At 42.6% G+C, this 144179-nt stretch overlaps 1 protein-coding gene across 9 annotated transcripts; it reads right to left on the reverse strand.

Moving 5' to 3' along the window:
• Positions 1 to 4013: 4013 nt before the first annotated feature.
• UBE2H (ubiquitin conjugating enzyme E2 H) lies at positions 4014 to 106769 on the reverse strand. Of its 9 annotated transcripts, none has more exons than XM_060633141.3 (9): positions 84419 to 84433; positions 62521 to 62644; positions 55466 to 55510; positions 50677 to 50753; positions 49467 to 49541; positions 29325 to 29364; positions 27882 to 27934; positions 12703 to 12831; positions 4014 to 8366 (listed from the first exon to the last, which is right to left on the reverse strand). In XM_060633141.3, exons 2-9 carry the CDS (start codon positions 62580 to 62582, stop codon positions 8242 to 8244), a joined length of 606 nt encoding a protein of 201 aa, XP_060489124.1. In that variant the 5' UTR covers positions 62583 to 62644; positions 84419 to 84433; the 3' UTR covers positions 4014 to 8241. The 9 variants fall into 9 exon arrangements, with proteins under 9 accessions (XP_060489124.1, XP_078295706.1, XP_060489125.1 ...); XM_078439580.2 differs by lacking the exons at positions 55466 to 55510; positions 84419 to 84433 and adding exons at positions 48932 to 48987; positions 61330 to 61519 and having other exon boundaries at positions 62521 to 64799; XM_060633142.3 differs by lacking the exon at positions 84419 to 84433 and having other exon boundaries at positions 55466 to 55507; positions 62521 to 64828.
• Positions 106770 to 144179: the final 37410 nt, after the last annotated feature.

Raw genomic sequence — 144179 nt, forward strand, 5'->3', positions numbered from 1 at the left:
CCCATTCCCAGTAACTGTCGCTCCGGTGATTTATTTGCTTCGCCAAGAAGTTGCTGCTCTACCTAGCGGCTTCCAGGGCTTGCGCTGCCCAGTAGGCAGCCACGAGCCACGTGTGGCTATTGAGCCCTTGAAGAGTGGCAACCGAAGACACCGATTCTTCATCTTATTTAGTTTCAATTACATTTAAAAACGAGCCGGGTAAAATTTTTCTGTAACGAGACTTTGTCTTGGTAGGATGACGTGCCCCCTTTAAATGTCGAAAATGCAGTATCCAAATTGAGATGCGCTGGGTACACTGCACACTGGATTTCAGAGTTCGTGCAAAAATGAGAACGCTGGGGGCGCCTGGGTGGCGCAGTCGGTTAAGCGTCCGACTTCAGCCAGGTCACGATCTCGCGGTCTGTGAGTTCGAGCCCCGCGTCAGGCTCTGGGCTGATGGCTCGGAGCCTGGAGCCTGTTTCCGATTCTGTGTCTCCCTCTCTCTCTGCCCCTCCCCCGTTCATGCTCTGTCTCTCTCTGTCCCAAAAATAAATAAAAAACGTTGAAAAAAAAAAAAAATTAAAAAAAAAAATGAGAAAGCTGAATATTCATTTTTAAGTAGTAATTACACACAAATATTTCGGGTATGTTGAGGTAAATAGAACATTAATTTTACCTTGTTCATTAATTTTTTAATTTTTTTTTTTTTAACATTTATTTATTTTTGAGACACAGAGAGACAGAGCATGAACGGGGGAGGGTCAGAGAGAGAGGGAGACACAGAATCTGAAACAGGCTCCAGGCTCTGAGCCGTCAGCACAGAGCCCGACGTGGGGCTGGAACTCACGGACCATGAGATCATGACCTGAGCCGAAGTGGGAGGCTCAACCGACTGAGCCACCCAGGCGCCCCTAATTTTACCTTGTTTTAAAAGAAATACGGCTACAGGAAGTTTTGTGGGTTTTTGTTTTGTTTTGTTTTGTTTTTAAATGGTTGAGAGCGCAAACAGGGAAGGCCAGAGAGAGGGAGAGAGAGAATCTCCAGCAGGCTCCGCCCTGTCAGAGCCCAAGGGGGGGCCTGAACTCACAAACCGACCAGCTACCCAGGCGCCCGTAGGAAGTTTTAAATTGTGTCCCTGGCATTCTAATTCTATATTTGCCCTAGGGAGTGGGTTGGGCTAACTTGGCGTTTTGCATATTGTGACTCCTCTGCAGCCCCAGTGAACCATGGGGATGTGTGTGGGCAAAGACCTGACCTTCAGGGCCCAAGCCCGTGGGAGTGATCCCTTGACAGAAATCACAGCGTTAGGCTCACTGGGTCAACCTGGAGGCATCGCACAGGGGCCCCCATGGTGGGAGGAGGCTCACACAGACACTGGTGCCCGCGGTCCCCACGGGTGTGGCACCAGGCTTGGCACAGTGGGAACACACAGAAAGAATACTCGCTTAGGGCCTCGAGACTTGGCCAGCATTGCTTGGGCCACTCGCTATCTGTGTGCTTGTCTCTTGGTGCCTCACAAGCAGCTCCTGTGAAACGGGGCCAAGTCCGGGTCTACTTCCCTAGGGGCTCCCAAGGCCAGGGGGAGGATCGTAAGGGAAAGCCCTCTTCAGCCAAGGCTGAGGTCACCATTATCTTCGCGTTATCGCCGGAGGAAGGCTTTAAGGAAGACTTTCACACGTTTCTGGAATGATTTGTTACCAGGACACAATTCTTTTGAAATCTTTAGAACTGCGTCTTTAAAAGCTTCGTTCCACACATTTTAAGTGCGTATTAATGGACTAGAGCAGGCACTTGATTCCCTGTTTATAGAACTGAAGAGAACAGAATCTGGGCTGAAGCTTCTTAAAGGGAGCTGCTTGTTGTGTTCTTAGCTGGGAGGGGCCACAGGAAGTGAAGCGAGCGAGACCCAAAGGTTCCTTCTCCTGGTTAATCATCAATGGCTGGCCAGCCAGGAGGGCCATTTCTCTCGTAGGGAGCCCAAGTCTGACCCTGCCTGCCCTGACCACTTGACCTCAGGTCCTAGGAGCCGAAGGGAAATATCCCTGTATCTTTAGCCTACCATTAAATCCCTTGTCAGGGCAACCCTTCAGTTCTAAGAAGTTCTGGATGCACAAACCCTACACGAGGCACAGGGGAGCAGGGCTGGCCCCAGGTGGATCATGCTGGGTTCATCTGGGGATCTGGCTCTCCGAGAAGCCTGTGGGCGCCTCATAAACAAGCCTGCTCAGTCTATCAGGCAGCTCCGGGGCCTCTGCAGAGCCAGGGATTGTGGGATCCACAAAAACTTTCTTTGCCCTGGTTCCGGGTGGGGAGCAAGAAACACCAGGGTCTAGAGTCACGGGAACTCATTCCCTGGGATAGAAAGCAGGCTTCTGAGATGGCAAGAGAATTTAAGGGGACACAAAGTTCTGGGGCTCTGAGCCCACAGTTCTTTTCTAGGACAATATACCTCAGAAAGCCTGGGTCCCCCATCCCAGGAAAGGGGTAATGCCTTAGGCAGGCAGTGGAAAGCCAGCTGCTGCCTGGGAAGCAGCTGGGCTGGGCTAGACTGAGGCGGAGGCAAGAGTGGCACTGGGTGAGATTACTGGGGAGCAAGGGAGGGACCCAAACCCCAGCAAGTGCACTGAGACGCCTCAGGGAGTTTTTAAAGCAGCTCCCTCGTGTGAGATGGGTAGACTAGACCGTTCATAGGACCGATACATCTCTTACTTCTCCTTTCAAGTGAAAATGGATGTTCTAAACTCCCAAAGAAAGCCGTTTGGGTCCCCAAACTGATCTTGAAACATCAGTGTTTCATGGGTTGCCAGAATATCCTCTCAGGACACCATATCCCGATATATTGTAACCATATCCGTATTGTTTCAGAGACTGGACGGAATCCTGAGTTGCAGACGGGTGGGAGTCAGAACTTACTAGCTGAGGCTCATTTTAGAAACGAACTGGAGGCCAGGCCGGCAGAGCTCAGAGACCCCGGAGCTAGTGACTGAAAAGGCGGGATGGGAACTCAGAGCACTGGTTGACCCACTACACCCGGCTGAGGGGTCAGTGAGCATCACCTGCAAACCTGTGGAATGTTTTGCTTCTGAGCACTGGGGGCAGCTTGAGGGCTTCCTTGTCCCAGGAGAGCTTAGTGTGCTTACCATTCCTAGGTGGCCTTACCCTCCCTCTCCCGGGCAGATCTAAAGCTTGACCTACTGGACAACACATTAGGATTCAGTGAGGAATAAAACTTTTCTGGGGAAAGTGAGGAAGCAGAAGAAAACAGAAGAGGGCTGGGGGAGTAAAAGCATGGGACCAAGTCTTCCCTTTGTCTTAAATCCGGCCAAGAGGATTTTCCAGGAGACTAGGCAACATCGCCACCTGGTGGCCATTGAGGGCGCATGCTTTAGAAAGGAGTAGAAATGCTGCGCCAGGGCTCCCCTTCTGATGCAAAACCCACCGTGCCCACCCTTCCCTCACCCCTTCCGGGGGGGGGGGTACACTGGCATTTGGCACAGCGGGGCACCTGTTTAGGCAGCAGGAAGCTACACTGCCTGTGAACTCCAGGCCAAGTGGGCACCCTTCACTCGGCATTAGCTGACAGTGTCTAGAAGGTTTGGGCTGACCAGCAAGATGGAAGCCATGCGTGCTGATCCACATGAAGGCAGGTGGGGTCTTTTAGGCTCCAAGACCTTCGAGAAGACATGGCCTTTCAAGGCCTTCAAGGCTGTGAAGAAGCCTCACAGCCAGCCTTGTTTGTAGTCATCAGTCACCTGCTACTCCAGGTACTGAGGACTCGGCAGAGGTGGGGGCCTCCTACTGTCTATAAAGGCGACACTCCTTTCCCAAACTAATCCAGTCATCTGCCTTTGTAAGAGCTTCTCAGTCAATGGCGGGGGGAGGTGGGGGGGTGGGGAGCTTCTCAGTAAAAAAAAAAAAAAAAAGAAAAAGAAAAAGGAAAAGCCAACTTCTGCTGCTCAGTCATCAGATGAACAGGGCGAGTGTTTTTAAAAGTAGTCATGGAGGCTATTATCTTATTGATCAAAGTCCAGCCATTTGCCAAGGTATATACACATTTTATTTAAAAAAGTTTACAGTTTTCATTATACACAACTATTAAGAGGTTATAGTCAGAGGCGGCATTTGTCCTGTTGACAGAAGTGCCCGCTAGATCATCACAATGCAAGGAAAAAGGTGGAAGGGAGGAGATAGGGCAAGGAAAAAAATAAGCGAGAAAAAGCTTAGATTTCAATTAAGGGCTGGTAAGTCCCTTTTATCTCTTCAAGTATCACACAATATGTACCAAATACAATCAGTAAATAATGGCCATTTCTTCCCAAGCCCACAGCCAAGACAGTATTTGCTGAATGGAGTCCTGGCCCCTCCTCAGGTTGCGTGGAGAACCTGAACAGCCGAGGGCCGCTAACTCCCCCTCCCCAAGGGGCCTCCACGCCAATCCCTGACGGAACCACCAAGGTGTTCAGTGGCCAGAGAAAATAGGAACATGGATTCAGAAGTCCAGAGAAATGCGGGTCTTTGCGCCCAATCAGAAAGGATTTGATTTTAGTCAAGGCGGCTATGAACCCAGTTAGGAAGTTGATGAAATAAAAAAGAACTCTTGCTAACTTTTGTTAATGGCTTTCACTCTTCTAATTGAGTCCCTAGAACATAGAAGGGCCGTCTGCCATTCAAAATCAAACACCAGTTCCCAGAAAGCTGGGGTCTAGAAACTTCACCCATGAAGGCTAGCAGAGGACCTGTCTTTCATGATTCTCAGCCATCCTAACAGGAGGCCTAATAAAAAGCAAGTGTCAGGCCAAGGCCGACCAGGGCTTGAGAGAGCATTTCCAGGGAAAATAATTCCTTCGAGGGGAGACACTCCTCAGCAGCCTAGATCAGCCAGTTGGCAATGAGAACGGCTTCTCAAGTGGAAGAACAATGTTAGGTACTGGAGACAGATACGGCAACTTCTGGTAACGACCTCACTAGTATAAAATGCTGGTTGAAACCGCACAGGAACCTCAGGGAGGGCGAGAAGGTTGAAAACACACGAGCAAACCGCCAGCATCTAGCCTGGCTACCACTGAATGCAACCCACCAGGCCCCCGCGCTGGGGCTGCAGGACGGCAGCGGTCACGTGCTGCGGGCTGCGGCCACCTCGCTCGTCGCTTTTGGCGCGAGCTTGAGCTCGGCCATTTGAACAGGGGCAAAGGATGGCTTGCGCTGGTCAAACCACAAGGTAAGACTTCAAAATGAACCATGGGTACGCTGAGAAAGGGAGGGAACCTGCCAGAAGCAACTCCGACCTACGACCACCACCTTTAAAAGCAATAATGTTCAGCCTTTCTGAGGGGCTCTGGGTGCTTTTCTGAGCATTAATGATGGGAAACCTGGAAAAGCTTTTGGTGCCGTGACACCCCCTGCCTTACTGCATCTCATCTATTACTGGGGGCCCAGAGTCCTCTGATTCACAGCCAGGCCGCCTTCTAGCTCCCGCTGTACCTAGAAGCATGGTCTCCGCCTCCAGCCTCCCTCTCCCAGGTACAGGAAGGGACAAAAGTTAGCATAGAAAGGGATTCTGTCCGACTTATCAAAAACCGGTTTCTCAGAGGAGAGGGAAAGCCCCACACAGAGCCCAAAACATGCACGGGACCAAGGTGAGCGCCCAGAAAGGACAGGTTTGCACAGAATGAGAGGGTACAGCGTGATTTGGGTAGCAATTCCAGGAGCCTCCTTGTGCTAACAGGGAGCCTCATCACATCTTCATCAGACAGACTTGGATGGACAAACACACACGCACACGTGCTACAGCCATGCGACACTCAGATCTGCTTCTTAAGCCCTGCAACCTCCCCAACACGTCTTCGTCTGAGAATTCCACACCACCAGGCTCCCAGTGCCATAGCGCTCCGTCGGCGGGGAGCTGTGATGTCTTTTTATTCGAGAAAAGCGGATCTAGTTGGGGAGCAGAGCTGTGGCTCACACACATTCCCCTAAACTTGGCTCTACTAGCTTGTTTTTTGTTTTTTTGACAAGATTAAAAGCAATTATTATCTGGACATTATTATTTTTTTTTGAAAGGTAATTAGAACACTATTGTTTATACAATATTGAAAAAATACAATTTTTTATTGTTTGAACTCAAATCACCACCCGGCACTTTAAAGCCTACCCTAAGTCGCACCTACAATTTAAACGGTTATAGCACAAGCAAGCTGCTAATTCAGCAGGTAAGCAGGTTAGTGCCAGCAGAGACCCTCCCTCCCCCAAAGTAATGAGAAGACAACGCGCTAGAAAAGAGTTAAAGCACACCATTCCATGTTAAATAGTTAACACTACCCCTCCAACAAGCCACAAATGCTAGATAGATAACTCAGTACGGTTAACTAACCACAGCCCTACATAACTGCACTTTAAAAAAAAATTCTCTTTTAAGGAAACCTTTTGCTTCATGCCCGTAATTAACATAAGTAAATTCTTTGTCTTTTATTTAGGAAAATAATCATGCTAAGAGCAAGTTGTACTTTATATAGCTTTTTAAAGGAAAGACTGATTGTGCTTTTTGAATAAAAAAAGATCGGGTATCTTCCAACCTCACGGACTCAAACCTTGTGAAATAGTTAGCACTTCTAAACTAAGACACACATCAGAAAGAAAAATCATCCCGGTGGGACACTCAAAAATTGTCTTGAGAAAGTTTTAGGATTGGCTAATTCTGCTATTGTCCTATTGGTTGTGGCAAAAAAGGGATACAGACTTGCTGTCTAAAGTTCTCCAAATTCAGCAGGCAACACTCCTGTTTGAAGAAAACCCTGCCGGCAACCTGGACCTATGGTTAGCTGAGTAAACATTTGATTAGCAGGCATTTTCAACTGTCTGATTTCCTCTTAACGCTTACAGGAGAGAACATTTTCCTCCTTCAAAACCTGTTCTACCACATCGCATTTCCGAATCTTCCCTCCTATCCAGTCACACTCTGAAAACAGCGGTTTGTTTTTTTCCCAGGCAGAGTCACTCTGGGTACAAGGACCTTTATTTGTTCCAATTATTACTCATTTTAAATTTAGAATGTGTGTTGGGTCTAAAATACCCATTTCCCACTCCCACGAGCAGATGATGACCAGGCTGCTGCCAAGAGCGGCAGCAGAAGAGAAAACAAACCCAAAACATGAACGAGAGCACCCAGGAGTCACAGCCACCAGACGGGTCTTCTTGCCGAGTCTAATGGTCCACTGAGTGGCTGCCCAAGGAGGAGGCCATCTCTTGGTGAAGATTAAATTTGCACCTTGTCTAAGCACGATTCACACACACACACACACACACACACCAAAAAAAAAAAAAAAAAAAAAAAAAAAGCCCCAACCACAACAACAACATAAAAACACCCACAACCACCCTCCAATTTAAAGCTCTCAGTCCAGGGTAGCAGTCCCAAAGTGGCCAACAGGATGGGGATGTGACTCTGCACGTGTTGGATGAGACGAAACAACTTCTCTTCTCCTCCTGTCCTGTCCTCTCAAAAAGGTATGGATTATAAGCTCTACCCCCAAGAAAAAGAATCAGGTTCAGAAAACACTTCCAAAAGGTTCTCCAAAGCAAAACACTTGCGGCTGCGGGGCCTGGTAGCGAGAAGGGCAGGAATCTACATATAAAAATGTACTTAAAATCCAGAGTCAAAAAATTGTTGTTAGGTTTCAATACTCCAATTAGCTCCCTGTTTCAAACTGTTACTCCGCGGAAACGGGGCCACCAAGGCTTCCCGGGAAGGAGCGGTTGGGGATCTGCCGTGGCGGCTCTAGGTGATCCCACAGCAGGTGCAGGCCTTCCTCCCCGCCCAGTTCCTCCCGACCGTTTTGAAAAAGCGCTATATTCTATCTTCACGTCCAAGAGCTGGTTGGTTTGGTTTGTTTCTTTGGGACCATCAATAAAAGAAGCCACTTTTTCCTGTTATTTTTACTCACGTCTATCTATCAGAGCGGCTGTTTCTTTCGACAGTTCAGTAGCACACAGGCTGACTTGGCCAAATGGACTTATGAATGCATGCATTCGGACCGCATATTGCTACCAAAATGGAATGTGGGGATATGCTATGCACCTCAGGTTGAGAAATGACCAGGAAATCAAGATCTAAAGGGTGATATATAATATATATATATCAATGCTATTATTCATAAAAACCTTGTTTAGTAATAAAAAAAATTGCTTTGTTTAAATATGAATATTATAGTCTGCTTCTCATGGTTAGGAAATAATAGTCTTTCTGAAAAGCAGGTGCTTTTTCTACTACAACTCCATATCCTGGGCCTCATCTTCCGAAAAGTCAGACATAGAACTCTCCGACGAGCTGTCACCGGTGCCCTCTTCCTGCTCTTTCAGTGCCTCCTCTGTCGCGTATTTCTGGATGTACTCTGCACAGAGGGTGGGGAGAAAGAAAACACAGGGGTGGTGAGCAGGCAGGCACGCGCTTCAGTGACCCCCAAGCTGGCAAAGTCCCAGGGAAGTTTGAGCTTTCCTTACCTGCCAGGGGGCGGGGGGGAAGAAAAGAGGCCAGTGACTACGGTCACTAAAAACTAAAGGGAAAATCCCTCGGAAGACGTCTTTGGAGTTCGTGCATTCTGCCCCCTTAGTAAGGGAGGCAAAGCAGAAACCTGACTTGCAGAAATCTGAATCTCCATCCTAGAACTCCCTTGGGCCATCACCTCCCAGGTGGATGTGTACAAGGCAGTCGGCCACCCTGGGTCTTGGCCGCAGGGCAAGGGAGAGCCGGCAGACGTCCGGGATGGTGTCGGTGTGAACCGGCCTCCGGTTCTGCTGCCGGGGCGCCCTCGTTCTTGCCTTGTTGGGGTGTCCACGTGCTTGCACTCCTCCGAACTTGCCGAACTGGGGAAACGTGAACCTCACGCTTTCTCTTTATCTCCGTGTTAATAAAACTATTCACCTCCCAGGTAGAACAGGACTAGGTATGATTCCATGGTAATTTATAAGGAAATCCCCCATCATTTTTAGACTTGCAGTTATATAATTATAGTCAGCCCAAATCTATTATTTTAAGAATAGATTTTAGTCTAAACAGATCCTGCCTGTCAGGTTTTTGAAGCAGCTGGTAAAACAGTCTCTCAATCTGCTCAGGAATGAGCTGCTATCTGGAGACACGGCTCACCCGAGTGACTTTATCATCTACTATTTACCTGAAGATTTATGCTGCTGTAGTCTCTAGGCTGAATCTGCTGGCTGAAAATTTTAAGAGCTGCTGAACAAGCAAACAAACTTGTTCCTAAAAACTCGAAGTGCACACTGTTTTTAAGTAAATAGCTCACACATGATACGAAGAGACAAGACAGAACCCTGTTCAGAATGCCAGCAGGAGAGAAACACATCCTCACGTCCTTATGCTTTGTTTTTCTTCCTACAGAGTTGCAGGGATGCAGCACGAGAGGAAGAGAAGGAAATCTGAATAATATAATGCAGGGGCCTAGCGAGGAGTATTTTTTTACATTTTTAAAGGGTTGTTTAAAAAGAAAAAAAAGAATGCGCGACGGAGACTCTATGTGGCCAAATCTGGCCCTATTTACAGAAAAAGTCTGCAGACTTCTGACTTAGAGCCCTACGAATTCCTCATAATGAAGCTTGATGTGGAGATGAGATTTCAAAAGCTCCTGACTAGGTAAGAACTTACCTTATCTTTTAGGCAGAGAGAACGGTTTACTAGTCTTAGAAATTTTATTTTTACCCTCTAGTGGGTCAGTTCCTTTGCTTCATTTGTAGAAAGAAGTGGCTGTACTTTGACATTGTCCACACTGTAACGTGATACTTATTAGCTCTCTTCAGTATATTCAAGGGAACAAATATGTTTTAAGTGCTTACTAGGTCAAGGCCTTTCAGGAGATAGAAAAATGGAAGAGCAAGGTCAGTGACGAGCAGGAGACAAAGACGCAGATAAAAGCAGTTTGCTGCCAAGTGCCATCGGAGAGAAGCCTGGAGGAAGGGGCTCCAGCCTCTGAGAGCCAGGAAGGCAGGCACGCGTGCGCTGACCCTTGAGGGAACCGTCAGCTGCGGCGAAGGAGACGCCATTCCAGGGGGGAAGCACAGGGGAGAAGGAAGTGGCTGGGATGGTAAAACGCAACACTGAGAACTACACTTGTAGCTGAAGCACATAAGGCAAAATGTACAGGTCTTGTAATAGGCCGTATGGTGGGTATACGGTTAAGTTACTCTGTTCCGTTTTTGTTTTTTTTGTAGGGTTGAAACTTCCCTGAAATAGGGTGTACTGTAATATGTATTGTAATAATAGATAGTTGGGTATCTGAAACTCATCCAATTTGATGGTCACATATTGATACATTTAGCAGTGCAGGCACAGATGTAGATCACACAGAGTGAGAGAGAGCCCTGAACAGCAGGCCAAGATGCCACGCAGTCAAGGTTTTAAGCAGAGAGTGCCCCGTCTTTAGACAGCTCCACTGGTGCCCGTCTGTCCTGCAGGCAGTTCATATTTACCTGATAAGAAAGCATCAACTGTATATGAATGCTGACTAATATCCACGGTAAGACAGGTTACATACCCTGACCTCTAAGGCTAGGCATGGAAATGTCTGGTAAGGCAGCCTGGGAGAGAGGCCACATCTAGGCACACTTTTGGAAACCGTCTATTTGGAGGGAATTATCTACAGCTCTGAAGGGTGAATTAGCTCCCCAAGTGGTGACTGAGGATGAGAGAGGGCTGAAGAACTGGATCTTAAGAGAATGACCATGTTTAGGAACATGGAATGAGAAAAGCTGTCAGGAAGGGAAGGGACAAAATACCAAAGCTGCAGAGAAGTCAGGATAATGGGTCTTAAGAAGGGTCCAAATGAGTAGGAAGAAATGAGTTCACAGATTATCAGTAGAGGAGGGAACACAAACTAGACCTCAGGGGTTTAGGGCAAGGGAGAGAGAACTTTGAAAAAGGCTTCTGAAACGGGGGTGCTTCTGATAGGCTAGGGGTGGAGGAAACCCAGGAGGAAGAGGAAGACCAACAGGCTGGGGGCCAGAGGAGTGAGTCTAAGCAATTAGGATAGTTCTTCTAGCCCTGATTTTCAGATTACGAAGGAAGACAAATGATAGCCAACACTGACATTTCAGCAAGCTAAAGTGCCCTAAAAGCTAGAGCTTGTCATTCTGAAATAAAAATGTAAATCAGGTTTCTTTTGTAACTGGAACTACAGCGGGTCTGTACTAAAACAGGAATGGTGCTAAAGTGCTGAGGCACAATGAATGTACGAACCATAGAAATCCGCTCCACACCGAGGTATCTGCGGGTTGCAGACACGGTTAAGTGATTCCTATGCCATAATTTTAATAGAGTCTCATAATAGAATTTTATCTGCTTGAAACGGACTGCTCTTTTTTCCTTGAAATACAGGTTTATTTGGCTTTACAGATACTCTGCTACATAAATTAGATTTTAATTTGCAAAATACTTGAGACTTAATTAATTGGTGTAGATTTATTTCTGTTTTATCTCAACAAAAGTACCAAACAATACCCGACAGAGATCAGAGCAGGAGGAGAAAACAAAGAAAAGGTAAGCTATTGTTCAAAAAACAGCCTCAAACGCACCTGTCTCATACCTACATGGTGTAGAGTGAAGGCCTATCTAGTCCAGGCTCTTATACACTGTTTCTACTGCCACCTCTTGCAGACGGACCTCACAGGGGACACACAATTGGCAGGAGGTGACATTCCGAACTGCTATACAGACAGGCAAGTCACGCTCAAAATTAGGTGATACCAAAGCCTGCCATCTGGTTAAAGAGCAGGCCTACTTTCATGGACTCTGAATTCCTTCCCTTTGGGGCGGAGGGGCGGGCGGGGGGACTTTATCTAGACTCTTCACTATGAAGGTTCTCAAGCACACGGTGAGGTAAAAACGAACACCAGAAAACCTCTGTGGAGTTTTAGAGGTTCTTTCGAAACTGTAAGTTCGTTTCCGTGAACGTCACGTCTTATTAGCAGGTAAGCTGTCTAACAAAGAGGAAGCGGGGTTTTACCTCCTGCAGGATGAGCAAGCTAGAGTACTGCCACTGGTACCTTTCTAACTCAAACAGCACATTTCAAGTTTTACTAGAAAACTGGGCCCTGGGGCCAGGTATCTGCAGCAGATAAGAAATGGGCCCAGATGTAAAGTCTCCAAAGTCAAAGAAAACTAGTACGGGGCCAAGAAAAGAAGCCAGTTGGGTCTTCTTAATTCAATATGTAACATGATACCAAAAAAAAAAACCAAAAAAAGTATAAGGATAAAGTTGGCGTTTCTCAACTTCCAGTTAACTGCTTTCCTAAGGGGCCAGGACGACACTGTCTGGAAACAAATGTGAGATTATGCCTTTCAGTTAATACTTAACTATCCAGTCCAACTTTCTAATTTTACAAGACAAGAGGAAGCAAATGAAGGCTGAAGTTCTTTTGCACGGGTATCCACAGGGATTTCTGGCAGCGCCCAACACGTGCCTCCTGCTTTCTCATCCTCCCTTCTGCTCTCTCTCTCCTCTTCCTCCTTGCTGGGACCTTCAGCCTCCCGAGGTGACCATGACCCTTGGAACTGTAGGGGCTAGTGAGCTCTGCTCCAGCCCCCAGACGGCAGTCTCTTTTTAGGCTTGTTTCAGTAACTAAGGGCTTTTCTTTTAATGATCAAAGCCCCAAAGACAGAACTTCTGTCTCCAGTCTTGGAGACCTTCTTACCTTTAATTTTCTGCCTTCCCTTCTTACCTTTAATTTTCTGCTTGTATTCTTCTGGTCGATGGAGGTACATGGCTGCAGCATCACCATTGAGAGGATCTATGGGGTTGGGATAGGCCAACAACTGGGGCAGGAAGGACTCAAATATATTGGTAAGATCTGAAAAAACAAACAGAAATATGTCACGCATAGAAAAAACAAGTTCTCCTAAATTTACTTGAATTCAGTAGTCAAAACTGCTTATCTTCCTAAATAACCGTATCGAAGTTTTCCATAAAAGTGTGCTCTGTTATACATATGACCTATAGCACATATTCCTTTCAATACCAATTGAAAAATTTTTAATTTTAATTGGAAGAATCAGAAAAAAGGTATACCTGATATTCGCTTTCAAAGGCAATTGTCCCAATTCTAATTCACTCCACATTTTAAACCAAGAATTCAGAAATAGTACATTTGTTTAATTAAAATGTGTGTCCCCATACTCAACATTCTTACAAAATGAGTATCTCTTAATATCGCCTTTTTCTACAGCTTTGAAAACCCCCGCTCTGAAAAGTATTCAAGCACCAGATCTTACAAAGAATTTTATATGCCTTGACGTTTAATTCAATTCTCATCAGCTTTAATGGACATAAATACAACCAGGTTGTTTTTTTTTTTTATAACCAGTTTTTCAATTATTCTGGCTGATGAAGGCAGGAACCTACATAGACCACTTAAAATCATAGATAATTGTAAGACAGAGAAATATCAATTTATTGAATTTATTAACAATCATTTTAGTAAACATTTATTGACTCCCGTCTTGCCACATGCAGCACAAAGTAGTGGGTATACACATGACATTTACACACACAGCAAAGTCAACAAGAGCCCTGCAGTCACACAGTATTTTATAAAGGGAACAGGCCTTGTAAACCTGTGAAATAAACTACACGTTCCCGCCACTTCGGTGATGCTATGACTCCAGTCCATTTGCTCCTCAGTTCACAGACCGTGAAGTGTGTATCTTAGCGCTTCCAGCTCTCTGCCCTGCGCAGTTACTGTACCACGTTTGGTAGAGAAATTTCTCTTTCTGGAGGGAATGCTAAAGTATAGCATAAAAACTACTCTTTCATTTATTCTGCTCTTTTCATGTATTTTCTTTCCCTTCAGAGTGAGCACTCTTATGCAGTATTTTAAATGAGCGTTTGGTCAAAGCCAAATCACTTTAGATTAGTGGTTCTCAGCCAGCGATGATTTGGCGTCTGGAGAAAAATCTGGTTGTCACATCTGGATGGGGGAGGAGGACAGGTGGTGCCACCAGCACTCATGGACAGAGGCAGGGCTGCTGCTAAACATACTACAATGTACAGGACATCCCTTTACGACAAATAATTATCTGAGCCAAAATGTCAACAGTGCCGGGTTGCCTGGGTGGCTCAGTCAGTTAAGCGTCCAACTTCAGCTCAGGTCATGATCTGACGATTCGAGAGTTCAAGCCCCCTTTCGGGCTCTGTGCTGACAGCTTAGAGCCTGAAGCCTCCTTCAGATCTGTGTCTCCCTCTCTCTCTGCCCCTCCCCCACTTGCTCTCTTTCTCTCTCAAAAATAAACATAAAAAAAATATATATTTTTTTTAACGTCAACGGTGCTGAGGTTGAGAAATCCTGGTCTAGATAAAAGGGGCTGACAAACTTTTTCATAAAGGACCAAAGTAAATACTTCAGACTTTGGGGGCCACATTAAGTCTCTGTTGTAACTATTCAACACTTAGCTCTACCACTGTGGCTCAAGAGCAGCCACAGACAATAGGTAAACAAATGGGTGTGGCTGTGTTCCAATAAAACTTCATATACAAAAACCAGGCTGCCAATGTTTGTCATCCTCTGCTTTAGAAAACCCTATGAATAAGGGACAACTCTTCCTTGTCAGCGTAAGGCTTCCTAACAGAGTGAGCAGCTGGGAGAATAAGCTAGAGCCACACTATTTAACAGAACTTTCTACAATAATGAAAACGTTCTGTATCTGCGCTGTCCAATACGGTAGCTGCTAGCCACATGTGGCTGTTGAGGCACTGTGGCTGGTGGGACTGAAGAACTGAATTTTTATTTCATTCTAGTGAATTGAAATTTATAGAACTACACATGACTAGTAGACCCCACACTGGACAGTTCAGGTATCGATAGTGATGTCAAGGACAGTCCCAGGACAGTTAACACTGCTCCCGGGGAGCAGGTATTGACAGAGCACGTTCATCTTGAACCCCAAGTTATGGGGACTTGGTATTACTATATGGACTGGAGCTATGTCACCTTCAGTAGATTAACTTCCCAAAGAACAGCGTTATTATAAGATTCTCCGATACCAGGAAATGAGTGCAGAGATTCCTAGTCAAGAGAGCAAAACAGAAATAATCTTTCAAGGTAACCCCAATCACCTGCAATAAGGTTTTCCCTGTTGTCTTACTTACAATTTTTTTTTAAAAAGGAAGCAACAAAAAAAAAAAAAAAAAAAAAAAAAAAAAGGAAGCAACATCAACATAGTCAATAAACCAACTGAAAACTACTCAAAGCTCAAAGGCTGATAGAGAAATAGAGAAAAATAGAGAATAAAAAATAGAGGAAAATATTTACACTGTAATGATGGAAGGAAAAAGTCCCTAAAATGGCATTTGTCTAGAGCTGGAAGTATGTACAGTACATATAATAAAAGTATTTTAAAAAAATCATCTTAAGGCAATAGGCTTACGGCTTCTACTTTCACACTTCAAGTGACACTTTGCTTTTTTACCTTTAAAAACGGCATTTTCCTATAAACGTGTCCTTTCTACTTTTGCGTGTTTGAAATGTTTAAATAAAACACAAGTCTAAAAATTAAGGTAAATAAATTCTGCAGAAAAAACAAGGTGTGGAAGTTTTACAAACTGAACACGATCCCAGAGAAGAGTTGACAAGAGTTCCATCAACACTAATAATAGTAACAGGAACGGTAGCAGCCAGTGTGCTTACAAGCCAGGCCCTGGTAAACACTTCACATGTACACTCTTAGTTTCACTGCAGCCAAAGAGCTAATTACCATCTCCATTCTGCATATGGGGAAACTGCGGCACAAAGAGGTTATGCAACTTGTCCAAAGAGCGGATTTCAAACCTGGGCTTATCTACATGCTGCCTTTGTCGGCAGATGAAATGAATGCTAAATTTTCATGACGGCACGAGCTACCACATCTGGGCATTCAAACTGCATATCCTCAGAGATGGCCACCCCCTACCTCAAAGTGTTCCCTTCTCACAAGTTCAAGGCCAGTAGGATGATCTAAGCAGAGAATGTTAAGGCATTTCTGTGGCTGAACTGTCTGATACTTCACAGAAGCAACGTGCGTGTTTTCAAGTAGCTCAGTCACAGAAAAGCAGCCCACAGCTCTTCACAGATATCCGCATGTGGTGACCTGGGAGGTCTCCTGTCGCATCGTCATTGTAGGTGCTACTCAAAAAGGTTAGCAGCTGGAGTGCCTGGGTGGCTCAGCAGGTTGAGTGTCCGACTCTTGGTTTAGGCTCAGGTCACGGTCCCAGGGTCGTGGAATCGAGCCCCATGTTAGGCTCCACGCTGATCATGGAGCCTGCTGAAGATTCTCTCTCCCTGCCTCTCCCTTTGCCCCTCTCCCCTGCTCCCCCCATGCTCTTGCTTTAAAATTAAAAAAAAAAAGATTATATATATATATATATAATATAAAGATTAGCAGCTGAATATTCCTATCAACAACAAAAACCTTAAAAAAAAGTGTATTTTTATTCTCTTTAAGTAACTTCCAGAAGTGCTTTAGGACTTGAGAAATACGGCAGACAACATGTTTCATAACTAGGTGTTTCATGTGTTCCAGGAAGGGATTTTTATACCCCTTTCCCACTACTTTTAAGTTTCTCAAGCTACCAATAAGTGGCTCTGCCTAGGTATTTGTTCCCAACAAGTAAAAGAACCCTCAATTATTTGTTCTACCTTCCTGCGTTCTCCTGTCCTCCTGCATTAACACAGTTCTGATCCATTTTACAGATGTGCTGAGTCACGCCTGTAAAACAGAAGAGCAGAAAAGGAAAAGTACACAGTCCATTCCAGGCAAAGAGGGCAGATTGTAAAGACCAGGATGCTGTGGCTATGGGCATTTTAAAGTAGTAACACGACCCTGAAAGTGGCTGACAGAGTGATTACTATTGAGAGGGTCCTCCCCCACAAAACATCTCTACCAAATTGCAGATAAAAATTGTCTTTCAAGATAAATACTGGCAGAAAAGACCTAAACTACAAACCAAGAGTGAAATAAAGATACTCATCTTTGGAAAAATCCATCATAAAATGAATTATTTTCCCCTAGAATTTAATAATAATAATAATAATAATAATAATAATAAAAAATCAATAACAGTTCAAAGTCTTTTCAAAAAAAATTAATCTTGGGGCACCTGGGTGGCTCAGTCGGTTAAGCGGCCGACTTCGCCTCAGGTCATGATCTCTCGGTCCATGAGTTCGAGCCCCGTGTCGGGCCCTGTGCTGACAGCTCAGAGCCTGGAGCCTGTTTCAGGTTCTGTGTCTCCCTCTCTCTGACCCTCCCCTGTTCATGCTCTGTCTCTCCCTGTCTCAAAAATAAATAAAACGACGGGGCGCCTGGGTGGCGCAGTCGGTTAAGCGTCCGACTTCAGCCAGGTCACGATCTCACGGTCCGTGAGTTCGAGCCCCGCGTCGGGCTCTGGGCTGATGGCTCAGAGCCTGGAGCCTGTTTCCGATTCTGTGTCTCCCTCTCTCTCTGTCCCTCCCCCGTTCATGCTCTGTCTCTCTCTGTCCCAAAAATAAAATAAACGTTGAAAAAAAAAAATAAATAAAAAAAAAAAAATAAAACGTTAAAAAAAAAAAAAAAGAAAAAAAAATTCACTTTTTGAAAGGGAGAGAGCCAGACACAGGTTACACAGTATAGAGATTATAGTCAGCTAGCTCCATTATTGGCTGCCTTAACTTTTCAAGGAAATCCAAAGATCCCAGAGAAGTATTTTTTTTTTTTAAGTTTATTTAGAGAGCACATCAGTGAGCAGGGGAGGGGCAGAGGGAGAGGGAGAGAGAGAATCCTAAGCAGGCTCCACACTGTTAGCACAGAGCCCAATGTGGGGCTCGATCTCATGGACCAGGAGATCATGACCTGAGCCAGTATCAACAGTCAGATGCTTAACCCACTGAGCCACCTTGAAAAGTATGGTTTTTGATGAGCTTTGGACTAAATCAGCATTTATAAAAATGCAGTCCATTAAGACAGATTCTTCAGCCTGATCTTATTATTAGAACACTCGGTCCTCAGTTTAGGCACTTAAACTAGTAATTTATATTCATATTCAATTTTTAAAAACACTCAAATCATACTGATCTCTCATCAAAAGAAGCACCATTTACCCCCTTCGGTCCAGAGCAATGGTTCCTAGGTAAGTCTAGGTCCTGGCTGTTTGTCCATCAGAATTACCTGTGGAGTTTTTTCAAAACATGCATGCTGAGACCTCATACCTACCCCACGGACCCTGACTTAGGATAGGCTGGCATCCGTGTGTATGGAAATGCATAGCCAGGAAACACTACCTACACTATATACCCATATCCATAGAGAACAAATGGGAAGAGGGCCCTCTGCGTGTGGTTTCTCTGAAAATATTCAGGGCTCTCAGCTAAGTTGCTCAGGAGGCTCTAGTGGAACCACTCCCTGACCCCTTCAAGCATTCCTTCCTGCACACTGCTGTCACGGTCACTTCCTCCAGGTGGAGGTATTCTGAACTAACGGTCGGAGAAAGTGGATCCATTTTAGAGGGGCAAGAAAGGGCTGCTTTAGAGCAGAAGAGGCAGCGATGTGTACCACCTAACACACTGTGGACATCGGGTAGACTAGTAAATTCCATTAGACCAGACGCTCTCCAGCAAAATGGCAAACCACAGATGGAAAACCTACAAGACCACAAGCCTAATCTCGGGCCTTCCACTGACTTGTTCTTTGACCTCGGGCAGGTCTCTTCCTCTCTGCATCTCAGTTTCTTCATCTGCAAAAAGGGAAGTATAATACTGCAGTTCCTCACAAGGAAGAATTACACATCACTAAAAAGGACTGTAGAATAGGCTTCGTAGGGCATCAAAGGACTAGACTAAAATATTTATAAAAATATGCCACCTTCTTAGAGTAGAAATTTCAGCTACCTGTATCCCTCAAGGAATACATGTTAATTAAAATGAGTCACACGGGGGGGAAAAAAAGGCACCAATGGTTAAAGTAAAGCCACCCTACTCCAGGTGACTCACAAAAAGACAGTACATGACTTAGAAAACACAGGAGGGGATGAATCACATATCATGTTTTATTCTTGGCTGTTTACAAACCAGTGACCAAAAGTTATTTCTTCTTCCTCTATTTCCTCTGAACATTAAAATGAAAACTTTGGTCAAGCATGCTGCTATCTTCAGGTTAAAACCCTGTGGATGCCCAAAGCTTGATGTGGTCTGGCCCACCAGGAACTAGAATTGCCAGGCAGGCAGTTCCCCCAGAGACATTAACTTGCCTAATACTCATTTGTTTTTTAGCTGTAACACTCAAAATGCTGTAACTTAGAAAGCACCATGCATATACACGCACAGTCAAGACTAGGTGTCGAGAATCATCAAAGCCACTCCCCCTCTCCTCAAAGGCCACCTATCCCTCTCCCCCCTTTTGTAATCTACTCCTTGTCCCCCACATGCCCAAAGCCCTTTTAAAGACCTTTTAAGGCCAAATAACATACAGAAATAAAAATCTGCTCGGAAAGACATCATTCACTTGCACAGCAGTGTGAACTCTGAGGTGTTTGTAATTTTGGAAGTAGCTCCATATACGCTTACTCGGGGAAGCTCATCATCTTGCAATTTTAAAGAAACAAGTCTGTGCTGGTAACTACGAAATCTTTCTAATCAGCCCTTTATATTTCTGGTCTTATCAAACTTGATATGCCTGAAATTACTTCCCAGAAAACTTAATCTTTTTTTCCTGATACCTAAGTAGACTCTAACACCCTTGTCCCTAAGGCTGCAAACCCCCAGAAGGACTTTGGTTACGCCTTTTCCTCCTTTATTCCATGTACTACTCATGTATTCGGGCAGTTTTCCAGACTCGCTACCTGTCTAAAAACGGCTCTGGTTCTTCTGTTTTCCCTGGTGTGCAACTACACCAAGTCCATTGTTGCATTCCACCCCAGATCAGGGCAACCACCCTCCTCGGTGGCTTTCCAGGCTCCAAACTCTTGCCTCTGTAACCAAAGAAGCTTCCTTAAAACAATCACTCAGGTCATTTCCTATCAAGATCAAGTCCCTCTTGTTTTCCTTCCAAACTCTTCATATTCCAGAAGCATGCTATCCAAACAAACTTAGAGTTCATTGGTCCCCTCCCCTCTGATGGAGGACCTCTGGCTTCTCAAGTTGAAATTCACTGTGTTAACCACAACTCCTTACAGTATTTATCTGTCCCATAATTCAACAGGGAGCAGGGCTGAGAAGAGGAAAATAGAAGTTCCACTCACAATTAGAGGTAAAAATGTGGAGAAAAATCACAAATCGTTGATTCTAGTGGGCTAGAACTAATGATTCTCTAGGACTTACACTGATCTCTGTCCATGGACTTTCAGCCATTATGGTTGAAGCTAATGGCTAAATAGTTGAGATCAATGGAAAATTTCAACCATGTTATTCACATCCTTGATTTATTAGAGAAAATTAGCAGTCGACCTTTCAAAACCCCACTAATTGACTTTTGCTCATCTTACATGCAACTGTAGTTAATCCATCATAAACTGCTAAGCCAGTCATAAATTTATACGCATTCAGAGGAAAACCAACCATAAAATCCATTTCATTCAATTATTTTTTTGTAGGGGTGAGAAGGTACCTACTATATGTATAAAAAATACATATAATGTACATGTAGTCATATTTTTATCAGACTGAAACAGGGCAGATAAGATCTCCAGATTTCTTTATTTAATAATTTGGGTTAACTGATAGATGTTAGCTAGCTAGCTCCTAAGAAGTTGGAATATTAATGATGGATTTTTAAATTTCTCCTGCTTACAGTCTGTGAACACTAAAAAACGTAAAATTCTACCCTCACAAATGAAGAGGAGTCAGAAACCTATAAACTTCTTCAACCTGAGGAACGGCATTTCTTATGCTCAAGCAGTCGTTCTATGTGCAGGACTTGGTAAGCAGGGACCGTAAAAGGTGACAGACATCTTGAGGAAAACTTCAAAAACGCTGCTCAGGAGGAGTGCCCTCAGACAGGTAGGTGGACTTAAAGAAGAAATGGCTTTGAGATTAAAAATAATATTCTCTAGGGGCGCCTGGGTGGCTCAGTCGGTTGAGCGTCCGACTTCGGCTCAGCTCACGATCTCACGGTCCGTGAGTTCGAGCCCCGCGTCGGGCTCTGTGCTGACAGCTCAGAGCCTGGAGCCTGTTTCAGATTCTGTGTCTCCCTCTCTCTCTGCCCCTCCCCCGTTCATGCTCTGTCTCTCTCTGTCTCAAAAATAAATAAACGTGGAGCGCCTGGGTGGCTCAGTCGGTTAAGCATCCGACTTCGGCTCAGGTCACGATCTCGCGGTCCGCGAGTTCGAGCCCCGCGTCGGGCTCTGGGCTGACGGCTCAGAGCCTGGAGCCTGCTTCCGATTCTGTGTCTCCCTCTCTCTCTGCCCCTCCCCCGTTCATGCTCTGTCTCTCTCTGTCCCAAAAATAAATAAATGTTAAAAAAAAAATTAAAAAAAAAAAAATTAAAAATAAATAAATAAATAAACGTTAAAAAAAAATTTTTTTTTAAATAAGAAATAATAATATTCTCTAAAGAACTAATTCAAATCCCACTTCAGTGAGGAAAACCTGTTCCTGCAGCTGTTCTGAGGGCGCACACACGGCGAGCAGAAGCAGACCACCCCCCAAAGACTTCCTGTGGTGCCGTGGCACAGAACCAGCTGGCCACAAGGCTTGCCACACCACACTCGGTTTACTGAATGCTGACACGCTGCTAACGGAATCATATATCAAGCCACCAATCTGCTGGAGGATGAATTCAAGAATGTATCCAATTACTTCACCGAGAGGGTCTCCTGTGTTTATGTGGATAAAATATATAAAAGGTCTGAATTCATCAGATTTACAAATGTTCTCGAGTCAGTCCATGGGGACCTTTTAAAGACAGAATGAGGTCTTATGAAGAGGGTCATGCAAGCAAAAAGCCAAACGCTTCCCTCCTCACACCTTTCAAAAAAAAAAAAGTGCAATTAGTAGGAATAACAATTAATGAACAAAAAATTTTTGCAATACGATTGATACACTGAATCTCACCAGTGGTAGCATTATAATTTTTAAGTATTCCAAAGTAAAAACAGGTACTTTGGTTATATGTTGGAAAGGGCGATGTCAAAGACATAGGGAACTAAACCCTGGACGAACACCAGATACATTCCACTAAGTGCCAGATCACCAGGCCACCAACCAGAGGTGTGTAGTTACAGAACACGGAACGTTTTGTGGCACGCTGCCAGACTTAGAAAAATCATCTCCCATCCACTGCAGTTCCCTCGCCCAGCGTACTTAAACTGTAGACATCTACAGAAGAACATGAACGCTGCTAGAGATCGGAAGGAAGAAAACAGGTTCCTGTTCACCAAAGACACGTCCTTTGTTGCCATGTCGGTCTCACACACTTTCCACCTTACTCGGGTGCTCTTTAGAGGGTTCATCCTAACTCAAACCTGGTAGGACCCTGCTTACCTTAAAAGACTGCCAGCTGAAACAGTAATAGGATTTGTTATTAACTTTTCAGAAATGAGGGCAATTAATGTATAATTAGCTAGCTGGTATTCTTACAGTCACAGCAAAACTCATTATTAAAGTTTTTAATTACGAGATAATAATTTAGTTTGTCTTTGAGGTCAGGAGGAAAGATATCTTCATGCAATTACAAGATAAGTGGACACACATGGCAAAGACTGCCTCTATGCAGGGATCACAACAAGCAAATGAAGAGAAAACAAATCTGTATCATCACGACTGGGCCCTACAACTGAAGCCTCAAAAAAGCTAGAACATAGCTGTGTCTCTCTGTAAGGGCCACAGCCTGGCTCATGTCCTACCCTCTGCAAAGCCTGACCACTCCACGCTCCTGATACTGACCACCAGTGAACACGAATGTGGGTTTTTTTAAGGAGTTTCTGCAAGTTTTTAAATTCAATTCTTAAATTCTGTGCATAGTTAATTAATCTCTTGGGCCACATACCGACACCACATCTGAATATCTCCAAGCAGACAGACAGAGGAGGTGGACCATGGAGCTAGCTAAGTACTGTTGAAGCCATCAAATACCAAACTCGGCATGTTTCTTTATCTCCTACAGTTGACATTTCCCCCACAGCATTGGAAAGAAACTGCTCTACCTGGCCTCTAAGAGACTTATAATGACATCCAGCTGTTCCAAAGGCAGGATGATGTTTATGATTCCACCATGGACAGATCAATACTGAGTTCTCAAGCCTGTTCTCAAATGTTAGTTGTTGGCCAATCATCCATGCAGACAAATGCATGTATCTCTTGTCTGCGTAGCTACATCAAAGTGGCTAGAAAACGCAGTTAGCAAGCACTAGTGAACACAAAGCATTATTTTGAGACACAGTTACCTCTAGCCAGAATTTTAATTGTTTGGAAAGATTCACAGGCTACCTGACTGAAAAGAGGGATGGAATAACTATTTCCAGCAGGAGAAAGCTTAGATTCATTAGGCCCACAGTATAGTACTATTAAATAAACTTATAGTTTAAAATTGTTCTAAATGCTTAGTAAAAGAAACTTCGTTTCTCTTGTCTATTTTTAATCTCAAAGTCCCTGAAGTACTCCTTTTGTTGTAGGCAACTTCATTTGTCTGTGATTGACTCCCCAGACGACTCTAGGGGAAGTAATTTCCCAAATGTTGATTTTTCTCACCAGCAAAATAAGAGGAGTATCCAGTCCATGGGCTAGCAACCCTAAAGGTGAGAAAGAATAAAATTGTAAACTGCCCAATTTTATAAGAAAATTGTCTTTGACCTTACTTGTCCACAACTTAATCCACAAAATAAGTCATTTACCAAGTCAGTTGAGAAATGAGTAAAATTAAACCGGAGAGAAACACAACTGACAGAGGTCAAGAATGCATGGCCCAGAACGGTGGGAAAGAAATTAAAGCTGAATTGCGGTGGCAGTACCGGGGCCTCCAAGAGTGTGGGTAGAAAAGCCAACTGTGGATAAAATATATTTGGGAAAAAGGGAAACTGGAAAATAGTAGGAATGCTTAAAAAGCTGCCTGTGGCTTAATGAACTTTCCTTCCATCAATTTTTAAAATCACAGTTGTTTCTGAAACTAATTCAGATCCCCTTGGCTGCATTTTAAATTTTCCAGAGCTTTTATCATTGTGTCTGGAAGAGCAGGAAGGGATACAAAAAAAGAAAGCAAGAAAAAGATGTTATCACACAGGAAATCAAAACGAATCAATTTTGTGATGGCATCTGCTACTCTCCTTTTAATGGCACAAGAGTAACAATAGTAACTTCATACTCAGTGACTTCATATGATGACAAGCATCTTTAGGAAATTAACCATATTACCCACTATAATTAGCTCTCTTGCAAGGTTAAATAATAAAAAATTGAAAATTACTGGGTGATTACACTATAATCCCACCAATTCGAAGTTTCTGAATGCACAAACTGCATGGCAACTTGGCAAAGGGAAACAAATGACAATAGAGGCCATGAGTCAAAATGGGCTACCAGAAATCAATGGTCTTTTTTTGGAGGGGGGGGGGGGGGACGAGAGGATTAAATCTGCCGGAAACAAGAACACGGACTGGTAGCAGGTTACGAGAAGTGTAAATCTGAAGTTTCAACTGGGAAGTGCTGTTATACTACAAACATGTGCATGCCTTGGGGCAAAGTTAATTGCAGGCAATTTCACAAGTCACTCCCTGCTCCGTACTATATTATATGGTAGAGGTGTTGAGACAAGTTTTGGTTGCCAGGCTAAGCCTTTTGGTTTTCAGCTGAATATCTGTATTAACACGCCAACTTTCTCCTATTCGTTGTTTTATATTAAATTGGGTTTTTTGTCCTTTGAACTAAGATTCTCTCAAGAATCACAGCAGGAACCGGAATGACTCCAAATTTACCAATTATAGACTAACCTCCAATGCCAGAGTCTTTAGCGGTTGTGTAATGAAAATTTAGTTCACATTTCAGGGATCAGGAAGGTCTAAAAGAAACTTCAAGGTCATCGGCGCCAACCGTTACTATGTACTTTTACAATAAATCGCAATTACCTGCTCCTAAAACTGCCCATGAAAGAAATGTTGAATCTTCTTGAGGAGCAGTTTGGGTCTGAGCAAAATGTCAGAACAATTCTCCCATGCTGAGTACATTTTTGACTACACTCACTCCTTCATGGGTCCCTGCACTTATCTACAGTGTTAGTGTTCTCCACGTTCATATGTTACAGAACACTTAATGATAACTTATACACATGTAAGAGGCAAATAAAAGTTCACTTTGACCAATGTCATTTAATCCTTGTTCCTTACTAAGTGCTTCACAAAGTAACGCTTTACACCAACATTCCATACATGTGATGAAATCAATCTTAAGTCACGCTGGGCTTCTGCTTCCAAATCTGTTCTGAACTTCAAACACCCTCTGGTAGGAAAGTGAAATGGTACGACCACTTGGGAAAATAGTCTGTCACTCCCTCAAAGGTTTGCCCAGCGTTACCATGTCATTCAGCAGTTGTACTCCTAGGTACACACCCAAGAAAAATGGAAACAGATGTCCGCATAGGAATTTTTGTGCACATTTACATAGGCATTATTCAAAACAGCTGAATGGTAGAAACAACCCAAATGTCCATCATCTGACAAATGGATAAAGACGTAATAGCTGTAAAATGGAGTATTATCTGGCCATGAAAGGTATGAAGTACTGATTCATGCTACAAGCTACAACATGGATGAATCTTAAATACAGTATGTGAACTCAAAAAAGCCAGTCACAAAAGACAACATATCATAGATTCCATTATAAAAATTCCAGAATAGGCAAATCTATAGAGACAAAAAGTAGATCGGTCATTACCTAGGGTTCGGGGAGGAAGGTTAAGGGGATGAGGGGGTGACAGCTGAAGGGTATGGGTTTTTTGGTTTTTTTTTTTAAGGTGAAGAAAATCTTCTTCGACGAGAATGTGGTGATGGCTGTACGTAACTGTGACTTTGTTTAAAAACTATCAAATTACATGCTCTAAATGGGTGAATATCATGTATGTGAGTTATAATTCAATAAGCTGTTGTTTTTAAAAAAATCTGTTCTGAGATGTGAAGTACTTGAGAATCAGCAAATCTCTTCCACAAAGCTTTTCTGGTCAACAGTAAAAGAATTAGTTGAAGTCCAATTTACTTTACTGTAATTGGAACCAGCTCGTAGTATTTTGTTATGTACATTTCTAAAATGTGAATGCAGTTGAAGAAAATACATCATTACATCAGCTATTCCAGGCAGTCTGCCATGAGACATTTTTACCAAAAACACATCTTGAAAGGAATCCATTTAACCAACCTCAGAGTATATGTTCTTTCTTGTTGCCTCATCTCCCCATAAGCCGTTGTATCCCTAAAATTCTCATGTTTCACAGTACTAGGCGTGATTAGTTCAGTCAATAATTCCACAAATATCTGAACCCTTATTGTACACCAGGCACTGTTTCAGGTGCTTGTATACATGTGTGCACACACACAGCCCCTACTCTTGTGGAGCTTACAGTCTAATAAGATAAACGATAAACAAATACTGGCTTTAAACACAGATTTTTAAAACAGGCTGCTATGCTATGGAGGAATGTTGTTTTAGATGGAGTAGCTAGGAAAGGAGGCTTCTCTGAGAGATGACTGAGGTGAGAAAAGAAGGTGTCAGCCATACAAAGACCAGGGAGGGTAACTCCAGGCAGAGGAAATGATTCTTAAATGGCAGAATCAGGAGGAGAAAACACAAAAGAAGGATTAACTGTGTGCTGCTGGTGACCAGCCTTCCACTGTGAGTCTCATGCACCGTCCTAGTACAGGCAAGTCTGGCAAAGTAGTCTGCAGACTGTGGCTGGAATAAAAAGGTCTCCTAATTCTTCAGTAAGAAAGGCTCCCTCCGGTCAAGCCCTGCCTAAGGTGACTTTGTTGAACCTCTTGGGGACTGTGTGTTGCCTGCACCACTGACTCTTTCACCGCATATGGGTACGAGGCTCTGCTAGGGAGTGCTGGGACACAGACACCAGACGTGCACCCCAGAGACCCCTATGACCGGAAACAATCTAGTGGCACAAAAAAGTAGGCATGAACAACACACACAGGTAAGAAGTAAAAATGGGCCACAAAAAGCTATCAAATGTAGGGGTGTGCAGAGATCAATTGCAGCTGGAGCATCAGGGGAAGCCTCACGGGGGGGGGGGGGGGGAGTGGGACACGAGAGCAAAGAGGCCCATGACGCCTGACAACCTGGACATGTGGGGGAATACAGACTGATCTGTTGTATCCCTAATTAACTTACATAGATTTCCACATATTTGTAGCTGCCCAAGTTACAAGCTCAGGCAGAAAGGGCCTGATATTCCTTACGTATCTCTGTGACGCTGAGCATTGTACTGCATAGAGCTGTGCAATTCACAGGTTGGTTCACTATAAGAGAGGAGATGTTGATTTCAGCACTGAGGCAAGGCTTCATAATGAGGTTTTGGCCTTCAAAACAGAGGACTCCCCAAACCTGTTAATGCACCACCTCACTTCACAGGGACATTGCTAGGAGTTTTTCCAAAAGTCAAAGGGATTACAGGTAAACACGTACACAATGTGCTTCTGAACACACACGTATGTTTACATGTTTATTTGTATGTCTGCATATGTACATCACTATACCTTAAGCTCAAAATCTCACAAGATTATTTTAAACTTCCGTTGCTAAGTCAAAGTTTGTACTTAAGAGAAAATATTTTTTTCACTGATCAAACATTCCCATCCAGGCCCTCTTAATCCCTTCCCATTCCCAACAAAACATCTTAAACCAAAGAAAAGGCAAACAACATTTTTTAGGCAGTGTCTCAACATCTCTAAAAAATATTCCATGGCCAAACTCACCATAGAGAGCTGTCCAAGTTTGATTAATTACATCTAGACACACAGTTCCTGACCTGAAACAGATGGAAAGAATGGCATTTTTTTAAAAATTAGAAAGCTAGTTGCATGTACCTGGCACCTAATTTTATTTATCAAGAATAGTATGAAAGAAAGAAAGAAAGAAAGAAAGAAAGAAAGAAAGAAAGAAAGAAAAGAAGGAAGGAAGGAAGGAAGGAAGGAAAGAAAAAACATCCCAATTAGGGAAGTATGATGAAGAGCAGAATATATACAAAGTCTTACTGTTTCCTCAGAGATTAAAAGGAAAAATCAGCAACTATACAATGGTGAAATCAGACAACACCTTCACCAGGTGATTGGAATTAACACTGGCAACCAGGGGCAGACAAACCTGTGTACCTCCCCAGTAGCCCGAGGACACAATTACACTTTGTGGTTTTCTGGTCTTAAGTACATATTCTGAATCTAATGATGAGGAAACATCAGACAACCCCAAATTGAGGGATGGTCTAAAATAACCCATCTATATTCTTTTTTTTAAATGTCAACTTTATAAAAGCTGAGGAACTATTCCGGATTAAAGTATTTTAAATAAACGTGTAATTAAAGTAGTTTAAAGAAACAAGTAAATGCAATACATGATCACGGACTGGATATTTTACTTACGGGGGAAAACTAAGTGCCAAAAAGGTACACTGCTGGAATGTGGCAGTAGGTTAAAACTGACACTCAATTCCTGAACCCAGCGAGTATACTGTGCTTATGTAACAAAACATCTTTGTTGTTAGGATGACTGATACAAGTATAAAAAGGCAGTAGGGCATGATGTGTGTATACAACCTACTCACACGGAGTTCAGAATACCGTGTGTGTGTGTGTGTGTAATAGCAAAATTTAGCCATGACGAGACTGCAGAACAAAAAAAGCATGTATTGTAAACAGCATCAGAAATACACAATAGGAGGCACATTTTAAAATATCACTAATAAAATATTAGAAGGAAAGAAAGCGTACGTAAGACTCATTAACTGAAATGAAACCACAGTCATTCATGTTTGCTTTACTCTCAAGAACTAAGAAACACTTTAAGGGCTGAAAATAGTGAATCTGTATACAGAAAACTTAGATCTCTGAATTGTGTCTATGCAAAGAGAAAAGAGATGTGGAATATTACACATGCTAGCTGGGTATCAGGGGGAATAAAGGACCTACTCATGGCAATGGGAAAACTAAGCAGCCCAACAGCAGAATGTGCACTAATGTGGTTTAAAATATCATATCCCTGGGACTCTATAGTTTAAGTGACCATACGGTCCTCTCTGTTGATAAAATCTAGAAAGATAATTGAGGTGCCTTTTTTTTTTTTTTAAATAATGGAGAGAGAGAGATGAATGCTAGTAAGGGCAGTTGCTGCTAAGATTTAAACATTTTTAAATAGTTACTTACGCTTCATCAATGTTGGGATGGAAAATTTTATTCATGAATCCTGTAAAAAGAGATGTTAATTAGCAGCAAAAAGTATCCAGAGAACAATTCGTTTTAAAGTATTTTAGTACTGGAAACAATTTCATTATTAGAAAAAGGTGATGATACCCATAACTCATTACTTTTAATCTTAGATGTTTGGTTACTGTTAATACTATATGATCTGACAGTGTCACTTACTTAAAACACAGGGTTCTATCAGAGTTCTATTAAAAAACAATGAGCAAACTTTGAAAGCAATGCGCTTCCTATACAAAATAATCATTAAGAGAAATTGTCTTCTGAGCTATGAAGGTACTTGCGAAGAAAATTTGTAGTTCTAAGTGGGTTATACCTAGTACTGATTACTTTTATCAGCAAGTTAAGAAAGCTACCCTGACTTCCCGCCCAAGTTTTATTGTTCAGTCTCTAAATTTGGAGGTTCTGCATTTAAACTTCTCCTTCTGAAGCTCAGTTACCGGTATCGTACCACCACACTGGGTGCGGAACATGAATGAAGCTGTTGAAACACTAAAGGAATACCGCTACCAAACCACAAAGGATTTCATCACAGTGACCAAAATATTTAACTTTAGTCTACTCATTCCAGGAAACCCAGTTTTGACTAAAATTGGGGCAACCAAGAAATGAGGCAAGGAATTAAAAAAGAAAAATCTGTAAGATGGCTGTATCTGTCAGGGATTCAAGTTTTTTGATCTATCCCTAGAAGAACAAGTAGAGACTAACAAAAGTAAGTAGGGACTTATAAAGAGTTTATTTTTAAGCAATCTCCACACCCAACGTGGTGCTCAAACTCACAACCCTGAGATCAAGAATCGCATGTGTTACTGACTGAGTCGGCCAGGCGCCCCTAGACTTTAACATACATATTGACGTTTAAATTCCAAGGAGAAATTAGTTTTTAGTCTAATTAAAACCAGTGACTGAATCAGTTTGTATATATACAAATGACAATACGCGAAAGCAGAGGTCCACTGTCAGAGCTGTCATTTTATCATCCATATCATCTCATCTCAAGACTTTATTCCATTCCATACTTTTGATAAATTGAAGTTCCCTACTAAAGTGACTATCATTGTGTCCCTCTCAATCCCACCCTCCCTGACCCCCACCTCGTATGTTTCTCTTTCCCTCATTCACAATGTATTTGGTCAACACCTACGTGTCAGGCACTGTGCTTGTTCAGGGTATGAGATAAGTAAGGCAGTACACGGTTCTCCTGGACGTCAGCGCAGCACCGAGACAAGACACAAGGACGTAAGTGCAATATGCACAAAGAACGGACACAGCTGGAGGGAAAGAGGAAGGTACCAGGAGAGATGCAGAGAAGTGGCATCAGAGGAGGATCCTCAGGGACGAGTTCCAACAAAGGTCATTACCTGGGAAAATCTAACAACCTTCTCTAGACTTAGAAAACGGGGTTAATAATACAAAATTCCAGGTATCCCACAGTCTTCACTTGCTCTAGTCACTCTAATACTATGTTTCTACTTTTTTAAATTGTTTTTAAATTTTTTTGTGTTGGAATGGCTTCATGTTCTTACTGCTGTTAAGAGAGCTCAAGCAATGTTTAAATTACTCTAATGCAAAAAGAAATGCCTTGTGTCCAATTACGATTTCATATTAATTTTTCATTAAGGAAATAAGATGCTTCCAAGTCTAGATTTAAGAAGTCTGTGTTTATTGAAGAGATTAAACTAAGCCAATACAAACGTTCATGTCTTAATGTTAAGAGGATAAAAATTCTGTATGACCCTAGAAAAACACTAATAAATGTGTTCGAGAAGACCCATGAGGATATTCATTGCAGCTTTATTTATAAAAGCCAAAAACCTAATGCAATCCTATCAAAAGGGACTAGGGGAACTGTAGTAATATCCACATGTTGGGAGTCCGATAAAGCCAAGGTAATGAACTAGATCAGTAAGTATCAACTTGGATAGACCCATCGCTAAGGGGAGAAAAAAAAAGCTGTATGAATTTACAGCATGATAACATTTAGATGAACTAAAACAAAGCAACACTACATATCTCTATGGTAACAAGTATAGAAAACTGTACTGAACCAACATATATACTAAACTTAAAAAGTAATTATTTCAGTGAGGGTGCAGGGTCAAGGTCATGGTGGGAACAGGGAACAGAATGGGAATGGTGATTAAAGATGAATCTATCTGTAACACTATATTCCTTTTAAAAAGAGATAAAGAGAGAAAGTACTTGTATTTTTTTTTTTTTTTCAAAGTCTGCACATAGGAAACTGGAAGCAAACATCTACAACTGTTAACAGCACTTAATTCTTTGTGGTGGGAATATTTTCTCCATTACACTTTTCAGATTACATCACTACCCCCACCCCCATCCTGTACCAGAAATGGGATCACAGCAATGTAAAAAATAGAAGGAAACAAACAAGTGTCAACAGTAGTCAACTTTGAGAGACTCCCACATTCTATTATTCTCCTGAATTTCCAAAATTTCTATACTGTGTAATTTATTTTTTATTTTTTATTTTTTTTAACGTTTATTTATTTTTGAGACAGAGAGAGACAGAGCATGAATGGGGGAGGGTCAGAGAGAGGGAGACACAGAATCCGAAACAGGCTCCGGGCTCTGAGCTGTCAGCACAGGGGCCCGATGTGGGGCTCGAACTCACGGACCTCGAGATTGTGACCTGAGCCGAAGTCGGCGCTCAACCGACTGAGCCACCCAGGCGCCCCTATACTGTGTAATTTTAATAATTGAAAAAAAAACCTTACTAATTGAGAAAAAAAATGTTAAAAAAAATTAAAAATGTAGGAAACACTCTTTTTTTTTTTTACATTTTTTTTTAATTTTTTTTTTTTAACGTTTATTTATTTTTGAGACAGAGAGAGACAGAGCATAAACGGGGGAGGGGCAGAGAGAGGGAGACACAGAATCGGAAACAGGCTCCGGGCTCTGAGCCACCAGCCCAGAGCCTGACGCGGGGATCGAACTCGTGGACCGCGAGATCGTGACCTGAGCCGAAGTCGGACGCTTAACCGACTGAGCCACCCAGGCGCCCCTATTTATTTTTTGAGAGACATAGAGAGACAGAGCACAAGTTGGGGAGGGGCAGAGAGAGAAGGAGACACAGAATCCGAAGCAGGCTCTGGGCTCCGGACTGTCGGCACAGAGCCTGATGCAGGGTTCGAACTCACAGACTGTGAGATCATGACCTGAGCCGAAGTCGGACGCTTAACCGACTGAGCCAATCAGGCACCCCAATGCAGGAAACATTCTAAAGCGGACCTAATTATACACAGGTTATCCAGTGCTGAACCATTTTTAAGGAAGAAGGTCACTAAAATCAACTATTTTATTTTCTCTCAAATCTTAAACACTTTTTTGTTTAAATATTACAAGTTCAATACAAAAAAAAAAAATCAAAAGATCTTCAGATGATAAGACATATGGTCCTCAAGATCAGTTACATACAGGAATATACTGCTATTACAACTGCCAAGAACCTTTCTGATGAGTGGGAAACAATGTTTAGCCACTAGATGGTTTAATTCAAGAGACTTGTTCTATTATGTGAAAAGTATTTTGGCTTGAAGCTACAACAAAGAACTCACAATTCATTCTTGATGCTGAAAATCCTGCTTCTGCTAGATGTCTCCTAAGTAACACCTCGGAAAGCAACATGTATGGCAGAGGTCCCCGGTGCTACAGGTAAGAATCACCTGGAGAACTCTTTAAAAACAAGTGCTACGCTAGAATGTGGCAAGTGTTATGGAGGAAGAACAGCAGAGAAGGGGACTCAGGACAGGAATGCTTGGGTGGGAGCTGCAATTTTAAATGGGATTGGCAGGGAGGGCCTTATGGAGAAGCGGACAATCGGAAGGAGTGAAGGAGGTAAGGGAGGAATCATTCAGTATCTAGGGGAAGAGTGTCTATATAACGCGAACAGCCAAGTGCAAAATGCATCAGGAGCTCAGCAAAGGGAGTATTAGGAGACCAGTAAAGGGAGTGGTGAGGCTGAAGCGTGATGAATAAGGAGAAGCCTAGAAGTGAGGTCAGAGAGGTGAGGAGCATTTGTGGGCCCTTTTAAGGATGCTGATTTCCATTCTGAGTGAGGTGGGAAGCCAGAGACTATGCTAGAATGGTGTTACATACAATCCCTCAAGATTTTTTGTTGGTTTTTAACACAAGCCTTATCTCTGGGCAGGGGGGAGGGGGTGGGGGGCTAATAAGGGAACAGCTCAGTAAGGTCACAGCACCAGCACATTGGTGCTGGGGACAGAACAAAGGTCCCGAGCAAAATGAGTGAGCTGTGTTCTGCTTTAGAATGTTTCATACATTTATAATTTTTTTTTAAATTGAAAGGTTTTTTTTTTCCAATTATTAAAATTCACAATGCAGAAATTTTGGAAAGTCAGAAGAGTAAGAACGGAACTTCAACAATTTCATGTCATAGGGAACCTCAAAGGTGTAAGTTGAGAAAATAGCTAGAGTCAAAAGAGATTTAAATGTTTACCAAAAACGGTCTCTGAAAGATTAAAGTGCCTCCCTTCTGGTACAAGGCCCAGAGATTCCATTTGGAATCAATACAGCTTCCACACTGTTTTCAATTAAGTTGAAATTCTGGCTTGGTTGAATCCAAGAGTACATAACAGGGAGGGCCAAAAAGGACTCAGTAAACATACTCTTAGTAACAAATGGGTTGGGGGTGCCTCAGTGGCTCTGTTGGTTAAGCATCCAATTTTGGCTCAGGTCATGATCTCACAGTTGGTGAGTTCGAGGCCCATGTCGGGCTCTCTGCTATCAGCACAGAGCTTTGGATCCTCTGTCTACCTCCCGCCCCACTCATGCACACGTACTCTCTCTCTCTCTCAAAAACAAACAAACAAGGAAGGAAGGAAGGAAGGAAGGAAGGAAGGAAGGAAGGAAGGAAGGAAAGAAGGAAGGAAGGAAAGAAGGAAGAAAAAGAAATGGGTTGGAGCCCAGACCCCAGTGCCCCTGCTAAGTATAAAACATCATCTGTGCTCTGAGACAGAGGGCAAAATCAGACTGGAAAAAGAAAAGTATTAACAGGGGCTTGAGGTCTAGTCCCAACCCTGCTATTAACTGCAGACCTTGGGAAAGTCCCTTTACCTCTCAGCCTGTTTCTTTACCTGAAATAGCTAGACTGTATTATCTCCAAAACCCCCATTCTTATTCTGTTTATAAAGTAACTATCGGCACTAAAAATCTAGGATTTAATAACAATGGCCAGAGCTCTGACAACAGAGGACTTTAGAGGAAATGTCTAAAGTTAAGTCCATAAAGGAAATTAATTCTGCAGGGCACATTTTTAGGTACAGAAATATTCTAGAGAATACAAAGCTAACAACATGCTAAAATACCACAAAGAGACACAGAATCCACTGACTGGTCCAAAGTAGGCAGAAATAGTTTATACCTTTGCCTTTGAGGAACAAGTTTAACCAGACCGATTCTGCCCAAAAAACAATCTCCAGACTACAATGATCTCTTCCGATACCAGGCATTTTCAATGGTTAGAAAAATACCCAAAGTAAGTAAACAGAACGGAGTATATATCCTTTAACATTTGCTCTTGGACAAGCTGTGGGCAGTATTTCTGGCAAAGCCCTTTACACGCTGAATGATGATGGCAACAATGGCACTTCTGGACGAGGAGGGGAGGAGACACAGAAAGAACAGGCCAGGAATTCAGAGAAGGAACATTCTCAGGACTCAGCGTGTTTGCCCTGGCATGTCCTCCTTCCTTTTGGCAATGCGATCACCACACTAACGAATACGTCTGCGACAAGAGAATTTTCCCAACACTTGTTTCCATTCAACCAGGAACTAGCTTGAAGATATTTTAAGAAAACAGATTTTGAAAACTGCTTTTGCGAAAACATGATAGGCGGAAGCAAGTCATTTTTAATCTACATGATTTAAGATTTTATTCACAACCAGACATTTTCTAATGATATATATATTTCAGTGATTTGACCAGATAAAATCCAGAACTCCTTCAAATCTCTGAGACAATTATCCTCTGGCACGACCCAAGCACTTATAAAAGGGAAGGCAACAGGAACAAATGCTTAGCTAGAAAGCTCACCACCTCTGTCCTCTATCTTTTAGCAGAGGGGAATGAGGTGATTTATAATTCTGGAGGAGGAATCCAAATCATGCTTAGTTGATGTGAAAAACTGCATTATCTCATAAAATGAAAGATTATTAAAAAGGAAAAATATGCCACGCTTTAGCTTGTGACACTCCCAATACTCAACTGTTCTAGACTAACACATCTTTTGACCCATAGGCTAACAGGCAGAGGAAGTAAATAACATCATGCCGAGTCATGCTGAAAACTGGTGTTTATTTCAGCCCGTTTCTGTGTCTCATCCCAGCAGGGGATCTGTACAAAGTTGTACATGCTTTCCAGTAACTTCAGATACTGGGGTCAATATGTAAATAAAGGTGGCAAAAATTAATCACCTTTGTTTTACTTGTGAGGATATTTTTAATGATCAAACGTGTGGACAGAATGAAATAACCTAGGGCCAGTCATCTACACAGAAATTTCCTTCAGAATAATCTTGAGAAATGAGAGGTCCGACAAGTGACTCATGAAACAAGGTAAATCCACCCTGAGGTGAGTAGGTGAAAAACGCCGAAGGCAAAAATAGAGGAGCTCCATCCCAGGGATAAAATGAGCTGGGACTGCAGACGGCTAAGGCGGCTGTGGCTGATGCAATTTAATTACGAGTTTATGAATCCCTGTGAGAAAAGGGTGAGTGAAAACATTAAGTCATTCTGATATTCCATCTTCATGATAGATGCCCGCACAAGGTAGACCACTCAGAATCAAACTGATGGACTCGTTTCTTAGGCGGATGTAATTGTTTCGGATCTATCTATTAAAGACTGGATCTTATCGCTCCTAGCAGCATCTCGGACTGTACATTTTTTTAGGGTAGTAACTTGGATCTCCATTCCTAGCCTGCAGGAGGCGACCAGGGTTGGGATGTTCCAGCTAAAAAAGGGGGGGGGGGGGCTGCTGGCTTCACCAGTGACAGCCATGCCGCCAGCTCTGTGCATTAGCGCACACTCAGAGATTTTCATCTTACCTCAGACGGCCAGGCCCAGCCCGTGGCAGCCCGCACCCAGGCAGAGGCCTCTTCCGAGAGCCGAGCCTTTCCTACTCAGGAGAGATGGACCTGGGCCGGTCTCTTCTTGGGTGAGGAACCCAGCAAGGAGCTCACTCTCAATGCCCTGTGTCATGGGAACTTCTGAACCGATCCTGTGTGTGTTTAGGAGATCTAAACTCAACAAGGGGTCGTCTTTTCTGTTTCTTCCTTTCTCTCGGATAATATGGAATCTGAGGGATGGGCTGGATGGATAAGAAAAGTTTACTTATAACTAAGAAAAGGCGAAGTGTTATCCTTCAACAGCCTAACCCTGCTACCAACCTAGCAGCCTACCAAAACCTGCGAGCCTTAAATCTACTCTCCTGTAGTTTCATTTGTGGAAGACTGTAATGCTCTCTTTCCTGTCTCCACAGGGTCTCTTTCACTCTCCTGATCATTCATATAACCACACTGTCTGAATCTGGAGGACTTTGTTCTCATGGTCATTACTCCCTGCCTCAGTAGAGGCAGCATAGGACACAGTTGGCCACTCTTCTTAAATAAAGTCGTGGTTAAAAGATCAGGCTCCAGTCACACGGCCCAAGTTTCACTCTGCAAGCCTCAAGCAAGTTAAGAGTCACTGAATCTCTTTGCCTTTGTTATGAATAAAGCTAAGTTAAATTTTGGTATCTGCACATCATAGGACTGTTATGAAGATTAAATGAATATATGTATGGCATTTGACCAGCAACTGGCACACAGTAAGTACTCAACGTTATTAGAAGGCTCATGAGCTCAGGCAAGTAATTTCACCTCACTCTCCTCATCCTAAAGATGAAAGTATCTGCCCCTACCTACTCCTCTCTCAATCCTTTAGAAGTGTCCGGAGCATTAGAGTATATTTTGATTAGTGGGTATTAGGCTTCCTATAACCCCATCACACTGGAAATAGAAAATACAGGTACTCTAACATTTATCATGAAGAAGACCATTCTAATTGCATTTGGTTTGGGGGGAAAAGACCAGACTGGAAACCAGAAGGCAGACTCTGCAATTAGTTAGTAGTCAGTCATTTATCTCCACCTTCCCGAGTCTCAGTTTTACTATCCTTAAACTGAGACAACTGGATGATATCATCTTTGACGTTCCTTCTAGCATTATGTTTTCACCAACACCAGAAATATGAACAAACCTTAAGTTGTGGTGAACAAGCTTTTCAAAGGGAACTAAGACACTACTCTTACTTGTTTTTAAAAGGATCGCAGTTTAACTAAAGAGGAAGCCAAAAATACATGTTTTCATTACGATAACAATCCAAAAAGGAGGAAAGGAGTTAATGCCAAAAAGATGTCAGAATAACCAGCTCAAAAGCTACAGGTCAGCTACTATAATTAAAGTAGGAACTAACCTAAAGAGTAAGCTAGATGGAATTATTATATAGCAAATGGAAGGATTCTATAATAACGAATTGCCAAAGGCAGAATTGAGACTGACATAAACCAGCTTCTAGAAGGAAATGGACAAATCTTCTGACAGAAGCAAGCATGTACAAAGGCAAGGTTCCCCTTAGAGGTGGCCTGGGGGAGGGAAAGCCAACTACTATTTTTACTCTGGCTAATAGCAAGATGAAGGTCAATGAATTTAAATATTATAGACTGCCAACAGGAGGTTTTTCATTTAACAGGGCTGATATGACCACTGGCTTCTTCCATTACAGAGAACTTTAGCACCTGGCATCCAAGTCTCTTTCTTGTCATTTTTAGTGACATTATCACCCACACAGATCACACTCCTGACACCCTGTCTTCTCAATCCCTGAAGCTTCTTCTCAGTGACTTTTCCTCTATCACATCTCATTCACACTCCCATCACACTCCCAGGACATACCTGGGATTTGTCATCTTATAAACAGCTTCACCTCCAAAATCACAGACCACCCCCACCCACCACAGTCCCTAAGAACTCTAATCCACTGACCCTCCCTTTTCTTCCCACCTACCAGCCCTCCTATCTTCACTCCTCTCCTTGCTTAATTTAAGATTTGAGGCGCCTGGGTGGCTCAGTCGGTTAAGCATCCGACTTCATTTCAGGTCATGATCTCACAGTTCATGGGTTCGAGCCCCGCGTCGGGTTCCGTGCTGACAGTTCAGAGCCTGGAACCTGCTTTGGATTCTGGGTCTCCTTTTCTCTCTGCCCCTCCCCCACTCACACTCTCTCTTTCAAAAATAAATAAACGTTAAAAAAAAAAAAAAAAAAAGAGGGGCGCCTGGGTGGCTCAGTCAGTTAAGTATCTGACTTCAGCTCAGGTCATGATCTCATGGCTTGTGAGTTCAAGCCCCACATCGGGCTTTGTGCTGATGGCTCAGAGCCTAGAGCCTGCTTTGAATTCTGTGTTTCTGTCTGTCTCTGCCCCTTCCCTGCTCATGTTCTGTCTCTGTCTCCCTCTCTTTCTCAGAAGTAAATAAATGTTTAAAAAATTTAAAAATAATAATAAATAAAATAAATTAAAAAAAAAAAAAAGATTTAAGACCCATTGCCATCATTGCTTTGCAGTGACCTTCTGCAAACCCCATGCACTCTCTCCTCAGAAACACCCATCTGCAACTGGAGGAAACCAATCATTCATATTCGCTGTACTTGGACTTGAAGGTGTCACTAAACACTGATTCATTCATTTACTCCCTCACCTCAGTACAGAGCAGGCAATGTACCAGGCCCTGAGGTGGGGAGAAGGAATGTTTAGCAGAACAGACCCAGGGTCTGCCTTCATGGAGTTTATATCTACTGGGCTGGCAGGGAGGAAAGACATTATGCAAATGCACCAACTTTAAAAAGTATGCTCAATAACCTTTTGTGGATTCAACATCACAGATAATTTTCCTTTCTCCTTTCACTAGTAGCCTGTCCCCGATTCTCCAACGGCTTGTGCATTTTCCTCATTATTCTGTAAATCTCCAGTCCCCTTTGCTCCTCTATTTCTCACTTTGACTTAAAAGCTCTGCCTATTTTGAGAGGATGGGGGCTGGTGGGCAGGATCTCTCACTCTCCCCATCAAAATCCTCCCTGCACACACGCTAATTTTTCCTGCCTCAAGAGCTCATTCAAATGTTTAAGGTCTTCCTAACTGTCTCAAAGGCACTGTGCCTTCAATCCTCATCCTGATGCCCAGCATCACCAAGCTTTCCCTCTTTTCTAGACAACTGCCCCTATAATGAGCATATCAACATCCTTCAGAATCTCCCATTTCAGAAGTAAAAACTGAAACCTTCCTTTTATCTCCGCCCGCCATTTGCGTGCTCTCCTTCACACAGCCATATTTCTTCAAGGCAATGGATTATAGACACCAGAGTTTCTCGATGTTGGCACCTGTTCCAAACCACCAGTATTTCTACTCTTCCCCTATAACAACACAGTGATCATGAAAACCTGCTTAAAACCTTTCAATGATTTTTCCATTGCATTAAAAAGAAAACTCATGCTGGGGCATGTGGGTGTTTCAGTCGGTTGGTTATACATTCGACTCTTGGTTTCGGCTCAGGTCACGATCTTGCGGTTTCATGGGTTCGAGCCCCACGTCGGGCGCCGTGCTGGCAGCTTGGAGCTTGCTTGGGATTCTCTCTCTCCTCCTCCTCCTCCTCCTCCTCCTCAATCTGTCCCTCCCCCACTCACATTGTCTTGGTCTCTCTCTCAAAATAATTACAAATAAATTTTTAAAAATTCTCTAAAAAATAAAATAAAACCAAGACTCAAGCCTTTAATCTCACCTACAAAGCCCTATGGGACCTGACCCTGCATGCCACTTGGAGCCTCTCTCTTATTTCACTGCTCACCCAGTCTCCCAGCCTTATTTCTCTTCCTTGAGCATGCTAAGCTCCTATCTGCCTCAGGGCCTTTCTGCTCACAATTTCTTCTGCTTAGAATGCCCTCATCCCTGATCTTGGAGGATCAGGGCTGGGGTTGTTTTTGTTTTTTCCTTTTCATTTAAACCTTAAGCTTGGGGCACCCAGGTGGCTCAGTCGGTTGGGCGGACCACTTCAGCCCAGGTCATGATCCCTGCACTTCGTGGGTTCCAGCTCTGTGTCGGGCTCTGTGCTGACAGCTCAGAGCCTGGAGCCTGCTTCAGATTCTGTGTCTCCCTCTCTCTCTGCCCCTCCCCTGCTTCCACGCTCTCAAAAATAAATAAACATTTAAAAAAAAACCCAAAACCTCAAGCTTAAGTTTACTTTGTCTGAGAAACCCTTCCTGAACACCTAATCTAAGATATCCATATGTCAATTTCACATCAATCTCTGCATAAAGCTATCAGACATTTTAATTTTTTGCTTCATCTTTTTTCCTCAAAGAATTTGTTCAACCTCTGTTCCTCTGGCACCTGGAATAATGACTGCCCTACACATATTTGGTATCTAGTAAATTTGTGAAGCTGATTAGAAAAAAATGGTATAAAAATGTATCAGTTTTCCGAGAAAGTAAATTCTGCTTCAGCTGCCAGACATATTCTTTAAAAAAAAAAAAAAAAAAAAAAAATCCACCCTGGAAAATTTCATTTTCAGAACAGCAGTAAAAAGAGAGCTTTTAACAATGGCTTACATTCTCATAGCATTATCTAAAAAAAACTTTTATGAAACTTTCCTACTAGAACCTTGTTTCTCTCTACTGGAATTCAAAAGATATAGATCACTACATAGTAGCAATTATGTATCTTCTTGAGACAGAAACCAAATTCAAAACCAGGGTCATGAAAGCCAAGAAGAAAGGAGGTGATGGAATTTTGCTTCCTTGGTCTCAGAATTCATTCTGTTTGTGAAAATGCAGTGGTCCCAACAGGCCTCTGTTAAATAACTAACCCCCAAACCTTTCAGAAATGACATACTCTACTCCAAATCCTCATCCACCCCTGACAACACTGCTCCCTTAGCTTCCTCGCTAGTTCCCAGGAGGTAATTATACAATGTTTCCATCTAGGAAGGTACACAGTGAAATGGTAAATATTCTAAACTCTGTATTTTAGTCATACCCTATTATAAAATTCCATTCCAAAAATATTGTGATGTAATTTCTGGCCATAGTGAAATAAAATTTTACAATGCCAGAGGTGTCTGGTATTCTGACAATGAAAAAGGTTAAATCACTTTCCTTAATCGCTGGCAAAGTAAAAAGAATAAGGTGCACTGATCATCAGAGTATCTTCTAAGTAAGAACCTATGGTAGACTGGGAGATTCAGAAAGTACTCTGACAGGTTATCTAATCTAGTTTCCCTTGAAATAGGAAGATCTAAACCGCTCTATTGAGAGGATACCCGACCTAGCAGTAAAGGCCACTGGTAGAGCTCAATACAGTATTCCAGCTACTGTTAATTGCCCATGACCTTTCCTTTTTGTCTCCATTTACTGATATGGGTTTGGCTAGCTCTTGCTATATGCCCACTGACATCAAATTCCATTGCACAACGAGTGTGGTTTTTTTCCCTGACCATTCTATCAACATTAAGCAAATTATTAAACCACTCCCTCCAGAATCTTGTTCTCAATCAACCATTTCTCTTACTCTGCTTTGGCATAATCAAATTTGCAATCCAGACACACAGTACATGCAGCCTGCTCCTGTGAGACAGTCTTCCTCACTGTTAAGATGGATATGTATATAGGTAGTGTTTCAAAAGTTAGTTTCTAGACTTGTTAGGTGGATGTTAAAACAGTGTTCTATTTGTAAAAAGTATAAATGAAAAAAAAATTTTTTTAATACAAATGATGGGGTGCCTGGGTGGCTCAGTTGGTTAAGCGTCTGACTCTTGATTGAAGGTTATTTACAAAAGACTCTAAAATACTCTACAGTTCTATCTGAAATTAGTAGAATGAAGTTTTATTAATATACTACCCAGTAATCATTTAAAAATATAAAAGCCAAATTCTTCATTTTCTCTTGAATGCTAGTGTTTAAGTAGCTATGGTGTGATGGAGACTACTGTAGATCCTGAAGGAGACTTCATGATATTTTCAAGACCTTTAGAGGTGGAAAGACTTAAATCTAACATTTTATGCCTGTATTTTATTAGAAGACATAATCCTCCCCCTGCCGGCTCAAGTTTATCAAAAATGTTATTATTTATGAGTTATGAAACAGGAATCTTTTTTGGTTCATAGGAGAAAAATGGAGCAAGGGGAAACACATGTGAAAGAGTCAGATCGGAAAGACAAGTAGGTAAGAATTGTTAGAGGTAGCAGCCCAAGAAAAGGGAGAAAAGGGAAAGAAAGAAAAGGAGTGAAAGAGAGTTTTGTGTAAAGGTGTAAAGATAGTACCCAAGATGGAATAAACTAAATTATAAGCAGAAAAACAGAGAGAACGGTATGTAACCCTTATACGCACACATAATTAAAATTGAAAGAAAATAAGAAAGGAAATTGGTGGAAACTTGGGGGCCAGTAGGGCCTTAGCAAGCTACCAGGTGAGAAATCTGGCTAAGGATATAATGGCTTTCTAGAACAAAAGACAGGAAAAAGTATTGACACAGACAGGACATCTGAAAGACATGCATTTGCCATATGTTTAAAAATATAAACTTTTAGGCGCCTGGGTGGCTCAGTTGGTTATGCATCCAACTCTTGATTTCAGCTCAGGTCATGATGGCACGGTTCATGGGCTTGAGCCCCATGCTGGGCTCCACAGTGACAGAGCAGAGCCTGCTTGGGATTCTCTCTCTGGCCTTCCCTGACTCGCACATGCGTGTTCTCTCTCAAAATAAAGAAAAACTTATATAAAAAATATATATATATTATATATAAGTAATTTATATATAATATATATAATTTATATATATAGTATATATAAGTAATTTATATATAATATATATAATTTATATATATAGTATAAAGGAACTTACTATTATTTAGAAGTTATAGAAAAATGTTTTTAATCCTTTTAAGTTTCTTTTTTTTGAGAGAGTGAGGATGAGAGGGGGAAGGGCAGAGAGAGAAGGAAAGAGAATAAATCCCAAACAGGTTCCATGCTGTCAGTGCAGAGCCCAATGTGGGGCTCAAACTCACAAACCATGAGATCATGACGTGAGTCTAAATCAAGAGTTGGCCTCTTAACCAACTGAGTCACTCAGGCACCCCCAAAAACATTTTTAATCCCTTTTACAGCCATGGATAACCGTAACAATATTTTGGCATTCATACTTGGAATTTCATGGAAAAAATTAGAGGTAATGCTATACAAGATTACCATTTTCCTGTGTGTTCCTTTAAAGATAGAGTTAAAACATTAGTCATGACTAAAGCATTTTGTCCATTAAGATGTACCATAATTTAACTACTTTATGATCTACTGGGTCATTTAGATTGCTTCCAACTTTTTAAAATAAAAGTTTTTAAAGTAACACTGCAATTTGCATACTTACACATTAATTTTAGTGCACAATTCTGAATCTTAGGATAATTTAAGTAAAATCACTCAAAGAATATAAAATCTTCAATTAGTATATACTAAGTTGGCTATATCATAATACCTTTGCCAACAATGCTTAACCTGCCAATGTGTTAAGTCCTGTATCTCTCATTTTAAGTTTATTTTGAGAGAGAGAGAGAGAGAGAGAGAGAGAGAAACAAGAGAACGAGTTGGGGAGGGGGTAGAGAGAAAGGGAGAGAGAGAATCCCAGGCGGGCTTGGCTCTGTGCTATCAGCACATGGGGCTCTCTCTCACAACCGACCGTGAGATCGTGACCTGAGCTAAAATCAAGACTTGGACGATTGACCACTTAACCAACTGGGCTACCCAGGCACCCCTCTCACTTTTTTTTTTTTTTAATTTTTTTAATGTTTATTTATTTTTGAGACAGAGAGAGACACAGCATGAACGGGGGAGGGGCAGAGAGAGAGGGAGACACAGAATCGGAAGCAGGCTCCAGGCTCTGAGCCATCAGCCCAGAGCCCGATGCGGGGCTCGAACTCACGGACCGCGAGATCGTGACCTGAGCTGAAGTCAGACGCTTAACCGACTGAGCCACCCAGGTGTCCCCCTCTCACTTTTTTAATAAGCATTCTCTGGAGTAGACATAAAACCATTTTGTACCCTACGCTTATTGGTTACTTTTGAATTTTTATTCAAAGCTGCTCTATTTTACCCTCTTTAAATGGCATCACTCATTTTTATTTCACCCCCTCATCAACTACAAGTCTGTTTCCTTTGGTAAAAACATTCTCTTAATAGATGAGCACATGCTGGAAACTGATTCTAGAGAAATATGGCATACTCTCTGTAGCAACTTCTCTGCAAAAAAAACAAAATCTTCATGGACTGGGGATTACTTGGGGTTTTGAAACAGTGTTCTAAACTCCTTATGCACACCTTCACGTCTCTGAAGCTCTGTAAAAACTGTATTCTCAAAAAAGAAACTCACCTTTCTTGTAAAAGCCTATCTCTTCCATACACTCTCTCTCAGCCACTAACCCACACCTCTCCTAAAAAGCAATCAAGTGTTGTCACTAAAGTCTATGCAATATTTTATTTATATTGACCTTCTAAATAGTGAGAGCCTTACACGATCTTCCTAATTGCCTAGTAGAATGGCATCTATCCTGAGTATTTAGCATATTGGTCAATATCAAACATGCAGAGTTCATTTAATTCCATGATCTCATTTTTTAGAAGAACAACAGTTGAGTATCAGTCTCGTGGTCAAGGAGAACGAGGGCCAGAAGTGCTCTTTCCTGATACCCACACCACTGATCAAGCACACTCTCCTAACTCTACATAGTTGGCAACTAAGCATTCTAGGAATGTTTCTGAATGAAAAATACAAAAAGCCTGAACTTTCAAATAAATCTGAACTTCAAGATTCTGAGCCTGGGTGGCTCAGTCGGTTATGCGTCCAACTACGATCAGGCCATGATCTCGCGTTCCGTGAGTTCGAGCCCGGGGTGAGGCTCTGTGCTGACAGCTCAGAGCCTTGAGCCTGCTTTGGATTCTGTGTCTCCCTCTCTCTCTACCCCTCCCCTGCTGACACTCTGTCTCCCTCTCTCTCAAAAATAAATAAAACATTAAACATTTTTTTTTTAATTCAAATATGATTTATTTCAAAGCAGTCTCTCTGGAAAGCTATGCAAATACTTACTTCAATGATGTTACAACTGATTAGGAGTTTTATAAATTCTCTTTGAAAGTGCTGTTAGGGCCAGTTCACAAGAAAATCATAATTCTTAAGCCAATTTCATAATCATATATCATTTTACACTCCGATTGATGTTACTCAGTTTTTCCATCATCTTATTCTGTGAAATTAAATGATCTTTAGCCATCTCAAAAATTTATATCCAGCCTCAAAGCATCAAGATGATTTCATAAATATCATTGCTTATGATACTCAAAGAGAATATAAAATTCCAAAAGACCAGCTTAAGATGATGGCATTTAAAAAGTCAGTTCATAACCTGCTTATATTCCTTCTATATATATTGTGTTTATATTCCTTCTCTTTCCAAAGATAATTTGAGATAGCTTTATTGCTATTTTCAAAAAAAACCAACACTTATATAATGATATAAATTGTTTTCAAAGAACATTTTTACTTATAACTCAGGCAATCATGTAACTTCTGAAAAACTCTCTAAAACTTATTTTTTTTTTAATGTTTTATTTATTTTTGAGAGAGATACAGAGTATGAGTGGGGAGAGAGCAGAAAGAGAGACACACAGAATCCGAAGCAGGCTCCAGGCTCTGAGCTGTCAGCACAGAGCCCCATGCGGGGCTCGAACTCACAAACCGTGAGATCATGACCTGAGCCAAAGTTGGACGCTCAACCGACTGAGCCACCCAGGTACCCCTCTCTAAAATTTATTTAAAGGATACTCTGAGAGATAAGCATGTCAAATTATATTGAATATATACTTAAATGTGCATAGAAAATTGTCTTAAAATACATATACCAGGATGTAATGATGATATCCATTGAGGGACAGGATTATGAGACATTTTTAATTTTTCTTTATTTTTGGTCACCTGGACCTTCTTACATTCATACTAAGAATATGGAGCATTTATACAATCAATCAATCAGTCAATAAATCAACCAATTGGGGCACCTGGGTGGCTCAGCTAGTTGAGCGTCAGATTCTTGATTTCGGCTCAGGTCATGATCTCACAGTTTGTGAGATTGAACTCCAGTCGGGCTCTGCACTGACAGCATGGAACCTGCTTGGGATTCTCTCTCAATCTCAATCTCTCTCTCTCTCTCTCTCTCTGTCTGCCCCTCACCCACACGCATGCATGCTTTCTCTCAAAATAAACATTTACAAAAAATCAATAAATACCAAACATATATATAATTTTTTTTTTTTAACATTCCAGGATCTAAGCATTAAGGATGCTTAATCCTGCATATCTTAATATTTAAGAGCTCAAAATTTGGCTCAGGAATAAGGGTATGCCTGCCTAGATACTACAGAGGCAGGGTTTAAAAAGAACCTTAAGTCTGGGTTTATCTCATCTCCTTGCCCTTCTGCATACTTCTACAACTATCTATACAACTCAAAAAGGAAACCTTGGCTATTCTAAATGAGCTACTACCTCTCAAAATGTTTAAGGCAAATTCAGCAATTACATTGTTGATGACCTGAAAATGGGTGACCACACACAACTGATTATAACTCTCTTATGCAATCCTTCCTTTGGAGGAAACAAACACAGCTTGTACAAATATTTCAACTAGACCTACTTCCCTAAGAGAAGATGGTACACATCTGTAAGCATTACCAAGTTCTAAAAGCGCACAGCAAGGCAAAGGAAAAATTATGAAGAAGTTAAATCAGCCTAGTCATTTGTCCCAAGCAATTTCATATTACATCATTAATTTAAGAAAGTACATAGGCTTCTATTGCGTCATTAGTTAATAAACAAACCAGGCCAAGTTAAGATATTTTTACTTTGAAAGTTATGATGAAACAGTTACATTATCTGGAAAAATAAGATAAGGTTTGAGAAATAACTACATTTCTACAGGATATGTAATTGTTTTCTATAGTTGCCTGTTAAACAGCTATACTATTTTCTTTCTAACTAGGAATTTAGGGCTCAAAACGGTATCCAGCATGCTTTTAGTCTTTAAGCAAACAGACACTTATGAAATATATCTGAATGAATTTATATGGTGTGGACATTCCACATGTAAAGATTTGAAGATCATACCGCTCAACTACACACAAGTTCAGACGCCTGTATCAAAAGAAGAGATGAATGGGGGACAGGCAACCACAACGTGAAAGAAAAGCCCTCCCAAACTGAGTAACACCACATTCCATCTCCCTGGGATGGAACTAGGAAGGGGTGCTGCCCCAACTATACAGGCATTAAGTCAGATATACTTGGGGATTATCTCAAAAATGCAACACCTCACAGCTCCCTTCCTATTTCACCATCTGAGAACCCTACACCTCAGAGGCCCTTGTAGCAAGAGGGAAATTTCCAATTCAATCATTCATAAAGTATCTTCTCCCTCCCTGAGTTTAGAAAAATCAGCCCAGAGACCTTAAAAGGAAATCACCAATTTATTCTTAAAATGAACACCGAGAGTTCCCAGCCTAAGAAGGAGTTATAGGTGCTCTGTAGTGTTTTTAAGGCACAAAGCTTGAGAGCAGTAAGTAGCTAGATGGTGCGGGAGAAGCCGCTGCATTTGAATGAAAATTAGTCTGTAACGATCCTATCTTTTTCACATGACTTATCCTAGACAGAAAGGTGGGGGCCTAGAATCAAAACATAAAGCTTAGGATGTCTTTGGTCCACCTCTTTGGGGGAGGGGGGCGGAGAAAGAAAACTTTTGTTGAAGGGTGGGTACGGTGTGTGGTATCTAAACTCCAAGAGACCTAGCATTACTTCCAGAAACGAGCCCATAGCGGTAGCAAGATGTATGAACTCTGGCAATCTGAACATGAGGATCAGTGTGACTGTCAAAAAATGTATAATAGATTCCAATTTTATTTTTTTCTTCTTTCCTAAAATTGGTCAGTATTTTATAATATTTCAAAATCATCTTTAGAATGAAAATTTTAAAACCTAGGTTAAATTAGCTGAGTTACTATCATTACACAATCTCAAAATTTTTACAAGCGTCAACCTTCAGGGCACCCAGGTGGCTCAGTCAGTTAAGCGTCCGACTCTTGATTTCGGCTCAGGTCAGGATATCACGGTTCATGAGTTCAAGCCCTACACTGGGCTCTGTGCTAACAGTGTGGAGCCTGCTTGGGATTCTCTCTCTCCCTCTCTCTCTGACCCTCCCCCACTTATACTGTCTCTCTCTCTCTCTAAATAAATAACTTAAAAAAAAAGTGTCAACCTTCAATCCGATATACATCTTTAGCGTCTGATGCTAAAACGCCTAAATTGTCACTAAGTGCCTTAATGGGGGTGCCGGGTTAATAATATCACCAGTTAGGGCAGAAAGAAGATGAAGGTGAAGAAAAAGTACCTCTTTATACAATCCCACTGAGGCTCCTACTCTACTTTCTTCAGCTGCTCAGGGGGCTAAAACGATGAGGAGTGGAGAGAACGGAAAAGGGTGATTTCACTGCTAGGTACCCAGAGTTGGAGTGAACAAAAAGCAAAGGAGGATCTAAAGAGGATTTTTAAATGACAGAATTAGAATAGACACTACATAACATTAACTCCAATAATCTAGCAATTAAAATGAGACTTAAAACACGTTTATTATTTTACTACTTAGCCTGAATGGACAGTGGGCCTTTAAGATTATTTAATCTTACCCTGACAGAAAAATCTAGAGTTAGGATCATTACAATCATGCAAAGGGTTCATTTCACCATCTTCTGTCACACTAGGAAGTCCCACAGAAAGTCACTAATTAATTAACCAAAGCCCAAAAAGGAAAAATTCAGTTAAGTAACCATTTCTGGAATTATCTCCCATAAAATGTAGGCTTTTTCCCCCTCTTTTTCTCTTTGATTTCAAAACTCACTAATGAGACAAATTGAGTAGTTACATACCTATAGATGGAGATTTGAAAGGGTATTTATCAGGAAGATCCACTCTAACTTTCCATACTCCACCTTCATATGGTGCTGAAATACAAGTAAAAATGTTAAACATTGTAACTGTGTGTTTCCACATTAAAAAACAAATCTGAGTAAAGGTGAAACATTAAATCCTAATCTCTTTGGAAAACCTTGTAAATTAATTCCTTCAAGAGTCAGGGACCCCATAATTAGTAGCTATTATATGTTCAGATTAAAATACTTTTCTTTAAAAAAAAATTTTTTTTTTTAACGTTTATTTGTTTTTGAGACAGAGAGAGACAGAGCATGAACGGGGGAGGGTCAGAGAGAGGGAGACACAGAATCCGAAACAGGCTCCAGGCTCTGAGCTGTCAGCACAGAGCCCGACGCTGGGCTCGAACTCATGGTCTGTGAGATCATGACCTGAGCCGAAGTCGGCCGCTTAACCGACTGAGCCACCCAGGTGCCCCTAAAATACTTTTCTTTAACAGATCTAGAGTTGGGGGCACTGGGATGGCTCAGTTGGCTAAACGTCTGACTTTGGCTCAGGTCACAATCTCGTGGCTCGTGGGTTCAAGCCCTGCATCAGGCTCTGTGTTGACAGCTCAGAGTCTGGAGCCTGCTTCCCATTCTGTCTCTCTCTCTCTCTCTCTCTCTCTCTCTCTTTCTCTCTCTCTGCCCCTCCCTGGCTCTTGATTGGTCCCTCTCTCTACCAAAAATAAATAAATATTAAAAAATATGTATTTTTTAAAGATCTAGACTTGGAAAATAAGCAAAGACTCATTTCTCCCCTACATTTACCTGATTTTGTAAAGTATTAAGCACTATTCAATTAATTGGTAAATAACAGCCTCCTACTTCAATCTACCCTGTTGACCACCCCTAACCAAACCCAAAAACAGAAATAGAAAAAATACATGAAACTTTCCCCCAAACCATCCACTGAGTAGCCACTCATTAAAAAATAAATAAAAATAAACAAGAGTATTCACAATTCATGTTTAATACTGTCGCATGGAGATAAAAGAGAAAAGCATATAAAGAGTTATGATAAAAGCAAGACTTCCTCACTGGTTCTACAGTTGCATTAAATTTACTGTTCAAATACTACCTCGCCACCACCTGTCACTGATATTCTCATTACTTATTAAGGAGTAGAGAAAAAAGAAAAAGAAGAGCGCACATCAACATGTGTACTTACTTCCTTGTGGTCCGTAAAACTTCACTACAAATTCATTGAGTCCTCCCAGGATCGTAACCTCATGCTTACTCTCAATGCTAAGGCAGAAGGTAAAGGAAAGTACACAGGCTTTATATTACCTAGAACTAAAGATGATATCCCCAAGATATGCTATGTAAACTGTTACCAACATTTGATATGAAACTGACAATATAAAATATACATAGTCATTCTGGTCACTTAGAAGGCAATATATACTCTTGTGAAAAGAAAGGGAATGAGCTTTAGATTCAGAAGCTGGAGTTCAAATCCCAGGACCGCCATTTGCTGGTTTTGCGGGCCCATGCAGAATAACATGAACTCACTCTTTGACAACCGGGAAACACCACTTCATAGAATTTCTGTAAGGACTGAATGGGTCAAATATGTACAATGTGTAAGACTGCATTTTGTATATACATAATGTATATGTATATACAATACATAATGTATATTGGATATAATGCATGTACATAATGTATATACATAAATGAAAAACAGGCACTTAGTTTTATTTTTCTCTCCTCTGTGAGCTCTCTTCCCCAACCTACTCCCAGTGACCCTTTAACATAAACTCCATTATTCCCTTTAGTCAAATTCAAATACTCAGCATAGCACTGATTCTCCTAAACTATAAATGCTGTGCTCCTAAAATTATGGATTTACTAATAAGCCAAGTCCCCACCCGTTCTCCCCCCCCCACCGGCTTGGAGAATAATCAAATAATTAGTGATGCCACCTTGCTAACAAGTACTGTTAAATGCAAAAGACCAGCAAAAAAATTTAAAAAAACAAAAACCAAAATGTTGTCTGTAGTATTTCCTTTCACCTATGCTTTCTCTCCCTTCCAAATCTCTCTGCCCCTTAGACTGGCCTCTGGGTTCCGATGCATGCCAGGGCTCTCCTCACAGAAGCAACACTTCTGTGGTCTCTTCCTCAAAAACTTGCCTGTCCCTGAGACTCTCACCTCTTTAAGGTACTAATATTCACCTATAGGAACCAAACCAACCCGAATCAGAAAAGAGAGCTACTGGTTCAATATGTACCTGTTTTATGTTTCTGTTTTGTAGTCCAAACAAATAATGACTCAGGAATTTTAGGTGCTGGGCTTTGAAGGGCCCTCAAATCTCACAATGAAATTAAACAACAACTAAACCGGGGCGCCTGGGTGGCTCAGTCGGTTAAGCGTCCAACTTCAGCTCAGGTCACGATCTCGCGGTCCGCGAGTTCGAGCCCCGCGTCGGGCTCTGGGCTGATGGCTCAGAGCCTGGAGCCTGCTTCCGATTCTGTGTCTCCCTCTCTCTCTGCCCCTCCCCCGTTCATGCTGTGTCTCTCTCTGTCTCAAAAATAAATAAACGTTAAAAAAAAAAAAATTAAAAAAAAAACAACAACAACAACAACTAAACCCCTAACCACCAGTTATGATAAACTGGTCTTATCTTTCTCCGTCAGCAATGCCAATTACATTTTAATTACATGTACTATTATACAAAGGGAAAGAACTGAAAGAAATGTAAAAACATTCTCTTATATAAAGAAATATGGTCTTTTTAAAAGATTTGAAATTACATATTTGGCTTTCTTATTTTGTGGTCCTACGGGCCACGAAACAGAGGGGCTGGGTGTATTTTTGGGAAAGTGCCTTGCTGAAGAGCCTTGAACAATCTCCGCTAAAGACATGTAACAAGACAATTTAGTTTATGCTACTTTGATCTCATTCTTTTCTAAATGAAAACTATTTTAATAACATGCACACCGAAAGGACTCAAATAGCATCCACATTGTAAAATGGGCTTCATTTCTCGCTTGGTCAAATGAGACATTCATGGATGCTTTGGGGTAAATTCTACCTGACTAGTCACCTTCTGACACCTGGCAAAATATTCCAAAGCTAATGCTTATGTAATAAATAAACGTACAACAGGCTTAAATTGTCTTAAAACAAACAAACGAGCCAAAAGAGCACCTTGTGTTGTAAGTTAAACCTAGTTACAATAAACAAAATTAAACACAATAAAGCCCTTGAAGAAAACAGACTTTTTAAAAAATAATCTTGGTGGCTCCTGGGTGGCTCAGTAGGTTAAGCATCTGACTTCAGCTGTGCTGACAGCTCAGAGCCTGGAGTCTGCTTCAGATTCTGTGTCTCCCTCTCTCTCCACCTCTCCCCCAGTTGTACTCTCTCTCAAAAATAAACACTTAAAAATAAAAAAATAATCTTGGGGCAAAAAGGCTTTCCTAAGAATGACACCAAAGCCAGAAACCAGAAAGGAAAAGATTAGCAGATACAAGCACAAACACACATGTAAAACATTTGTATTGTAAAAGACAAAAAATAGGTATGTATACATTTTTTTTAAGCAGGCATCAAGCCCGGCATGGAGCCGAACTCAGGGCTTGAACTCATGACCCAGAGATCAAGACCTGAGGGAAAATGAGACTCAACTGACTGAGCCACCCAGGCGCCCCATAAAAGGCAAAATTAAAACAAAGGACAACCTAGGAAGGAAAAAAAACTATAGCATATGACCAAAACATGTGAATTAAAATATATAAGGTTATTACAAAGCAATAAGAAACATGAGAAACACCTTGACAAAGAAAAGACAAGAACAGCCAAGAAAACTGAATGAGCATAATTAAGCTAAAAAAATTTCAACTCATTAGTTTAAAAATCACACGTTTTCCACTCTTTTCCACTATACACTGATAAAGATAAAAGAGCTGATGAAAACCTCGTGTTCAGTGGAATACAAATTAGTATTCCTGAGGGTAAATTTAACACTATATTCCAAAACTCAAAATGCATTTATCTTTTATTCAAATTTCCCTTTTATGAAGTTATTTTATAAAAAAATAACCAGAAACTGCTGGTGGGAGTGTGACACAGTTTCAACCATCCTGGAAAACCGCTGGTGTGGTAAAGCTCCACACTGCACCCTCCCAATAGTCAGGTATAGCCGTGATCACCAAAACACAGGTTCAAGGATGCTCACGGTGCTACTTACAAATCCAAAAATTAGGTTACGACCCAGAGACTCCCCAATAATAAAAAGGACTTATGGTTGTCACCCAACAGAATACTGCACAGCAATAAAAAATGAATTGCAACATGTTAAGTGCATGAGTCTCCCAGATATGACAGTGACAGAAACCAGATACCAAAGAGTAGACACAATATGATTCCAGCCATACACATTTCAAAGAGACTAAATAAATCAACGGTGTCAGACATCAGGATAGTAGCTACCCTAGTGGAGACTGTGAGCACCAGGAAGTGGTTTGAGGGGGATTTCTGGGGTGCTGATTAAACCATTACTGTTTCATTTATCACTGAGTTACGAAAACGATTTTTCATATATATATGCTATTGTCTAACCAAAAGTTTACTGAAAGTAAGACAAAGTATATCAGAAACGTGCAAATATGTTTACTGGAATATGTGAAATTTAAAAACGGAAATTAGGGGCGCCTGGGTGGCTCAGATGCTTAGGCGTCCAACTCTCTTATTTCACTAGTGTTTACTGATGCCCTCTCCCCACCCAGAGCTCTTCCAATGTATGTTTCTGCTCAGCTTGGGGTATCCAGTAGTAGTCAACTGAATAAAGTAGTACAGATAAAGATATCCCAGTCATTACACAAAACCAAATAAATTCACAAGGATAATGAAAAAATAGAGTAAGGCAGAAATTTAAATGAGTTTAATGAAAGAAGTCATAAACTAATTTTTTAAATATAAAAATCTGTAGAAGCAGCATTCCTCATTAGCCAGAACTAACTTGCTATGAGTAGCACTGATTAAAATATTTATTTTTGAGAGAGAGAGGGAGAATGTGGTGGGGGGGGGGGCAAAGAGAGAGGGAGACTCAGAATCAGAAGCAGGCTCCAGGCTCTAACCTGTCAGCACAGAGCCCGACGAGGGGCTGGAACCTACAAATCGTGTGATCATGACCTGAGCCAAAGTTGGACGCTCAACCGACTGAGCCACTCAGGTGCCCTGACAGCAATTACTCTTAATCAGTTAAAATTCTGTTATCCACATGGATGGCTCTTCTAGAAAACTGAGATCATTTCTATCCTTTACATGGCTGCAATAAATCTGGGTTTCTTCCATTTTGTGACCTGTTTGAGAGTTAGCCCATGCTTTTATCTACTCTCCAAAGAGTCATGTTAAAATGAGATTAGAAATCAATGCTCCGGGGACGCCTGAGTGGCTCACTTGGTTGAGCACCCAACTTCAGCTCAGGTCATGATGTCACGATTGGGGAGTTCAAGCCCTGTGTTGGGCTCCTCTGTTGTCAGCATATAGCCCGCTTCGGATCCTCTGCACCCTTCTCTCTCTGCCCCTTCCCTGCCTGTGCGCTCGCTCTCTCTCTCTCTCAAAAATTAAAAATAAACATTAAATTTTTTTTTAGGAAATCAATGCTCCAAACCTCCCCTTTCCCACAATCCCTGGTATGGTCTTCCACGTCAGGTATACTGGCTCTGTCTGTCTTTAGTTACACATTATTAGTGAATTAGAGTTCTTAGAGTCCATTTCATATGAAATCTCAAGTAAGCTGAATGAAACCTTTAAAACTCCTACCAAGTTGGTAAAACGAAGAAGCTGTGCTAAATTTATGCTGCCTTGGAATGGTACAGACAACTAAATCAGATGGAAAAAAAGAATTTAAGTTTAGTTGAAAGAAAAACACTGCATTAAAAATAAGCCATTTCATCACCATGAATGACTGACTTGCCCACAAAAAATATAAAATTACTTGACTGCTGTTACCATGTGTGTTTATGGTAGAGGCCGCGAGTTTCTTTCTCCTCTCTGCTGCAAAGTCAAGGGCAAGGAAGGCAAATGAGAAGGCAGGTTACAATGACAAAAATAATGATCTATTTCTGATCAGGCTAGCAGACTGGCAGGAGCTCACTAGAAGGTTTCTTCATTACTTTCTCAGTTTCAAAGCTTAAAAGCAGAAAATAACCTTCAGATACTGTTCTGGTAAAAATATGTTAAACAAACGCATAAAGCCACATTTTACTCACCTCTGATCTAAGCTGTTCGCAAAATACTGCGTTTTACTTACTTAGCATTTCACTATTAAGTACTATCAGCATTTTTGGTAGAATAATGATTAACATTCCCAGGAACCCAAGTTCATTTCACTTTTAAAATGCCAGCCACCCACCCCCTTATTTCCCCTGAATGGCATTATGATTACACAATCTAATATTTAAAGGTTAATGCCAAACTGTCAAGAGATAACTGACATTCTTGGCAAAACGTGTCTATCGGGATTTTAGAAATGATTTTTATATAGTTCTGGAATTTTCCAGAAAGAGAGCCAAGGGCTAAAAGCCTGTGCCACAGGATTGACCTTAACAGGTCAAAGACCTAGGAATCAGACAGCATTGTTTCCTAAGTTTACTGATAATGAGCTTATAAAATAAATGAGGGTGGCCTCCCTGAGCTGTGTCCATGGAAGTAAGGGACTGGGGTGAAGAATGTGCTTCTGTACAGAAAGTAGAAGCAATCTGTGTGGCTTTCTCTATGTATGTTCAGACCAGTCTATTTCCAACCCTCCTTGAGATTAATCACATTCTGAAAGTTGAAGAAACTTGCCAACCTTTATTTACTACCTGGTATTCTTAATAAAAACACAGCATGTCTTGTGAACCCATTAATGTGCAAAATATCACAAAAATAATATTGGGTTATGTTTATAGAGAATCCTCCTTTAGGGATGTACACTGAAATATTTACGAACTAAGCTATATGATGTCTAGAATTTGCCTTAAAATAACCCAGTATGGGCAGAGTTAGGAAAGGGGTACAGAAGAAATGGCGGAAGCCTTGAGGTAGGAATTACTGAATCTGAATGATGGGTGCCTGGAGGGGGGAGCAGTCACCACATTGTTCTTTTATGTTTGAAATTTTCCATAAGAAAAGTTCTAACAGTGTAGAAGAACTTAGCTGCTGTAGCTGTTTGTCAAAAGCTTATGAAGGGGGGGTGGGGCACCTGGGTGGCTCAATCGGTTATGCATCTGATTTTTCTTTCAGCTCAGCACACGATCTCACAGTTCATGGGCTTGAGCCCCAGGTCAGGCTCTGTGCCGGCAGTGCAGAGCCTGCTTGAGATTCTCTGTCTCCCCAGCTCTCTGCCTCTCCCCTTCTCGTGTGCACTCTCTCCCCCCGTCAAAATAAACAAACATTTAAAGGGGGAAAAAAAAAAAAAAGCAAGCTTATGAAACAATCCAACATTTTTTCCTGAGGTCCAGTACTTAGTCTGAGGAAGAAAAAGGCAGCAAATGATCCAGTACGTAAAAGAACAAAGACTTCTTATTGAAAGAGAAGAATACTCTGCCAAGGTAGCAACTCAACAAGTGACATTCTAGATGAATGAAATTCAAAAGGATGTCTAAGAAAAATTCAACCACTCAGAAGGAATATGAGCATACCTTTTGCATACCTATGACAAATAGCCTCTGGGCAATAATTACTTATACCTTAAACAAAGGTACATCTGTAAAGAAAAATGGTCATGTACAACAGCAGAGGCTCCTGGGTGAGATGAAAGTTTGAATTAAAAAAAAAAAAAGGCTTTTAAAGGTTTGTATTCTTTTTATGAGGAGAGGGGAGGACTTTTACAGAAAAGAGAAATAATGAAAACAGCAGAAATAAAAGCTATCAAGAAAATAAGCATGGGGAAAAGGATGAAAGGCAGTAATAGGGAAGGAAAAAGCCTTCTGCCAGTGATGAAATAAAATATAAAGAATAAGGGCATATTTTTATCATTTATCTCAATCTGGGAGACAATAATACAATGTCAAGAGCAATCAACAAAACAATATGCAGGTGTCCTATTTCCTAAACTCAGACGATTTTATTCCCTGTATCACCCTCCAAAATATTTTAAGCTTTCCACATGAAGTGACAGGAATCTATTGTGCTGAGCTATGGAGAATATACTGTTAGCATCTATTAAATCCACAAAATATCACAGGCTTTATTTTTGTTAAAAAGTTGGTTTACTAAATATTCTACACCCAAGAGCCATAAGGCAAACACAAACCACTCTTGGACGAACCTGCTTAAAATTTAGCAAGGGAACAGGAGATCTGTACGTTAAAGAGTAAAGGTAAAAAAGGGTTGTACCAAGTGCTACTAGGGTCTACAGAAATAGATTTCTTCTAGTTTGCAGGTATAGACAGTGATGGATTTACACAGGGCTTAAGAACAGTATGGGATTTAGATGTGCAGAGGTGGGAGAGGCATTTAAAACAAAACCAGAAAAGCACAGGATATGTCCACAGAATGGGGACCACTACATTTTTATTGTGATGAGTAGACCATGGGGAGTGTAAGAAAGTAAGCCAAGACCAGATTATCAAATGGCCCCAAAGTATGGATTTTATACGGTGAACAGAGACAGTCTGTATTCCTAGGCACAGTGAACGCAACTGTGCTTTACACAAAGCTACCTGAGCTGTGGTGTGTAGGACTGGCTGAAGGGGTGATAAACAGTTAAAGCAAAAGAGCAGAAAAGAAACATTCAAGGCCTCAACTAAGGTAACAGCCATGGGAACGATGGGAGAGATTAGAGAGACTTCTCAGCCTTTGCAACTGACTAGACACAGCATAGCTGATAGAAAGCAGCTCCAGTGCTGCTAGAGTATCTCATTTTCGTGGGAAACCAAAAAAACCAGATTTCTAAGTCAATCTCATTTCTAAATGTAAACAGAGCACATGTGCTCCAATGTCTCTCAGTGAAGCTTTCTGGGATCATTCTACTTACAACCACAGGCTGCTACATTCCCAGCAACTAATTAATATACTATGTATTTTATTTATCTCTTGTCTCCTACTACACAATGCAAACTTCGTAAGGACAAGGATTCTCTGGTTTGTTCACCGCTGCATTCTTAGGGCCTAGAAGAGTGCCTGGCACATAGTAGGGACTCAATCAATACTATATAAAATGAACATATGAAGTTGCAAGACAGGCATGACCTGAAACTGCCAATCTGAGGTCTGACTATAGTTTTAGCTTTGTCGGACAGCAGAGGTGATACTATTAATGGCAAGGTGGAACACAGGACAGAAGGGACAAATTTTTTATGGAAGATGCTAAGTTTGGTTTTGAACACACAAAATTTGAAGTATAAATGGATAAACCAAGCAACGATATACTATAAGCAGATGAACACTCGTGATTTAAAAAGTCACCTTGGGGTCCCTGGGTGGCTCAGTCGGTTAAGCTTCCGACTTCCGACTTCGGCTCAGGTCATGATCTCACAGTTTGAGTTCGAGCCTCACATCGAGCCTCACATAGGGCTCTGTGCTGATAGCTTGGGGCTCATGCTCATGCTCTGTCTCTCAAAAATAAGTAAACAGTGAAAAAAAAATTTTTTTAAGGAGTTATCTTGTAAATCACTTAACTCTCAGCTTATTTCCCAATCTTTAAAAAAAGGGGGGGGGGCAGTGGGTGACTGAGGAGGGATTTCTACCTCATTCACAGGATTGTTGAAGATGAAATGAAATAAAATACCTACAAAGAAAGGTACCTGGCCCAGTATCTGACACAACAGGAATTCAAATTTTGGGGTGTGGGTGGGGGAGGAGGGGCAGAGAGAGAGAGAGAACCTCAATACAGGGCTCGATCCCAGGACCCTGGGATCATGACCAGAGCTGATATCAAGAGTCGTACACTCAACTGACTGAGCCACTCAGGCACCTCAGGAATTCAATTTTTTTTAATGTAAAAAATATACAAAACTGACTAGAGATTAGTTTCCACAGAACTAAAGTTTACTTAAGCAAAATCTTTTTTAATATCTAAAAAATTAAGTTTCTTCTACATTCTTGAGAATACTAAAACAAAACAAACATCCTTTCTTGATGTTTTCATTATGAATAATGGTTGCTATATGGCACCACAAAATACAATGACGTCATCTGGAACTAACAAGGCATATGCTTATTTTGTGAAATAGAAACTTCCCATACTGTTATGGAGGCATTGGCAGGTTCTTTTCCTAAGTTTTTTTGTTTAAGTAATCTCTACCCCCAACATGGGGCTCAAACTCACAACCCCAAGATCAAGAGCCACATACTCTTCTCATGGAGCCAGCTAGGCATTCCCCTTGGTTTGTTTTTAGCTATGTTTGAGAGCTGTTAGTGGGCTACCGTCCTTTAAAATGTTATCTATGGTGGTTATCAAAATCAGATAACCAAAGTTTATGAACTTTTAATTTTTTTAATTTTTATTTATTTTTTTTAAGTAGGCATGGAAGCCAATGCGGGGCTTGAACTCATGACCCTGAGGATCAAGACCTGAGCTGAGATCAACAGTCAGATGCTTAACCCACTGATCCACCCAGGTGCCCCCATAAAATTTAATTAAGAAAAAAAATTCTAAAAAAGACATTCTCCAATAAATAAAATACACTTAAAAAAATTTTTTTATGTTTATTCATTTTTGAAAGACAGAGAGACAGAGCACAAGCAGGGGTGGGTCGGAGAGAAAAGGGAACACAGAATCTGAAGCAGGATCCAGGCTCCAAGCCATCAGCACCAGAGCCCAACGCGGGGCTCGAACTCATGAACTGCGAGATCACGACCTGAGCCGAAGTCAGATGCTCAGCCGACTGAGCCACCCAGGTGCCCCAATATACTTTTCCAGTTGTTTGTTTGCAGGTTTACAACTAAATTAGTTGACTGTAACTGCCAGAAACCTAAGTGATTGAGTGATCACTTATTTAAAAACAGTCTTTTCAAAATAAGTATGTATTCTCCAGAAGCTTGTAAAGCAAAAAATTTTGACAACTTACTAGGATATACTGAATAAAGATACTTTATCTAAGGGGTAAAAGGTAGCATGTACTATTTTTTTTAGGTAGCATGTGTTTCAAAAATTTTACATAGTCAAAAATTTCAATGGGTAATAACAAGGTTAAACAGCAAGCATGTTCATTACCACCCAGCAGACTATAAATCACACTAGCCTTAGAAGAGATTTTTTTCCCTCAAGTGTTATGCTTTCATTTAAAGCTTCCATGTCAGAAACCAAAGTAAACACTGGCAAGATCTAAGTAAATGTTATTTTTTTTAATGGGAAAATCATCATAACTTAGCTTTTCCTGGATGCATTATTCGGCTTCCAGAGTTCCAAATAATAAAGTAAAAGATTCCAAAGAAAAATTAAGAGTCATAAGTCACAGAAAATAATTCTTTCAAATAGATTTTAGAAAAGGGAAATATATCAGAAAGACATACAGGAAATCTAAGCCCCACTCCACCCCCCACAAAAAGGTTTTATAAAGCAGACCTATGGGGCACCTGGGTGGCTCAGTCGGTTAAGCGACCGACTTCACCTCAGGTCATGATCTAGCAGTTCGTGAGTTCAAGCCCCGCATTGGGCTCTGGGCTGACAGCTCAGAGCCTGGAGCCCATTTTGGATTCTGTATGTGTGGGTGTCTCTCTCTGACACCCCCTCGCTCCCTGTTCACACTCTCTCTTTCCTTCAAAAATACACATTAAAAAATAAAGCAGACCTATAAAGCCCAATAGAAAAGCAAAGGAAAATATGGAAAAATGATGCCATCCTGAGACCAAAAAAACCCCAGTCAAAACAAGTAAAATGGGGGCACCTCGGTGGCTCAGCCGGTTAAAGTGTCCAACTTTGGCTCAGGTCAGACCTGAGCTCATGGTTAGTGAGTTTGGGCCCCACATTGGGCTCTGCGCTGACAGCATGAGAGTCTGCTTGGGATTCTCTCCACACACACACCCCCACTGCGCCCCTACCCAACTTGTGCTCTCTCTCTCTGAAAATACATAAACCTAAAAGAAAACAAAAAACAGAAATAAAATATATACTTTCTAAGAAGCTCAAATTCCAGTTAAGCACTTCAAAATATTTAGAAGATTATTAATAAAATATAAATAGCTCTTTAAAAAACTCTACTGCTTTGCTATTTTATGGCAACTGTTCATTTTGTTTACTTTCAAAATAAAAGGTTATCAATAAAATATAAATAGCTCTTTAATAAACTTCACTGTTTTGCTATTCTGGCAACTGTGTATTTTGTTTACTTTTAATTAAAAATGTAGAAATCATATACATAAATTAACAATATATTAACTAAATAGTATATTAGTCTTAAATAAATCATAAGATTAATCAAAAGCTTAATTTTCATGATTTGTTATAGCTTGATTCAAAGATAAAATACACAGTATGTTAAAAATAAATCATTTTCCCAGAGAATTGCTTATTATCTTAAGCATGATAAGGATATTATGGCTCTTTAAGAAAATGTCTCTATTTTTAAGAGGGACCAATTGATTTATGTAGTTGTTAATGACAACAATGTCTGGGATTTGCCCTAAAATATTTCAGACAGAAGAAAATGAGAAGTGTGAGAAAGCCCTGATAACTGCAAAGTTTTAAGTGACAGAGACTCAGTGAACTCATCTTTCATTTTGTGCACACTTGAAAAATTTCATAATAAAACAAAATTATTTACTTTTATTTAATTTCCAATACCTACCATTTCTTCTTCCTTTTTTAAATCAGAAGATTGTATATATTTAGCTACACTCTACCTCTCTGGAAGGTTGACATGCACTGTGAGGGAACTAGTCAAACATCCATATATTTAGAACAGAGCTTTGAACTGTGGAGAAAAAATGAGGACTTAAAAGATTCTCGAGACAGAAGACACCCCAGAGACATCAAGGTCACAATGAAAATCCTTAAAAAAAACTTTTCCAGAAAAATGGTTTAAAAAACGATTTTCGGAAAAATTTTAGGAGTAGGACACATTAAAAGATACTGGTACCTGATCACAACTTCCACCTTTCCTGTTTTCAGTTTGGAGGCAGATGAAACCACTATCCACATGTCAGAGAAGCTACCAGAAAGAACCCTGTCATTCCAAAGGCAGACTACCTAATCACAGGAGGCTGGAGGAGAAAAACAAATGAATCACAACCTTAAGGATGACAATGGCACCTGAACTTGAAAACTTTGTGAAGTCAAAGACAACATGTAATTTCCCCATAAATGATACAGAAACATGCAAAGAGTCCAGTGGCCCTCTGCAAAATCCTCATGCAACTATCTATTTAAAAAAACATGCTATCTCCCCTTCTGGGCTGTATGCTTCTTCAACGTGCCATCAACAGTGCCTAGGACATAGTGGGAGGGGCTTCTCAGTAAGTATTATTAAGCTAAATTTAATATGGCTTTATGCAGTATCTTTGGCATTTCATGCTTCCAATGTTCTTCTCTTCTCTGAACATCTTTCAAAACTTTACTTCCTTTGTTTTCAATACAGTAGAGCAGTTTTTACCCTAATACTTGACACGTAGACTACAATATCACTCAATGAAAACAGAATTGTTTAATAATCCCTACCCACAGACATACTTAATCAAAGCATATGTGAATCATTTACAGTAAGCAGTGACTTTTTTTTTTTTTTTTTTTTTTTGAAGTAAGCTCTATGGCCAACATGGGGCTTAAACTCATTACCCTGAGATCAGGAGTCGCATGCTCTACTGAGCCAGCCAGGTGCCTCAGCAGTGACTTTTTTTTTCTTTAATGTTTATTTTTGACAGACAAAGAGAGCACAAGGGGTGGGGGGAGGGCAGAGAGAGAGGATTCTTCAAACTCACCAACTGTGAGATCATGACCTAAGCCAAAGTCGGACACTTAACAGACTGAACCACATAGGCGCCCCTCCAGCAGTGACATTTTTAAAGGAAATATATTCTTTGCCACTCTCCAAGTGACATATAGTATATCACAACTGCAAAGTGTTGTATAAAAATTAACAAATACAAGCAGTGGTACCCATTCTACAGATGAAGATTATAGAAAAGTGAAAAACGATGGATCACAGAAAACGAGCAGGAAGAGACTTTAGGCATGCGGTCATTCCTTTTTTTTTTTTTTTTTTTAATGTTTGTTTATTTATTTTGAGAGAGAAAATGCGCGTGTGTGCATGTGGGTGGGGTGCAGAGATGGGGGAGAGAGAATCCCAGGCAGGCTCCATGCTGTTGGTGCAGAGCCCGACTCAGGGCTCTATCTCACGAACCAAACTGTGGTATCAAGACCTGAGCCAAAACCAAGAATTGGACAGTCCCGGGTGCCCCCAACCTTTCCTTTTTATGAAGCAGTCAACACATCTCAACGTCATGGAGCTACTTATGGAAAGATCCACGTCCATAACCCAGGCCACGACTCTTCCTCCTTTCCTTCTCCATACTGTCTAATTATGCATTTGTGTCTCTAGAGACCAAGAATCCCCCCACAGTAATTTTACAACATCAATAATCTCAAGAATTTCTTAAAGCAAGTTCTTTGAAATTCAAATATAAATGCCTATAAACCCAAAGGAAAGGGGGAAAAGAACACACATGCTACGTACAAACCATTAGTTTGCCATTATAAATCATTGCTCTAAAGCGTTGGTCAGAAGGACCTCTTGATTCCCTAGTTCTTTTCCAGAACATGAAGGACCAACACCTGCTGTCCACTTTGCAACTCCACATTCATTAGGCATAGCAGGTGTCAAATATTAGTAACACCTTAACCTCGATTTCATAAAAATTAAATGAGGGAAGACCGTGGTACAGACTCAGGCTTTTTAAAGCAATACACATATAAAGAGATAAGTAACAGGTTTGGGGCGCCTGGGTGGCTCAGTCAGTTGAGCGCCCAACTTCGGCTCAGGTCATAATCTCACAGTTCACAGGTTCGAGCCTCGTGTCGGGCTCTGTGCTGACAGCTCAGAGCCTGGTGCCTGCTTCAGATTCTATGTGTGTATTTCTCTCTCTGCCCCTCCCCTCTCCCCTGCTCACACTCTCTCTCTCTATCGAAAATAAACACAGGGGTGCCTGGGTAGCTCAGTCAGTTGAGCATCTGACTTTAGCTCAGGCCATGATCTCACAGCTCGCAAGTTCAAGCCCCACCTCGGGCTCTGTGCTGACAGCTCAGAGCCTGGATCCTGCTTTGGATTCCGTGCCTCCCTCTCTCTCTGCCCCTCCCCCACTCACACTCTGTCTCTCAAAAACCAAACATTAAAAAAATTTTTTTAAAAAGAAAAAGAAATAAACATTAAAAAAAACTTTTTTAATTGATTGTCAGGTACAATTAAGAGGTATGGAAGTGATAAGGATAGGGAAGCTAGTCTAATAATTTAAAGTAAAAAAGTTTGAGTATTAAATCTGCATAAACAGTAAGAGAATAAAAGCTGTATTGTTATGAGGTCCAGGAAGGAAATTAAAAATCAAATTTCTCACAAGGCGTGCTTCCTGAATAATTAAACAATGTGAAAAAAAATCAAATATAGCAAAACAAGAGAAAACAAACTCAGACACACACAACAGTGGGTGTATATATAGAAGAAAATCTGGCATCGAAAAGGTGACAAAACTATTAAGTTTCCCTCTCTCATGTTTGTACCACGGGGTCAAACAGGACTGATGGGTTCGGGTGCCACACCACAGGGCAGAGTGCTGTTCTGAGTGCACCTCTCAATACAACTGAATAACCTCCTCTGGTGAAGCACGGACTTGTAGGCCTTTTCCCTAAACTGTCTTTTAAAATGTGAGTGGGGCCCAGCGTGGCCTTCCCATCCCCTAACCCGCTAGTCTCACTGCCCAGATATACCAGTTTATTTTATATATACACATTCATATCGTCACAGACACACAAGTGTTAACTGTTGTGTAAACACCTCTCTCCACGGAATACGTGGAGGACATCTTGATCAGTACACAGAGGTCTAAGCCATCCCCCCTTTTAATGCTCGCACGGTATCAAAGTACCATAATTTAATCATCCATTAGTGAACTGGTAGTTTATGGTCAGCTTTTTGCTACTACAACGTCACAAAGAACACTCCAGTACATGCCTGTTGCTATAGTTTTTCAAGTTTCTGTTTGCAGTTTCTACAAGTGGGACTTCTGGGTCAAAGGGATATATACCTCATTCTGATAAGTGTCCTTCAAAAAGACTGCCTCCAGCTACTTTCTAACCATCGTCATAAGAGCCAACCTGGTTTCCTCCCACCCTCACCAACACTGGCATTAACGCTTTTACAGTGAAACAAAATTCATTATCTTTAAACATTACCCCAATCGCCATCTGTAGCTCAAATTGCCCAGGGCTCTTGTTCTCTCATGCTGTTCACCAACTCAACTGCAACCCCGGCTGGGTCACCCGAGGGAAAAAGATCCACTCTACTGACCTTACTTCTTGCCTAACACGGCACCTTCATGTGAGGATGGCCCTTCAGGAGTTATGAACAAGAACGCACTAAGACACGAAACACCCTTGGTTAGCTATCTCAAAGACCAGACTAGCCAATTAAATCTCACTTAACCCATAAGACAGATTAACTCCAGAACCTGGGCACGAAAAGGTGAAAGGAAGGGAAGAGTTTAGTCTGACATGGCATCATTGAATTAAATGACAGGAAGAGTATCTTACCTACTTCTCTAAATATACAAAGCATTTGCACTTCTATATCTATGCCCCAAATAGAATGTGAGGTTAATTTCTTATTTCTAGGGTAGACCTGATATTTTAAATATCTCCTTTTACCAAACTACTTTTGCTCTCACAGCATACAAAATAATAAATACTTAGGGCGCCTGGGTGGCTCAGTGGGTTGGGTGTCCGACTTCACTCAGGTCATGCATGATCTTGTGGCTCGTGGGTTCGAGCTCCACATTAGGCTCTCTGCTGTCAGGACAGAGCCCGCTTTGGATCCTGTCTCCCTCTCTCTCTGCCCTTCCCCCGGCTCATGCTCTCTCCCTCTCTTAAAAATAAACGAAGATTAGAAAAAATAATGAATACTCACAAAAGATTTATACAGATTTACACAAAATCTCAGTAAAAGATACTTAACATTATATGAAATAAAGTTAAATCTCTATTAGAAGCCATAGTTTACTCTTGACTCCTTAAAACAAGAGATCTAATAGGAAATAATTCAAACATATAAAATGGTATTTATTTTCCATATATCTACATATTATTTGATTTTCTGGTTACAAATATTATCAAAAGACTTTCTCACTATAAAATATCAGGATTTTCACCTTACCCCCACATTCCCTCTCCCTATCCATGGAACAAATGTATAACACCACTGTTGATCAAACTAACATTCAGAGATTACATTATTAAGGACCATGTAAATATTACTCACTGCAGAGACATATAGTGTTGTATGACCAGGTTTTTTCTTTTCAGTATTTTTTTCCCAAGGAAATAATGACTGCCTTAAAAAATTAAGCAAACAAGAAACCAATATATCTATCATTAATCTGTCCCTCAACTCTGACAGAACTGTCTCAACAGGTTTAAACACATCAAGACGAATATTCATATTTGAATGTATTCCCCTCACGAATTTACTTTTCTTGCTCTTTGGCTCGATTGGGTAACATGTACTCCAATCCCTAAGCATTTGCTGGCTAGGTGGCAAAGGAAGGTGACTCATGAATATACTGGTTGACAGAAGGAAGCCAGAAAGGGATCAATTCCTGACTGCAATGTGCCCAGCAGTAATTAAGAATTTCTCTGTGAAAAAGGAACCACTAACATCACTTTAAAATAAATAGAAAATATTCAACATTTGCACTATCTAGACGTAAAATCCAGGACTGCAGAATCACGTGTTAGAGACAGAACACCAAGGAAGTCCTAAGGCCCAGTCACCTCTCTACTACTTAGTGTCACAAAAATCAGCCGGTTTCAGAGCTACCCTACCCCAGAGGAAGAGGGCTTTTTTTTTTCCCCCAAGAACAGAGACTTCACAAGAAAATAAGTTCAGAATTCTAGTGGTTAGAGGAATGGACTCATTAATGGGCATCTCAGCTTGATCATTTACTTGCCAGATGGTCTCAGGCAGGTCACTTAAACCTCTGTGTGCCTTGGTTTTCCTGATGTAAAAAAGGAGTATAGTAAATACAAGATTAAGGCAAGGCTCAGTATTTGCTATTATTAATATTCCAAAAACCATATCTGCAGCTTTCACAGGACACACCTACAATCTAGTCCGCCCTGGTTACTAAGACACAAAACTGAAATTACATCTCTTGCATCTCAAGTGTTAAATACACAAGTGACGTTTTACATGTAAATGCTTAGGCCCTTATTATATTGATGTCAGCAATTACTAATGACGGGCTTATTAACCTATAACTTGTTCTCCAAATGGCATTCTGCCCAACTTCTATGCCGGTGCAGCCCCTTCCCAATTTTTTAAATTGCTACTTCCCCTTTTTAGACACATGTATTCACAGCTATCTCGTTTAGCACTCAAATAGGCTGAGTACTGTTCTAAGCCCTTTGTACTAACTCAGAACCCTCACAACAGCCAGGAGACAAGTTATTATTACAAAGACCTATTCGTACCACATTCTTCCTCTCTGCCTTTCCAGCCACACTGGTCTTCTTTCATTTCCTGAAACACAACAAGCTCTCCCCCTCCTCAGCGTCTTTGCAATGGCTACTTCTCCCGGCTGGCCCTGACTCCTCTGTGTCTACAGACAGCTTGCTTCCTCTGAGTATCCTTTATGGTGCGTCTCGAACGCCACTTCCTCAGATACCTTTCTGATCACCTGGATTACACACTCCAACAGACCCCCAGTTATTCTCTACTTATGTCCATTTCCTTGTAGGTCTTATCAAAGTACTACTTTGTTTAAAACCTCCCTCACCAAAAAAAAAAAAAAAAAAAAGAGGTTAGAGTGGGAGAGAGCCAAAGCATAAGAGACTGTTAAAAACTGAGAACAAACTGAGGGTTGATAGGGGGTGGGAGGGAGGGGAGGGTAGGTGATGGGTATTGAGGAGGGCACCTTTTGGGATGAGCACTGGGTGTTGTATGGAAACCAATTTGACAATAAATTTCATATATTTAAAAAAATAAATAAATAAATAAATAAATAAATAAACAAATAAATAAATAAATAAAACCTCCCTCACCTCTGACAGAATTCAAGTTCCAAGAGGGCAGGAACCTTATCTGACTTGTTCTCTGCCTGGCAAAAATGAGTGCTCAACAAATTCTAGCTAAAGGAATAACGTGAAAAAATAAAAATAAATGAATAATATGAATGGGTGCCAGGCACTACGCTAGACAGTGGGATCTGAACATTAGAGGGTATCTGCCCTCAGATATCGTAGGCTTTAGTAGGAAACTGACAAGCAAGCAATTACCAGTGAGTATTACCATAAGAGTTACCCAGAGGATGCAAAGGAGGCTTAAAGAAGGTGCTCCTAACCCAGGAGGGTGGGAAGGGAAAGGCTGTTTTCAGGAGGTAGTGACGCTAGCTGAACCCAAGGGGAGATTAGTCCTTTGTTCGTATGTGGCAGCTGTAGGAAGTTTTGTCCAAACACATGAAATTAAGATGGCCCCCAAAGCTCCCAGGAAGAAAGGTGTGCAAGCCATCTGAAGGAGCCAAAGTGAATGTATTTATATATATAAAGAAAAAGGTATCAACAGAAAGGGTCAGCCCTCTCTCAAAATAAATAAATAAACATCAAAAAATTTTGAAAAAAAAAAGGGGGGGGGTGTGCCTGGGTGGCTCAGTTGATTAAGCATCTGACTCTTGATTTTGGCCTAGATCATGATCTCACTTGTTTTTTTGGGGTTTTTTTTTAGTTTTTTTTAATGTTTATTTTATTTTTGAGAGACAGATCCAAGTTGGGGAGAGGCAGAGAGAAAGGGAGACACAGAATCCAAAGCCAGCTCCAAGCTGTCAACACAGAGCCTGACATGGGACTGGAACTTACCAACTGTAAGATCATGACCTGAGCCCAAGTCGGACGCTTAAATGACTGAGCCACCCAGGTGCCCTTGATCTCACTTCTTTGGATCGAGCCCCATGTTGGGCTCTGCACTGGCAGCCTGGAACCTGCTTGGGGTGTGCTCGCTCTCGCTCGCTCTCAATCTCTCTCTCTCTCTCCCCCTCTCCACCCCTCCGCCCCCCAAAATAAACACTTTTTTTTTTAATTTTTAAAAATTAAAAAAGAAAAGAAAAGAAAGGGTCAGCCCTACAAACACTGTGGGAAAAATTAGAGAAAAAGGCTGGCAGGGGCCACTGAGCAGGGGAGCAGGAGCCTTTGCTCATAAAAATGAGTTTTCTGGTCATAAGGGATCTATTACGAGATGACGGCACCATTAAATTATGAGAAGCCATTAAACATTTGACTCATCTCATTGTTTTTGTTCTGATTCCTTCTCAGATCATCTTTTACTTATGGTATGGGCTCCTAGCGATATCTACCTATAGGGAGAGAACACACTGGTGCACACTGTAAATTACATATACAGGCTTTCCAATTTTACCTTTAAGATTCATGAGCTTGGTAATCTGATGCCAGGGAAATGGATCTGCTCTTAGTTCACCAGTTATGTACTGGGAGGTAGGAAGCCCCTCTCCCAACAAAGGATGAGGCAAGCCTGACTTCAAACAAAAGAAAAACGTTTAGGCGTTAAGAAAAACATTTGACATGAATCTGACCTTTCAGAAGGTGAAGGAAGAGGGCCAAACCCAAAGAGGATTCTAATGTTTTAGACCTGAGTTATCTGTGCGTGGGGATACGACTCATTAAGAGAGCAAGAGCAATCTGAGAGACACAAAGACTCACAGGGGGTGTTCCATTCAAGACATGTTAAATCTGCAATCTCCCAAGGGTGGTTGGGTGGAGATATCCCGTTGGCATTTGGCCGTTCAAGACCACAACTCAAGAGACCAGGAATTTTAAAATTTTGGAGACACTTGTATTAGGACAACAGGTGAAATCACCCAAGAAAAGTGTGTCTCCTAACAAGAGATAATGACCAACTGTGGAACCTAAGTACACCCAGTATTTAAAGGAAAGAAGAGGAATATGCGTAGAGACAGGCATCTAGAATTGTTCTACACACTTGTTGGATGGTGATTCAACGTCGTATTTTAACAACTACATATGCAATTTTTTACAGATAAAGTACAAAATAAAAACAAACAAACAAACAAACAAACAACAATTTGCTTATAGCAAAGTTACTGAAAAAGACACAGAAGTTCTTTCAGAATACCATAATATGGCTTCCTGGGACAGGAAGGAAATCAAGGAGATACACCCTCTTGACTTCTTACCAATACTTCAAAAAGTGAAATAAAACTTGTTGAAGGGAACAAAGAACGTTCTTTTGGGACCTACTTTAAAATGTTTAAATCTTGCCAAGAGTTCAAAGTCCATGATGCTAACCACCTTTGAATGAATTTTCAAGGCAAAGATAAAAGCTCCAATGTGTACTTTAATCACTAAGGTTGGTTTTGAGAAACATTACTACACACACACGCTCTGTAACAAGCCAAACCTTCATCCTGTAAGAGGTCTAGGATACAGCACAGTATCATTCTCCCCAACGGTGTCACTGAGTGTGTTTGTGACTCACTGAGTTGAAAAGTTTGTCACAAGAACCACTTACCGTTTTTCTGAGCAATGCCAAATGCTAAAAATTGAGCTGTACTAAACTCCCTACCCTATCATACTTGACAACTTTGTTGGAGAAGAACAAACTACTCCATAAAAAACCTGGGATTTCAATACAAGTTGCAAAGTTAAGGGCCAAATAATGGTATGATAGGTCAAATGAGGCAGTCATCGCTAAAGCCTGGACTGCATAAGAAGAAAATGGGGTGGAAACCAGACTTTTAAAGAAAGGCAAGACAGTCAAGATAAGAAGCAACGGGAGGTAACAGGAGTATTGCAAGCAGATAGAGATATGAGCAAAGGCACAGATGATACAGGAACTGTGCTAGGAACCAGCCGGTCAGTCTTTCTGGAGGAGTAAGAGATTAATTTAGCCAGGCAATAGTCAATAAGGCCAGAGAAGTAGACAAGAAGACGGTAGAGAGCCAGACCACAGAATGCTGTACTTTATCCTATGGACGGTACAAGGCCGCGATGGTTTTGTGCACAGGTGGGTGGTGGGTGCAAAGCAAGGTTCTGGAAAAATTAATCTGGCAACTGTGTACAGAAGAGGTAATATAAGGTATCGTGGTTGTGGTGAAAGTATACATATGTCAAAACTCAAACTGCACACCTGAAATTGCTGAATTTTACTGTACATAAATCATACATCAGTAAGGCCAATTAAAAAAAAAAACAAAAACCAAAGGGCAAAGGTAAAGACAGGAATGAAATTAAGTATTAAAAAAATCCAGGCTGGTTTAAAAAAAAAAATCCAGGCTATAAAATTCTGGACATTCAATCGATGAGGTTAATTCAGCAGTGTGCAGAAGCCAGCTGACTGTATGCATCTCTTCCCAACTGTAAGTTCAGTGACATCACATCTGTGGTCTGGAACCAGCCATGGTGGAGTACTTGCACTTCAGAAATCGGCAAATGCTACGCATCAAGGCTTTATCCCCCCAGGGCGGTTGTTCAACATTCGCCAGCACACCACTGTGTCATTTCTATACAAGGTCTAGTATGACTATGGCACTAAATGAAGAGTCGGTCCCTCAACATTTTCTTCTAATTCAAAATAATGACATAGTTTTGAAGCGCCATCTCTCAGTCTTATGCTCAGCAGATGGTTACCAAAAAAGTGTTAGATTTAAGAGCCTAACATTTTATTAGTCTGAAGAACTAAAGCATGCCTACGAATTAAGATAGAAACCTTTGTCTGCATCTCTCAATCAAGGTTTTCTAGCTATTATGTGGTTCCCCTGGGACAAACACCAATTGATGATGATAATGCACAAAAAATTCCAGCATTCACTCCATTATAGGAAAGGCTAATTGCATGGGCCTATTATTGGAATATGCTTTCCTAGTTTAAACTAGCTGCATTTCAATAGAGTAAAGAGCATTTTCTAGAGAAACCCTACCGTGAAAAGATGAACTTTTGTCTTAACAACTTCAGTTTCAAAAACTATTCACTTATAGATGCCGATTTCACATCTCTGAAGCAAAATGGCTCATTTGTTATGTAGATTACCAAGCAATCACTTAAGAATAAAGAGGTTTCCTCTTTAGAAGCTCCAGCTAACTATCTGCACAGGCTGAATCTCAAAACCAGCCAAGTATACTTCTAAATATGACAGCAAATAACTGTTTGAATCTTTGTGATTTCACTGCACAGACATACAAGTGTGCACCTCCTTCCCATTATCCAACCCACCTTCCAGGGCCAACCTGATGTTCCTCCCCCCAAAAGGCTGCCTTTATAGAGCGCCTGGGTATCTATCTGCAATGGTAAGAAGTCAGGGTAGCAGAGGCAGGTACAGCAAGAGGGACAGCATAATGATCTGTAATGGTCTGATTCCATGAGTCCTTACTTCGGTAACAGACTTACATTTTGTTCCAAAAGTTAAGTCCATTACTTAATTCAGAATGTATTTCTTTATGAATAAAAGCCAACTTAATTCACTTGTAGCTGAAGTACACGATTTTACTTTGGAACATTAATCCCCATCTATACCAATGTTTCTACTAGGAAGTACAAATGCATTCAGGGTTCTAAACTGAGACGCTAACATCTTCATTGTGCGGTCCTTATTGCACCCAAAGCCCCCATCTAAGAAGGAGGGAAATAAGACATAAGAATTATCAATGAAGAACTATGAAGTATAAGGAGCAGGGAGAAAATGACAGGGGAAGAAATGACTGGAAACATGAGGAAAATCTGTAAGAATCACCAGGGTATTAACATGCCCTGCCCCACAGAGAAGTGGGGGTGGAGGGAGGGTGGTAGGTATTCAGCAGACACGTATACTTTGATGAAGAGCCCCCTGAGTTCTGATCTCCACTCCAAATGAAGAACCATAGCTCTCAGGAGTGAGCTGCCGGGCCATGAAGAGCATACAAGGATCAGTTCCAAGCCCCAGGCCTGTATACCCAGCATTTTTTGCACTAGATACCCGAGCCCAAGGGTTTTTCCTCTCGCTACTTTCCTTAGGCTTTTAATTCCCCTGGAAGAGTAAAAATAAGGACACCCCAAAAAGAAAGAAAAATGGACCTGTGGCCCTACCTCTTTACTGATATTGCCCATTCTTCAAAATGTCCAAGCCCAGGTATACAGTGTACAGTTCTAACAGCTGGGGACAAAGGTACATAAAAGACACAGGATCTACCCTCCAGGGAGCAGCCTGTGTGTGGGGGCGGGGGTGGTCAGTGTGGGGGGTTGAAGCTACAAGCACAGAGCTGATTATAAAGTGTAACTGCTCATGGGGAAAGCAAAGAATGCTACTGGAGCACACACAAGACAGGAAAAGCACCTAAGGTAGATACGGAGATGGGCATGGGAGCTCCAGGAAGGCTCAGAGGAAAATGCAATGCATGAGGTGAATACTAAAGGATAAAGGCAAGCGAGCCAGAAGAAGGGACCATGCACAACAGTCAGCCACTCCCCTCTGGAAGGCTGGTCACCTGCAGGGTGGGTGCAGTCCTACATCTTGGACCCTCACTGTAGGCAGGCACTACCCCTCCCTATCAAAAGGACCTTCTATACCCAGGTTGGGCTTTAAACCACAGGCACTGAAGAGCAACTAAGGGGTTTCAAGCAGGAAGTGGCAAGATCGGATATTCTGAAAACAGGATCACTCCAGCAGCAAAATGAAAGGCAGACTGGAAGGAGGGAGACTAGACACAGGGAGCTCTGAAGCTGTGGGGTGATCTGCAACAGCCCAGGTGGATCATGAGGGCCTGAATAAAGCAGTGGTGGTAGGGATGGGGGGGGGGTAGGCAGAGAGAGTAAAGATGTCAAGAAGGCAGAATAAGGAGTAAAGGGATGACATTCAGGTTTCCCACTTGGGTAATAGCTGAGTGAAAACACACACACACACACACACACACACACACACACACACAATCATGGTATGACTTTAGAGGATATAATACAGAAATCAATAGCAGGCATGTTAAAGTTTCAGGGGCCAGTTGGGATATTCTTGGAGAGAAGTTTGAAAGGCAGGAAGCTGTACCAATCTAGAGTCTGGGAAACAGCTCAACTGAAGATGTAAACACCAGGGTCATTTTATGGTAAAGGATTTGTAATCTGCAAAGACTGAGCATGAAGCCTGTGGAATAATCAACCTTTAATCAATCTACATCAACCTACAGAGAGAGATGCAGGTCCAAGGCAGGGATTTACAGTGAAACAGAACTAAGTATGTTTCTTTAGTCCATGGGTCCACCACCTATGGCATCGTCGGTTTTCGTAAATAAAGATTTATTGTACTGTGCCTAGGTGATCTATTTATGTTTTTTGGGTTTGTTTGTTTGTTTTTGAGAAAGAGTGTGCGTGCACCTGCATGAGCAGGGAAGGAGCAGTGGGAGAGAGAGAATCTTAAGCAGGCTCCACACGCAGTCCAGAGCCTGATGTGGGGCTCGATCTCACGACCAACAGATCATCACCTGAGCCGAAATCAAGAGCCCTGTGCTTTAATCAACTGAACCACCCAGGCGTTCCCATTTACATATTATTGATGGCTGCTTCTGTGCTGGGACAGCTGAGTTAAGTAGTTGGGGGGAAAAAAAACCTTAATAGTCCACAAAGTCTTAATTGCTATTTGGCCTTTTATAGGATATCTATGATTTGCCCACCCTTCCTTTAGTCAATAACTCTTGGGCAAAGTCCATTCCACTTCCTACCTCAGTTTCTCCATTTGAGAAACAAAAAGTACATTACGTTTAACTGCAAAAAGAACTTAAACGGCTCATGAATATTGTTAATCTCAAAGCCATTCATCAAAATGTATGCTCAACCCTTAAAATACTTTGTGCAACACAACCAACCGTGTTTTCAATTAAAGTCAAGGTTTTAGGGGTGCCTGGGTGGCTCAGTCAGTTAACTGTTTGACTTCGGCTCAGGTCATGATCTCACGATTCGTGAGTTTGAGCCCTGCATCGGTCTCTGTGCTGACAGCTCAGAGCCTGGAGCCTGCTTCGGATTCTGTGTCTCCCTCTCTCTCTCTCTCTGCCTCTCCCCTGCTCATGCTCTCTCTCTCAAAAATAAATAAACATGGAAAAAAGTTTTTTTAATAAAAAATAAAGTCTAGGTTTTAAAGTATATAAAAATTTACAAAAGATCATTTGAGGATACAGTATTTAAATTACAAGGCAGTTTACTGATTTACATGTGACTACAAAATAAAGGGAATCCCAATCTTAACCTAAAACCCAATTCAGAATGTTACACCACAGTCTACTCCAGAAAGCATTCACCTCTACAAGAATCTTTGATAACGGAAGAGATGCACCATAAAGCAGATTAAACCACTGCCATCATTTTTTGGTCACCTACCATGTCCAGATAACTATGCTGAGCACCTAATGCCTGTTTGTCTCATTCAAGCCCCACAATGAGGGCACCCAGACATTTTACAGATGAGGAAACTAAGCCTTAGAAAAGAGCTTCATCTCACATCACCTAGTAGAGAGTGAATGGGAGAACCAGTAACTGGTCCAGCCATAATCAGAACCAAGTCTGCCCTCAGAGGCTCCGTGCTCACCCTCAAATCCATACTTTATAAATTTGTTACTTGTACCAAGGGAGACAACATCTGCAAAGAGACAAATGGAATCTGGAAACAAGTAGGAACACATATCTGCTTCTCTTCCTCCTCAGAACTCAGAGTAGGTCTCAGAACGGCCTTTGGTATCACAGGCGTAAGAAGGTGAAACATATCAACTGTCCCAAAGGGCTCTGGCCTCGGAACCACAACCAGGCTCAGCACTCACTGCCAGCAGAGAATGTATTCTGGTTTCCACGCCATCACCTCACAAATGAACTTTTTAAACAACCCCCTCTATAAACTGAGAGCAGCTAGCACCAGAAATAAAAAGATCTTAGTAAATCAGATATTACAGTAATGTACTCTAAGACGTAATACAATACACTCAGTGGAAAGAACACAGGCTTTCGCTTCAAACTGACCCGGGTTTGAATTCTGGGTTCAACACTAGCCTTCTTTACGACCGTAACTTACCTTCTGCAAGTCGTCTCCCTTGGGAAAAGAAGACCACCTTCCTTTCCACATGGTCTGCCGAAATAGCAGCACTGTTATGTCGACTTTAGTGGGTTTAGAGTCAGCCCGAGTTTATCACCCAGCCCTGCAACTTACTTGGCATGAGACTGAGGCCTAAGCCTCAGGTTTCTCATCTGTAAAACAGGAAAAATGACAACAGGATCTACCTCTTGGGGTATTTTGAGGATTAAGATATCTAAAGTGCTAACAGCACAGTGCCTGGCACACAGTAGCACTCTAAGAGGCTTTTTATCAGTTTAAGTTACAGACCAAGTGACAACTCAACCTCACACCTTCCTAGAACTGATCTTTTAGGGGAAACAGCATCCCTCCCTCAGGCTATGAAATTAACTTTTATAGCTTTAAAGGAGTGGTAGAAACATATTTCCAAAAAAAAAAAACAACAAAACACACACACACACACACACACACACACACACACACACACACACACAGTGGCTTGGCTCCATTTTGTTAAATGGCGGGAAGTTTTCTCATTTCTTGCCTCAAACTTCAAAAAAAGAAAAAAAATTAAATAATCCTACTGGTGCTTTCAGGCAGACAACGCCCTTACCCTCTAAACTGAACAAGATCATTTTCCCCCACATATGGTTTTCAGAGCACCAGGAAGAAACACTGGAAAGGCATCTGCTGAGAAGCAGAACTTTAACGCTTTGTAAAACAGTCTGCCTGCACCTGGGGCCAAAAGCACAAGCAAACAGACTAAGCAACCCAGACTCCAGTCTGCCTGTCTTGCAAAAAATCCCCCGTCCCCAACATGTAGTCATGTTTGAGCCTCACCCCCCCACCTCAAAAGTCACAAAAATACTGAATTCCAGAGCTTTCTTCCAATCATTAGTTCTGGATTTAGAAACATATCAGAGGCAATGCAAAAACAACCTATAATAAAAAAATTCCTTGTCCTTGGCCAGCCTCCTAAGTCCATCCAGCTAAAATGTGCCTTTCACCCCAGGTTCAATCATTAATGACATGACAGAAGAAATTCATAAATCTCTCTCTCACAAGGCTTTCTCAGATGCACGTTTTTGGTTTATAGGTCTTCAGCTTTTTTGTATAGGTAGATAATCACATTTATTTAGTCCAAAGCCCTAATATCCTAAACACAAACTTTTAGTGGGTACTATAACTGGCTTATAGAAGTCTTCTGCCATTAAACATATCCAGTTCAGGGTGCCTGGGTGGCTCAGTCGGTTAAGCATTCAACTTCTGCTCAGGTCATGGTCTCATGGTTCCTGGGCTTGAGCCCCATGTCGGGCTCAGTGCTGACAGCTCCGAGCCTAGAGCCTGCTTCACATTCTGTGTCTCCCTCTCTCTCTGCCCCCCCCCTGCTTGCTTTGCTCACTCACTCTCTCTCTCTCTCTCTCTCTCAAAAATAAACATTAAAAAAATATATATCCAGTTCAAGGAATTTAAGAAAAATAGGAAAAGTCTTTTGATACAGCACTGGCTTCATCTACCACAGAAATCAACATGCTTAGCTTATATAGACCTTAACAGATTTGCGGTTTTTTAAAAAAATTTTTCTTTAATGTTTATTTTTGAGGAAGAGAGACAGAGCATGAGCAGGGGAGGGGCACAGAGAGAGAGGGAGACACAGAATCTCAAACAGGCTCAGGTTCTGAGCTATCAGCACAGAGCCCAACGCAGGGCTCGAACCCACAAACCGTGAGATCATGACCTGGGCCAAAGTCAGACGCTTAACCGACTTGAGCCACCCAGGCGCCCCAAACAGATTTGCTTTAAATCTCTCAATCATTTGCTATAGAATCATAACAAGTGATTAATGTTTTGTGCTTGCTTCTCGTTTTTTAAAAACCATTCATCAGAGCGCCCGGGTGGCTCAGTTGGTTGAACACCTGACTTTGGCTCAGGTCATGATTTCACAATTTGTGAGTTCCAGCTCACTGCTGTCAGCACGGAGCCCACTTCAGATCCTCTGTCCCCCGCCCTTTCCCCACTGGCATGTTCTCTCTTAAAAATAAACATTACAAAAGAATTTATCTATGCTCAAGTTCTAGAAGAATTGAAAGAAAGAAAGAAAGAAAGAAAAGAAAAGAAAGAAAGAAAGAAAGAAAGAAAGAAAGAGAGAGAGAGAAAAGAAAGAAAATAAATTCCTATCGAAAATCGAATTCAGGACAAGAAGCATCCTCTCCAACACTATGCAACAGTCCAGACTTGCAAGCCTTACTTTTGTTTTGAAAGCTAAAGGGAAGGAAAGTAGCTTTTCTGTTTTAGCTTTCATTCCTGGGGAAATGGAAATAGATGCAGGGCTTCAAGGTTATACAGTACACACAGAGAACATCCTGTCCACTTGCCTAACACACTGGTAGCATGCTCACAGCTAATGGTCAAACCACCTGCAAAAGTCTCATTTGCTCAGTCCCACATGTTGCCCACAAATTCAAGATTATGCTGTTTCATTTTGTTTATTTTAGAACAGTCACCTTGTATCCAACTGATCCAGCCCGCGTCTGCTGCCAACCTGTTAACAAGTATTACATCTGCTAAAGGCAGGAAGTAAATAGAACACTTCCAGCCCCTACCCTAATAGCAGACCCTCTACCCCTACTCCTTCTGCACCTGCTAAACTGTGTGTGTGTTGTCTGTATGTGTGTTGGAGGCTGTGGGTGGAGGACAGGAGATGACAAGGCTGACAGAACGCACACTGTGGGGGTTTCTGAGAGGAAAGGTCACAGGCAGGAATATTAGGCAATACAAACTTGTCCAGTTCTTTTAATCCCAGGTATGCTCCTCCCTGAAATAAATCCTTAGCTAATAAAAAGACTTTTTCAGATATCACGGAGGGATGTGGGTGATTTTAAAGCATCAAGTAGCTAGGAAAGAAAACTACAACTTTGAACCGTAAGGTTTAGAAGAGTTCTTTTTAAAAATCTACCTGCATATGATTTTCCTAAATTAAAAATAATATCTATGCAGTATTCCATGTTGCCCCCTGCATCTCAACGAACATACCTTTGAGTACTCTCCTTAAAACAAACCCAAGTGTGGGATTCATTACCAAGAGCTAAAACCAAACACACACACCAACGACCATTACTATTGTGTGCTATACATTTAACATTTCTTCTCTGAAGGCACTGAGAGTTTCAGAATCCTGCAACTACCTCCAACCTGGTCTCTAAAACTGCTTCTATTTAAATTGGGTGCTGATCAGCCTCAATTTTCAGGCCTTAAAGCAAGACAAATGCTCCCATTAAAAAGGACTGGCAGAGGGACACATGATGGCTGGCTCAGTGACTAGAGTATGCAACTCTTGATCTTGGGGGGCCTGAGTTCAAGCCTCACACTGGCATGGAGCTTTAAAAAAAAAAAAAAAAAGACTGGCAGCTCAGGAATGCCAAAAGTGGCAAGACCCCAAAGAGAGGGCGCATATCATCACCTTTACACACACACACAGTTGATTAACGAGAGCCACTCAAGCTCTCTACATGAAGTTCTTACAACTGTATTCATACTTGCTGTGATGTATAGCAAGAGACGCAAAGATCAAAAATATCCTCATGAAAGACGTCCAAAACCACAAATTCTTAAAATTACCAACCCTGTATAAACCTACACCTATTCCGATTTGATGATAGAAAGAAAATACCCATTAGACCATCTGCTGTGCCTCTTAAAAGCAAGAAGGCATGGATGAGAGCAAATGTATTCAGTGCTAGGCTACAATTATTTCTATTTTGGAAAGTAAATGACCAACCCCAGTTCAAAGGAAAAATATCAATTTCTGTTATCTGCGTGTTTCAAAAGGGCAGTAATAAATAAGAGCCAAACTAATGAGTCTGAAACTGAAATTAAAACAAAAGCTCGACTGACCATAATTTTAAAATACCAAAACCCATTTCTAGACTTAACAAAAAAAAAAAAAAAAAAAAAAAAAAAAAAAAATTCTCCCGTTGGGGTCCTGGGTGACTTGGTTGAGCGTCAGACTTCGGCTCAGGTCATGATCTCACAGTTCGTGAGTTCAAGCCCCATAACGGACTCTCTGTTGTCAGCACAGGGCCCACTTCGGATCCTGTCCCTCTCTCTCTATGCCTCTCCCCTGCTTGTGTGCGTGCATGCCTGCGCTATCTCAAAAATAAAACATAAAAAAAAAAAAATCTGTTAATACCCCCACTTAAAACCTTCACCAATGCCTCTCGGTGCCTGCAGAACACAATTCCCTCAGCCCCCCACACGTCTGCAGAGTCTTCGCTTGTGCCTTGGCCTCCCCAATCCAGGAACTCTGTGCACATTCATGATGGGCTTTTATAGCTCTATGCCTTTGCCTACTTCCCTCTTCTCCCTCCGGAATGTCCTTCAAGTCTGTATGCTGTCCGAAAATGCCTACTCATCTTTCAAGACCAAGGTCAAGCTTCACCTCTCGTAAGAGCCACGTTTCCAAGTGGGCTGCGCATTACTCCCGCCTCTATGTCACTCTGTCATTCAAGGGCTGACAAAGTTCACCTCTCTCTCCTAGAACAGAGGAGCTATGTCTCTTGCTTTTCATGGTAGCACCCTTACTGCTTTGCAAGGGCCTCACAGAGAAAAGGCACTCAAAATATTTGGTTAGAAAACAGACTGAGACAACAATGGGATACCCTTTCACATCCATCACATTAGCAAATACTAAAAAAGCTAGACAAGTGTTGGTACGGATACGAACAAACAGGAGGCCTCAAATGCTGTTGACGGAAATGTAGTTTTTTGGTACAACCACTTTAAAGAGTAACTTTTTTGGGGTACCCGAGTGGCTCAGTCGGTTAAGCGTCTGACTTTGGCTCACATCATGATCTCACAGTTTGTGGGTTTGAGCCCTGCGTCTGGCTCTGTGCTGATTGCTCAGAGCCTGGAGCCTGCTTTGGATTGTGTCTCCCTCTCTCTCCGCCCCTCCCCTGCCCGCTCTGTCTCAAAAATAAACAAACATTAAAAAAAATTTTTTTTAATTAAAGAGTAACTTTTTCATCTCTAGCAAAGCTGAAGACACACACCATTAAGACCAGCAATTATATGGGGCACCTGGGTGGCTCAGTTGGTTAAGTGTCTGACTTCAGTTCAGGTCATGATCTCACCGTTCGTGGGTTTGACCCCCACGTTGGGCTCTGTGTTGACAGGTCGGAGCCTGGAGCCTGCTTCAGATTCTGTGTCTCCCGCTCTCTCTGCCCCTCCCCTGCTCATGCTCTCTCTCTCTCTCTCTCAAAAATAAATAAATATTAAAAACAAAAAAAAAGCAATTTTGCTTCAGGTTATATACATTAGGTCATTATTTGTCAAATGTGGGTCCTGATCAGCACTTTTTACAATGAGGGGATAGATACATTATTTCAAGGATGCGTCTCTTGTATGGCTAAGGATTTTTTCAGGGTAAATATTTTTTTAATTATTTTTATAGAACTACAGCTTCCATTATATCTGTGCATGTAATGTGTGCACGCTGGGTCTCAATGTAAAATACATTTCTTATTATGTCTAATGAACAAAAGAGCCTGGAAAATCTTGCCCTACTGCCCTACAGAAACACATATGTGCTCAAAATGACATTCATAAATGTTGTTTACAGCACTATATATAATGGCAAAAAATTGAAAGTAACCTAAATGTACATCAACAAATAAGGAAAATATGGTATATGCATGTAACTTTTATAAATGAGGTACAGCTACTTCTATCAGTATCAACAAATCTTAAAAATACGGAACTAAAATGTATGCTACTATTTATTTAAACACGCAAAGCAATGACAAATATTACTTATGGATATGCACATATACATAAGAAAGTAAAAAAAAATGAGGGGAAAGAGAATTGAAGAAAGTTGCAACTTCTAGTTCATGAAGAGGGGGAGGGGAGAGGAATCGTGGAGGACTACACAGAGGCTTCAATTTAACTACAGGTCTTCTCCCTTTTTAAAAAATAAAATTTCTGGGGCACCTGGGTGGCTCAGTCGGTTAAGGGCCTGCCTCGATTTCGGCTCAGGTCGTGATCTCATGGTTGTGAGATTGAGCCTGGCATCAGGCTCCACTCTAGGCATGGAGCCTGTTTAAGATTTCTCCCTTCCTCCTCTTCTGCCGCTCTCCCACTTGTGTGTGCTCTCTCAAAAAATAAATAAATAATAAATAAAATACAAAAAATTTTTTTTAAATGTCTGCAACAAATACGGCAAAATGTTAAGATCTGACAAAACAGTAAATGGATGCTGTTCTATTATCAGCAAGATTTCTTCCTATTTCTTGTGGTGCTCAAAATATCTCATCATCCAAAAAATATTTTTAGGGGTGGCTGGATGGCTCCGTCAGTTAAGCGTCCAACTTCGGCTCAGGTCATAATCCCGCAGTCCACGTGTTCGAGCCCCGCATCAGGCTCTGCGCTGACAGTTCGAAGCCTAGAGCCTGCTTCAGATTCTGTGTCTGTCTGTCTGTCCGTCTGTCTCCCTCCCTCCCTCTCCAAAAAAAAAGAAGAAAAAGAAAAAGAAGAAAAACTCTAAAAGCTTAATTTATAAGTTATTACAATGTGTGAAAAACATTTTCCCCACTAGGATAACATGAGTTTTAAAGCAATTTTTGCAGAACTTTGTCTTTCTAATACTGTTTAGAGTAAGAGCATATGCTTTCATACTCTGAAAATGGATAAACAATCTCATCACTTCAATATTTCCTCTACGGAAAAATTACATGATACCAGTGGAATTGGTGTTAACATTCTCTGGTGTGATAATGGTACTGTACTTACACAGGAAAAGTCTTTACTCTTTGAAGATGTATGTTCAAGTATTTTAGGTAAAAGTGTCATGGCTTTTGCAACTTACTTGGAAAAGGCTCAACTAAAAACATGTATGATAAAGGAAATATGACAAAATGTTTATTGAGTCTACATGGAAGATCTACAGGTATTCACTTATTTTATTCTTTCCACTTTCATGTATCTGAGATTTTTCATAGTAAACTATAAAGAAAAATTTCCAGTGAATATCTGTTGAACAAAAACCATAATGCCGATGTGATGCAATTCTATCTACATTACCCTTACCAACTAACTTCCAGAATAAAATGAAGTTTTATCTGCTTCTGTAGTTTTACTCATAAAAATGTGGCAACTGAAAGAAAAAGATCTACAATATGGCAAGTTAAAGGCCTACCATATTTTAACCAGTAAATATTATTGCCGACCTGCAACACTGGTTCTGCAATATTATTGAATCATAACCTAAGGTAGCTTGAACAAGCTTAGACACTTTTTATGTGATTAAAAGTTATGCAGTAATTTGAAAAAAATCATAAAACTGATAACCAATTTCCTTAATCACATTTCCAATAAGCCAAACTTCAGTAAAAGGATCTATAACTTAATACCTTGTTCTTGTCTATAATGAGCTAAAAAACCCCAATTACAAACATCCGAGGTGACTGATATTAGATAGAACTGGTTTTAAAACATGGAAACAATCTGAAATCTATTGTTCAAAACACCAGGGATCTGGGAACAAAGAAGGGAGAGAAATGTACTGGCTTGAAATTAAACTGTTTCAGAGAATTCTAACAAGGGCCTTGTCCCATTTACTAAACCATACTGCCTTTCAAGATGTACTCTACATACAAAATGAAACTGAAACACGACACGGGTAAACCACAAGTCCCCTTCTCCTAAAACAGACAGGGAACAGATACAACTCACCCCACTGGACAAAACCAGAAGGCATTCTTAATTTGGCAGCTCCCCATGACCAGACAAGGATTATAAGATCTTGCTTTAATTCTCCCATCTGTAATAATGGTAACAACTCATTTATTCATAGTTAGTCGAAGTGTGACTTAAACATGGTAAACCAAGCATTTGAATTTTTAGGTGAGCAGGTGAGCAGTTAACACTGAATAATATTTTAATAACTGTTCTTTTGATAATACGTCAACCAATTCCAAGGATCCATTTCTAGAAATGAAAGGACAACAACTGTTACTGGCCTAAGACAGGAGCTTCTCCTACTCAAACTTAACATTGATGCAGGTTTCTAAACACGAAGCAAAATTTTATCTCAGCAAGTCAGAAATGAAGATGTCAAGGTTTTCTACTTTACACTTCTAAAAAGCCCTAGGAAAAATTCAAACCAAGAAAGTAGTAAGCTGCAGAACTTATTTTTATAATACATATCTATAAAGATAAGATTCAAACTAAGATTTAAAATTTGTCATAAAGCTTTTTTTTTTTTAATGTTCATTCATTTCTGAGAGACAGAACATGAACAGGCGAGGGGCAGAGAGAGAAGGAGACACAGAATCTGAAGCAGGCTCCAGGCTCTGAGCTGTCAGCACAGAGCCCAACTCACAGACCGTGAGATCATGACCTGAGCTGAAGTAGGACGCTTAACCGACTGAGCCACCCAAGGTCCCTCATAAAGCTATTTTCAACTCTCTATTCCCTAGAAGGCAATGCCAGGTATACACATGGCTGTGACGATCTTTCATATGTTACATATATACACACAATAAGTTACATGCAAGATGGCTATACAGATAAAAATCACAATATTCAAGTTGTAAAAACTTAGGATCCTCTAAGCCAACTCCTTACTCGATATGTAAGGAAACAGATACCCAAGAAGGAAGTGAAAGACACAAGGTCTTGCAGCACTGAGCAGCAGAGAGAGCGAAGGGCGAGAACACTGGATGGTCTGCCAGGCAGTTTTCTTTCATCCTAACATGCTGCCCCTCCTCTACACCAACCTCCCAAATTAGGTCTTGAGTTCAAGTTTGAAGATAAACTATAAGTGAGAAGAGACAAGTGAATGGTTTGTCTTCTCCCTTAATGCCCCAGCATAAATAATTTTATCATGTAACCCAGTCTTCCAGCAAAGCAAAATCTGTAAGACATGTGATAAAGGTAAGAAATAACATTTATAAACCAAAATTTAAGGCATGGGAAGCCAAGCCTGAATGATAATGCTCCCAAATATGTAAATGAAAGAAAAAAAAAAAACAAACCCTTATCGTTCATTGTGGCAACACTGCTGGTTATCCAACCCAGTATCTATTCTTTCTTCTTTCTTTTTTCTTTTTTTTAACTTATTTCTACACCCAATGTGGGGCTTGATCTCCCAACTCATGGGTTCGAGCCCTGAGTTGGGCTCTGTGCTGACAGCTCCGAGCCTGGAGCCTACTTCAGATTCTGTGTCTCCTTCTCTCTCTGCTCTTCCCCCGCTCAAACTCTGTCTCTCCTTCAAAAATAAGTAAACATTAAAAAAAAATTTTTAACTAAAATCTTGGGGTGCCTGGGTGGCTCAGTCAGTTGGGCATCTTGGTTTTGACTCAGGTTATCAGCTCATGGTTCTTGGCTTCGAGCCCTCTGTTGGGCTCTGCGCGGACAGTACAGAACCTGCTTGGGATTCTCTTTCTCTCTCTCTCCCTCTCTCTGTTCCTCCTCCTGCTTGTGCTCTCTCTCAAAATAAATTAAATAAATAAAATATTTAAAAACTAAAAATAAAAAAATCTTTAAAAAATGGGTGCCTATGTTATTTATTTGTATATCTTTATATCTCCATGTTATGGTCCTTTTTGTTTTTATACAGAATTAAATAGAAGCACAAAGTTAGTAACAGAATCTAATAATTCAGCTCTTAATAGACCTCTTCAAGACAACAGAAATTGCTCTAAAGATACAGAAATGAGCATCTGTACTTCCCAGGTCCTCATAAGACCACACAGAATATTAACAGTGCTCAGGTTCAGAATAATAGAAGCCAAAGGTAAACTTACAACTTCTTCAAGCCTCAGTGTGGTATTGGTAAATTTTAAATTTTTTCAATTAAAAGAAATGTTTGAAATCTTTTAATTCTGGGGTGGCTCAGTTGGTTAAGCATCCACCCCTTGATGTCGGCTCAGGTCATGATCTCACAGTTTACGAGTTCAAGCCCCATGTCGACAATCACCTGCTTGGGATTCTCTTCCCATTCCTCTCTCGCTGCCCCTCCCCCACCAAAAAAAACTTTAAAAAAATAATTTTTTAATCCTGTTACTCTTCATTTTCTAAGAGCTACACAGTACAACCTCCTTTACCTGCTTTACAACAGAAATGGGAACAACTCAATACTCACCACTATGTTTCTATCAACAGTATGATTAAATAGAATAAAAAGCTTTGCATATAAAAAAAACTTATATCACATCTTACACTTTATTTTAAAAGACTGAATTCTGGCAATAGAGTCTAGTCTTCTCACTTGAAATAAAGATAACTGCTTTATGAATGGGATATTCTAACAATGGACCTATTGTCAACGGCCCAGAGTCAGCTCAGGGCCTGATAAAATAAAATTTAATGTAACCTATCCTGTAGCCCAAGAAGTAAACTGCTGTCTAATGTTTCCTCAGCTCCAAACAAAAAATGCAGCGACAAAAAAAAGTGCTGCCTTATTTCATCACGTCGACAATACACCATTATTTCATGACACCAAGAAAGAAAAAAGCTGACAAACACTACCAACTGAAAGCCATCTCCATTTCAAAGATGTGGAGATGTAGGAAAAAAGTCTTAGAATCTATATAACATGGTGTAAACTCTGGCATTCTTTACTAACATGAAAACACTTGCCATCTTCATGTTATACCAATTCCCCTTCAAGGCTAAATGTGTATTTATTTACCTGCTTTACTATATACTTCAATTCAATCTGATTTGAATATTTGATTAAAGACTAGTATTATGCCAACACTACACTAGGTACAAATAAAGCACATCCTATGACAACAACATGACAACTTCTCTTCATACATTTGTGAAGGCAGTTCTCAAACTGTCTGGTCTTAGCACCCTTCACACTTAAAAAAAAAAAAAAAAAAAAAAAAATCAATGACCCCAGGGGCACCTGGGTGGCTCATTCGGCTGAGCGTCTAACTTCAGGTTATGATCTCACAGTCGGGAGTTCAAGCCCCACATCGGGCTCTCTGTTATCAGCACAGAGCCTGCTTCGGCTCCTGTCTCTCCCTTGCTCTGCACTTCCCCTGCCCATGCTCCCTCTCTCAAAAATAAATAAAACCATTAAAAAAAAAAAAAAAAATCGACGACCCCAAAGAGCTTTTGTATGGATATTTACCATTTTGAAATTAAAAACATCAATTCATTTAAAATAATAAATTTTACACATTTTAACATATATCATTTTTATGAAAAATAATTTCCAAAACAAAAAAACAATTTAGCAAATTTCTTTAATATCTGGCTTAACAGAAGTGGGCTGGATTGTCCTATGTGCTTCTGCATTAAATCTGGTACATTTTGAATGTAGTTAGAAAAAAGACGAGTAGTTTAATAGACTTTTCAGGTCATACCGACATTTTCCACTGATACTACACCAAAACTTGACAAGTGGGTAGTTTCCTAAAGGCCAACTGCAATGTGGAATCTGGAACGGTACCAATGAACTTTTCATACTGTTAAAGTCCACTGGTCTACCTTGAATTTTTAATGAATCTTTTTTACCCAAGCATGATTTTCTATCATGCACTGGCCATGTGGAAAATACTGGTTCACAAACTTATACGGACCTTCCTAATGTTGACACATTTTATTACACAATATCAAAAAATCACATTTAATATCACCACTATCTCATCAGAAATGTAAGTATTAAACAACTGTCAAGCATGTGGCTGATAACAAGTTACCCAAAATTCTAATTTTTGGTTTAAGGCTTATATTTTATCATTTTATCATATATCATTTTATATACTAGCAGTTTTCCTTGGAGTGATGGGCTCGCTTTTTTTGGAGAAAATGTCTGGATCAAGTATCTACTTTCAAATACAAATGGCATTCCATAAAAAAACAGCTAGTTCGGTTGCCAACTCAAAATCACCTAAGTTGTTTTTTCTAGAAACCACCACCATACTTTCAATATGCAGGAAAGAGGTTTCTCATTTCATCACACAGAATATTAAAAGACACATAATTGAGGGTCAAAATTTACTAATGATCTTTACTCCTGATCAAGGACATGCTCAAGTGAACCTGCCTTTTTTTAACCACAGGCTTGTGGTGAAAGGCATGTTGATGATGACCACAGTTTAAGATCTGCTTCTCTCCAGCATGATTTCTGTACATAGGTTTCTGATTTTCCATACAGGTGCCAAAGTTTAGCCTAAATCAACCCAAGGACTTGGCAAAAACCTGTAGTGGATGTGCATGTGTATTTTTTTTTTTTTTTTAAGTTTATTTTGAGAGAGAGATAGAGCAAGGGAGGGGCAAAGAGAGAGAGGGAAAGAGAGAATTCCAAGCAGGCTCCACACTGTCAGTGCAGAGCTTGACGTGGGGCTTGATCTCACTAACCTGAGATCATGACTTGAGCCCAAATCAAGAGTCTGACACTTAACCGACTGAGCCACCCAGGCATCCCACCTGTAGTATATTATGTATCAAAATTCACTTAACAGGTGTTTTCTGAGCACCTACTTCATACGCAAAGTTAAATGTATGCCAAAAGGACAAAAGCATGAGAAACTCTCATTGGCTCAGGACCCATCATTCCTCTAGGACCTCAGCATTTCCAGTCAATCTGTGTAGCCCAAGATTTTTCATCCATAAAAAGTGAGCCACAAGGATGCGTGAGTGGCTCAGTCGGTGAAGCAGCCTACTTTGGCTCAGGTCACAATCTCACAGTTCATGAGTTTGAGCCCCACGTTAGGCTCTGGAGCCTGCTGCAGATCCTGTGTCTCCCTGCTTCTCTGCCCCTCCCTGGCTCATGCTGTCTCTCAAAAATAAACAAACACACACACACATACACAAATTAAAACCAAAAGAAGTGAGCCATAACATCTCAAAGCAAGGATGCCACAAAAATTGACTGAAATATACCAGAAAGAGGGGCGCCTCATGTGGCTCCGTTAAGCATCCAACTTCGGCTCAGGTCATGATCTCACAGTTCGGGAGTTCAAGCCCCACATGAGGCTCTACTTTGGACTCTGTGTCTCCCTCTCTCTCTACCCATCCCTGGCTCATGCTCAGTCTGTCTCTCTCTCAAATAAATGAACATTAAAATATGTATGTATGTATATATATATATATATATATATATATATATATATATATATATACATATACACATGAGAAATAGCACATTCTAGAACAAGTATCAAGGGTCAAGAAAGATACAGCTGAGGACTGAATGGGCCAGAAGTATAAAATTTAACTAGTCACTACTAAGGGACTTAAAAAAAAAAAATACAAAGATGAACTTGGAAAATAAGGAACCACTAGAATAGTATTATCTCTTCACTAAAAATGGTTCACCAAGGTGAATGGACAAACTGTGATACACCCAGACAATGGAGCATTATTTGGCACTAAAAAGAAATGAGCTATTAGGCCATAAAATGACACAATGGAAACTTAAATCCGTATTACTAAGTGAAAGAAGCCAATCTGAAAAGCCTACCTCCTGTATGATTCTAACTATATGACATTTTAGAAAAGGCAAAATTATGAAAACAATAAAAAGATAACTGGCTGCCAGGTGTTAGGGGAGAGAGGAATGAACAGGTGGAACACAGAATTTTCAGGGCAGTGAAAATACTGTGTAGGATACCATAATGATGGATATAAATCATCACACATATGTCCAAGCACATAGCTATACAACGCTAAGATGAATTCTGACGTAAACTACAGACTTTGGGTGATAATGATGTGCCAATGCGAATTAATCAATTGAAACAAATGTACCACTCTGGCAGAGGATGTTGACAATGGGGGAGGCCGTTCATGAGTGGGGCCAGAGGGACACGGGAAATCTCTACCTTCTCAATTTTGCTATGAGCCTAAAACTACTCTAAAAAAAGTAAGTCTTGATTGCTTCTTGTTTTCTTGTAAAGGCCCACCGGGTACACAAAGTTAAGAAAGTGAGCAAAGGAAACAAATATAAAAGAACCAGTTCAACATCTGGCACAGAGTCATCAAAGCAGTAAGATGGCCCTAAAGCTCCACACTACTGATTCTTAGCACCTACATGACATCCAAGTGCTAGCATTATTTAAGGCCAAAGGTCTAAAAGCACACCACCGGGGTTACTAAACCAATAAACGGCTGATTATAAACACTTCTGACTTATTTACCACACAAAAGCCCAGGCGTCCCCATAAGTTGATACATAAATTCTGAACTGTCCTCTACAATCTCAAAGAATGTGTAACTATTTATTACTACTACGTTTATAACTAGCAAGATATTTTCCATTAATATTCAATTTCTACTTTCTTCCTCGCTATTTTCAAGGAAGCCCCTGAGAGAGATACTTTGGCTTAACTTTTTAGCCCAGAAACCAAATGGGTTTGGCCAAATTTTAGTATCTCACTATTACTTTTCCAGAGGTCACTCACCCAAGAGCCTCAACTATAAATATACTCTGTTCAAGAAAAGAAATGCATTTTATATACTTTTATGACTTTCATCATCTGTGTTATTGCTAGAGAGAAAGGAGAAAGTGGCAAATACATCAACCAAAATAAAACTATACCAGGGGCACCTGGGTGGCTCAGTCGGTTAAGCATCCAACTCTTGATTTCGGCTCAGGTCATGATCTCATGATGTATGAGTTCAAGCCCCGTGTCGGACTCGGTGCTGACAGTGCTTGGGATTCTCTCCCTCTCTCTCTGCATATTCTCTCTCTCAAAGTAAATAAACTTGAAAACTTTTTTAACTACACCAAATACTGTCTAAGTAAAATGAGTTTCTCATTTAAAGGAGGAAGTTTTGGGGCGCATGGGTGGCTCAGTCGGTTAAGCATGCAACTTTGGCTCAGGCCATGATCTCATGGTTCGTGGGTTCGAGCCCCGCATCGGGCTCTGTGCTGACAGCTGAGAGGCTGCAGCCTGCTTCAGATTCTGTGTCTCCCTCTCTCTGTTCCTCCCCTGCTCGCGTGCTCTTTCTCAAAAATGAAAGAAAGAAAGAAAGAAAGAAAGAAAGAAAGAAAGAAAGAAAGAAAGAAAAGAAAGAGAGGGAGGAAGGGAGGAAGGGAGGAAGGGAGGAAGAGAAGGAGGGAAAGAAGCTTCAGGGCACCTGGGTGACTCAGTTGAGCATCTGACTTCAGCTCAGGTCATGATCTCACAGTTCGTGGGTTTGAGCCCCGCATCAGGCTCTGTGCTGACAGTGTAGAGCCTGCTTGGGGTTCTCTGTCTCTGTCTCTCTCTGCCCCTCTCCCACTTACACTCTCTCGCAATATACATAAACTTAAAAAAAAAAAAAAAACAATAAAAAAATGAAATAAAGGGGTAAGCTTCAATTGTTCAGGAAATTCTGCAAAAAAGAAAAAGTGAAATTCTAAACAGTTAATCTTCCCATAACTGAATTTCTGCTTAAAACTGACAACTACAATTATGTCAAGATTTTCACTGAAACTACAAATAGAACTGCTAAAAAGAAAAAAAAAAAAAAAAAGACATCAAAATGGTGAGAAATTCATTCCTTTTAGAATAAAATGTTTCTACAAGCCAAAATAATGATCTGCTGCTAGAATTAGTGGTTGATAAGAATATATTCTTCTCTCTTAAAAGTTAATTCTATAACTGATTAATAACAAGAAGCTATGCAGAATGTCATGGCATTTTATCAGTACTCCACCCTAAATCCTCTTTCTGGTCTAAAACTCTATTATAGAATTCCTTGACATAGGAAGCTTTTAACTAATACCTTTTCAGTTCACTCTAAGTTTCTCTTTATTTTCACATACAAAAGTTATTATAGATCTAAAAAGAGCCAAATGTACAGAGTTAAGCTTGCCATGCAAATTGTTAAATAAACAAATCCACCAAATCTGTGTGCTCCCAGACCACGGCCTCATATATTTACATCCCATTTCGTTTCCGAAAGCCTGTACCCCTTTACGCTTCATTCAAAATCAAATATAACTTCTGAACAAAACCTAACAACTTAGATTAATGCACTAATACATTATAATCAGAAACAAGGAGCAGGAGGATGGCGGTGGTAGAGGAGGACCTCGTCCCACGAACACAACGAGGTAACTATCAAATCATCCTTAACACCCCAGAAACTGACCCGAAGACTGACGAACAAACTCCACAACTAAAGGGAGAGAAGACACCACACCGAAGAAGGAATTTGAATAAAAAATTAAGTTTTAAAAAGTCAAAAACAGTAACTCCTTCCAGGAGTAGAACCCCCCCTCCCCCTGGCGCTCCTTAAATGTCAGCTACACTTAGTGACTCTCTTCCAAGGAATAGAATACTGAAGGAAAAATAGTAACTTTACAGTGGAAGAACCTGGCAAGCACCACTAAGGCCCAGTGGACCAAGCTCAACATCACCTGCGAGGTCATGAGGCATGAGGACAGATGTATGCCCCTCACACGCCCCCATGTGTGATGAGAAGGGCACTTCACCTCCGTGGTATTCCTTCCAAAACCCCAGAATGAGTTTGGCCAATTTTAAGTACCTTTACTATCACGAGGTCTAATGATGAGAGGAAAACAAATCAGATAAACTGAAATTAAGGAATACTCCAAAAACCACCTGACCAGTACTCCCAAACTGTCAATGTTACGTAAAACAAGAAATAAGTGAGCAACTGTCACAGACTAGAGAATACGAAGGAGACATGACCACCGTATGTGATGTATCCTGGATTGAACCCTGGAACGGAAAAGAACATCGGTGGAAAAACTGGTGAAATCTGAATAAAGCCTGAAGTTTAGTTTATAGTAATACACCAACCAATAATGGTTCCTAGTTTTGACACGTGCCATTGGAACACAAAGCAGCACAGGGGTAACTGGAACGGAGTGAACGGAAACTCTCTGTAGTATGTTTGCAACTTTTCTGTAAATCAAAAATCAAAAGTTTATCTAAAAAAATGTAAAAGCTATCAAACATCAAGGCAAAAACAGCAGAAAGTGAGAAAGGCCCATTACTTCCCAAGCTTTCTTTCATCTCAAGTTTTAAAAAATTAAGCATCCAAAGTTTTTACACAGGCTTAGCTGTCTGGGGACTCATAATTGGAATTACTGTAATATGGGGCAAAACTGATCCATTCCAGACACCCAGAGTTTAAATATCGATAAAACTGTTGGCAACTGGGGTGCTTGGCTGGCTCAGTCAGAAAAGCACGAGACTCTTGATCTTGGGGTCATGAGTTCAAGCCCCATGTTGGATACAGAGATTTTTTTTTTTTTTTTTAATGTTTGTTTATTTTTAGGACAGACAGAGCAAGAGCGGGGGAGGGGCAGAGAGTAGGGGAGACACAATCCGAAGCAGGGTCCAGGCTCCCAGCTGTCAGCACAGAGCCCAACGCAGAGCTCGGACCCAGCAACCATGAGATCATGACCTGAGCCAAAGTTGGACATTTAACCGACTGAGCCACCCAGGAGCCCCTAGAGATTACTTTAAAAAAAATGTGAGCAACTAAATTTTCTGTGAAAGGTATCTTCAAAATATCTAGAAAGCAATTAAAGAAATAACAATACAATATTTAAATGCTTAAGTACTGAACTGTGTCAAACTCTGATGGGATCCCATCCTGGCTCTGGGCATATCCTTTTACTCAAGCATATTCCCATTCCCCCAATTTACCTTTTAAAAACCAAAATATAGGGGCGCCTGGGAGGCTCAGTTGGTTAAGCGTCACGACCTCACGGTTGGGGAGTTCAAGCCCTGCATGGGGCTCTGCACTGACAGTATGGAGCCTGCTTGGTTCGCTCTCTCCTCTCTCTGACCCTCCCTCATTCTCATTCTCTCTCTCTCAAAATAAACTTTCAAAAAAAACTTTTAAAAAAATGTAAAAGCCAAAATATAATTTAGGTAATTAAATACATAAATTTTGAAAGGAACGGCATGCGGTCATTCTATGCTGATCAAAGCTTCTGTAAATCAGGCACTATTACATGGCTTATATTATTTTTTTAAATTATTGACAGGTAACATACAATTCAGATACCTCAAAAATATAAAATGTAATGCCATCTAATCTACTATTGTAAAAACACAGCAGAACATTCATATTAAAACTTAGTGTCATTTTTCATTCTTTAGGACTCTTGCATTCCTAAATGGGATTAGCGAAGGCATTAGGCTATACTGTTTTAATTCTATTTTTCACATAACAAATGTGACTACTAAGTAGCAAAACTGAATTAAAAGTCAGGAGTGGAAAGTAGACTCCTAATTTCAACTCTGGCTTCTATTTCTGACATCAATAATAAAAACAAAGTTACCAGAGTTTACTCTCTAAATTCGAAGCAATACAGCCAAGAATTAGTATTTCTCAAACTATTACTTAAAGCCACAAAGGATACTGCCTAGAAATAATACAATTATTCATTTCAACTCAAAGAGCCCTTATAGTCAGAAAGCAACCATTGCTTTGTAGTACTATTATTTGAATTCCAGGTTTTCTCCAAGTAGAAGAACATGCTAAAATCTATGTAAGTGTCATATCTACTGAAATTTAACTTTAATAAAATGTCATCAGAACGTCATAAGAGCTGACAAAACACTGTAGGAATGACTTTTGAGAAATAAAACAGCCAGAACTGACAGACTAAAATCCTTATGTTTTATCCAATGCATTCAAATAATAAGCCCAAATTTAAAAACATCCCAATCATACCCTAATTTGTAATTCTAGAAACAACTGAATTACTAACTCTGCTTTCCCATTAAGCAAATAGAAAGAGAGGCATCTGTGTCAATTACAATGATCCAGTTCAAAGGCTTGTGCAAATAGACCCAGTCACCCCCCAAAAATGGACAATAAGCACAAGCAGACAAGGTATGTATTTCATTAGCCATTCTTTGAATCACAAGATGCAAAGGAGCTAGAACTAAATCCTGAGAATAAGCTCCCACAGGGGTAGGGGACTATCCCCATTTACCTTGCCTGGAGAGCACAGGAGGATGTGGGTGATAAAGACCTCCAGACTTCCTACCTTGAGGACTTACTAAAAGAAAATAGAGTCAGCACTTTCTGAATCTCCGAAACACTGACCAGTTTGCATAAAGCCAGCTTAGAAACACCAAATTCTTCAGAGGCAAGGAGAGACCAGGCCCTTTGAAGTATAAGAGCACAAAATTCAGGTGTTAAGTTCCATTGTGTCTGACTTCACTGAGCAGGGTTAAGGCAAATCTAAGGCATAGCCTATTTTATGTTCAGAGGATACATAGCAAAGTTGTAAACTACTATGTATTTTTAGCATAAGTTCTAGTTTGATAAATAACTGCCAAACCGCACAAAGTGAACTAGGCCAAGTATACTCTAATTTCCAAACTCCTAGAAAAAAAAGGACCTGGCTTCACTACTACTCTCACTTAAGCTTGAATGTAAGATACTGTAAAGGGTCTGGAAATACCTTCTCTTCAAAGGTTTCTTTGTGTGATTTCCTGCCGGTGTGTTTCACTTTATTTGATTTCTAGAAATCAGTTCAAACTATAAGCTAGGAACACCACCAGAAAAAGAAAACACATACAAATTAAAATATATGAAATGAAATTAGTCTTGATGAGCCACTAATAGTCTTCCTGACATAACATAGTTTACAGGTTATAAAACTCTTAGCTAAATCTCAAAGGAAAAGCCACATTAATCACTAAAAGAAAGAACATGGTACCCAACTATTCTAACTAAAGAGCCTACGGAAAGACAGAAGCAAATAAGTGTTCTCAACTACATAAATGATGCGATACAGGTATACTCAAATATATGTCATTTGATAATCTAAGACCACATTCAAGACCTGCCTTTCTTAACTGCCAGGAGAAACGGGCAGCAATCCAGAGAATCAGACTAAAGAACACACTCAAAGGTCTATTTCCTCTCTTTCTTCCACCCATAAAACAAATCTGACTTAAAAGTATTTTGTTTTTGCTTCTAATCTCTAAGGATACAAACAGGGAGGCAAAAAATAGTTGTTTTCCCTTTATTCATTACGAAGATGGTGGCTATAGTTGGTAAAATTAACAGATTTAATCACGTCAAATTGTCTTGCCAAAATCAGTGATTTATTATCAAACATGTGTTATGTTCTATACATTTTAATATACTTTGAATATGCGAATGTGAATATAATGTGTAATTAAGCCCCCAAATCTCCAAGATCTGCATCATGGGATGATTTCATTGTAGAAGCCTTGTTTAAATTAGTGATCTGACCAAGTACCAATTCACAGCTGTGGGACCATATATAAAGGCCATATAAAACTGACCATTTGTTAATGAAAAAAAGTAAACCGTTTCTTTCCTTTGGAGTGAAACAAAAAGGGTTATGTAGTTTCAGGCTTTGTTGCCAGGGAGACTTACTAACTTATATACAGGTTTAGATAAATAGCAAAAGGGTACTAAACATTCAGTAGTCTGTAAGACCATAAAACAATATAACCAACTATATTACACCCAGTGATCTCTTAACGAACACAATTCTACCTGAATCATCTTTCTACCGGTAACCACAATGGAAAATGTTCCCCCAAATACGTGTTTTTAAAATTAATCAACCTTCCTGAAACTACGTAATATAACATCAACTGACTTAAAAGCAATATCCGGATAACCAGTTACACTGGCACCATTTGGACAAAACAACTAAATTTATTTTCACTAAGCAGAGTAGTAACCCAATTGCTTCTGAGGTAACACGAACCAGGCACACTCTGTATCTTATTTTCTATTTATATTACCTCAACTAAGATTTTACAATCCAAGAAACCTTGAAAAGTGTACGTGATAAAAACACGATACGTGGGAAAAGAAACGTTTTGCCTAAAGCTAAAGAGAAAATGCATAACTTACAACATTAATAACAATTTCCCATGTAGAGAATATCTCTTACTTTTTATCCATAATGCCTCGCTAAAAGTGGTTTACAAGTTAGAAACCAAGCAGTTGAACGAAAGACGTAAGATTCCATTCCCGGTCAATTAAACAATATTCTAAATCCCTAACTATGGTTCCTCCAAGTGCTACAGCCCAGGTACCTGCTGTGGGCCCAGGGACAGACTCACCAGCCATGTCTGTCTCTCCAGGGGATGACAAAGTCCAGCCAAGCCTCTCCCCTTCATATGGGGTTTCCTACTCCTCCCTGACTTCTCTGCAGGACCAGGTCAAAAGATCAGCAGCAGCACCTGTTTAAACCTCCTACCTCAAGCCCTGGATGCCTAAAAAGCGGAGGAAAGCAAAAGGGATCCTTCATCCGCATAGAGCTGCCCTGTGGGGCTTTCCACCACCTGGCTCTAGAGGTGCCAGCCACGGCAGCCAGCGCGAGCACCAGCCTGCAAACAACCAGACACCCTGCGCCAGCATCTGGTGAGGTGCGGAGAAGAAGCTACAAGAGTACTTGCCCAGAAAGCGTAACATTCTCCTAAAACGGGATACCCCAGCCCACCGGAGAATCACTAACGTAACAACAGTCTCTCAAAAGCACACGCTGACTTTTCTGTGTTTTCAAAAGGTTTCCACAGTGCGCTTCAATTACATTTTGGCAATCCGAAAATAATTCTCTAACATACATACGTGCTCAGAGCGCCATCCTGGCGTCTGACAACTGAACTAAAGGTCTACGCGCTGAATAAATCGTCATTGACTCCCACCTGAAAGAAGTATAAACCAGGAGGTGGTCTTTTTTCTTGTTAGGCAAGTTAAAGTTCCAAGTGCCAGGAATATGTTAATCGTGTAAGCAACACGCATAAACACCTATAAATTCAAATGCTCGTAATTTATCAGAAAGAGTGTGATGACAACCATTACAAACCAACACCAAATTTTCTCATAGCAATGTCCATCAACCTATCAAATAATTATACGGAACATCAAAAACTTAAAAAACAAAAACCTATTTTGTTAAAAAACTAACTTAAAAAAAAAATTCCAGGAAAACATATTAAGGGATACCCTAACTCTTAGAATCTGTTTTCAGTTCTGCCACGGAGTTGCCAATGGTTTCTGAATTTAGTCCATATGAAAACTGAAGATACTATTCAGACCTCAACAGAGTCCTACATAAATATTTGTAAGCTGCTATAAATGTAATTGGAAGTGCTAAGCAAAACTAATGTCTAAAAAAAAAATCTTATCAATACTTTACAAAAAGAAAAGGGTACCATCAACAAAAAGTGTGCTTATCTTTTCAGAAAAGCAAAGAGTCTTACTAGCAGATGCAAAAATAAGTTATTTGTGACCGTAATCCCTGAAGTACCATGTCAAAGGGCCACAAAATTTTCACAATGAAAACTTAATTCACTAATTTTGAATGGAGGAGAGGGAAAAACAGTTACTAAACTAGCCTTGACAGAGTAAGGTAAGAAATCAGTGCTTTCAAATCATGCTATTTAATGGGATTCCTTTAAAATACATGTCTCAAAAAAATAAATAATAAAAAATACATAAATAAAAATAAAAATAAATACATGTTTCATGTCACAATCTTAATGTATGTGAAATACAGACAATCAGTCAAAATTAAATGCAGGCTATCTGTTAAAAAGTTAAGCACCTATACCTACCCCATGATTCAGCTATTCCATTCCTATATGTTTACCCAAAAGAAAAGAAAACATCCATAGCAGCTTTGTTTGTAATAGCTCCAAACTGGAAATAACCCAAACGCCCATAAAGAGGAAAATGTGTAAGTAAACAAATTGTGCTATAGCTTTACAATGACATACTACTCAGCAATGAAAAGAACATGGTAAATCTCAAAATATGATGAAAGAATTCATATAGAAGTACATACTCTAGGGGCGCTTCAGTGGCTCAGTTGGTTAAGAATCCAACTCCTGATTTCAGCTCAGGTCACGACCTCACTATTCAGGAGATCAAGCCCTGCATCAGGCTCTGTGCTAAGAGCACTGAACTTGGTTGGGATTCTCTCTCTCCCTCTTCATCTGCCCCTCCCCTACTTTTTCTCTCACACAAAATAAATAAACAAACTTAAAAAAAAAAAAAAAAAAGAGGGTTTCTTATGGGAACACATAATTGGGTCACTTAAAAAAAAAAGGACTTACTCTATAATTACCTTTATATAACATTCTAGAAAATGCAAAATAATCTATAGTGACAGAAACCAAATCAATGGTTGATTGTGATGATAGGCTTCATGGGTGATATTTCTGTCAAAACTTATCTCATTTATCATTTTTAAATATGTACAGTTATTTTATATTATACCTCAATGAAAAGCAGAAGGAAACGAATTCAAGATATCCCAACTAATTCTGTAGCTCTTGCCAGTCAGATCTAATCATGAATGTATATATTTAATATACCAACTCACAGTAGGCACTTTGGCAAGTACAAAAGTGTCCCTAATTTAAGGATCGCCATTATCACTCACACTCACACAGACACACCCACACACACACCATATAAAACAAAGAGATCAGAATTCATTTGTCATCACTAGGACAGGTTGATTGCTTCACTGCTGAAATCACACCAACTAAAACACAACAGAACAAAATGAGAGCAGAGTGAGTGTGGGGCCCCAAGATTTTTAATTAAATATTTTAATTCAAATGATTACCTTCTTTGATCTAGAAGAAAACAGAAAAAAGAAATTATTTTAATTCAAATGGTTATCTTCTTTGCTCTAGTAGGAAACAGAAATAATCCACAAGTACAAGAAAAGCCTATGTACAAGATGTTAATTTCAATCTTATCACAGACAAAATGCCAAAGAATTAAATCAGTGGCACGGGCACGGAATGGCATATTACATGATCTATTCATTATGTTTGATATTTTTAATTGGGGGGAAGGGGGAAGCTGCAAAAACTATTAAGCAAAAACAGAGCACATACATACAAGATGATCAACAGGTTGAAAATAATATATGGGGGAGAGGGGGAGACTGATAAGAAAAAACACCATCATGTTAATATTTGAGGACAATGGTTCTTAAGCTGTGGTCCCTATTGTGGACCAACAGCATCGAGATCATCTGGGAACCTGTTAGAAATGCAAGTTCTTGAGCCCCATTCTAGAACCACTGAGTCGGACAACTCCAGGGCTAGTACCCCAGCACCTATTTCAACAAACCCTCCAGGTAATTAAGATCACACTAAAGTTTGAGAACCACTGTATAAAGGATAGGATTATGAGTGACTGTTTTCTTCCCCCTTTTGTAACCTATACTTTCCTCAATTGTCTTACTACTTGCAAGATCCAGTTTTTTCATTAAAGTAGTTTACTAAAACGTACACTGTGGGTCTATAGTTAAGAAGCTATTATACCATAAGCACTTTTGCAGGTCTGAATTGCAAGCCTAAAAAATCCAATGATTCTTGGGGCACCTGGCTGGCTCAGTCAGTGGAGCATACGACTCCTGATCTCGGGGGTTGGGAGTTTGAGTCCCATGCTGGGTGTTGAGATTACTTTAAAATAAAATCTTTAAACAAAATCCATGATTCTTAGAACCATCAAATCTGTTAAGAGTGAACAAGATACTAAATATTACATATATTTGTATATATACGTATACACGTGTACACACACACACACACACACAACACAGGTCAAGGTACTAGGCAAATTGCACAACACTAGGAAAACAACAAATCCAGGTGTTTCTAACACATGCATACAAACAGGGTTAAGGGACTTTTATGGGTCACATCTGCAAAAGATTTTTCTCCCCTAAAAGCTGAATTTTCAGGCTTGTGTGTAATTTACTAGAACTGCACTGCAGGACTCCGATGTTCTGAAGCTGTGAATGCTTACTCATGTAGGTTCCTGCTTAACAAAAATAAGTACCAGTATGTTATATTTGTCACCAAAATCTAGGCAGAGAAGACAAATTCAGAACACTGGGAGTTGCCAAACCTTTAATTTCTAGCTTGAAGACCATAAAGCTGTTCCACCTTCCACCTCAACATCTCACAAAAACAGAGTCCACAGGAAATAAAAGCAAAACACAGGTTCTCTCAACTGACACTGGAGCTAGTTAAAAGATTACAGAATCGTCTATACTCTGAGCACAAATTAAAGAGTAACAAAGACTACTAATTTAGGGATAGAATAATTACTGATTAACAACAAAATACCAAAGCTGATGTCAAAGGGTTAAGCATTTTAATGTTTTTGTTTCCATTTTCTTTTAACATCTACCTTTTAAATAATAGGAATATAGCACCCCATACATCCCATTGCATAAAATTCACTTTTTAATCTTTCTTCTCCTTGAAAAGTCAATTCTGAAAGTAAATACAAGTTATTCAAAAAGCTGATACATACAATGCTGACCTACTATAAACAGCTCTACTTTGGTTTTGTTTTTTTTTTTTTTTTTAATTGTTTAACTGGTTACATAAGCATCATGACCACCCACACTGAATTTTTCACTACTAACCCCCTAGCACCAAACCCGGCATGAAGTGGGTGCTCAAACATTTTAGGGGGATGAACTTGTTCCTGAAAGCTTCTGAAACCCTAAAGCAGACACCCTGGATTCTGTAAGGTTTCACTAAATGCTGCTAATGAATTTAGTAAAAGTCACTGCCCCTTTCTATCACGCTTCAAGCTTTTGTAGGGAAAACTTACATTTGTACCATACTTTTGAATCCCTGCATGAGTCATTTAAGTACATCTAAAGTGGCGGCATATCCTATTTTAAGTTGCCACAACTCCCTCTGAAAAAGGAGATCTTTGAAAACTTAGTATTATAAAGTAAATTCCAAAATCTCACACCAATAACAAATACAGGGCATGCCAAGTCCCCATTATTATCAGATTCACTTTTCTGACTTAACCCTGAACACTTATTTCTTGTACTCTGAGAGGTCAGGTTTTCCTCTTTTCCACCCCTTGAAAATACACTTAATCCTGTAACACCACTCACAAGGCGTCCCGGGCCCCTACTTCTTTTGTATATAAACACTCTGGTCACACACTCCATCAGCTGTTTGGTAGCTCCACCCCTCCTCCTTTTCCGGGTAGTAACAGAGCAGCCAATGAGCTGTGAGGAGCTGTGCCTGAGGCCTTTTCCCTGCATACGCTTTTCCAAAACAAGCAGCTCCAGCCTTCAGCAGGGGCCACTGGTTCACAGATAAAAGGATCACCAGGCTGTGCAACAGGGTGAGACGAGTAACCCCCACCAACAAGGAAACCCGTGTAATCTGAGCTGTTTGTTCCTCCACCAGGGAGAACTTAAACCGATATTCCTTTAGGGCAAATCACGCTTTAAGGTCACCAGAGTCCCAGTTCTCAGACAGTCTAAATAATCAGCCTGGGTTTGGGTTTGAGATGGAAACCTTAACGCTTGCCAGGCTGGGAACAGCACGGTATCACCAATCTACCTGACTTTGCAAACAAATGGCCACGCTATCCACGACCATACCACAGGATCTGGGCTGACTGTAAGTTTTTTGATTGGGACAAATTCCTACAGGACCCAGAAGTCAGTACATCAGTTTCTAGGCTCCTGGAGAGGTTTGCACAACCCTCAGCAAAGGATCAGAACAGAAACAATGAATGAGTCAGAGTTTCAGAACATAATCGCCCAGCAGATTATTAAGTGCATCGGTGCAAAACACTCACTCCCTGCATAACTTGAGAGTCAGCTCTCCTCCTACCAACCCGTCACAAAAGAAATTGCACCGACTCCAAACAACAACCAGAGACAGTGTCTCGGAAAGAACCTAGCTAGGTGGTGGAAAGCAGTGGCCAATTAGTTACACATCCCCTTCTCTCCCTACCCCCACACCACTACTTTCCTACTATTATAGGTTCCCTGCCAAGCTGTAAATCGTGGTGGCATAATTACACTCAGGAGACATCCAAAAATGGGCTGAAACAGGAGATTGCAATGAAACCAGCTATTGGCCTCCATACCAAAGAAATCATCAAGGGGCACTGAGGGGCAAAAAGCAAGTACATTCCTTCAGACCTTCTCTACTTCCTCTCCACCATCTTTCATTTTCAACCCCGGCCCTTTCACACAACTGTACTAATTTTAATAGTGGGTTGGGAAATTTTTCCTTAAATTTTTGCTAAATATACCTTGCTCAAAAATTATGGGCTCCATTTGGGCCTACTAATGTGAATTCAACAGAGAAAAGAGGCCACAAAATCTCTCACCCCCACCACACACATGCACACACAAAAGGAAATACCAAAATTTTAACTTCCAAACTACGTTAGACCAGAAAATAACAAACATGAAACAAAGATAACCTCTGGCTTTTAAGTCCCGAGACTGTTGTCCTCCTATCTCAGAGATCTATGATTTTAAAGCGCCTCTGCTTTCTTTTGTCAGAAAGGAGGAAGGTGGGGAAAGAACAGAAGGCCAATGCATCTTTGCCTTTCTTCATCTTCTACTAAAAATAAGCTATGAAATAAGCCACTTAGGGGAAGAAAAAAGAGAAAGACACCCTGCTGTTCTTTGTCTGTTTTCCTCTCCCTCTCCACCCCCCACACCCCGACTCCTAAATGCGGTAATCATTCTAGATGCCACAACTACTAAATGAACAAAAGGCACTGTATGGAAAAGGCATCAGGTCAAGTTAGGCCTCACCCTTTATCCTCAATCTTCTAAAAATATATGTATATAATTTGAGACACTGACATTGATCAAAAACAGCTGGAATTCTCTCTCCACCTCCATCCCAATTAAACATTAGGTAGAAATTTGCATTAGGTGTGACAGTAACTCTCAATTCAGGATAAAAATAACTCAGATGCTGCCACCATGTCATTTCCTAGTTTCTAAACAAAAATAAAACCCGAAACTGCTTTGTGTAAAATGAACACACAGCCATAGTTACAAGTTTTCCTGCAACATTATGAAAAGCCAACATTACTGGTATCATTCACACGTTTACAAAACTTAATCACAGCCACAAACAGCTCAGGAAGAGTCAATTTCACTTGTGCCTAGACATGTATTTGGAACATATATTTTATTATTTGCTCCTCTCTGTAATCCCCCTTCCCACCACCCCAAAATTCTGAACTTCAAATACTAAAACTTAGTAGTTTTATCTACTGTTCCTAATTTCTGGCTAAGTTTTCCCGAGTGAGGAGAAAAACACCCTATTCTTGAAAAGATTATGAAAAAAAAAAAAAAAAATCTCTTGCCCAGGCAACTTCTCTCCCATCCCCCACTTCTAAACCAAATACAAAAACTACTTCTTAAAAAACTTCTGAGAATTCCATAACTCAGTATTTGACAATAATCATCAATCTCTAAAAAGAGGGAAAATGTTCAATCAAAAACAGTAACAAATAAAAGGAAGAAAGAAGGAATTCACCTGAAGAATCTAGCCAAACAACTTGAGTTATATAAACAAAACCCTGCAACAGGGGGAAATGGTGGGGGGATGGGGGTGAGGGAGAAAGAGAAGCAGGAGACAGGACTTTTTAACTGCGTTTCACACACCACCACTCCCCATCCCCGGTTCCCCTTCTCCCCAGGGATTAGGTGCTCAGAACACTGGGCTCGTTTCCTCTCTCTCCCCCAACCCTCTAAATTACCCCTCAAAAATTTTCTCCATTTGTCACAGGAACCTTCGCGAATTTCTCTAGCTGGTCACGAAATAATCAGTCTGGACTCCAACCAAAACCTCTGCCTGAAGGGCCCTTATCAGTTATAGCTTTCCCACTGCCACCTCCAGAGTACATAAAGTTGGGGGGTGGGGTGGAATAAAAGGTGTCACTTGGTAAAATCAGGGCAGTTATTCCCCCGAGAACCTTACCCTCATAGACAGAGTTTGCTTAAGTGGCCACTACAGGGGCTATTTTGTCAAGGAGATCCTCTTTCTCTCCCTCCTCCAGCTGTCATGTCCACAATATGGAGGGTGGCTTATGGAGGGCCTGGGGGTCCTCACTGCATACAACTATGGGTGGGACAGGCTTTGTCAGTGAAAAGAAAAACCGTGGGGTTCTTCTAGGGACCAGAGAGCTTAGCAGGGGTCTCTGATTTAAAACACTCAGAGCTCTTTATTACAAGAGGGGGCACTGAGCAGACTACTCTTCCTAATATAGAAAGGAATTAGGGATAAAGGAGGTCACTTGAGTTACCCCAGTTCAAGAAGCACAGTGAGTGGAGGGAATGGAGGCATCTCAAGAAAGGAAGAAAGGCTTCACTCTCGGGAATTTCTATCACGAGTCCCTAAATCCAGAGCGAGCAAACAGGAGAGACCCTGAGGTGGACATGGTGATAAAGAGAGAGGTAGCTGGTCCTGCAAAAAAAAAAAAAAAAAAAAAAAAAAAAAAAACCAAAAAAAACCACCACGTCGTCTTGGGAATCCAAACGTCGTGGAGGAGAGTCACGGGCAAAGGGGGTGCAGAACAGCGAGAAACAACGCACGTTTCGGGGTGCTGCAGATAAAGGGGGAGCTGGAAAGGCTCTCGGCTCCTGGGAGGTGCCAAGGAGCCGCCGTAGGCACTGGGGGGAGGGAGGAGAGGAAGGGAGCCTCGAACAGTGGCCTGGAGTGCCCCAGGGCCCCTGCTTGGGTTTCAGGGGTGCCCTGGGCTTCCTCACACAGCCCCCCCCCCTCGACAGCCCGAATCCCCCCTCCACGAAGGATACAGCTTGACCACGTCCGTGTCCATCCGCCTCTTGCCCGGACTGGGGGATGACATGGTGTCGCCGCTGCCTCCCCGTCGCCTGCGCCGCCGCCGCCTCTCTCCTTTCCTCGGCCCGTCTATCACGGGCCCCGGGCCCCGGCTCTGAGGAGCCCGCGGCCGCGCCGGCTCCTCGGTGGAGGTGGCAACACCCCCGCGATCCTGTCCGGTCCCGTCAGCCGCCGCCGCCGCCGCCCCCCGCACGGGGGAACACCGGGCACTGTCCGGCCGAGTGGGGGTGGGGACCCCGCGGCGCCCGGCTCGGGCTGCCCCTCTCCGGCTGTGGGTTCCGCCGCGGCCCGGCCCCGGCGCTACTCTGCGCCGCGCGTCGCTCCCTCCTGCCTGCTCTAGCTCGCTCGCCTGCTCGCCCGCTCACCCTCTCGCCGGCTCCCTAGCAGCCTCCACGACAAGCGGACGACTCCTGCTCAGTCGGCCTCTCTACCCCAGCCTCGCTCTGGGCGCCGTGACGTCACCTCTGTGACGTCATCTGCGGGGCGGGCCCGGCTGGCGAAAGGGGTGGGGCGCCGCCGCGGCGTGGACTTTCCCGGGGGGTTCTGGGAGATGTAGTTCCTCTTTCTCCTGCCCTCACAGCCCTGTGCCCCCTCCCCCAAGTCCCCCGCACGCTTAATCGCTCAACTGCCAGTGACGTTATCATCATCACAAACGATAATAGTAAATAATGGCAATATTATTACATGTGTGTGTTTTAGTGTAATAAACTTCCTTCTCACATACACTGTTAAAAGGCTGTTTATTTGATTTGAAGTGGCAATTCCTTGGATAGGCACCAAAATCGGAAATTCCCACACCAGCAGGTTCTCTGCCCTCTGCTCCCTTCTTGGATGGAGAGAATCTGTCTGCAGCGATCGTAGACTACAGCAAGGTCTCCTCGGAGCTTGCAAACCAGGGTTCGTTACCTTCCACATGGAAAGGGCCACTACATCAAGGATTAGAATGGAGGCAGCGAGCTGGCAAGACCAGAAATAATTTGGTACGAGCATCCTTACCCCACGGAGTATGAGGTAATTTCACTGAGGGAAAGACTGATAGAAGCTGAAACACCCCCAATGTGCTGTAGTTCAAAGGACAGCGATTGTTCTGCCCTCCGAACTGCTATACTAACCCTGTATACTCTGTGATTCGTCCAATAAATATTTACGGAGCACCTACTATGGTGTGAATCACCCTGCCGGACATGAGGGTATCACGGTGAACTAAGAAAGACGTTAAATTTACGCAGTCCTCCCGATATGGTCGGCGGGTGTAGTATGTCAGCATCACCTGGGAACTTGTTAGAAATTCAGGCTAAAGCTTCACCTCAGACCTACTGCATTAGAATTTGCAGCTTAACAAGGTCCCCAGGTGATTCCTGTGTGCGGGGAAGTTTGAGAGTCACTGCTCTACAAAGCACCCTACAAAGAAGCCTTATGGAACCCAGGAGTCGACCAGGCAAAGGGAGCAGGAGTGATCTAGGCATCTATGTTTATATCACATTTTTGCTGCCATCTACTGTATTTTCAAAAATTTGTATCTATTCCCTTGTTCCTATGAATACACTTGTACTGTGTCAGACCCCGTGCTGTGAGTTGGGTCTCCTTACATTAACCTCTCTCTCTCTCTCTCTCTCTCTCTCTCTCTCTCTCTCACACACACACACACACACACACACACACACACCTGGGGCAGCAGCAATCAGCTAAAATTGAACATTCTTTACTCCGATCATTCCATTCCTCCAAAGGACTAGTTGTTTGTGTGCATGTGCTAAATGTACATAACATAAAACTCGCCATTTGAACTACTTTAAAGAGCACAATTCAGTGTATTACATTCACAATGTTGTGCAACCATCACTACTCTCCCTTTCCAGAACTTTTTCATCATCTCAAGCAGAAACTTCATACCCATTTAACAACAAATCCTCATTCATTCTCCACTCCCCCCAGCCCCTGCTAACCTCTACTCCACTTTCTGAAAAAGTCAGGCTATTTTAACTGCTTCCGAAAGGGATACGTTGGTCTTTCTGACTGTACATAGCAATTCTGTCAGAGGGAGGACCTGTCTGAAGGAGATTTCTAACTCCCTTCAGGTGACCACTTTGGTTTCGTTGTCGTTGTTCTTTTTTAAATGTTTATTTTGTATTTATTTTTGAGAGAGGGAGAGACTGTGTGCACACCGCCGTGGGGAGGAGGGGCAAGGGCGGGGGGGATGGAGGATCCTAAGCGAGCTCTGTGCTGCCTGAGCCACCCAGGAGCCCCATGTGACCACTTTGTTAAAGGGGAGGGAAGGATGGGGCAGAAATTATTCCTGACTGTCTCCTCCAGGCTCTCCAGGCTCCTGCGGCTACCTCTTCCTCTCCCAGCACTGCTCTTCACTCTCCTTCACCTGAGTAACCCCCTACTCACATGCTAAGGCAGCTGTTCTCAACCTTTGGTGCACTTCAGAATCACCTGGGGAGCTCGTTAAGCTCACAAATGTCCAGGCCCCCCCACCAGGGACTCTGATTCAGAAGGTCTAGGGTGAGGCTTGGATGTCCATATCTTTAACAAGCTCCCCAGATGATTCTGATGCAGGCCAAAGTTTAAGAACCGCTGCTTGAAAATTCCAACAGGCACCAACACTTTCAAAACACCTGCCCAGATCCCTCTAGGTGGGTCCTGTGCTTTCATAACATCCTATGCAAATAAGGATGTTTCCTCCCCATGGGAGAGCAAGGCTCCGAGGCAGGCTCAGAGGACCCAAAGTGTTTCCAGAACAGAAAGAACAGGTCAAGGATGGGACTCTTGAGAAAGAAGGGCACGGGGTGGATCTAGAAATTATCCCTGGTGGGCTTTAATTTTAGAGGCCATACACTGCTGTGATCTAAGCAGGAAACAAAAATCATCAGAGACGTGTTTAGAGAAATTTGTTCTGGACAACACTGGAGAAGGTGGGGCTGCTCTACCTAGAAATGCCATGGAAATTTAGCCCTCTGAGCACTCCCTGAAAAGCAATCACTTGGAGGAGAATTATTGTCTAGCAAGTGTCTTAGCTCTGGGTTACTCGGGACAGACCTGCCCATCCCTAGCCCTTAATTATGACTCAGTTAATTGCAGATATCCTCCCAGATCCTTAGTGTTCTCATCTGTAAAGTGTGGCTCATAATACCCTACCCACTTGAGTAGGTTGATGGAGTAAATGGAGAAGATGAATGTGAAAGCCCCTTGTAAACTATAAATTGCTTTTCATAGAGGTAATGTGAAGTGTTGATTATAAGATGTAATGTATTATTTGTGGTGCTATTATTATATTATTAATTTCAGCCCCCCTCCATTTGCCCCACTCCTTATGCACTGTGTATCATTTAAGGAGAAAGGCATTCACTTTTTTTTTTTTCTTTTGGGGTTTGTTCGTTTGCTTTCTCTTGAAGATGTCATAGTTTCCTTCACCTTTGTGGTGAAGGTATGATCACAATTTTAGGACACACCTTTTCTCTCTGGGCGTTTTGCCATTTGCTCCTTCATAAATCCATTTCCTCCATTTTGACTTCCTCCCCTCTCCCCCGCTGCAACCCTCCCGTCATCTTTCCAGAGCTTCAAAAGACTCTGGAATCTGCCCTTGACCAGGTGGGTTCGAAAGGTAGCTCCTAAGTCGTGCCAAATGACAGCCTTTGTTTGACTTATTTTTGGCTTACAAAACCTGGAGCTCCTCTCGAGCAAAGTGTTTGTGCTCGCCTTTTTACCCAATGTTTTAGCCATTCAGAATGTCAATAATTTACTCTAAGACAACGCTGGGGCCCGGGAGTATCTGTTTATGTATGTGCACACACATGGCAGTGTGCTGAAATGAACCGTGTTTTTCCTTATCAGGTATAACCAGGGTGCCACGAGGGAACAGCTGTCCAGCCTGCCTGACTCACCAGTGTTGCAATCTGGGAAATGTATTTGGGGCCTGTTTATCTCTCCCCAGGGCAGGACCAAGCTTGACCAATGGAGCCTTCGATCTCAGGAGCAGCTTCTCGAAGGCAAGCAAACAAGTTTGGAGAGAATATGCTGCTTTGAGCCAGACACTAAGAGGGAGCAAGAGGAAAGCTATCATTTGATACACTGAGTAGACCACAGCCCCAGAGCTGCTCTATCTCCAAAGGTACCTGTTAACACGAGAGCTCTAAAACCAAAGTAAGTTCGTCACTGTCCCCACGAAATGTGAAAATCCCTCCAATAAGGCCTCCTGATTCCAGTCGACCATTTCTGTTGGGAAATAGGTTTGTTTGGAGCCGGCACTCTTGGCATCTGAGATCACAGGTCCGGAACCCTCTAGAAGGCAATAATATCAACAGTTTCCTTGCTGCTGTGGAAATGAAAGCTTAGAAATCATTTCAAGGGGCGCCTGGCTGGCTCGGTCGCTTGATCTCAGGGTCGTGAGTTTGAGCCCCATGCTGGGTGTAGAAATTACTTAAAAATAAAGAAAGAAACTTAATCAATCATTTCAAGCCATCTCCATGTAACCCTGTTACAATTTGTCCCCACAGAAGCAGTCAGGGGTTGCTCAGGAACATGCAGGCCAGACGGCAGCGAGGACAGAAAGATTTCATCTGCGCTATCGTTGCCACGGGTTGTTTTGTTCACTACCTGTGGCAACAGGCTCCTTGGACGAACACCAATCCCCCCAAAGCAGCATGATTCAGAGTGAGCACGGAACTTCGAGACAGATAACCCCTTCCAGTCCCAGGCGCACACACACACCCTAATGCCGAGGCTCAAGGAGGGAGCAAGATTGGAAATTATTTACACCTCCATCCAGGGAGCTCTCACCTGGGCCCTCTTTGGAGCCTTTGTTTTGCCAGTCGTCGTGGCCTCCTGTGTTTCCTTTGCAGCTTCCTTATCTCCCTGATCCGGAAATGCTGGAGGCTCCAGACTCAGCCCTCGGCTCTCTGCTCTTCTTTCTCTATATTTAATCCCTGTCTCAGCTTCAATGGCTGTGCATACCCTGACTCCCCAGTGTACATTTCTGGTTGGAGCCCAGCCCCTGAACTGCAGACATATACATACAGTCGTCTATTTGACATCTCCTCAGGTCCCAAAGTAAACTGTGATGCTATCCCTACCTCTCTCTCACATAGTTTTCCCCATTCGGTAAATGGCAGCTATTAATTTGAAATATATGACATTGCTAAAATGTTTTAATGTTTTTGTTTATTTCTGAGAGAGAAAGATTGAGCAGGGCAGGGGCAGAGAGAGAGGGAGACAAAGAATCCAAAGCAGGCTCTGCCCTGACAGTGTGGGGCTCCAACCCTCGAACAGTGAGACAATGACCTGAGCCTAAGTTGGACACTCGATTGACTGAGTCACCCAGGCACCCCTTTTGGTTTTTTTAAACGTATTTATTTTGAGAGAGGGAGAGAGAGCACAGGTGCACAGGGGAGGGGCCAGAGGGGGAGGGGCAGAGAGGGAGGGAGAAAGAGAGAGGGAGGGAGAGAGAATCCCAAGCAGGCTCCTTGCTATCAGCACAGAACCTGACACGGGGCTCCATGCTATGAACCCTGAAATCATGACCTGAGCCGAAACCAAGAGTCAGACCCTTAACCACCTGAGCCACAGGCACCCCTATGAAATTGCCATTTTTAAAGAACCATCAGGGGGCCTTGAATGGCTCAATCTGACTCTTGGTTTCGGCTCAGGTCATGATCTCATGGTTGGTGGGATCAAGCCCCATGTCGGGCTCTTGTTGGCAGTGAGGAGCCTGCTTGGGATTCTCTGTCTCCCTCTCTCTCTCTCTCTCTCTGTGCTTTCCCCAATCACGCTGTCTCTGTCTGTCTCCAAATAAATAAATAAATAAATTTAAAGCTAAGAACAGCCAATCATTGGCCACTTCATTTGGCTCAACCTAATACAACACTCAGTCACTCAGGCCAAAGAGTTGGGACTCAGTCACTCAGGCCAAAGAGTTGGGACTACCATTCTTGACCCCTCTCTTTCTCTAACACCCCACATTCAATCTATCAGGAAATCCTGTTGGATGTGCTAGGAAATACATCCAGAATCTTTTTCCCACCAGCTCTGCCAAACCATCATCCTTACTACAATTGTTTTCCAACGGATCTCCTCTCTTCAACTCCCGAATTCATTCATACAGAAGCCAGTGATCCTTTTAAACCATAAATGGACTCTTGTCTCCTCACTGTTCAAAGACTTCCCATTTCACCCTATGTCAAAGCCAAAGCCAAAGGCTTCCAAGGCCTTACAGGAGCTGCCCCTACCCTTTCCCCTCACCTCTGTCTAGCCTTCTTGCTCTTCCTCAAATACACCAGGCATGCTCCTGCCCCAGGGCCTTTCTATTTGCCACTCTTTCCATCTAAAACATTCTTCACTTTGGGGTGCCTGGTGGCTCAGTCGGTTGAGCGCCCCAGTTCGGCTCAGGTCATGATCTCACGGTTTGTGGGTTCGAGCCCTGCGTCGGGCTCTGTGCTGACAGCTCTGAGCCCAGAGCCTGCTTCCGATTCTGTGTCTCGCTCTCTCTCTGCCCCTTCCCCACTCATGCTCTGTCTTTCTCTGTCTCTCAAAAATGAATAAACGTTAAAAAAAATTAAAAATAAATAAACATTAAAAAAATTGTTTTAGGGGCGCCTGGGTGGCTCAGTCGGTTAAGCGGCCGACTTCGGCCCAGGTCATGATCTCGCGGTCCGTGAGTTCGAGCCCCGCGTCGGGCTCTGTGCTGACAGCTCAGAGCCTGAAGCCTGTTTCAGATTCTGTGTCTCCCTCTCTCTGACCCTCCCCCGTTCATGCTTTGTCTCTCTCTGTCTCAAAAATAAATAAATGCTAAAAAAAAAAAAAAAAAAAAAATTAAAAAAAAATTGTTTTGAACATTCTTCACTTAGATAAACAGATTACTTGTTCCTTCATCTCCTTTAGGTCTCTGCAGAAATGTCACCTACTCTGGCGAACCTTCTCTAAGCACCCTATTTCAAACTGCAGTCCCAACTCCACCCCGGTCCCTCGTCTTCTCCTTCTCTGTTTAACTTTTCTCCCTAGGGTTTACCAACACCTCACGTATGACGTACTGTGGTTTAACTTAGCTATCTGTTTATCTTCTCTCTCCACCAGAATGTAAACTCTGTGAAGACAAGGATTTTGTCTGTTCCATTTACTGCTCTACAGCCAATGCCTAGAAGAGCATGTGGGACACAGATCAATGCTCAAATGCTGAATGAATACAAGGAAAAAAGGAAGACTCGCTGAAAAGGCAACAAAATATTGACAGCGTAAAGCGGTCCCTTGGAAGCTCACAAAGTTAGCTCTTCCTAATGGTCTCTGTAGAGTGGCATGAAACCTTACATACTGAGCACCTGCTCTGTGCCAGGCACGGTGCCAGGGCGTGTTACTTAGAACCTAACAGCCTGGCAGGACCGATGTTATTTGCCTATTTTAGGGACGAAGAGCCTCAGGTTCAAGGAAGTTCAGTAATTTGCCCGAGGTCACACAGCCAGTAAATGGCAGCATCGAGATTCAAATCCAGGCCCCCAACTTCAAAGCCCGTGCCACTTGCAATCTGGCTGTGCCACCCTGTTTGTTAATTGCTTCATTTGTTGACGCTGATGAACTCATTACTTCGAAGGCCCGGCCCAAATTCCACCTCCTTTGTGACCATGAAGGTTTCCAGGCCATTCTAAGCTAAACTCTGAAAGGAGTTTAGCTTAGAAAAGAAAAGAAAGAGGGGCGCCTGGGTGGCTCAGTCGGTTAAGTGTCCGACTTTGGTCAGGGCATGATCTCACAGTTTGTGGGTTTGAGCCCTGCATGGGGCTCGGTGCTGACAGCTCAGAGCCTGGAGCCTGCTTTGGATCCTGTGTCTCTCTCTCTCTCTTCGCCTCCCCTGCTTGTGCTCTCTCTCAAAAATAAAAAAAAAAACTTTTTTAAAATCTAATTCAGCCCAAGTCACTCCCCACTCACAGTCCTTCAGTGGGTCATCCTTAAACTCAGAATAAAATCTCAATTCTGTGCCCTCTGTAATGCTGTATAATCTAGGCTTAGGCCAGATTTTCAACCTCATTTCCTGCCTCCCCCGTACCCCCTCAGACATTCTGTTGCTTATATCCCTGGACACCAAACTGGTTTCTACTTCAGGGCCTCTGACCTGGCTGTTCCAGCTTCCTGGAATGCTCTTCTCATACATCCTAAAGGGCAACTCCTTCCTTTCTGCAATGAGGTCTTTATTCAGACGTCCTGTCCTTAAAGAGGCCCTTCCTTCACCACTCCGTGTTAAAAGGTATACCCCTTACTTTTCTCTCGTTACCTTGCTTTAGTTTTTTGGTAATATTTTTAGATTTTAATTTTGGAAATGTTCGAATATGCTGAAAAAAATGGAGGCAATAATACAACGATCACCCAAATACCCACCATCCAGATGTAACAACTGTTAACATTTTGCCATATTTGCTTTATCTGCTTGAAGGTGTGTGTGTGTGTGTGTGTGTGTGTGTGTGTGTGTGTGAAATGTCTTTTTTTATTTTTATTTTTTTTGCTAAACCTTTTGAAAATAACCTTCAGACACTATGACACTTCAGCCCTGTATACTTCAGCATGTATACCCTACAAATAAGGACATTTTCCTTTATAACCATATTATTATTCTACCTAAGAAAATGAGCAATGATTCCCTAATTACCATCGAATTTTCAGTCCATAATCAGATTTTTAAAAATAAATCTCTTTCTTGGGGGCACCTGGGTGGCTCAGTCGGTGAAGTATCTGACTCTTGGTTTCAGCTCAGGTCACATGATCTCACAGTTCATGGGATCGAGCCCTGAGTCGGGCTCTGGGGCTGACAGCACAGAACCTGCTTGGGATTCTCTCTCTCTCCCCCTCTTTCTCTGCCCCTCCCCTGCTTGTTCTCTCTCTCTCCCTCTCCAAATAAATAAATAAACTTTAAAAAATAAAGTAAAAATAAATCTTTTTTCTTGATGTGTAGTTGACACACAGTATTATATTAGTTTCAAGTATACTGCACAGTGATTCAACAATTACATACATTATGAAATACCACGAAAAATGTGGTGACCATCTGATAATCAGATGTTCTTAGCTGTCCCCTCTATGGCAGTTTTGTTTTTTGGTTTTTTTGAGCCAGAATCCTTGAAGATTCATTATAATGTATTTTGATTTATATGCCTTTCATCAGAGGACAGTTGGGAAATTATATTTTACATGTATAGCTCTTTCGGGTCTCTGCCCTCCTATATCCTCTGCCTCACCCCTACTCCCATTTCTGTGCTATGTACACAATAGGCAGTTAATAAATAATTGGTAATGACTAGCTGAAACGTCCTACTCCTTCACACAAAAACTTGTATGCAAACGTTTATAAGCAACATTAGTCATAATACCAAGAAGTGGAAACAACCCAAGTGTCCATCAATTGATGAATGGATAAATAAAATGTAGTCTACCCAGTATGATGGAATATTATTCAGCAATAAAAAGAAATGAAACACTGCGACACGCTCTGCCACGAATGAGCCTTGAAGATATTTTGCAAAGAGAAGCCAGTCACAAAAGACCACATGTTGTATGATTCCTTTTTTTTTTTTTTTTTTAAGATTTTATTTTTAAGTAATCTCTACACCCAACATGGGGCTTGAACTCACAACGCCGAGATCAAGACTCGCACGCTCCACTGACTAAGCCTAACAGGTATGCCCCTGTGTGATTCCTTTTATACCAAACGTTTAGAATAGGCCTCTCTATAGAGAAAGAAAATAGATTGATAGTTGCCTAGGGTTGGGGAGAAGAGGAAGAATGGAGGGTGTCCACTAAGGGGTGCAGCGTTTCCTTTTAAGGTGATGGAAATGTTCTAAACTTGATTGTGGTGAAGATTGCACGACTCTGTGAATATACCAAAAACCATTAAGGCATACACTTTGAGGGGATTGTATGGTATGTGAATTAGCTTAATAAAGGTATTATTAAAACCAAAGCAAAAACGAAACGGTCCTATTCTTCCTTGTTGTTCCAGATCACAGCAGGAACAGATGTTGCCCAAACATCCTCTTGCCTCCTCTCCCATCTTCTCCCCTCCTCTGGACTCTCCTTCCCTTTGAACATGGCAGAGGTGTTGACGACTGGAGATACGGAAGCTTCACCTGCTTTGGTGGAAGGGCCTTTTATCTTCTAGTCTATTGACCAAGAAGAACCTCAACTTTTCCTTACACTAGAGTTACTACGTTGCCCTCTCTGGGGCCACGTCCTGTTTTGTCTCATTAGATGTTGGACTAGCCCTTCCCCCCCAGACCGTGGCGCTATTGCAGGTCAAGGGCAAACACAGCTGCCCATCTGAGACCATCTATGGGAGTCAAGAGCAGCCTTGCCAGGTTCCATGTGTACACAGCACTTCCATTTTGTGGGTGTCATGTGGTTGGAGTGGCTGTTAGTGTCCAGGCCAAGTTCCCCACCGCGCTGTGTGCAGCAACTGTCTGATTTCGTCTTTTCGTATTGTCTGTGCCTAAAACAGACATTTGCACTTAAAAGGCAGAAAGTGTGGAGTCAGGCTTCCCACACCCACTGTTCCAATCTGGTTCTCTGGGAAAGAATGGGGAGGCTCTGGCCCTGAGGGAATTGGCCTCAAAATCTGGGGTTCTGAATTCCAGTCCCAGATGTTATGGGGCACCTGGGGAATTCATCTGCTTACCCCTCATAGACTGGGAGGCGGGGGAACTGGTTAATTCCAGCAGGGTTGCATTTATGATAGTTTACATCGAAGCAGGAACTTAACAACTGTGTGGTGAAGGGACTTAACCAGATTCTTCGTACTCCTCTCAATGCCAGCCAGGTATCTTGTGCTAACTTTGCTGGAGGACAAATGGAGTTACACTAGGGGAATGTGAGACGTATGGATTTGCTCAGTTGACCAAAGAAAAAGAAAGCTAACATGAGAAACCGGGACTCCTGGTCCCTTTTCCTCCCTAAATTTGTCTCCTCTGATTTCTCCCAATGTCTCCGGAGGCAATTTGGTTTCCTCAGGGTATACTGGCTGCCTTGGCCTTACTCCAGTGGTCACAGGGCAAAGGATTCAGGAAATGTGCCCTCAGCTGACCGGCCCGTGATGGCAGGCAGGGGAAGAGAGAGGATTGTTACCAAATTATACCTCGATTGGCATGATTCATTCACATTCTACTTGGTTAAAAATAACCATTTTGCAATTTGTACATACACCAAATCACTATGTTGTACATCTGAAACTAACATGTTATGTGTCAGTTATAGCTCAAAAAAGCATACGTCGATTTCTGGGTGCATAAATAAAAAGATATGCATCGGATATATATTTTTAAAAATTGAAAAGTTAAAAAAAAAATAAAAACATAGAAAAATAAAAAATTTGGGGGCACCTGGGTGGCTCAGTCGGTTGAGCGTCCAACTTCGGCTCAGGTCATGATCTCACAGTTTGTGTGTTCGAGTCCCGCGTCGCGCTCTGTGCTGACGGCTCAGAGCCTGGAGCCTGCTTTGGATTCTGTGTCTCCCTGCCCCTCCCCTACTCATGCCCTGTCTCTCTCTCTCTCTCTCTCTCTCTCTCTCCCTTCCTCTTTCAAAAATGAATAAACAGGGGCGCCTGGGTGGCTCAGTCGGTTAAGTGTCCAACTTCGGCTCAGGTCACGATCTCGCGGTCCGTGAGTTCGAGCCCCGTGTCGGGCTCGGTGCTGACAGCTCAGAGCCTGGAGCCTGTTTCAGATTCTGTGTCTCCCTCTCTCTCTGACCCTCCCCCATTCATGCGCTGTCTCTCTCTGTCTCAAAAATAAATAAGCGTTAGAAAAAAAAAAATTAAAAATAAATAAATAAATAAATAAAAACCCAAAAATGAATAAACATTTAAAAAAATTCTTTTTAACTGAAAAGTTTTGTACTTGAAAGGACACATCAAGAAAGCATTTGTAAACATATATCTGATAAGTTTCTCCTATCCAGAATGTATACAATTCAAAAATAAGTAGACAAATAACCCAATTTTAACAACGGGCAGAGCATCTGAATAGAAATTTCTCCATGGCCAATAAGCACATGAAAGGATGCTCCACATCAGTTGTCATAAGGGAAATGCACATCAAAGTCACACTGAGGCACCTTTCACTTCTCACCCGCTAGGCTGGCTGTAATCAGAAGGGCAGACAGGAAGTATTGGTGAGGCCATGTAGAAACTAGAATCCTCATTCAGAGCTGGCGGGAAGGTAAATGGTGCAGCCACTTTGGAAAACGGTCTGGAAGTTCCTCAAAATGCTAGACAGAGAGTTAAGGTATGACACAGCACTGCCGTTCCTACGTACGTGTGCAAGAGGACTGAAAACATAAGACGCGCATGCGTGTTCGCAGGAACGTTATTCATAATGGCCAAAAAGTTGAAACCACCCAAATGCCCACGAACTGATGAATGGAAAAAAAGTAATGTGCTGTATCCACCCAACGGAAGATTAATCAGCCCTAAAAAGGAATCAAGTTCTAATACACGCAACTACATGGATGAACCCTGAGCACAGGTGAAGCGAAGGAAGACAGGCACAGTGTGCCGCAGGCTGATTCCACGTATCCGAAACGTGCTGAATACGCAAATTTATAGAGACAGAAAGTAGTTTCCTGGGCTGGGGGAGGGAGAAATGAAAAGTGAATGCTGGTGGGTAATGGGCTGTCTTTTGGGGGTAACGATGTTCTAAAGGTTTTTTTTATATTTTATTTTTATTTTATTTTATTTTATTTTTTTATTAAAAAAAAATTTTTTTTAACCTTTATTTACTTTTGAGACAGAGAGACAGAGCATGAACGGGGGAGGGTCAGAGAGAGGGAGACACAGAATCTGAAACAGGCTCCAGGCTCTGAGCTGTCAGCACAGAGCCCGACACGGGGCTCGAACTCATGGACTGCGAGATCACGCCCTGAGCCACCCAGGCGCCCCATGTTCTAAAGTTTATTATGCTGCTGGTTGCAAAACCTTGTGCTTATACTAAAACCACTGAATTGTACATTTTGAAAGAGTGAATTTTAGGATATGGGAATTATATCTCAATAAATAGTAATAATATCATACACAGCTTGGGAAAAAAAAAAAAAGAAAAGAAAACGATGGTCTTCCCCTGCCACGTTTCTGGCTGCCTGGTTAGCGGTGGGGCCGGTGACCCAGGCCTTCTGTAGGGTTGCACATCCAGCTCAGACTTGCAAGGCCTCTGGGCCCTTGCAGACAGTCGGATTATTTCATCATGAGGAGAGAGCACAAGAAGCCTCTCAATTCACATCCTTTTTTGTTTTTAACCAGGGCTTATCAAAGTTGCAGTCACAGGACACCTGACTGCTCAGAGCCTCAGGGTCCTGAGCGAATCCAAAATCAAGACAGTTTTCTTCTAAGTTCATGTTCCAGACCCAGTTGATACATCTTCCTAGATTGGCTAAGCCCCACCCCTTCCCAAGCCATCTTGCCTCATCTTGCCCAGCTTCCCAGCTGGAGAGGCTGCCACACTGACTTCGTTCAGTGGCCCTCGGGTCACAGCTGCTGCCATTGCTCTATCCTGCTCAGGCGCTGTGTCAATCTCCCCTCGGGAGGGAGGGCACAGCAGCTCAGCACCCAAGTCCATCGCAACCTGACTCCAGGAGCCTCTGGCTTCCCCCCGCAGCTGCTCCGAGGGGCCCATACAATCCAGACACAGGAAATTAACACCTATGGGGTAAACACTGACCAGAAAGGGACACTGCCCGTTACCTGCCCTGCTTCTCTCTGCCCGGCCGACTCTTCTAATATTTGGAGATATCCCAAGTGACTGGGCAACAACCATTGTGATTTTTCTTGCGAGGCCCTAGCCAGCTTGATAATACGTGACCTCATTATTTGATTTCCCTCTTTCCTTCATCTCTGTTCCTCACTCTTGAGGCCCTGGGCTTGCAACCTCCCCGGTGAAACATTAACCCTTAAGCTTTGCCTCAAGCTCTGTTTTCCAGGAAGCGGAGACAGACAAACTATGCATTTACTTGAGAGTAAAGGGTTTATAAACCCTCAAATGCTCTTTAGGCTATTTTCATCACCCTGCATTCCTACCTTGCCCCATTAAATAGAAACGTCTGCTGGCTTCTCTGGGTGGGGGTGGGGGGGGGGGGGGAGACTCGTACTGGAAAAATCACATTAATCCTTCTGATCTCCTGCACTCCATGGGGTGAGCCACTCACTAGTCCTTGGCAGAAAGGATGGGGGTGTTTGCCCTGCGGTAATCCAGATGCTTTGCTGAAGACTGTAAGTTTAGTTTAGGGAATTAAAAATAGGAAGCTCATTTGGATGTAGGTACCAGCTCCATTTTTTTTCAAGCGGGCTTTCTCAGTAATAAAGCTGCACTTTCATGTCAATTTATCTGATTCCCAAGCCCTGTTCTCATTTGGTTCAGAAGCTGTGGCAGTTGGGGAGGATATTCTTACGAGTATTATAATAATGATAATGAGCCCTCAGACTCCCCACTGGCTAGGATAGATCTCTAAAGAACACCACAGGGTGGCTGCGTGGCTCAGTGGGTTGGTTAAGTGTCCGACTCTTGGTTTCCACTCAGGTCATGATCTCACGGTTTGTGAGATCGAGCCCCCGAGCCCCCGCATGGGGCTCCGAGCTGAGTGTGGAGCCGCTTGGGATTCTCTCTCTCTCTCACCTCCCCATACCCCTCTTCCCCATTCTCTTTCTCTCTCTCTCCCTTGCTCCCCTCTCTCTCTCAAAAAAAAAAAAAAAAAAAAAAAAAAGATTAAATAATAATTAAAAAGAAAGAAGGAAGAAAGGAAGGAAGGAAAGAAAGAAATAACACGGGATCTTCTGTGGCCCAGCACAGGCTGCCTCTAGCCCATGGCTCTCCTGGTGTAGTCCAGGTATAGCAGGCAAGCAGGGACTTCAGAAGAAATGACACTGGTAATAGGGATGACAGTGTCATATTAAAATGGCCATATTTTGGTTGGGCCATAATTTAAAATGTGTTCACAATATTTAAGGTACACAGTTTAGGTCATCATTGTCTCACCGACAGACATACCTTCTATCTACTCGTTCTAGGGATTTGTTACTGTTATTGTTGTTATTATTATTGTTGTTGTTATTATTTTTAGTGGTGAGGGTCCAAGTGTCAGATTGGGGATTCCTAATGGTGTGCATGATGTGGGTGACAGATGTGGGGAGGAAAGATGGACCCCCACGGCCCTGGAGCAGCTGGCTCCTAGTGGCTGGACCAAGCCTTCCACATCGGTTTATGCTTTGTGTCATATAAATATCACGGTTTACCGGGGCGCCTGGGTGGCTTGGTCGGTTAAGCGTCCGACTTCGTTCGGCTCAGGTCATGATCTCACGGTCCGTGAGTTCGAGCCCCGCGTCGGGCTCTGTGCTGACGGCTCAGAGCCTGGAGCCTGTTTCGGATTCTGTGTCTCCCTCTCTCTCTGCCCCTCCCCTGTTCACGCTCTGTCTCTCTCTATCTCAAAAATAAATAAAAACGTTCAAAAAAAATTTTAAATAAATATCACGGCTTACCATGACACAAACTGTGACACTTGCCATGGTCTGTGCTATGACGTGAAAAAGTCTGAGAAGCATTGAAATAAATCATGCTCTTACTGTATTTTTTCTTTCCCTTATTTTTTAACGTTTATTATTTTTTATCTTTTATTTTTTTGAGAGAGAGAGAGAGAGGGAGAGAGGGCTCAAGTGAGGGAGGGGCAGAGAGAGAGAGAAGTGGGGCTCACCTGCAGTGTAAATCATGCTTTTTTTTTTTTTTAATGTTTATTTACTTTTGAGAGAGAGAGAGAGAGAGAGCATGAGCAAGGGACGGGCAGAGAGAGAGACACACACACAGAATCCGAAGCAGGCTTCAGGCTCCGAGCTGTCAGCACAGAGCCCGACGTGGGGCTTGAACCCACCAACCGTGAGATCGTGACCTGAGCCAAAGCTGGATGCTTAACCGACTGAGCCACCCAGGTGCCCCTAAATCATGCTTTTGATAAGGGATATTTTGGTCCCCCTGAAGTGGCCTGCTAAACTGGGGGTGCCTGGGTGGCTCAGTCAGCTAAGCATCCGACTTCTGTTCAGGTCATGATCTCGTGGCTCGTGAGTTCCTGAGTTCGTGCCCCGCATGGGGCTCTCCGCTGTCAGCACGGATCCCGCCTAGGTTCCTATCTCCCTCTCTCTCTGCCCCTCCCCGCCTCATGCTTCTCTCTGTCTCAAAAATAAATCAAAACATTAAATAAAAAAACCTAAAAAAATTACATCAGTAATTGGGAATTACTGCTCTAAGCAGCAGGTCAGAGGAATGTTTTTTGAATGAATCAGTGAGTCAATGAAATGGAATGAAGACAACCTATGTCTTCCTGTGCTCTCTCAATGGAGAAATATGTGGGAAAGAAATCTGATTTATCTGAGGAGAGAGATCATTTGGCACAGGGCGACAAGGGAAAATAAGAGGCCAGGCCAGAGGAACGACAAGCGAATGTCCTGAGTTTTTCCCCTCCGGGCTTTCCACTCCAGTCCCTAAAAGATCTTTCTGCCTTTTCCTTCATTATTTGTATCTCTTTGCCCTAGAAATAACACACAGGCTCTGGCTCTGGTGAGGCCACTCTGGTGGCCGTGAGGCCATTTTCCTTCTCCTCCTGACTCTAAATAGATTACCCTGGCTTCCCCAGGAGGCCCCCTCCCGGCGTTCACCTCCTCCTTCCCCCTGCCTCACACAGGTGCCTGTGCCTTTGTTTCCTGCTCTGTCGGCCTCTGGGCTGCCTGAATTTTCAACTCCTGAAAAGGAAACTCTTTTTGGTATTCATTGTCACTGAATAAAGACAGGAAACACTCTTGCTGCGTCCAAGGATCCCAGTACGTGATACATTGTCTAAACTAGCACCTTGCCCACGATTTTTGACCAGTGCCCAAGAAGATAGAAACATCCAACATCTGCTACCACCCAGGAGCTTCTGAAACACACCCAGGGTCTCAGACCCACCCGCCGGGCCTCTTGCTACAAGCAAGACGGGTTACCAGTTGGGTACAACACTTTGCCCCGTCCAGACCCAGCCGGGACTGGTCTATCATCCCCATTCCCTTTCCACACTCCTGACTTCTCGGTTACCCCCAATATCTCAAATATTCCTCCCTCACCTCGAAAAGGAGGAAAGGTGTGCAGTAGATGTTGGGAATACCAGTCTTTAGGGCAGGGAGGGTGCCACACAAAGTCCCCAGAGGCCTCTCTGCTTGCTCTGGCCCCAGATGCTTCATTTCTCCCCCCCCACCCCCCCCACCCCGCTTCAGCTTCCCTCCCCCGCTCCCCAGCTAGTCTCAGAGCTATTTGCTTCCTCCTGGGGCCCAAAAGGAGGCCTGCTTGGCCTGTGTGGTTCACCTCTGGGCCTGCCTCTGCTCCCTCAGAGGGAGGGTGAGGGTGACCAAGGCTAGGGGAGCAGCTGTTTTCAAGGGGGTGCCGCAGGCCCCTCAAAGCTTAGTTAACCAAATACCTGCCCCTACCTCGCAGGCCCACAGTTCCTCAAATGGAAACAAAGAGAAAAGGGAGCCGGGCAGGAAAAGGGAAGAAAAATTTAGAATTTAAAACTCAACCATAGCTACTTGTAGACCTGAAATTATTATTTTTCATTTGTAATAATCCTTTTCTGATTTAAAAGTACTATCTTCTGGGGCACCTAGCTGGCTCAGGCGTTAGACCTTGTGACTCTTGATCTCTGGGCTGTGTGAGCCCCACACTGGGTATAGAAATTACTTAAAAAATAGAAAGATAGGGGCACCTGGGTGGCTCAGTCGGTTGAGCGTCCGACTTCGGCTCAGGTCATGATCACACAGTCCATGAGTTCAAGCCCTGCGTCGGCCTCTGTGCTGACAGCTCGGAGCCTGGAGCCTGCTTCAGATTCTGTGTCTCCCTCTCTCTCTCTCTGACCCTCCCCTGCTCATGCTCTGTCTCCCTCTCTCTCTCTCAAAAATAAATAAACATTAAAAAAATTTTTTTGAAATAGAAAGATAGATGGGGCATCTGGGTGGTTCAGTTGGTTAAAGGGTCCAACTTCGGCTCAGGTCATGATCTCATGGTCCATGAGTTTGAGCCCCACCTGGGGCTCTGTGTCTCCCTCTCTCTCTGCCCCTCCCCCACTCATGCTCTCTCTCTCTCTCTCTCTCTTTTTCTCTCTCTCTCAAAAATAAACATTAAAAAAATTTTTTTTAAATAGAATGAGAGAAAGAGAGAGAGAGAGAGAGAGAGGGAGGGAGGGAGGGAGGAAGGAAGGAAGAAAAATACAATATCCTCCCAGTGGGGAAAACTTAGAACACGTAAAGAAAATAACAGTCATCCATAATTCCATGTCCCAGAGTCACATGTCTTAATATTTGGTATATTTTAATTTTTATGTTTACATACTTTTACATAATCGAAGTGTATCATATATATGAGTTTGTATCAAATTTTTTCACTTACTAAATCATGTGCGCCTGGTCCTATTATTGTTTTTAGCTATTGCAAACGATCCCATCATGTGGATGTACCATCGTGTATTTAACTGTTTATCGATTTATGGATGCTACTGCCTCCCTTCTTTTTCTTGTCATAATTAACACTGCATGCTTGTATACCATGCTCTAATTTTTAAAAATTTCTTAGGGTGGGGCGCCTGGGTGGCTCAGTCGGTTAAGCATCTGACTTCAGCTCAGGTCACGATCTCGCGGTCCATGAGTTCGAGCCCCGCGTCGGGCTCTGGGCTGATGGCTCAGAGCCTGGAGCCTGCTTCTGATTCTGTGTCTCCCTCTCTCTCTGCCCCTCCCCTGTTCACACTCTGTCTCTCTCTATCTCAAAAATAAATAAACGTTAAAAAAAATTTTTTTTTAATTAAAAAAAAAAATTAAAATTTCTTAGGATATATTCCAGATAAAGTGGAACTCCTGGGCAAAAGGTGTGAACCTGATTTTCAGAAGGTTGTATAGCCGCCATCAGTAATATTTAAAATTTTTTTATGTTTATTTATTTTTGAGAGAAAGAGAGAGAAAGTGGGGGAGGGGCAGAGAGAGAGGGAGACAGAGAATCCGAAGCACGCTTTGTGCTGTCAGCACAGGGCCTGATGTGGGGTTCAGACCCACAAACTGTGAGATCATGACCTGAGACAAAGTCGGATGCTCCACTGACTGAGCCCCCCAGGCGCTCCCACCACGAGTAATATGTAAATAAATCATGGACACCCCCTTCCCCCCAAAACTAACTTAACTTGGTTCATTAATAAGTTTGCCTTTCTGGGATGTCGAGGGAGGAAAGGAGCCATCCTCTGAGACCTTCAGAATGTTGTGTTACAGCTGAATCTGTCTCTGGCCACGAATCAAGGCCACACGGAGTGCGGCCTGAGGCAAGGCCCTGGCCAGTACAGGAGACTAGAATATTTGCGGAGGGTCAATGTTCCTGATTGTCTTTGTGGAACTGATTGGTGAATATCCACCTATCTCATGGTACTAGAAGCTTCACAAGGGCGAACACCAGTCTCGCTTGCGGTAAGTTCCTACTGCCCAGCAGAGTCACTGGTGTGCATAGTCAAGGCCTCAATAACATTTTTTTTAGGTTTGTTTATTTTTGACAGAGAGGCAGAGAGTGAGTGGGAGAGGAGCAGAGAGAGAGGGAAAGAGAGAATCCCAAGCAGGCTCTGCACTGTCAGCACGGAGCTCGACCTGGGGCTCGCGGTCACACACCGTGAGATCGTGACCTGAGCCAAAATCAAGAGCCCGGACGCTCAACCAACCGAGCCACCCTGGCGCCCGTCAATAACAACTTGCTACATAAATGCTTAAAGGATGGAGCATCTCACCTTTTCATTCCATGAAGGCCCGTGTCTAGATCACTGGCTCAGGCGGTCTTCCTTAGGAAGGCGTGCCTCAGTGGCACAGAGGCGTCCAACCCCACAATATTCGTGCCCACCCCCTTTCCGCTCTGTTCTGTTCCGTTCCCCCACCCTTGCATTCTGTCTGTGCCAGGCACACCGTGTCCCCACCACGCCCTGATTCCTCACATCACCCCATCCTCGAGGAGGCCTCTGGTGCCAGGCCCACCAGGACTCACCCTCCCTCGTCATCCAAGCAGGACGACCTCACGTCTAACCTGAGTGTGGCTGTGCGGCACGGAGGGGGCGAGTATTTCCGATGACGGTGTCAGAGTTTGCTTCCCACTGCATCCCAGCCATCTACCAGATCGGTGACTAAGTCAGGGAGAGAGAAGAAGAGAATCTACAGACGCGTTGGGTCCGACTTGTTTTGGAGAAATAAATGTTTGTTGGTTATTAGATACCTTCCTCTCGAGCTCTGCTGGGGTTTGATTGCTGTCCCTTGAGCTCCCCCCCCCACCCCCCCACAGTTCGCTGGAATTAAATTTCTCTCACTGAGGGATAACAATGTGTCTGCTCTCGAGATAGCTGAGTGCATTTCCAAGCCCTCCTCTGTTTCCAGGGAAGGGGAGGAGATACTGAGTCAGAAGATTATGCCAAGGAGCCCTCCTTTGGCTGCCTGCCTTCTGTAATGGAATAACCCTGCTTGCAGTGGTCAGCCGTGCTAAGAATGTTCATTTTCGGCCCGGGTAGAAACACTTCATCCCATGGTACCTTGGTTTCTGAGGCAGTGCTCATTCAGTTGTTTATTACTTGGTCTGTTTTCTTATTTTTTTTATTTTTTTTAATGTTTATTTTTGAGACAGAGAGAGACAGAGTATGAGCGGGGGAGGAGCAGAGAGAGAGAGGGAGACAGAGAATCCGAAGCAGGCTCCAGGCTCTGAGCTGTCAGCACAGAGCCCGACACGGGGCTTGAACCCACGAACCATAAGATCATGACCTGAGCCAAAGTCGGACGCTTAACCGACTGAGCCACCCAGGTTCCCCTGGTCTATTTTATTAATACCTTGAAGCCAAAGTTTTGATGGAGTAAGTTCAAAACAAAACAAAAACAATCATTCTACATATACACAAGGAAACCAAGCAACCAACAACAACAACAACAACAAACCTGTCCAATCACATAAATGGTCTTCCAGTGTTTTCCTTGGGTGAAAATTTTCCCCAAGAAGTCTGTATTGGATAAATTGTTAATTAACACGTTGACTACCAATTGCCTGGAATCAGGAACATCAAGTCTACTGCATAAACCTGGAACTGACCTTCACAAGCTGGCCAAGATTTGGCCAAATACGATAGAAAATTCCAGTACAAACTTTCAGCCTTATATAAAACTGTCCCCAGGGCACCTGGGTGGCTCAGTCAGTTGGGCGTCCGACTTCGGCTCAGGTCATGATCTGTGCTGGCAGCTCAGAGCCTGGAGCCTGCTTCGGATTCTGTGTCTCCCTCTCTCTCTGCCCCTCTCCCACTCATGCTCTGTCTCTTTCTCTCAAAAATAAATAAACGTTAAAAAGATGTTTTTTTAAACTGTCTGCAGTCTAGAAACACAAGCTGCAGTCATGCTTTGAGGATCAGGAGCTCTCTATTGGTAAAAGAGAATGCCAAACACAGACCTTGATATTTAAGCCTTGCAACGTGGCCGGTGACTACAATATTGTCCTGAAAGTTCTGAATTCCGTGGGCAATTTTTTCACTTACCCAACATTTATTAAGCACTCATTTTGGGAATACAAAGATTTGTAACATGAAGTGTCTGTCCTCGAGATATTTCCAAGACTATTAGGGAGACCGAAACATACATAATTATAGTACAGGTAAATCTTCTTTCTTTTTTCTTTTTCTCATCTTGGTTAGGATGAGATGTAAAAGCATGATCTACGTAGCAGAGCCATTTACTGAGAATCAACCTGTGTTTCTTTTTGTTACTGTGGATGCTTTAGAGGCAAGGAAAGGCATTTCCCCCCTCCCAGTATGGTAAAGTAGGCCCTTATAATCATTCCTGGGAAATCTTTACCTCTAGGAGGAGATAATGTGAGGTGGTGTAATCTCCCATCCATGAGATTAGATTTTTTTTTTAGTTTGTTTATTTTGAGAGAGAACTCGCACGCGTGTATAAGCACAAGAGTGAGCCAGGGAAGGGCAGAGAGAGGGAGAGAGAGAGAGAATCCCAAGCAGCCTCTGCACTGTCAGCGCGGTGGGCCCAATATGGGGCTCGAACTCACAACCGTGAGATCGTGACCTGAGCCGAAATCAAGAGTAGGATGCTTAAGGGACGGAGCCACCCAGGCGCCCTGAAATGAGATTTTATTGTCTAAGAAAGGGGTGGCATATTCAGGGAGTTGGAACGGGGCTGATGCTGGATTCCAGGAGACTCTCAAGGACTGGGAAGAAGAATTAGGTTCATTAGGGTTGTGGTTCCCGGGAGAGGGGTGGAGATGCTCAAACTCTGAGCAGGGAGCTGAACCAGGAGTCGGCAGGATCCCCTGGAACAGCGATGACAAAGACAGTCAGGGACGGGCCCGGAGCAGCAGCGCTGGCTCACAGAACAGAAATGGCAGAGCCAACCGGGGTCTCTCTCTGTTGGAGGACCAGGCATCTGGGGCCCCCCTTCGGACCACTGCAGGGTTGAGTGACGATCCAAAGGCGTGGAACCCACCTCTGGAACAATTGCTATCAAACTCCTCTCCAATCCAAACAGGTGGGCTTGGGGTGGTTCTAATTCACGTCAAAAACATTTTTTGAAAAGTAACATCAGGGGTGCCTGGGTGGCTTTGTGGGTGAAGCGTCCGCCCCTTGATTTCAGCTCAAGTCACGATCTCACGGCTGTGAGTTGGAGCCCTGCATTGGGCTCCCCGTGCTAACAGTGTGGAGCCTGCTTGGGATTTTCTCTCTCTCCCTCTCTCTGCTCCTCCCTGACTCACGCTGTCTCTCTCTCTCTCTCTCTCTGCAAACAAACAAACAAAAAGTAACATCATTGACACCCTCACTGTTGTTGAACATTTCATATCTGCGACACGTGTAGAATGCTCGGTGAGGAATTCAGGGACGGCTTCCTGGAGGGGGTGACCCTTTGGCTGAGAGTTAAAACATCTAAGTGAGCTAGGCTAAGGGAGGGATTCGGGTGGGGGAGAAAGAGGTGTTTAGGAAAGAAGAAGAAACCCAATTCAAGGGCAGGAGGGGAGACCATGGTGTGCTTAGAGCACAGCACGTGTTAGATGGGCTCCTGGCAGTTCAGTGTGGCTGGAGTGCAGGGAGGGAGGGGAGAGAGAAGAGGTTCTACATTCCAAATACCACAAGGTCTAGAGGTAGGTCAGGTAACCTCATGATTGCTCCCAAACCACTTCTCTCTCCTTCCTCAGGAACGCCACCTCCTCGAAGCATGAGCCATCAGCCGAGGGTGGCTGCCATCCCTTGGTAGCAGAAAGGACTGAGAACATAGTGTCCCTTTCCTTCAAGCTAGGATGACTCCAAAAATCCTTCTTCCTCCACACAGATGTGTGCTGAACTAAACCAGTGATGATCATCTTTTTCCCATGCTAGAGATTTCAAAATGGAATGTGATTAACAATTTCTGACCTCTGAGATATAGAGGGGAGACCAGTGTGAGACTTCTGGGAAAGATTTCTTTGTTCTTAAAACACAGTGGAGGAAACAGTGCCCCCTCTTTTGTGAGATGTTGGTGAGTCTGCGTGTGACTCTGTATGTGGGTCAACCATCTCAGGGGCCATTTGAGAAGCTGGCTAAAGGGGTGGGTTGACACATTGACGATCTGAGAATCTGTCGCTCTGACCATCATTTCCTACTTGTCTTTTCTTTCTTTTTTTTTTTTTTTTTTTTAACATTTATTCATTTTTGAGAGATGGAGAGAGACAGAGCATGAGTGCGGGAGGGGCAGAGAGAAGGGAAGACACAGAATCCGAAGCGGGCTCCGGGCCCCGAGCTGTCGGCACAGAGCCCGATGCGGAGGGCTTGAACCCGTGGATCGCGAGATCATGACCTGAGCAGAAGTTGGACGCTTAGCCGACGGAGCCACCCAGGCGCCCCTACTTCCTACTTTTCTAGATCACTTGCTCTGGGACCTTCCACTCTATCGATTGTTCAGCCTCATCAGAGTAACACTACAGTGTCACCAGCCACACCCTTTTCAGGTCCTTGAGTCCTTCTTATCCACTTAGATTCCGTGGTCTATCGCTATATTTGTGTGCTACGTCTGCCATAACAAAATACCATAGACCAGGTGGCTTAAACAACAGAAGTTTAGTTTCTTATAGTTCTTGAGGCTGGAAGGTCAAGATCAAGATGCCAGTATGGTTGACTTCATCGGAGGCCTCTCTTCATATGGTTGCTGCTTCTTCATCCAGTCATCTCTCTGTGTCCTTTGTGTCTCTTCCTCTTATACAAACACCAACTGGATTGGATTAGGGCTCTATCCTAATGGCCTCATTTTAACTTAATCACCTCTTTAAAGATGTTGTCTCTAAATATAGTTACCTTTTGAGGTCCTGGGGGCTGGGAGTTCAAAATATAGATTCGGGGAGGAGTTCAAAATATAGATTCACAAGACCACGTGACTCTTGATCTCCGGCTCTTGAGTTCAAGCCCCACGTTGGGCGTCGAGATTACTTCAATAAAGAAATATCTTTGTAAATATGGATTCGGGGAGCATAATCCAGCCCCGAGCCATAACTATAGTGACTCTCTTATGTGCCTCACACAACACCCTCCCTTGCTGCCTCTTCCACCATGGTGTTCATCTGGCAAAATCCAACTCTGGTTAGAATCCAACTGTGTCCCACTAAAAGACATATTGGGCCGAATTGGGTTCCACTAAAAGATATATTGAAGCAAATACGTGGATGTGACCTTATTCGGAGGTGTACTCAAATTAAGAAGAGGTCAGACTAGATTGGTGTGGGTCCTACTTCAGTGAGCGATATCCTGATAAACACAGGGGAATTTGGACACAGGACACAGGAGAGGTAAATGCCACGTGACCACAGAGACAAAGACTGGAGTGATGTCCCTGCCAAGCAATGCCAAAGACTGTCAGCAACCGCTAGAAGCTAGGGAGAGGCAAGGAAGGGTCCTTCCCTGGAGCCTTTGATAGAGCATGGCCCTGCCGATACCTTCCAGACTTCTAGCTTCTAGAACTGTGAAAGAATACATTTCTGTCGTCTTAAGCCGCTTGGTTTGTGATAACTGGGTATAGCGGTTCTAGGAAATGAACACACCGATTGCCCAATGACTCTGCATTTGCTCAGTCTAATGCCGTTCAAGCAAAACACAAGATCACGCTGTCTAGGTTCACTTTAAATTTTTGACGATTCCAGTGGGCCATCAGTACTACCCAGGCAGTAGATTTACTCTCCCACTGTGTCCTTAAAACATTTTATCATGCTCTCTGTCATGGCCACTATTGCTGCATAACGAATTGACCCAACCTTTAGTGGTTTGTTTTTTTTTTTAACGTTTATTTATTTATTTTTTTGAGACAGAGAGAGACAGAGCATGAAAGGGGGAGGGTCACAGAGAGAGGGAGACACAGAATCTGAAACAGGCTCCAGGCTCTGAGCTGTCAGCACAGAGCCCGACGCGGGGCTCGAACCCACCAACCGCGAGATCGTGACCTGAGCCGAAGTCGGACGCTTAACCGACCAAGCCACCCAGGTGCCCCCCAACCTTTAGTGGTTTAAAACCATCAAGTGAACTCAGACAACCTTCAAGTTTACATCTCTGACCCAACCTCTTCCTTCTTGGAGGTACAGACTTATATACTGAACTAATTTCCTTCCTTCCTTTCAACATTTTCTTGGGTGCGTGGATTTAATGGGTCGGGAGTTCAGGCTTAGTGAGGTTGTTTGTCTCTGCTCCACGATGTCTGGGGACTGAGCTAAAGACCCGGAGGCCAGGAGCGAATTGACAACTGGCTTGGGACTGGAATCTTCCCCATCCCTTGCATGTCTGAGCCAGGGCTAGGACGACAATGGTTCAGAGATTAGGACTGCCGCCAGAGTGCCTGGACATGACTTCTTGATGGGGTTATGAATTCTTTCCTTTACGGATTGTGCTTTTGGCCTAATATGTAAGACATCTTTGCCTAACCACATGGTATACTCTTTTTAAAAAAAAATTTAATGTTTATTTATTTTTGAGAGAGAGAGACAGAGCGTGAGCGGGGGAAGAGAGGAGAGAGGGAGACACAGAATCTGAAACAGGTTCCAGGCTCAGAGCCTAATGCAAGGCTCGAACTCACAGACAGTGAGATCATGACCTGAGCTGAAGTTGGATGCTTAATTGATTGAGCCACGCAGGCACCCCTACATGGTATACTCTAGAGCTCAAATGTTTCCTTCTTATGCTGATTATAGCAGAAGTTTCAGCTGCCCTGGCAGATCAGTTCCTTGATATCTACCTGGAAGCCATTCAGAAATTTGTCAGTGAGTGTATTAGCCTTCAGTTCTCCATGTTAAATCATATTCTGCTGAAAACTACTATAGTAACTTCCTGAAACTAACCCTTGACTGATAAACATCTTTTGTCTCCTCTCCTGAACAAAGGATGAATCGCCGTTGTTCCTAGGACCATCTCCAACATCTTTGCCCTTGATATCATTCCCTGTTTTTCTACTCAAATACCTTGCTCCTGCAGTTTACCCTCCCTCTCTGGCATCAGCACTTTTCATCATGTTTGCCCCACCCCACTGGATCATTCCATCGGCATGCAGACACTCTGTAATATTTTTGCTCTTGCAACAAAAACAGGCAAAGTGCTCTTCTAGCCACCACTCCTATTCTCTGTATAGCTAAAGCCCATCGGTCGTGTTACCTACATCGGTCTTCATTACACACACACACACACACACACACACACACACACACAATCATTGGTGTCTTTACTCCCATCAGCTATGGGCTTTGCCCCCACCACTGCACTGAAACCATGGCCTCCAGCTTGCCAAGGTCACAGTCAATTCCCAGCCCTCAACTTAGCCAAATGACACTGTTGATCATCCCCTCCTTAAAACTCCTTTATCACCTTTCAGGACACATCCTCTTCACGTCCTATGTCCCTCCACCTCTTCTCTTCTTGGCTTCTAAATATCAGGGTTCCCAGAGCTTGGTTCCTTGATTGTCCCAGGTGACTTCCTCCAGGCCCATGACCTTAACACCAAGTGTACTCAGATCATCTCCAAATTTACACCTCTAACCCAGCCTCTTCTGGGGTTCTAGGCTCATATGTTGCCTTCTTTCTTTCTTTTTTCCTTCCTTCTTCTTTACTTTTCTTTTTATTATGGGAAGATTCAAACCTATAGAAAATAAAACAGCATGATAAACACCATGGTCCTAAGTGCTTTCTTGATATCTTGTCATGGATTTTTAAAAAACTATTTATTTTGGGGGAGAGAGAGAGAGAGAGAGAGAGTGTGTGTGTGTGTGTGTGTGAATGGGGGAGGGACAGAGGATCTGAAGCAGGCTCCATGCTGATAGCAGAGAGCCTGACACGGGGCTCAAACTCACGAACCGTGAGATCGTGACCTGAGCTGAAGTTAGACACTCAACCGACTGAGCCACCCAGGTACCCTTTGCCATGGATGTCGAATGAGTATCTCAAAGTTAACTACGTGCTCTGTGAGCTCAGACCCAAACCATGACAGTTGTTCTTTGTTGAACAAAGAGTAAGCAAGTCCCTGAGCGTGCTAATACCCACCCTGCAAAATCTCAGCCCTGAAGTTGGGTGAAGTCTGCCCTTTTATCTCTGCTTCTGTCTCTCATTCTCCCTGTCCCTTTGTTTCTCTGTCTCTCTCTCTCTTTCTCTCTCAGGCTCCAGCTGGCACTGCCTTGGATCATGAGCGAGCTGAGAAAACGGACACTCTGGACATATTCCGGAACTAAGTCACACAGGTGAGCCATACAATCCTAAATAGATAAGGGACTGTAGAACCCTTACCTTCCAGGGCTGGTGCCCCAGATAATGATCACAATGTCTCACACTGTATACAATTTTACACACTTGAACTTGACAAAGGCAGGGCTTTTACAAATGTTTCCCTGTTTAATTTTCACAGGAATCCTGTGAAAAAGGTAGGACAGGTGTTATTTATCCTAATTGTTCAGATGAGGGGAGACAGTGGATTGCCCACCACATCCCGTGTATGGCAGAGCTGGTCAGTGGCTGAGCCTTGATCCTCTCACTCCGGGCCACGCCTGATTCTGCAAGGGCAAACAGGGTCACGGCCCAGATCGCCATCCACGGAGAGGTCGAGATTCCCATAGAGAGATGACTATGTGCCAGGCTCTTCAGAGATACTCAGTTTAGATATATTACCTGTGCCCAACGGCTTTTCAATCTAGTAGTGAAGAAACAAAAACAAGTCAATATATGGTATCAGATATATGCAGAGATAAGAAAATTCTGGAATAGAATGTGACAAGGTCAAAAGTATTAGAGCACTGTGGACTGAATGTTTGCATCCACCGCAAATCCACATGGGACCTTTGGAAGGTAATTAGATTTGGATGAAGCCATGAGAACAGCCCCCTCCGATGGGATTAGCGTCCTTACAAAATGAAGAGACCAGAGCGTGCTCTCCAGCATATGAGGAGACAGCAAGAAGGTGGCCATCTGCACGCCAGGAAGAGGCAACTTACCAGGCACACAATCGGCCAGCACCTTGATCTTGGACTTCCCACTTCCCCAGCTGTGAGAAATAGATGTTGGTTAAGCCACCCACTCTATGGTATCTTGTTATGGCAGCCCGAGCTAGGACACTGCGCCTCCTCAGCATCAGTCGTGTGGGGTAGAGCTCTAAGGCTGGACAAAGTTTAGGAAAAGCATGGGGAAGGGGAGGACAGGGAGGTCAGGGGCAAAATCTCTATCACAGGAAGGCATAAAAGGCAGAGGCAATAGATGCACGGAGCTAGCCTGTGGTGGAGGGCGAGAGCAATGCTCATTTCCATCTCTCAATCTTGACTAGAGAACCTGATTTAAGAGCTACTATAACCTTCTTCCAGGGACCAGGGGTGTGTGTGTGTGTGTGTGTGTGTGTGTGTGTGTGTGTGTGTGAATTCCTTGAGGGCAGGAGAGGTCACAGAGTAGAGGCTTTCAAGCTGGAACTTCTGCCCAGGCATCAGGGACACCTCCATCATGGACTTCAGTGACGTAAAGGGATCTGCCAGCAGGTTTCCGGACCAGCTAGTGGAAGAGGAAGCGAGAGCCCCAGCCACTCCCACCCGTGCCCTCTACACCTGCTTCTCCCTTCCCTTTCTCCCCAGGGCTGAGAAAGACTCGTCCTTCTGGCAAAAAGAAGAGCTCCCCACCTAGGCTACGGGACTGTTTACCAAAGAAGAGGGGCACAGGAGGGAGAGTCACCGGGGCAATTCGAGAGGATATGCGTAAGTGCTACGAGTTGATTGAACAGGAAAGACTCAAACGTGGGCGTAGATTTTGAAAGACGAGGTACAGAACCGCAATCAGCCTGGGCAGAAATCACGGTTCCAGGCCCAGCCATCCGCTTGAGTGAAGGATCTGAAGTGATGTCAAAACCTGGAAGGTACGGAGGTGGCCAGCCACGGTCACGCACACAGAACAAATGAGTGATGACATCTTTGCTGACCATATAGAGCAGATTGAAATGGGGGCGAAGGAGGAGGCTTCTCTCCTGAGCCCCAGGTGCACATTTCTAACTGCCTGCCGGAAATCTCCAAACGACATGCTCAAAACCCCGTCCAATGTCTTACTCTCAATTCTGCTTCTTCTCTACTGTCCCCTGAGTGTGTTCACAGAACTCTTACCTTCCTCCTCACCCAGCTTAGACGCCTCCCCCCCCCCCCCCCCCGCCTCACCCTCAAGTACCTCAACTTATCAAGTGCCATGGATTCTACCTGGAGAAGGTCTTCTAGCCCTCTCTCCTGCCAGCCTGAGTCAGGTCATTCCCTCCTGCCCAGATCTCACCCATTATGGCAGCTGCCTGACCCCTCTTCTTCCACATTCCCTTCTTTTTTTTTTTTTTTTTTTAACGTGTATTTATTTTGAGAGAAAGAGAGGATGGGAGAGTGCACGTAGGGGAGGGGCAGAGAGAGAGAAGAAGAGAGAGGATCCCAAGCGGGCTCCGTGTTGCCAGTTCAGAGCCCAACACGGGCCTCGATCTCAAGAACTGTGAGATCGTGACCTGCGCCGAAATCAAGAGCCAGATGCTTAATAATTGACTGAGCCACCCAGGTGCCCCTTCTACACTCCCTTCTAATTTACCCTTTGTACTGTTGCCAAGCTCATTGTCATCCTGATGATGGGTGCCCAGCCCCCTGGGGCAAAAGTCCAGTGACACTCTCTTTCTGAGTATCTACCAGAACCTCATCCACAATTGAAGACATGGCTAGGTATTTCCGATGGGTTTAGCGGGAGGGGGGACAGAAGGTCCCCAGCCCAAAAGACCACTCCCCAGTGGGATAAAAAGCCCACCGCAGGGGCACCTGGGTGGCTCGGTCGGTGAAGCATCCGGCTCTTGACTTCGGCTCAGGTCATGATGTCATAGTTCACGGGTGGGATCAAGCCCCACATCGGGCTCTGCGCTGACAGCATGGAGCCTGCTTGGGATTCTCTCTCACCCTCTCTCTCTCTGACCCTCCCCCACTCGTGCTCACTCTCTATAAATAAACTTAAGAAAAAAAAAAAGCTCAGGGCAGCAGCCATGATACAGCAGCAGAGCCCAGCTCTAGCAGGAAGCGATTCTGTGTGCAACATGGAGGCTGGCCCCCCGCTGCCTATGGGGGTAAAACCCCAACCCCTTCGCTCAGTATACAAAGTTATTTGCAGTCTGATCTCACTTTCTCTTCCCAGCTTCCCTCCCGTCTCTGCCACCCAGCCTCCCTGAACTTCTCTCTGTGCTCTGAACGGGCCATGACCTTCTACAACAACTTCCATTCGCCCAAACATTCCTCTACCTGGAATGCCCTCCTTTTGCATTTCGCCAGCAAACACCTGCTCTCCCTTCAAATGACTTTTTCCTCTGCGAAGCATTCCCTAACCCCCAGGCCTGGATTCACTTAGACCCTGGCTCATTGAAATTACAAAATTGAGAGACTGAGCCAGTTAGCAATAGGGACAGAGGCTGAAAGAGATTGCCTCAGGAATCGCCACCCTGGAGAGCAGCCGTGGAGGGGGGGAGCCGCCGGGGTTCGTGTTGAAGCTGGGACCTGGCAAAGGTCGGGGGCACAGGGCTGAGAGTAGGGCAAGAAAGAGCAGCCTGGCTGAGAAATGCCATGAGATTTGGGGGTGGGGGGGACACAGAAGGCTCCCCAGGTTCTGGCTTTCTTGACTCCTCTATTTGGCTTCTCCTAGGTTCCTCTTCCAGAAACATCTTCCTTTCTCTTAAAGAATCTCTGTCCCTTGTAATCGAAAGAGCCTGAAATATTCTCCCCGGGACTGTGAGAGCTTCAGCTCTTCCCGCAGTGTTGCACTGGACGAGTGGGTGTTATCTAAAAGGTTTCTGTCTTGCTAGGTGGTCCCTTTTCTGGTCTTTTGGTCGGAGAGAGCAGGCCGTCGGGGGGGGGGGGGGGGGGCGGCACTTTTCTTTTTCCGTCTGTGCCCCGCTCATCTTTCTGGTTTCTGGCTTCTTCGGCCCCGCCTCTGATATATAGGAGGAAAAAGAAGGTCCAGGGAATTCGCCAGGGTGTCGTTTGGGGGGACCTGTCCCTATCTGGCTTGACTTCTGTCCACCTTTCAAAGTCTTCTTATATTTGTTTCATATTTCACGTCTGGGGCTTTTAGGTACCGCCGTGGGAGGAACAGGGAAACGTTTTTCTCGTACGCCTTCCACGAGGCACAAGTTCTTCAAAAGAACAATTTTACAAAACCACCACCGGTCACCTTCTGCTTGGCCTGCGAAAGAACATATCACCAGCGTCCCGGTGCCCCCGGCTGCCCCTTGTCAGGTGGGTCCCTTTTCCTCCACCCGGCGGGAACCTCTTCCCTCTACTTTCTTTCTAGTTTTCCCCCATTTAAGCATATATGCTTAAATGGCGTTTGATTTTTTTTTTTAATTTTATAGAATTTAGTCTACGTGTTCCGCGTGTTCTGTATTTTCTGGCTAGCTTTCGTTACTCAATAGCGTATCGTAAGGTTCACCGAGGCTATAGCGAGCCGTTGTGCGAACACACTACCGCTCACACAGGCGCTCTAGCTTCGATGGCGTTTGCCTGGCTGCTGGTTTCACACCTCTAGGAGCATTCCTAGTGAGTATTCTCGCATGCATCTTCTGGCATGTACAACCTTCTCTGGGTACACGCCTCAGAGTGGGACCCTGGGCCATGAGATATGGACGTGGTCACCCCGATGAGGTGAGGTGACCTTCCGAAGTGGCGATAACCAGTGCACCGACGGGGCTTCACCTTTTCGGCCCTGTTTATGACTGCTTTTCTGCTCACTTTTTCATAATGAGAATATAAAGAAATGTTTTGTTTTTTTTTTTTTAATTTTAGTTTCATTTTTTTAATTTTTTTTTTTCAACTTTTTTTTTTTTTTTTTTTTTTTTTTTTTGGGACAGAGAGAGACAGAGCATGAACGGGGGAGGGGCAGAGAGAGAGGGAGACACAGAACCGGAAACAGGCTCCAGGCTCCGAGCCATCGGCCCAGAGCCTGACGCGGGGCTCGAACTCACGGACCGCGAGATCGTGACCTGGCTGAAGTCGGACGCTTAACCGACTGCGCCACCCAGGCGCCCCTAAAGAAATGTTTTTTAATGTTTATTTATTTAGAGAGCAAGAAAGAGAATGTGCGTGAGTGGGGGAAGGGCAGAGAGAGAGAGAATCCCAAGCAGGTTCCATGCTGTTGGTGCAGAACCCAATGTGGGGCTCAGTCCCACCAACCATGAGAGCATGAATCCTAAGCCGAAATCAAGTCAGAAGGAGCCACCCAGGTGTCCCTGAAGAAATATTTTTAAGTGAAAAAAGAAAAATAACAGATGAAGCAGGTGGAGAGGTGAGCCCTGACGTCCCTTCTGGCTTCACATTCAGTAAGGCCATGCCTCCTCCTTAATGCTGGACGCATACTCTTGAGTTCTCCAGAGAGACCGGGGTCTGCTCCTTACACTCTCCTACCTCCCCGCCCAGGCAGACATGACGGGAATGAGATGGAGAGAGGTGTGGACAGCTGGCCTGTGACACTTACCTTCCTGGGGGAGCAGGCACGCTTTTCTCAAAGCACCCAGAAGGGTGGAAAACTCCCGATGGAAGCCCGTCCAGGTGTCCTGGCGAGCAAGTACCATGAGGCCTTGGGCTTTCCTACTGAGGAAGAATTTACAGTCTGAGGAAGAGGAGGCTACAGAGAAGGCAAATGCCTCAAGTATACGGTCATTCCAGGGATTTCTGCTCTTGTGACATCCTTCTGGCAGCGGTCAGACTGGTGTCCACCCCTGCTGATGCCTCAGGCACATGGGGTGACTGACGTCTGTCATGAAGCCTTGTTTTGCAGGTAGGTAGACTGAGGCAGAGAGGGAGGAGAGGAAGAAAGGAGAAAAGAGAGGAGCTGAGGGTAGGTCTGGGTAGAGGGAGTGCAATTCTGTACCTTCCTGATGCTGGAATGCAGCCAACCCGTTCTCACCCCCGGGCCTTTGTGCGGTTCCACTGCCTGGAATGCTTTGTGCCCGGTTTTGCTGTCTCCTTCCTGTCGATCAGGGATCAGTTCAAATGTCACCTTCTCAGAGAGGCCTTCCTAACCTCCTTGTCTAACACGGTTGCCGTCACCTCCACCTCCATCATTCTTTATCATCTGCTGTTTTTTTCTGCGGAGCGCCTCGTAGTGGACACTGTTGTCTGCCTCCCCAAAGGCCATTCCCCTTCTGCTCTGCTGACAGAACTCCGATTTTGTTCCCACCCCCTCATCTCAGGAGTGAATCCTGATGAGTCTAAGCCAGTTACGATGCTCCTAGTCCTTCTGCCAGTGCTCAGTTAGGGAATGGGTATGTGATGACGTTCGGACCAATGAAATACGAGGGGAACTCTTGGTGGTGGTGGGTGGGGGGGCTTCTGGGAAAAGCTTTGCTGTCTGAAAAGGAGAAACATGGCATGAAATGGTCCCTCTTTCCTTCCGGAGGGTTTTGTCCCGAGTGTGATGGCTGGAACATCAAGAGCCAACTTACAGCCATGCTGGTTGCTGAGGACAGATGGAGGACGGCAGAGCAGAAGGATGAGAGGGAGCTGGGTCCTTGATGAAGCCATCGAGTCCCCGAGTTAATCAAGCCTGGAGCTGTCTGAGCTCGGGAGCTCTCATTGGGTGGGTGTATCGGTCTGTTAAAGCTGCCGTAACAAGGTAGCCCAGACTGGGTGGCTTAAGCAACAGGAATTTATTTTCTCATCGTTCTAAAGGCTAGAAGTCTAAGATCAATGTGTTGGCAGGATTGTTTCTTCTGAAGCTTCTCCTCTTGGTTTGCAGATGGCGTCTTCTCGTGTCTTCACATGGCCTTCCCTCTGTTGTCTGTGTCCTAATCTCCTTATGAGGACATCAGTCATACCGGATCAGGGCCACCCTAATGACCTCATTTTAACTTCATTACCTCTTTAAGATACTATCTCCAAATTCGGTCACATCCTAAAGGACTGTGGGCCAAGACTTCAAAATATGAACTGGTGGGGGGCAGACGGGATGGGGGGACCTGGGAGACAATTCAGCCCCTAACAGTGGGAAATCTGTGAAAACGCTGGGAACAGTTGAAATCGTCCTTACCATTGAAGCCAGTTTAGTTGGGATCTTCTATTACTTATGCTTGAGAGAATCCTGATTCAATTACTGTCTGAAATGATTTTATTTACTTATTTGCTCATTTATTGACTACCTGTCACCAGAATGTCAACATTTTGAGGGTAGGGCCCCCGGCTGGCCTGTTCAATGTTGTATCCCTAGTACCTAGAATCATGTCTGGCTTCAAACAGCTGCTCAAGAAATACATCTTGCATAAATGAACTACATCAGGCCAGCTCTCCTGGCTATGTTACTCTTGCTAATAATGCTTGTATTATAATATATAATATATATTATATATTTTATATTTATGTAAATATATATATTTATTTATATTTATATTCTTATATTTTATATATAATATATATTATATATTTATTATATATTTATATATAAATTATATATATTAAATATATACATAAATATAAATATATAAATTATATATATAAATTATATATAATATATATATTTATACTTATATAAATATATATATTTATATATATTAAATATATATAATTTATATAATTTATATTATATATGATTATATATAATACCTAATAAATATATATTAATATATATTAATAATATATAATATATTAATATAATATATATTATATAATATATTATATATAACACATATATTATATAATATAAATTATATTAATATATTATAATATAAATATATAAATATAAACATATATTTATATATATATGTAAAGTTTATTTATTTATTTTGAGAGAGACAGCATGAGTGAGGGAGGGGGAGAGACAGAGAGGGAGAGAGAGAGAGAATCCCAAGCAGGCTCCGCACTGCCAGCACAGAGCCCGGTGTGGGGCTCGAACCCACGAACTGTGAGATCATGACCTGAGCCAAAACCAAGGGTCGAACACTCCACTGACTGAGCCACCCACGTGCCTCCCTTGTATTTTATAGTTTAAAAAGCAGAGTCTGATATGCAAGGTATGCCACTTGTAGGCAAATAAATTCTTTATTTGGGGGATCTGCTGTCTGCATCGTTTAATAGAAACTCTGCTTTTCAAAGGGGCAGAAAGTATGGATGGCTCCAAACTGAGCTTTGGGGATTTCCAGCTTCACTCCAACAAGGAAGTGAGCTTCAAAGAGAACGTGACTCTCGAGGGCATTGACTCTGAGGCTGGTGTGAATCAGAATCACCTGGAAACTTGTTTAAATAATTCAGACGCCTGGCTCTACCACATGGACTCTGATTTAATGAGTTTAAAGTAGGGCCCAGGTATCTGTATTTTTAACAAGCCAGCCAGGAAATTTTCACAAGCCACCTGTGTTTTGAGACCCGCCTGACCCGGGCGTATGGGAGGAGGGGTCTGAACTGAGGAGGGCTGGGAAGGGCAGGGGTTCAGCCGCTCGGAGGCCTAAGGCTATGAGGGGACCTTGAGTCAGGCCTGCGAGGGGCAGAAGTCTGGGAGACTGTGACCACCTTTCCGTCTGGTTACGGTTGGGCCTGGAAGTATCTGGACTTCACCAGGCATGAAGAGCAGGTGATCACCTCAGGCTGAGACCTGCCCCCTCCGACCGGCAGCTGGACCTTTGACCTTCCACCCTTTCCTATGACCTTCACATGTTCTGCTTTCTGGTCAGTTCTAAGGAGGGAACAGAGCTGGCCTGAGTTGCTGAAAATTCTGCGGGTAGCTTGGGAGTATGTCAGGGCTGGAGAGAATCCAACCTACCACAGGTGTCTAAAAATAGAACCAAGCCAGCAAGAAGCCAGCTGGTTAGGGATCCTGAGGCCTTCCTGGGTGATGGAGAGGCCTCTGAGGCATTGCAGCCCTCTGGGAACCTTGGCCTTCTTTTCAGCACGGCCCCTGGCAGTTCCCACCGCGTCAGGTAGCTACCACTTGACCCCAAAACAAAGGCACTCCTCTCTGGAGCAGCCGGCCATGCCAGCAGGCTGCAGGGTCAGCTCCATTGCCATGTTGGGTCAGTTGGGTCCCAGTGGGCCTTTCGAGCCTGCCCTGGCCACCGGGAGGGCTCTATTTTAAATGGTGACAGGATGGTCCCCGCGGAACAGCCCAAGCAAGGACTTAAAATAGAGGGCCCTCTGTTTCCTGCTCCCACTCCACCCCGGCTCACCCTGCCTCCCAGAGAGCAGAGAACTGCTGAGTCTTCATTTCTTTCTTCCTTTCTTTTTTTTTTAATGTTTATTTATTTTTGAGACAGAGAAACAGAGCGTGAGCGGGGGGAGGGGCAGAGAGGGAGGGAGACACAGAATCGGAAGCAGGCTCCAGGCTCTAAGCTGTCAGCACTGAGCCCAACACGGGGCTGGAACCCACAAACTGTGAGATCATAACCTGAGCTGAAGTGGGACGCTTAACAGAGTGAGCCACCCAGGCGCCCTGAGTCTCTTTATACCCTAGGGAACCGAGGTGGAAGGGGAGACATCATCCCAGTGAAAGTAGCTAAGAGTAAGGGAGCAGGCAAGGGGCTGGTATCTGTTTAAGCAGATGTGTACATTGGGACACAGAGCTCTTGCAGAGATATTGTGTATGCTTTATCCTAGAATTAAAAAAATATATATATTTTTAAGTCCAGAGAGATTTTTATTACTCAATTTGATCTTTACATCAATAAAATCTCAGATATAGGGGAGCCTGGGTGGCTCAGTCGGTTAAGCATCCAACTCTTGAATCTGGCTCAGGTCATGATCTCAGGGTTATGAGATCCAGCCCCATGTCAGGCTCTGCGCTGAGCTTGGAGCCTGCTTAGGATTCTCTCTCTCTCCTTCTCTCCCTGCCCCTCCCTCACTTGTGCGTTCGCTCTCTCTCTCTCAAAATAAATAAACATTAAAAAAGATTTCTCTATCTTTTAAAAAATAAAATATCATCTTATATATACAACAATACAAATGAACAATTTTTAGTAGGTATTTTTTTAATGTTTTTAGATTTTTGAAAAAATATTTATTTTTGAGAGAGAGAGAGAGCATGACCAGGGAAAAGGTAGAGAGAGAGAGAGGGAGACACAGCGTGACCAGGGGAGGGGCAGAGAGAGAGGGAGACACAGAATCCGAAGCAGGCTCCAGACTCCGAGCTGCCAGCACAGAGCCGGATGCGGGGCTCGAACTCATGGACCACGAGGTCTTGACCTGAGCCCAAGTCAGACGCTTAACCGACTGAGCCACCCAGGCGCCCCTTAATAGGTTTTTAAAAAAAAATTTTTTTTTCAACGTTTTTTATTTATTTTTGGGACAGAGAGAGACAGAGCATGAACGGGGGAGGGGCAGTGAGAGAGGGAGACACAGAATCGGAAACAG

Source organism: Panthera onca, chromosome A2 (assembly GCF_046562875.1).
Source record: "Panthera onca isolate mPanOnc1 chromosome A2, mPanOnc1 haplotype 2, whole genome shotgun sequence".
Lineage (NCBI taxonomy): Eukaryota > Metazoa > Chordata > Mammalia > Carnivora > Felidae > Panthera > Panthera onca.

What these genes read in the sequence shown, in the direction of transcription:
- UBE2H (XM_060633141.3), bottom strand. Translation starts at nt 62,582, where the DNA reads ATGTGGATAGTGGTTTCATCTGCCTCCAAACTGAAAACAGGAAAGGTG. An exon ending in GTTTTACGGACCACAAGGAA is followed by an intron (nt 49,542 to 50,676) that starts GTAAGTACACAT and finishes CTTGTATTTCAG; the next exon opens with CACCATATGAAGGTGGAGTA. An exon ending in ATACAAGCAGAAAATTAAAG is followed by an intron (nt 8,367 to 12,702) that starts GTAAGAAGGGAA and finishes CCCTCTGTGCAG; the next exon opens with AGTACATCCAGAAATACGCG.